We start from the raw sequence: 144,179 nt of genomic DNA, 5'->3' as shown, positions 1-144,179 counted from the left end.
TCTATGCACAAATTCTCTGCTAAGTTTCCTACAGTACAATAGTGACTACACTCAAAAGTAGTTCATTGACTGTAAAACATTTTGGGAAGTTCTGAGGTTGTGACAAATGCTACAACCACCCACATTTCAACATGATGAAGAAAGAGGATGGGTGGACATTCCTGGATAATGATTAGAATGGATAGTGTTAGCAAAACACCCATTTCCCCAACCCCCTCACCAGCTTAGCACCACTACCGCTAGTTGTACATATCTGTTTTAAACCTTTTATCTTATGAGTGAAGTTGGTACATTTCTAAAGAGATTAACCTTCATGGTTTAAATGCCATTTTGTACCATAGAATTTTGCAGAATAGAGAAAGGCCTTTTGGTCTATTGTGTCTTTACCAGCTCCCAGCTCGTCTCATTCTCCAGCCCTATTTCTGCAACCCTCTAAGTTCATTACTTTCAAATATGTATCCAGCTCTTTTTTGAAACCTACCACTCTCCAGGCAGCACATTCCAGATCCTAATAACTCAGTAAAAGAAGATTCTCCACATCTCACTCTCGTGCTGAAATTGTTACCCCTAGATACTGAATCACCAACTATTGGAAACAGAGTATCCATCTTTACCCTATCAAAATTATTCATCATTTTGAACACTTCAACAAGGTCACCTCTTAATCTTCTTTGCTCCTGGGAGAATAAGCCCAACTTCTCCAATTGTTCCCAGCACCTAGGATCCCCCATTCTTGGTATCACCCCTCCTGCACCCTCTCCAGGGCCCTAACATCGCTCCTTAAATGTATTAAGATGACACCAATCTTGAGTACACTCTGAAGCATCTAATAGTTCCTCTCACAAGTATACTATGTTCACAACATCCGTAAAAGTACAAAACATTCTGACTTGAATGTTACAAAATATTTTGACTTGAAAATCACAGCAGGTACAACAAAATGCGACTCTTCTCCACATAGCCTATTCCACACCGGGGTGCCTCAATATAATTTAATATTTACAATACACATTCCATGTTAGGCATACAGCCTGGAGCCAAAACATTTCAAACTGAAAAGTATAGAAAGTGGAATGAAAATAAACTTTTCTCTATACGCTGTGTTCTATTCTGAGGTGCCCCAAATCAATTTCAATTCTCTTGACGCTCATGATGTACATTCCTTGTCAGGCACACAACTTGAGGGGATCTACAGATCCCAACCCTTTGGTGTATTGTGTCTGAAAGATCTTAGACAGTGGCCTTTCCTCATTGTGTCCCCTTGTGGCCATTGCTCCAAAGATTTACTCCCTCAGCACATCGCCTTGCACCTTGGAATGTGTCAATCTGCCACACTCACTCAGTCACAGAGAACAGTTTGCACTTGAAATCCAGCAGGTTATGGCAGACCTTTTGCCAAGTTGGTAGTTCAGACTTGACTTTCTTTAGAAGTTCTGTTGGTTGCTTGTTTGAAAATAATCTTTAATTAGTCGAAACATGTACAGTTTAGGTGGGTTGGCTATACTGAATTGCCTTGTAATGTCCAGGGAGATACAGGCTCGCTGGATTAGCCATGGGAAATGCAAGGTTACAGGGATTGGGTGTGGGCTGGGTTTTGGGTGGGGTGCTTTTTGGAGGATCGGTGTGGACACGATGGGCTGAATAGCCTGCTTCTGCACTGTAGGGATTCTATGATTCTGTATGGTTATCTAGCACTGGTATCCTCCCTCAGTGATGCTGCTGCTTCTAAAACTGTATGGCATGGAAGTATTGCATTCGATCTAGTTGGCCTTTGCTAGTGTTTATGCTGCGCAACACCTTCATCTATCTGATAGTTGGATGAGAGAACCAAATGCAACATTTTCAGATTTGCTGATGACACAAAGTTAGGCGAGATTGTGAGTTGTGAGGAGGATGCAAGGAGGTGTCAAGGTGATTTAGACAAGTTGAGTGAGTCGGCAAAAACATGGCAGATGCAGTACAATGTGGCTAAATGTGAAATTATAGACTTCAATGTGAAAAACAGCCAGGAAGAATTGTAATTAAATGGTAATATGTTGGGAAATGTGGATGTACAAAAGGATCTGAGTGTTCTTGTACACCAGTTATACAGGCAGATGCAGCAATAAATCAGGAAGGCAAATGTTACATTGGCCTTCATTGCAAGAGGATTTGAGTTCAGAAGTAGGGATGTTTCACTGTAATTATACAGAGCCTTTGCGAGTCCATGTGTACTGTCTGCCCTTTACTGTGAAGAGCAAATTTGTTTTGGGACTCAGGATGTAATGGGATAGACCAGAACTCGTTGGCTGTGTCTAAAACAGTAAGAATCTTGTGCTCAGGGGGCCAAACCGTTTAAAATGGTGGAGGGGTCTGCCACAATGGGCTGCAATTTGGGAGTGACTTAACTTAATCCTGTAGAATCAATGGTGAGCCTGTAGCTCCCATCAGGCTTTATTACTGGCCACATTAGGGAATTATTTGTACTAGCAGTTTCCTTCAGAATTCCCTGTTTCATCAGTCCTTGCACTATCTTCACAACTGCTTGTTCTGCTTTGGGTTTTATTGGGTATTGTCGGTGGGGCTTATGCTCCTTTCCGGGAATCCTTATCGGGTCTATGTTAACTAGACTTGCATCGAACTTTGTTCCTGCCCATGCTCTGGGGACGAAGGCACAGAGGCTCCGCATTCCCCCTTTTCAAGGCTGCGGTACTTAATAGTGACTGTAGCCACTTTAATAGTTTCAAGGTGATTTGTAAGTTTCCCAATGTCAGTCTTCTGACTGTCCTATATAGGCCAAATCAATTTCCATTTTACACAGTCATAGAGTCATACAGATAGTATGGAAACCGACCCTTATGTCCAACCTGTCCATGCTGACCAGATATCCCAACCCAATCTGGTCCCACCTGCCAGCACCCGGCCCATATCCCTCCAAACCCTTCCTATTCATCTACCCTTCCAGATGCCTTTTAAATGCTGTAATTGTACCAGCCTCCACCACTTCCTCTGGCAGCTCATTCCATACCCATACCACCCTCTGTGTGAAAACTTTGCCTCTTAGGTCTCTTTTATATCTTTCCCCTCTCACCCTAAACCTATGCCTTCTAATTCTGGACTCCCTGACCCCAGGGAAAAGGCTTTGTCCATTTATCCTATCCGTGTCAATTAAAACATTGTATTATTTCGTGAGATCATTGCCCATTATGGTGCCCTTGTTATTTTTGGCATACATAGAATCTCATGAGATATATATATATTATTTATTTCTACGAGTGTAGTTTCACGGAGGTAAGCTGGTGTTTTATCCCCTCCTACCCCAGTGAAGTGTATCATTTTGTTTGTGTGGGGTAAGGGTAGGTTTGTGATGGATACAGCAGCTCCTGCGTCCACTAGCATCTCACGTTTCCTCCCTCCTATTACTGCGGGTACGTAGATTCTCCCCTCTCCCTTTCCCTCATGAATGGGGGCAGCTGGTTGTCTGCTCTGCTGTCCTCGGGACCCTCGCGGTTCCGCAATGTTCCGGTTGGTGTTTGGGGGTGCCCCATGCTTTTCCCAGCAGACTGCTTCTCTGTATCCTATTCTGTTGCAGTGGCTGCAGTATTTGACATTGTTCCTGGTCTAACTCATGTATTCTGTCCTCCAGCTCTTTAGCTTGTCCCTGGCCCTTTCTCCACCTGCTCGGGGAGGCACTCACTTGCTCAATTCGGCCTGCTAATTGGTGTTCTAACATTAGTCCTATCTTTTTAATTTTATTCTGTTTCTGCTTATCTATCCACTCTCTCAGTTGTGCTAATATCTGGGATGGATCCCAACCACTCTTCTTCATTTGCTCTACCAGCCCTTGTCTGTCTGCCTTGTATTTCTCAATAAGGGAACCTGCAGTGTCCCCTTTAAAATTTTGATCTGCCATTTAGCAGATTGTGTACCCCTGAATACTGCCAACAGTAAGGTGATGCTAATCCAGTGGGGACGTCTCTACCCCCTGGCTAATAATACTGTCCCAGCAATGTCCATACAGCCGTAGCAGCCTCCTCGCAAGGTGTGCTCTCTACCAATGGGACTTCTCCACCCTCCCGGCCATCTCAACTTGACACAATGCCTCCCGATAGGCCTAGAAACCTACCTCTAACCCCAGTGTGTTCTCTACCAGTGGGACTCTTAACCTCTCGGCCACCGCCACTATTCAAGCTCTTTTGTTCTACCACGGACTGACGGGGTATCACGGTTACTCACAGTATCCACGCTCTCCTCCTTGGTACGTGCGCTCCACTGAGGTTCGGCTGTTGGTCAGAGTGATCAGCTCCTCTTCCTCACCACATTGGAAGTTACAAATACAAACAGCACCTAACGTTTAACTTAAACTCTAACTGGACTCTGCGTTGTTCGCCCCGACAGAGTCCAATGTTACCTGAGTTTGCCACTTGTGCTTCACAGCTCCTAGTGCCCTCGGCGCCTCAATTCCCATTTCAAATCCCAACCTTTGCATGGGGTGGGGGGAGGGGGGGTTACCCCTCTTAACTATTGCTTTAGGGCAGGGTCTATGAGACAGGCACCACCTTGTCCTCTGGCTGTTTCAGCAAAAGCAGCAGATCCTTACAGCAGTTACTACAGGTAAACACTTATTCTCCACAGACATGCGCTTAAAAAAAATTAACTCAGTCCTGTAGGAAATTTTGACATTACAATCAGTACTCTTCCTGTTTGCAGGTACAATTTGGTTCTTACCCCAGCTCCCCGATCGTGGCAGGATACCAGTAATAAGACCCCGGCTCACAGCGCCAATTGTTGTGGGGAAAATCACCAGTCTCAGAATCAGAGTTGGGATTCAATGATAGAGTTTATTGCACAAGGAAATACCAGAGCTCCAGGGAGATAACTGTGGTCAGCTGGGAGTTTTCTCTCAACCCGGAGCACATGACAAGATACTTTTATACATCTTGTGATACAATAGGTCAGTGATGAGATTATTGTCTCTGTAACATGGTTTGTTTATGGCAATCGTTGCAGAATTGTTGATAGTTTCGATACAGTCTTTGTCAGTTCCAGTGCAGTCTTTGTTAATTTCCGTGTGGTCATTGTCAGTTTCAGTTTCCTGATGAAGGGTTTTTGCCCGAAACGTCAATTTTCCTGCTCCTCGGAAGCTGCCTGACCAGCTGCGCTTTCCCAGCACCACTCTAATCTCCAGCATCTGCAGTCCTCACTTTGCCTCAGTGTAGACATTGTCAGTTTCAATGTCTGCACGGAAATCCATTGCTATAGTAATGGGCACCAATCGCTCTTCCTGAGAAGGACGATTACTGCAGCCCTGGCTATTAGCATTTCATATTGAGTCTGTATCAAGCAGTTAGCATTTCTATAAGAGGTATTGGCTGAACCCAGACACTTCAGTGGGCAGTATACGCTATTCATGTGTGTTCTCTCCCCCTCCTGCCTTAAACTAATCAACTGAGTTGTGAGTGCATTGTGCTGGCGTTCTGGTGGCCTCAGGCAGTGTCTGTATCTACTCTGCTGTTTCTCTCCTTGTTGTGATTCGGCGGCCATCTTATGTGCCAAGTTGGCCAACTGATGGCTCAGTGGCCATCTCGTTTGTCCATGTGCCTGGTGTCACCCTGCCCCGTACCATCTCCCTCTTCAAGATACAGGGGAGACCATTTAGGATTGCAATGAGGAAACATTTTTTTCATTCAAATGGTAGTGAACCTCTGGGATTCGCTTCCATGGAATGTTGTGGAGTCCAAGTTACTGAATGTATTCAAGAAGGAGAGAGAAATATTTTTAGATTTTAAAAGCATCAAGATGCAGGGGGGAAAGCAGAAATACAGCATTGAAATAAGGAGCAGTCATGGTAACAGTGAAGCAGACTCGAAGGGCTAAATGGTCCATTCCTGCTCCTAGTTCCTACCTTTCTGTACAAAAACCGAAAGAACGGCGGATGCTGGAAATCAGAAACAAAAACAGAATAAAAGCAAATTACTGCTGATGCTGGAATCTGAAACCAAAAGAGAAAATGCTGGAAAATCTCAGCAGGTCTGGCAGCATCTGTAAGGAGAGAAAAGAGCTGACGTTTCGAGTCTAACTGACCCTTTGTCAAAGCTTTGACAAACAAAAACAGAAATTGCTGGAAAAGTTCAGCAGGTCTGGCAGCACCTGTGAAGAGAAATCAGAGTTAACGTTTCAGGTCCAGTGACTCTTCCTTAGAACAGGTATCTTATCAATATACCCAACTATTCCTTTTTTCCTTCCATACTGACCCAGTTTCATCTGAGAAATAATTTGTCCTGAAGATGCAATTATCACTACATACAATCCTGCCTATTTTCACCACCCATGTTTTTGATGGACAATCATCTCTATCCGGTAATTACCAATAACAAAATCCATTACGTTGGGAGTCAATTACAAACTGTTGCTCAAAATGTATGAAACACACCAATTATTTCAGGCAGACTGAGCTGTTCACACCTCATTAAATTCTGATTACCGTAATCCTCTGTATTTACTGTTTTAAAAGTTCTGCAAACTAAACTTCTGTTTCGGAGTGTATATACATGTTTACCTGCACGTAGAACCACAGAATCACAAATGATACAGAACTGAAAAGGACCTTTCAGCCCATCTTGTTCAGGCCAAACCAAAGACACCAAGAAGATGCTCTTTCGAGTCCCATTTTCCTGCACATGGCCAATGGCCCTGCATCTTACAGCACTTAAGGAGCAGCTGCAAGTACTTTGTAAAAGACTTTATGGTCTCCGCCTCCACCACCAACTCAGGCAGTGAATTCCATATACCCACCACCCTCTGTGCAACACATTTTCCTCACATTCCCCTCTAATCCTCCTGCCATTTAGCTTGAATTTATGGCCATGGTTTTTGAAATCTCTGCCAAGGGAAACATGCAGTTTACTTTACCTCTATCCCTCACAATTTTGTACACCTCAATCAGTGGTGGAGGTTGGTACAATTGCAACATTTAAGAGGCATTTGGATGGGTATATGAATAGAAAAGATTTGGAGGGATATGTGCTGGATGCTGGCAGGTGGGACTAGATTGGGTTGGGATATCTGGTCGGCATGGACGGGTTGGACCCATCCATGCTGTACAGCTCTATGACTCTATGTCACCCCTCAGCTTCTCTGATCCAAAGAAAACAACTCCAATCTCTCATTGTAGTTACAATTCTCCAGCCTTGCCAATGTTCCAGTCAATCCTCTCTGCACTCTCTTCAGAATATAATGTTCTTCCTGTAACGTGGTGACTAGAACTGCACACAGTACTCCAGTTGTGGCCTCACCAGTGTCTTATGCAGTTTCATCATTATGTCCCTATTCTTGTATTCTGTACCTTTGCCAAAGATACAGCACTATCTTCCCTCTTAGACTAAACAATGGTTCCCAAAATCTTCTTCTATCATAAATCCATTTCCCGGCTGGAAAATTGTCACAATCCCTTATTGGAAATTGTGAAAGTTGGGGGTACATGTGTACTCTGAGAGTGGAAGCCAGTTAGAACAGGAACACAAATTTTATGACACAAAGATTTGGCAGAGGAATATTGGGGGTGTGTGTGTGTTGAGTGATTGGTTGAAAACTTGGGAAATAGAAAGTGAAAAGTGTGATGCTGTGTCCTTTGGCAGGAAGAACAGAAGAGCTAAATCTTATATAAATGAGGAACATGTGGGACAGAGGAATTTGGGAGTCATTGTGCATGAAACGTGGCATCTAATTTCAGCAGGTCACAGCCAAGGCAAATTGAAGGTTGGCCTTTGTTTCAGAGGGAGCGGAGTATAAAAATAGAAAGGTTTTGTTAAAACTACAGAAAGAACTAGTCAGACCACAAATTGAAGATTTATCTAAGGAAAGATATAGTGGACATGGAGTCAGTCCAGTTCAGTTAGTTGTTTCCCTTTGCAGGACTGTCTAAGACCAGAGGGCACAATCTCAGAATAAGGGGTCACCTGTTTAAGACAGTGATGAGGAGGGATTTGTTCTCTCAAAGAGGGGCCAATCTGTGGGATTTCCAGAGGGCTATTGAAACTGTGTTTAGATCAGAGTAGTGCTGGAAAAACACAGCACCTACTTCTCAGATGCTGCCGGACCTGTTGTGCTTTTCCAGCGCCATACCTTTCGACATTATCCCATTATCATTTGTGGAAGTTTACTGAACATAATTTGAGAGCTGTGTTTCCTGCAGAAGATTTAGCACAAACCTGAAACTAGATATCTAGTGAGCTTGACATGCATCTCTTATTATAGGATCATTTCGGTATCATCACTTTCAAACAAACTTTGGTGTTCCACCTAGCTACCATTCATTAGAGTTTTGTTAAAATTAATTTTCAAGACCTTTGCTCCAGAATATCTCTCTTAAGGAATATCAGTTCTATGATTCATCCTATAGAGTGGGGAAATGGAAATACCACAAACGTATCTGCTATAAACAGTGAGGACTCTCAGTGGTACACAGCAGACGCAAGAACCCATTTAAACGTATTATATTCCACACAAACATCAATGCTCCAGAAGATACCAGTTGGTGTGTCACATCATAGTGTAGCAATGTCCTGCACTAACATAGATTCTCTACAGTGTGGGAGCATGCTGTTCAACCCATCATGTCTTTACCAATCATCTGAAGAGCATCTCACCCAGACCCATCCCCTACCTTTTCCCTGTATTTTCCCACTTCTAACCCACCTAGCCTACACATCCCTGGACACTGTAGCCAATCCACCTAAGTTGCACATCTTTGGACTGCGGGAGGAAACCCGAGCACGCGAAGGAAACCCACACAGGCACAGAGAGAATGTGCAAACTCCACACGAACAGTTAACTGAGGTTAGAATCAAACATAGGCCCCTGTCACAGTGAGGCAGCAGTGCTAACCACTGAGCCACATGCCGCCCCTCTGGGGAAGTTCCTTTCCAACCCCTCATGATCAAAACCAGTTGAGACATCACATGAATCAAGTGATGTGTATACATTCTCTTCTAGATGCTGTGACCTCTATCCTGGTCAGGAATGGGCTCAAATGCCTCTCAAAGATTTGCAGAGAGTCCACATCCAACTACACTGGTGACACCACCTTCCAGATCGGAAAAGGAGATCCATTATCTATTCAGTCTCTCACTCTTCTTATGTAGTTTTAAACTATATCCTCTGATTCTCCCAAATCTCTTAAACTGGAATTGTCTGCCCATTAGAGAATACAGTCCTTAATTTATATTTGAGACCTCTAACAGATTATTCCCCCTTACCACATAAATAGATAAAGAAATTAAACCTTTGCAAGGAGCTGAGGCACTTTATGTTCAGAACTATTTGCCAGCCTATGGTTTTAATCACCACCAAGGGCTCTTGTGGTGCAGTGATCTCAAACTCTGAGCCAGGAGGCCTGTGTTCAAGTCCCACCTGCTCCGGAGATGTGTAATAATATCTCTGAATTGGTTGATTAATAAATATCTATTGTCAGTGTTGGCTTCAAATATTGTTGAGAGAGAAGGCATCAGGGGCTGATTCTAAGGTCTGAAGAGGGTGATAAAACATGTATCATTGTATAACCATGCCCAAATTTGAAATAATTCCCCACTAATTGTTTATTTTAGTAGTTACCTCAAAATTAAAACAATAAAACTTGTTAATGTAAAATAACAGTTCGTAGAATCTCTATGACTCTAACAGTTGTTAACTCCTCAAATGATAAAATAAATAAATGACATAAATAAAATCTCTGGAACGAAATAGGACTTACTTGAGTGTGCAGTCAGGCTTGGCAAATGTGGCTGAGTGGCATTGAGCCTCACTTGATTTGGTCATCGTTATGATTTTCATCTCTCTCTCTCTCTCTGTGCCCCACAAGTCACAAGATCTTCACACCACAAAAAGAAATTGTTCTGAAGCCTCCCTGCTTTGCCCACAAGCTCACTCACCTCCTTTATCTTTCCAACCTAACTCTGATCAGTGTGCTGCAGTCATTTGGTATTTTTCCATGGGTCAGTTTTAATGGATCAGCAAAGAAGGTGGATGGTGGGGAGTTTGTTGCGGGTTTTCTGATGGCTGAAGACACCCAGGGGAAACTATGAATGATACTGAGACGAATTATACATTTTATAAGCAAAAAATGAAATGCTGCAGAAACTTAGCAGATTTGGCAGTATCTGTGGAGAGAGAAACAGAGTTAATGTTTCAAGACTGCTAATGACTCCTCTTCAGTACCAAAGGACTGGAAACTGAGTTTTTCATAATGGCGACAGAAGATGAACACAACAAATGGTCCAGAGCAAAAGACAAAGAGAGTGCTAATAGTGGTAAAGGAAAGATTGAGATGAAAAATGGGTGTAAATGATAAGGGTGACAATGAGAAAATGGGTGCACTCTGCTGAGAGGGTCTTGTGAGCAGGGCATACATAAGACACAGGGTGAGAGGGTGGAGGGATTGTCATCAAAAAGGATCAGAAAAGGTCATGCCCTGAAGTTTTTGAACTCAGTATTGAGTCCAGAAAGCTGTAAAGTACCTAACCAGAAAATGAGGTGCTGTTCCTTCAGCTTGTGTAGAGCTTCATCGGATCATAGTGTGTTATCCTTCTCTGATTGTTTATGGTGATGTAAGATGAAAGAAGGCATGTATGGAGTAGAAATACTATCACTGGCCAATTGGGCTGAATGGTCTTTTCCTGCACTGTAAATTCTGAGTAATTCTATATTTTCCAACTCCATGTTCAGCTGTCTTATCTGTCTCTCAAACCATTTTGGGTCCTGTCTTGTCCCACTGTCTGCAACAACAATAACTTTCATTTATATAGTACCTTGGGTTTGGTGAATCATCTCACAACACCACCCAGGAACTGTAACAAACATAATTTGATGCTGAACCACATGAGGAGACAGTAGCAAAAATAGAAATTGCTAGAAAAGCTCAGCAGGTCTGACAACATTTGTGGAGAGAAAGCAGAGTTAACATTTCAAGTCCAGAGACTTCTTCAGAATTGTTCACAGATGCTGACAGACCTGCTGAGCTTTTTCAGCAATTTCAGATCTTGCTTCTGATTTCCAGAATCTGTGTCTTTTTTTGTTAAGGAGACAGTGGCTCAGGTTAACAAAGTTTGATCAAAGGAGCAAGTTTTAAGGAATCTCTTAAAGGAGGAAGGAGATGAGAAATACTGGAGTGGTACAAGGAAGGCTTTGCAGAATTTAGGCTCCTAGACAATGAAGGTAGTGTCACCAATGTTGGAGCGATGAAAATCAATGATAGGTGAGAGGTCACAACTGGAAGTAAACAGAGACTAGGACAAGTTGTCAGGTTGGAGGATACTTATGGACGGGGAAAGGGTAAAGCCATGGATGGCCACAATACAGGGAACAGAGTTCACATGAGCAAATGTTGACATGGAGTTAAAGATTGGAGAACCACCTGGTGAGCAACAGTTCCATGCCTTGAAATACTCCACTGGCATTATACAATATGGAGTGATGGATAGTTCAGGTTCTTCCATTTATCCTAAATCAGATTACAGCAACTAGCTAAACAAATTGAGTTGAAAATCTGGTTGTAACTTGTTAATTGGGATGTCATGACAAATTAACAAACCCTATTTAGCTGAGTCTAATTCTCCCCATTAAGCAATTAAGAACTGATTTCAACATATTAGCGGTCAATAAGTGTCTGAGAAGATGTCCACTGCAAATGAGTTTCCCAATTAACCACTTATTTGACTCTTTGTGGTTGTTTTTTAAAGGCATGAAATTGGGGAGGCAGTACTATATAGCTAATGTCATTGGATCAGAAAGCTCTGTTGATATTTCTAAGGACGTGGGTTCAAGTCTCACCATGGCAGTTGGTTGAAACTTGAATTCAATAAAATCTATAACATGATGTTGAGGGGCTCTTGTGGCAAACTCCTTACCTCAGGTCCAGGAAGGTAATGTTCAAGTCCCACCTGCTCCAGAGGTGTGTAATAACATCACCTCAGTGGAGTCGCAGGTAGATAGGATAGTGAAAAGGCATTTGGTATGATTTCCTTTATTGGTCAGAGTATTGAGTACAGGAATTGGGAGGTCATGTTACGGTTGTACAGGACATTGGGTTAGGCCACTTTTGAAATATTGTGTGCAATTCTGGTGTCCTTCCTATCAGAAGAATGTTATGAAACTTGAAAGGGTTCAGAAAAGATTTACAAGGATGTTGCCAGGGTTGGAAGATTTGAGCTATATGGAGAGGTTGAATGGGCTGGGGCTGTTTTCCCTGGAGTGTAGGAGGCTGAGAAGCGACCTTATAGAAGTTTACACAATTATGAGGGGCATAGATAGGATGGGGAGGGGGAAGTCCAGAACTAGAGGGCGTAGGTTAGGGTGAGAGGGGTAAGATATATAAGACACCTAAGGGGGAACGTTTTCATGCAGAGGATGGTACATGTATGGAATGAGCTGCCAGAGGAAGTGGTGGAGGCTAGTCCAGTTGCAACATTTAAAAGGCATTTGGATGGGTATATGAATAGGAAAGGTTTGGAGGGACATGGGCCAGGTGCTGGCAGGTGGGACTGGATTGGGTTGGAATATCTGGTCGGCATGGACGGGTTGGACCGAAGGGTCTGTTTCTGTGCTGTACATCTCTATGACTCTATGACTCCAAATGGCTTGATTGAGAGGCAAAAACAGAAAATATTGGGGAGAAAGCTGATCACATCGGGCAGCAGTGAGTTCAGTTTGAAAGAAGAATACTTTTGGACTCAAAACGTCTCTCTCCACAAATGCTGCCAGATTGCTTTTAGCCTGTTTTTCATAGAATCCCTACAATGTGGAAGCAGGCCATTCAGCGCATCAAGTTCATCTAGACCTCTGAAGAGGATCCTACCCAGATCATTTCACAAACCCCAACCACATCCATCCTAACACCCTGCATATCCCATGGATAATCCATCTAACCTGCATGTCCCTGAACACTATGGCCAATTTAGCATGGCCAATCCACCTAAGCTGCATGTCCATGAACACTATGGCCAATTTAGCATGACCAATCCATCTAAGCTGCATATCCCTGAACACTATGGCCAATCCAGTTAAACTGCACTTCGTTGGACTGTGGAAGGAAACTGGAGCACCCAAAGGAAACCCATGCAGTCCATGGAGAGAATGTGCAAACTCCACACAAACAGTGGTCTGAGGCTGGAATTGAACTGAGATCTCTGGTGCTATGAGACAACATTGCTAGCCATTGTGCCACCCCTTGATTTTTCTAATTAACTTATTCATAAATATTATTCCATACTTCTGGAGCATGTGGGACTCGAACCCAGGCCTCCGGGTCCAAGGGTAGGGACACTAGCATTTCTAGCATTCTGTTTTCGATTTCAGATTTTCAGCATTTTCAGAGCTTTGTTTTTATTTTAGCCCCTCAGCATCTACACTGTCAAGAATCTGCTCACTTTTCTTCAGAAAATAGTCCCCTCAGCCTTGGAATCAATCCAATGACCCTTCAGTGCACCGTCTCCAAGACAAGTCTAATCTTTCCTCGATAAGGAGACAGAACTGAACCCAATACTCATATATACCAAAACGTGATGTAATTGCTATAAAGATGTCTTGACATGTACAGACCACAAAGGCCCAGGTTTGATTGATTCCACTCTTGCCCCAGAGTCAGAGAATAACATTTTTCCAGTCCAGAAATGTGAGCTTCCAGTCCAGCTGACACTCCGATGTAATACTGAGGGAGTGTTGCACTGTCAGAAATGCCATCTTTTGGATGTGATGTGAACCCAAGGCCTCATCAGCACACCTCAGTGCCATATAGAAGGATCCCACACTGGCAGCACCATGAAGAAGATCAGGAGAGGCCTAATTGACTCCTGACAAAAAAAAATTATTCAATGAATGAATATTAGTTAATACAGGCGGAATTATCACACTCTTGTTTATGGGATTTTGCTATGAACAAATGGGCTGTCTCATCTCCCTACATATTAACAGTCACTTCACTTGAAAATTATTTTGCTGGCTGTGAAGTGCTTTGGAATATTTTGAGGTCATGAAAGGCACCATCTAAATGCAAGTTTGTTCTTTCATGATTTTGCTGATCACAGCTTCCCAGTCCATGGTCTATGGTGAGCTAAGGGGGAAGAGGAGAAACTGAGCTCTTGATTCCTTTCCCGGGGGGCGGGGGGGGGGACCCCTTGCTCTCTGAGAGTTCATACAGATCTTCGCTACAGATGGCAGCAGGGGTCGAAGGTGACGGCGCACTCTTTACCTTCATAAGTAAGCTGCCAACACCCGCTGTCCCATCTTGTGAATAACGCCAATTAACAGAGATGCCAGATGGCTCCTTGGTACCTGTGGAATCACAATTCAGCCAGGGAGAGAAGAGGAGAGAACGGAACAACGATGAGGGAAAAAAAACTGGCTGAATGATATAGTAGAAAGCATCTTGCTTCAAAATGTGTGCTGTTTTTTAAACGTATACACTGCAGAATAAAGTTTCTTTTTTGCTTTCTGATGAGACGTGCTTCCAAAAAATGTCCTAATTTACTATCAAACATTGCAATCTGGAAAGAAATGCTGCACAGATTGGATTTTTGATAGCTCTGAGACCTACAAAACCTCTTTTTTTTTTGTTGACAGCCGGTTGCAACGAGACAACAGAGAGGATGTGTCCAATCCTCCCAGCGCTTCTTGTAAATATGCCGTTAAGATGTGGCCTCAGAGATTGAATTGGTAATTGGAATTCTTTTGCCAACAGTTTTGTTTTCAAATTAACTTTCCCGAAGAACTCCCACAGCAATGAGCGTATCAATTTGTTGACAAACCTGCCTAAGATGGGCAGACTAATGGAAGCTATTCCTGCCTTCTGTTTAGCTGAAAGAATATCATTCAGAGTGAATTAGCATTTATATTGTGGCTGCATTAAATGCACAAAACCCTTCATCATCATTAACTCCTAATCAGGAAGTAATCAGTCCTAAACGCGGATAATATTTAATGTTTTGAAAGCATTTTGTGCTCTCAATTACATTTTGGAAGTGCTTGACACTGCTTTCAAGTGTAACAGCCTCACTGAAATAATTAGCTGGCATTCAACCTCCACCTGGCTGGCAAGTCTTTTTTTTTAATAAGACACCTTGCAGAGGGAATCTGATCACCCAGATTCTCAAAGTTCATCAGCTGCCTTGGTCGATTCAGACACTGCCAGCTGTGGTCCTGAGTCCACATGGACCAGTATATCCCAGCTTCTGTCCCTCGGTATGTGGATTGGTTAAACCTCACCTACTGCAGCACCTGGCTGTTGTTGTTGGCAGTTCTGGACAATTGTTACGACATGGGTAAACCACCCCACCCACCATCACCCCCACTAATTTAAATCTGCAACACAGAAATTATTTAACCGTGCTGTAATCTGTTAAAATTCAAGTGGCAAGAAACTATTCCCAAAAGTCACTATTTAAAGTAAAAATTAACAGCTAAATTTTTAAGTCTAACAGACAATAATTAATAACGATTTACATCTCCTTTCTCTAGCCTATCTTTTAGCTTCCTCTCTACAACACAAGTCAGATAAAACCCCCGATTAAGATTTACCGAAAAATTCAAATTTCAAAACCAGTTAGCTGTTGAATCTTCTCTTTGTATCTTCCTCTGTAGATGGTCAGTGTTGATGTTTTTACCTCTGTGCAAACTCCTTCTCCTGACAGGTCCCTCTCACAGAGTTCTTGCTCACAGCCTACGTTTGTTGGTCTTTTGTTGGTTCTCCTCCACCTGTTCAATTTGTTTTCAGTTTTATGCCCTAAAACAATGGGTCATTCTATTGGTGTTAATATTGTCAAAATACTAAATTAATACTTGATTGGAGTTTGGTATTTTGGGGCATATTTTAAACTGATTGGCTGAATTTGAATTTGTTTTTGTCTCCAGGCAACCCAGCTACTGTAACCGTTCGACCAAATGTTACGTTGTTACCTTGTTCGGAACGCTTGGTACAGTGTCAGGTAGTTCTGCTAGCTTTTTAACTCTCTTAAGGATACAGTAGCCCTTACACCTTCAAAACACAATGGAAGTCGCAAAAATGAACAACTCCAGCATTCTGACCCTCAGGTGGGGGAAGGCAATGGCCTAGTGGTATTATCGCTAGACTCTTACTCCAGCAACCCAAGGAATGATCTGGGATCCCAGGTTAAAATCCCACCACAGCAGAGGGTAGAATTGAATTCAATATTTTAAAAATCTGGAATTAAGAGTCTAATGATGACTATGAATTAATTGTCAGGGGGAAAAAATGTCCATTAGGGAAGGAAACTGCCATCCTTACCTGGTCTAGTCTACAGTTATGCCCGAAACATCGATTCTACTTCTCCTTTGATGCTGCCTGACCTGCTGCGCTTTTCCAGCAACACATTTTTAAGCTCTGATCTCCAGCATCTGCAGTCCTCACTTTCTCCTATGTCACTCCAGACCCATTGCAACAAGGTTGACTCTTAACTGCCCCTTTAGGCAATTAGGGATGGGCAATAAATGCTGGCCTGGTGCCCACATCCCATAGTTGAATAAAAAAAGAGGTGACTGTAGAGGTTGGGTATTCAATTTAGGCACACGGCTGAATAATTCAATGGTTTTTAATATTTTGGCTTCACTAACATGACATGTTGGTAGTTAATCCCCAGCCAATTTTGGTTTCATTTTGTTGATAGTTGGAACCTCCAAAAGAGGGTCAAAGATGATTTACACAGTGTGCCATTTTATCTGAATACCAGACTCTGAACAGCGTTACTGAAGAGGAGGATAAAATCAGGATGCAGCGAGAACAGATAGCAGCTGTAGTATAGAGACAGAAAAAGCTTCATAATTCAACAGAACGCAACATTCCTTTGTTAAAAGCCATTCATTATATCTCTGCTGAAATGACTTAAATAACATTTTGCACATTAATTATTTGTAGACTAATATCAATTTTGAGATTTATGAATATTTGGAAGTGTGCAAAATAGGGCAAAGTCCAACATGCTTTAATCAAGGGGAGGTCATGCCTGACAAATCCAGTTTGAGGAAGTAACAAGCAGGTTAGATCAAGGAGACCCAATCTATCTGGAGTTCTCAAGGCCTTTGAAAAGGTGCCACATGGGAGTAAGATAAGGGCCTGTGGTGTTAGAGGCAAGATACTACTATAGATAGAAGCTTGGCTGTCTGACAGAAAGCAGAGAGTGGGGATAAAAGGGTCCTTCTTAGGATGGCAGCCGGTGACAAGTGGTGTTTCACAAGGCTCAGTGTTGGGGCCACAACTTTCCATTTTATACATTAATGATCTAGATGAAGGAACTGAGGGTGTTCTGGCTAAGTTTGCAGATGATACAAAGATAGGTAGAGGGACAGGTAACATTGAGGAGGTGGGGTGGCTGCAGAAGGATTTTGATCGGTTAGGAAAGTGGGCAAAGAAGTGGTAGATGGAGTACAATATGGGAAAGTGTGAGGTCATGCACTTTGATAGGAAGAATAGAGGGATGGATTCTTTTCTAAATGGGGAGAAAGTTCAGAAGTCTGAAATGCAAAGAGACTTGGGAGTTTTAATCCAGGATTCTCTCAAGATAAACTTGCAGGTTGAGTCATTAGGAAGGTAAATGCAATGACAACATTTATTTTGAGAGGACTTGAATATAAAAGCAGGGATGTACTTCAGAGGCTCAATAAAGCTTTGGTCAGACCACATTTGAAGCATTGTATGCAGTTTTGGGCCCAAAATCTCAGAAAGGATGTACCGGCCCTGGAGCATGTTAAGAGGAGGTTCACAAGAATGGTTCCAGCAATGAAAAACTTGACATATGAGGTATGTCTGGGAACTCAATGGAGTTTAGAAGGATGAGAGGGGATCTAATTGAAACATATAGAATACTGAATGGCCTGGGCAAAGTGGATGTTGGAAGATGTTAGTAGGAGAGACTAGGACCCCTGGGCATAGCCTTCAAGTAAAAAGAAGACCTTTTAGAATGCAGGTAAGGAGAAACTTCATCAGCCAGAGAGTGGTGAATCTATGGAATTCATTGCCACACAATGTTCTGGAGGTCAGGTCATTGATTATATTTAAGACTGAGATGGATACGTTCTTGAGTATCAAGGGGATCAAGGTTTACAGGGAAAACACAGGAGTATGATATTGAGAAACCTATCAGCCATATTGGAATGGCAAAGCAGACTTAATGGGCTGAATGGCCTAATTTTTGCCCATGTGTCTTATGGTCTTATGGTATTATTATAGAATTTTTAGTAACTCTCACTTTGTAATTGGTTAGCAGATGGTATACATCATGTTATGTGAGGGCCTGAGGACCCCAGAGCAACTTCACTATGATTTCATGGAGCTTTATCCCACAGGGTATAAATAGTGGGATAGATAGAAGATAGTAAAGTCAAAGCTGCAATTTGCAAAAGTTCACAGAAGAGCCTCTTAACAATGTCATGACAAGTTCTGAAGCTGGTTTATCTTAGTATCACACATGATTGTACATCATATTAACATGCAAACAATAGAGTTTTACAGAAAACTAAGTTTGAAGACAATTCTTGACTTTGCATTTTTCATTGCCCAGTCTGTTCTTGAACCCAGATTATTAGATGTGGCCAAAAAAACATACAATTAAGGACTAAAATAATTAAAATAGTACAGGAATTTACTTTTTTAGTAAAGAAACCTTCACCTCTCTGTCTAGAATGTAGGGCCAATGGGCTGTCCTTCCTCACCTCCTGTCACCTCCTCGATTCTCACAGCTGTAGTCTCAGTTCATAATAGCAACGCAGTATTCAGATACATTGCTTGTAGATCATAAGATAGAGGACCAGCATTAGGCCATTTGGCCCATCAAGTCTGCTCCACCATTCAATCATGGCTGTTATGTTTCTTGTTAAAAGTCACACAACACTAGGTTATAGTCCAACAGGTTGGACTATAACCTAGTGTTGTGTGATTTTTAATGTTGTACACCCCAGTCCAACACTGGCATCTCCAAATCAGTTATTTTTCTTAACTATATTCTCCTGCCTTCTCCCCATAAGACTTGTTCTCCCAATAAACAATAACCTATCTCTCTGTTTTAAATGCACTCATTGATCTGGCCTCTGCATCCCTCTGCAGTCATGAGTTCCACCCTCTAGTTGAAGAAATATTTCCTCATCTCAGTTCTAAAGGGCTGTCCCTTTACTCTGAGGCTGCGCCCTCAGGATCTAGGCTTTTCGGCTAGTGGAAACACCTTCTCCATGTCCACTTTATCCAGGCCTCTCAGTGTTCTGTAATTTTCAGTCAGACCATGCTCATCCTCCTAAACTCCATCAAGTACAGATCCAGAGTCCACAATTGCTACTCATGTGACATGCCCTCCATTCCCAGAATCATTCTTGCAAAGCCCCTCAGGATCCTCTCCAATGCACAATCATCCTTAGATTCAAAGCCCAAACATGCTTATAATATTCCAAATGTGGTCTGAAGCCTTCTACATCCTCAGCAATACATCTCAGCTCTTGTATTCTAGCCCTCTTGAAATGAATGCTAACCCTGCATTTGCCTTACTAACTGCCAATGAACCTGCACATTAATCTTAAGAAAATCCTAAACTGGAACTCCCAAGTTCCTTTGTGCAGGTGAGCAGGGAGGCATGGGGTTCCCTTATTAGTAAGAAATTAAATTAAATTGGGGATAACAGGAAGTGATAGAGAGTTAGAAAGCGTAGACTATGGGGGGACACCTCCCACTGTGTATTGGGCAGGTACTCATGTGACTCAGCCAATGTTGTCTATCTCATATGCTGCAGACAAGGATGCCCTGAGGCATGGTACATTGGTGAGACCGAGCAGAGGCTACAGCAACAGATGAATGGGCACCGCACAACAATCAACAGACAGGAGTGTTCTCTCCCAGTTGGAGAAAACTTCAGTGGTCCAGGACATTTGACCTCGGACCTTCGAGTGGTCATCCTCCAAAGCGGACTCCGGGACAGGCAACATCAAAAGTGGTTGAGCAGAGGCTGATAGCCAAGTTCAGTTCCATGGGGATGACCTCAACTGGGACCTTGGGTTCATGTCACACTATAGGTGACCCCATTGCATTATTATATATATATACACACACTCCTGCAGACACTCTCTCATACATAAGCTCTCTGTCATCCATTCACCCATACATTCCCACACTCACACACACACATCCTCTCACACAGTTACACTCCCTTACACTCACAGTCACACACATACACTCTCTCACAGACACACATACCCCTCCCCCCCCCCGCTCCCGCATCCCCCCCCCCACAACACACACATCCTTTGTGGGATGAATTTGTATTTGCAGAATTATATTTTATTTTGCTCAAAAACTGCATGAATTCATGTCAGATTCTGTAAATCCCTTTTTTAGATTAGAATCAGTCAAAATTAACCTCACACAGGACACCTCACATCTTCAATGCATCATCTGGGCCAACATCGCACCTATTGTTAAAGTTCACTTGAGAATGTAACTTTAAAAAGGTTCTGGGATTTACGTATGAAAAAATTGAAACCAACACTGTCATTCTAAAAGATGAGAGACTTAACAAACAATCAATATATAATTTCAGTTACATCACATTGTAAACTTTTGCAACAAATTCTGTGTCTTACAATCTTATATTCTACAACCACCTGATGCTAGTACTCTCAAATAAACCTGTTGGACTATAACCTGATGTTGTGTGATTTTTAACTTTGTACACCCCAGTCCAACACTGGCACCTCCAAATCATAGAATCTGTGGGGGTAGAGTTGATGAACTGCAAAGGAAAAATGACCCTGATGGGAGTTATATACAGGCCTCCTAGCAGTAGTCAGGATGTTCAGGAGAAAATAAGTTAGGAGATAATAAAGGCATGTTAGACAGGCACTATTACTAACCATGGCAGACTTCAATACGCGGGTGGAAAACTAGCTTGATAGCAGATTCCAAGGAGTTTGTGGAATGTCTACAAGATGGTTTTATGGAGCAGCTTGTGGTAGAGCCCACCAGAAAAAGACAATTCTGGATTTGGTGATGTGTAATGAGGCAGACTTGATGAGGGAGCTTAAGGTGAAGGATCCCTCCAAGGGACAGTGACCATAACATGATAGAGTTCACCCTGCAGTTTGAGAGGGAGAAGCTGGAATTAGATTTAACGTATTAAAATTGAGTAAAGGTAACTACAAAGACGCAAGGGAGGAGCTGGCCAGATTGGTAGGGGAGGCTAGCAGGGAAAACAGTGGAGCAGCAATGGCAGGAGTTTCTGGGGGTAACTCGGAGGCACAGCACAAATTCAATCCCAAGGAAAAAGAAAATGCTAAAGGTAGGACAAGGCAACCAAGACTGACAGGAAAATCAGGGACAGCATAAAAGCAAAAGAAAGAGCATACAATGTAGTGAAGGTCAGCGGGAACACCAAGGATTGGGAACCCTTTACAAACCACACATGATAACTAGAAGAAAAAGAATCAGTGTGGAAACAGGCCCTTTGGTCCACACTGACCGTCCGAAGAATATCCCACTCAGATCCATTCCCCTACCCTATTATTTGACATCTCCCCTGACTAATGCACCTAACCTACACATCACTGAACACTATGGGGCAATTTAGCATGGCTAATCCACCTAACTTTCACATCTCGGACTGTGGGAGGAAACCAGAGCACCCAGAGGAAACCCACACAGAAACAGGGAGAACATGCAAACTCCACACAGATAGTTGGTCGAGGCTGGAATCAAAACCGGTTCCCTGGCGCTGTGAGGTAGCAGTGCTATCTACTGAGTCATGGGTCGTCCAAAAACAAGGAGACTGCACATTGCTGTGATTCGGAGTAGAGCCATGGCTGCTGTGGCTACAACGCAGAGTACGAACCACGATAGGATCACAGCGCCACATGGAACAGCGCAACTAAGAAAGCAATAAGGGGGAAAAGGTGAAATATAAAGGTAATGTTAAAAAATCGCAAAAACTTTTTCAGATGTATGAAGGGCAAAAGAGAGGCAAAAATGGACATTGAACCACTGGAAATTGAAACTGGAGCAGTATTAATGGGGAACAAAGAACTGGTCAAGGAACTGAATAGGTACTTTGCATCAGTTTTCACAGTGGAAGACACCAGCAAGTGGATTGCAACAGTTCAAAATGGCAGCTCCCCACCACCTTCTCAAGGACAACTAGGAACAAGCAATAAATACTGACCTGCCAGCAACGCCCACAAGCCACAAATGAATAAAACTTAGACTCATAATTTCATTGAGCTCAAATTCCGCCATCTATCAAGTCAGGATTCAAACCCAGAGCATTAGCCTGGGGTTCTGGGTTAATAGCCTCGCAGTAATACCATGAAGCCATCTCCATCAGCCATGATTGAATGGCGGAATGGACTTGATGGGCTGAATGGCCTTACTTCCACTTCTATGTCTTATGGTCCTGTGGTCCTCCTTTATTGGAGGGGTAAGGATGTTCCTAATCTGGGTTGAGCTAGCCTGTGTTCCCTATGATAGCGGCAGTATTCAGCACTTGAGGCGAATGAAAATTATTAAGGAGATTGCTGTGTATCAGGGCCATCTTACACTAATCACAGAATAGGCACAATGGTGGTTATCAGGATTTGGTCATTACCTGACATATGTTTGAATTAGAATTCCTGCAGTGTGGAAACAGGCCCTTCAACCCAACAAGTCCATACTGCTCCTCTGAAGAGTATTCCACCCAGACCCATAACCCTATATTTCCCCTGACTAATGTACCTAACCTACATATCCCTGAACACTGTGAGCAACTTAGCATGGCCAATTCACCTAACCTGCACATCTTTGGATTGTGGGAGAAAACTGGAGCAAACCCACACAAGCGTGGGAAGAATATGCTAACTCCACACAGACAGTTGCCTGAAGCGGGAATCAAACCCGGGTCCCTGGCACTGTAAGTCAGCAGTGCTAACCACTGAGCCACTGTGCCACCCAAACCATTCAGCCACCATGCTGCGCCTATGTGTGACATGAATGTTACTTGTTCCTTTCCAGCCCAAGCCTGGATATATTGTCCTGGTCTTTCTGCAATTCGAGGTGGACTGCTTTAATATTGTGAATGGTGCTGAACATTGTGCAGTCATCAGCAAACATCCCCACATCTGACCTCATGAAAGACAGTAGGTCATTGATGAGGCAGCTGAAGATGTTTGGGCCTAGGGCTCTACCCTGAGGGTCTCCTGTAATTCTCATGTCTAACAAGAGAGAATCTAACCATTGCCCTTGATATTCAATGGTGTTACCATCATGGAATCCCCAAAATCAAAACCCTCTAGATTACCATTAACTAGAAACCCAACTGGACTCACCGTATAAAATTATTGGCTACAAGAGCAGGTCAGAGGCTGGGAATCTTGCAATGAGTAACTCACCTCCTGACTCCCTAAAGCCTTTCCACCATCTAGAAGGTACAAGTCAGAATAATGAGTGCAGCTCCAACAACACTCAAGTAGTTTGACACCATCTAGGCAGGGACACTACCACTGTGGCACCAGAACCTTTTTGTTTCTCCTCAAGATATTTTCTATTCAACCTGTTCTGTTTATTATTACATACCTGTGGAGCAGGTGAGGTTGAAACTGGACCTCCTGGCCCTGAGGTGGTGACATTATTACTGCACTAGAGTCCAATATTAGTTCAGCAATGGAAATCTTTCAAGTTGGTTTGTAGCACCAGTATTTGAATGAATACAATTTGCAGGTAACTGTAGAATGTGATGTTAACTCTAAAACACTAAGAGTCAATTTTATGCTGAGCATCTGACTGGTACTGTCTGTTGCAGCAAGTTATACATAGGCTGTGGAATATACTCCCTTTTTAGTGGAACTCTGCCAGTTGGTCAGTTATAATCCTTACTCCCTTACTCCTAACAAAGCACATCTCCCACTGTGAGTAAGTACTGAGAAATTACATGTCTATTGCAATGATTTCTTATATTCTAACTCAACCAGATAGAAAACTTAGGATGGTGGCATATCACGATTCCCAATCTCTGCTCCTAGCCTGAGAATTCTATTCTTTGAATAATAATGATGAAAGTACTTACCAGTCTGTAGTTACAAAGTACTTTGGTGGAAAAAGCAAGGGCTGTGAGCTGGTTTCCAACTGTTAGCTTTCAATGTTGTTAGTCCACCTTCCTCTGAGTTTGCTATCGTAGAATCATAGAGTCATACAGCATGGAAACAGACCTTTTGGTCCAACCAGTCCATGCCAACTATGGTTCCAAACTAAACTAGCCCCACCTACTTGTGCTTGGCCCATATCTCTCCAAATATTTCTTATTCATGTACATTTCTAAATGTCTTTGAAACGTTGTACCCGCATCCACCACTTCCTCTGGAAGTTCACTCCACAAACCCAATCTGTGCATCAAAACAATTATCCCTCATGTCTTTTTAAAAAATCTTTCTCCTCTCACCTTAAAAATATGCCCCCTAGTCTTGATATCCCCAACCCTAGGGAAAAGATACTTGTGATTTACTTTATTTATACTCCTCATTATTTTATAGACCTTTATAAGGTCACCCCTCAACCTCCAGAGAAGAAAATCTCAGCCTATTCAGCCTCTCCCTATAACTCAAACCCTTCATTATGGACAATATCCTGGTAAATCTCTTTTGAACCTTCTCCAGCTTAATAATGTCCTTCCAATAACAGGACGACCAGAACTGAATAGAGTACTGCAGAAGACACCTCACCAATGTTCTGTACAACCTCAATATTGACGTCCCAACTCCTATACTCAAAGGTCTGAGCAATGAAGGCATCCTGTCTACCTGTGAAGCAAATTTTAAAGAATGCTGTACCTGAACTCCTAGATCCCTCTGTTTAGATTAGATTAGATTACTTACAGTGTGGAAACAGGCCCTTCGGCCCAACAAGTCCACACCGCCCCGCCGAAGCGCAACCCACCCATACCCCTACATCTACCCCTTACCTAACACTACGGGCAATTTAGCATGGCCAATTCACCTGACCTGCACATCTTTGGACTGTGGGAGGAAACCGGAGCACCTGGAGGAAACCCACGCAGACACGGGGAGAATGTGCAAACTCCACAGTCAGTCGCCTGAGGCGGGAATTGAACCCGGGTCTCTGGCGCTGTGAGGCAGCAGTGCTAACCACTGTGCCACCGTGCCGCCCACATCTACAACACTACCCAGGGCAGAATGGGGTATTGCAGATGCTGGAGATCAGGGTCAAGATTAGAGTGGTGTTGGTAAAGCACAACAGGTCAGGCAGTATCCGTGGAGCAGGAAAATTGATGTTTCAGGCAAAAGCCCTTCATCAGGAATGAACCCCACTCATTCCTGATGAAGGGCTTTTGCCTGAAACATTGATTTTCCTGCTCCACGGATACTGCCTGACCTGCTGTGCTTTTTCAGCACCACTCTAATCTTAACACTACCCAGGGCCCTACCTTTCATTCTACCAGTCCTGCCCTTGCTTGTTTTACCAAAACATAATACTTCGCATTTATCCAAATTAAACTCCATCTGCCACTTTCTTGTTGCATGTGTCGGAACATGTTTAACCATCAAAGAAACTGCAGTAGGAGAGAAAGAACATGCCACTCTATTCATTGTCCATTCATTCTATTAGGTAGAGTACCATTGATTAATAATTCTGAATCACTGGAAATGGAAAGCTAAACTCCTGAGGAGCATGGATAAGGTAAATAGACAAGGTCTTTCCCCTAGGGTAAGGGTAGAGGAGTCCAAAACTAGAAGGCATTGGTTTAAGGTGAGAGGGTATAGATTTAAAAAGGACCTAAGGGGCAACATCTTTACACAGAGGTTAGTACATCCATGGAATGAGCTGCCAGAGGATCTGATGGAGGCTGGTACAGTTACAAGATTTCAAAGGCATCTGGATTGGTACATGAATAATAAAGGTTTAGAGGGATATATGCCAAATGCTGGCAAATGGGTCTAGATTAATTTCAGATATCTGGTCGGCATGATCGAGTTGGACTGAAGGATCTGTTTCGTGCTGCACAACTCCATGAGTTGAGTAGAAATCCTCAGATTCTCAGGACAAATCATTAAGTATATGAGAGCAACAATGGGAAAGAAATGATCATTTCAAAATACCTCTTTTCAAGTTAACATTTTTACTATTTTGACTCCATAAGCAAGCCTTGATGGTAATCCCACATACTTCTCGTTTTTGAGTCAATAAATGCTTCCAAATTTTCTTTCAAATTTACTTTTCTTTGCTTGGAATTTTGCCTCCAACAATGTGTTTTATCTGATGCAGGGATGCTCATGTTACCTCCCATAATATAAGAAACATAAGTGTACAATAGATGTATATTACAAACAGAAACAGGAATTGTTGGAGAAACTCAGCAGATATGGCAATGTTTGTGGAGAGAAGGCAAAATCAATGTTTTGGGTCCAGTGACCCATCATCAGAACTACAGAACAGATACATATTCCAACAAACCTTGCATTCCTCAGGCACACATGTATTTGGGCTAATATTAAGCACTTGTTTACAACAGAGGAACATGCTCTGTTAATTTCTCAAGTGCAATGACAGTTCTTCACTATTGAAGAAGAGTGAAGAGTTCTGGAGAAGAGTTATCGGACTTACATTGTTAACACTGATCTTCTCTCCAGAGATACTGCTGCACCTGCTGGGCTTATTAGATTAGATTAGATTCTCTACAGTATGGAAACAGGCCCTTTGGCCCAACAAGTCCACATCGCCCCTCCGAAGAGTAACCCACTCAGACCCATTCCCCTACACTTACCCCTGACTAATGCCCTAACCCTATAGGCAATTTAGCATGGCCAATTCACCTGACCTGCACATCTTTGTGATTGTGATAGGAAACTGGAGCACTCAGAGTAAACCCACACAGACATGGGGAGAATGTGCAAACTCCACACTGACAGTTACCCGAGGTGGGAATTGAACCCAGATCCCTGGTTCTGTGAGACAGCAGTGCTAACCATTGAGTTTCTCCAGTACTTTCTATTTCCACAGCATTCAGTCCTCTGATCCCTCGTCTTCTTCTGCTTCCATAAGGCTTTAGGAACAGTGGCTGCCATCAATGTTTTATTGTTAGGTTCCTGAACCAGTTCAGTGCTGGATAACAACGGAACATCCATGAAAAGGATTCCTCCCAACCTGGTTAAAATCCCTTCCATCCTCTTCAGTTTGGCAGAGGATTCGAAGTTGGAAAACACGTACCAACAGATTGAAGAACAGCGTCTTCCCAGTTATTATCAGACTTGTGAATGTACCTCTCATATATTAGAGTTGATCTCTCTGTGCAGCAGTAACAGTATACTCTGCATTCTGTTCTATTGCTGAAAATGTGTTGCTGGAAAAGCGCAGCAGGCCAGGCAGCATCCAAGGAGCAGGAGAATCGACGTTTCGGGCATGAGCCCTTCTTCAGGAATGAGGAAAGTGTGCCAAGCAGGCTAAGATAAAAGGTAGGGAGGAGGGACTTGGGGGAGGGGCTTTGGAAATGCAATAGGTGGAAGGAGGTCAAGGTGAGGGTGATAGGCCGGAGTGGGGGTGGGGGCGGAGAGGTCAGGAAGAAGATTGCAGGTTAGGAAGGTGGTGCTGAGTTTGAGGGTTGGGACTGAGACAAGGTGGGGGGAGGGGAAATAAGGAAACTGGAAACATCTGAGTTCATCCCTTGTGGTTGGAGGGTTCCTAGGCGGAAGACGAGGCGCTCTTCCTCCAACCGTCGTGTTGCTATGGACTGGTGATGGAGGAGTCCGAGGACTTGCATGTCCTTGGTGGAGTGGGAGGGGGAGTTGAAGTGTTGAGCCACGGGGTGGTTGGGTTGGTTGGTCCGGGTGTCCCAGAGGTGTTCTCTGAAACGTTCCGCAAGTAGGCGGCCTGCCTCCCCAATATAGAGGAGGCCACATCGGGTGCAGCGGATGCAGTAAATGATGTGTGTGGAGTTGCAGGTGAATTTATGGCGGATATGGAAGGATCCCTTGGGGCCTTGGAGGGAAGTAAGGGGGGAGGTGTGGGCGCAGGTTTTGCATTTCTTGCGGTTGCAGGGGAAGGTGCCAGGAGTGGAGGTTGGGTTGGTGGGGGGTGTGGACCTGACGAGGGAGTCAAGGAGGGAGTGGTCTTTTCAGAACGCTGATAGGGGAGGGGAGGGAAATATATCCCTGGTGGTAGGGTCCATTTGGAGGTGGCGGAAATGACGACGGATGATACGATGTATATGGAGGTTGGTGGGGTGGTAGGCGAGGACCAATGGGGTTCTGAACTATTGCCCTGATATGCTTATGTAATGTATGGTTTGTCTGGATAGCATGCAAAACAATATTTGTATCTGGGTACATGTGAAAATAATAAATCAAATCAAATCAAATTAAACTTCACTGTCAACCTTGAGTTGGGGCATGTTGTTATCTTGTGCTCCATGGTTTAGTCAGGTTTTCCACAATCTCAGTAGGGGGACGATATTGAGGTGACACTCATAACCCTAATCCTGCTGGCCTAGATTAACTGAAGGTAATGCTCAGTGTTCACCTTCTGTATAGAATTTGCTGCTATATATCCTCAGGATATCCTGAGTCCTTTTCTGCTGATGAGGTGTTTTTCCAAAAATGTTGTAGAGGTCAATTTGCCCACAGCAGGCTCTGTCTCAACAATGACCCAATAATCTAATGGGTTCAGGGATATACTTTGAACTGAAAGGGAACTCTCCTACTCTTCTTCAAATAGTGATGCTTTAACACCTGAGCGTGAGGGTGGTACCTCACTCTGTTTATGTACTCATCGGAAAGATGGCACCGTAAAGCTGGCAGCATTCCTCCAGTCCTGCAAGTGAGCTGTCAACCTACGTTCTGTGGTTGAGTGTGTGGCATGGAACTTGTGGTGACCTAAGGTTACTGCACCACACAAATGAGCCAGTGCTTTAAACTTCCTTCTTTTAATAAATAACTCAGCTGATAAAAGCGCTCACATATAAGGTCGGATGAGGCCTCTGGTTCCCAAGACAGAATAGCACACTGAAGTTTACATGTAACAAATGGCCCCTTGGGTGGGATATTGGAGGACAATCATTTTCCATATAATCTAACACTACCACAGAGAGAGAGAGAGAGAGAGAGAGGCAGAAACTTTAGGAGAGCAGAGCATTAGGGCAAAATAAATGCATTTTTTTGTGGTAATTTGGTTTGATGCTTAAATTAATCCTAAGGACTCCTCATGGATTTAGGAATGTTAATTGCTTCTTATGGAAAGCTAGGAATGTCTACACAAACTGCAATTTCTTGCCTTCAATGATCTTTCAAGATAAATCTTATGTTAAATTTTCGTTTTTACTTGATTCAAGTAAACTTTGCTGGCAGTCGATCAAGTCCAACATCTGGTTGCCATATACCAGGCGCACCACATCAGTGACTGGCAGAATGGAACCACCAGGTTGTCACTCAAGACCCTCACCATAGAAGCTCAAAGGCATTGCCTCCAGCTGACACCCAGTCTTTTCATACAGTACTTAGTCTCGCAATGAGTTGTAGCATGTTCCAATAAAGAAAATACAGACTTGCATTGGTCTAGCATTTAACACAACCTCCTAAAGCACTGCCAATGAAGGACTGTAATCATTGTTGTAATGTTAGATGCAGCAGCCAATGAATGGTCTTAATCTGCTTCAGTGGTGTTGGGATCACTGTAAATCTTTGCCAGAATGGAAAGGATAAGTCTCTGCTCCCTGAGAGGACAGTCAGGGCTTCAGTTTAACATCACTCTTAAAACGGGTGCCTCTGACAGTGCAGCACTCTCTCTGGACTGCAATGGAATATAAACAAAGCTGAGCTTGCATCAATGGGCTTGAGTTCTCTAAGTGAGTGATCCAATCAAGTTGTTTGAGTGAGGTAAGGGAAGGGATTTGATGGAGAGTGGAGTAGAGAGAAATTGCTTCCTATGGTGGAGAAGTTCAGAACAATGGGACATATCATAGAATCCCTGCATAAAGTCACAGAATCCCTACAGGATGGAAGCAAGCCATTCAGCCCTTCACAGACCCATATCCTTTAGATTAAAGGTGGAACACTTCAGACAAAGGGTAGGGGAAATCTGGAATCCTCCCCTCTGAACAAACATATTTGTGGACTGAAAGTCAATTGAAAATTTTTAAATTAAAATCATGACTTTTGTGTTAAATAAGGGAATCATTATGAAACCATGAATGGTAGACAAAGTTAGTTACACATCAGCTTTAATCTAACTGGATGTTACTCTTCGGAGGGTCGGTGTGGACTTGTTGGGCCGAAGGGCCTGTTTCCACACTGTAGGGAATCTAATCTAACCTAATCTAACTGACTGACAGAACAGGTTTGAGACGCTGAAGGGTCTTAAGCTGCAGCTTCTTTTTCCAGGATGCCAGCAATGTGCCAGCCAGAATAGCTGCAGTCAGCTAACTGTGAGAGAGCAAGGAACAAAATGTTATTGAATTTATTCCAGGCAGGTTAAAGAGAGATCTGAAATATTTTTGAGAGCCTTGAGTTCTGTAACATTTCTACAAGCCTTCAGTAGGAAAGCCTGCCTGTATCCATTTCAATGTCATTTTTGGGAAGAGTAGTCAATAGTAGAAATCTATAGATATTTCTGTACAATTGAAGAGGCAACAGTCACACTCTGATGATAATATGTTCTTATTTCCATATGTATCATAGTGCAAGAATGGTTTGTTAACTGAGAATTAATATATTTCACTACAAGAGTCTTGGTTCAGTCAGTAATATTGGTGCTGGAAAGTTGTGGTGGACTCAAACCCCAAATGTTGGATTTGACTACATAAGCCAGATTAGCACTCCAGCACAGCACTGAGGGTGTGCTGCATTGACACAAATGCTGAATTTGGATCAGCTGTTAACCAAGAAATTGTAGGTGAGGTACCCTGGTATAATTGAAATCCAGCTGCACAAGTGCACATTTGTACCTCAACAGTAGATAGGCTACTCCAAGAGGTACAAATGTACTCACAGTTACATGGCATAAGAGATTGGTTGGATGGGTGCCAACAACTTGATGATGATGTAGCCAAATATGCCATGCTTGAATGATCCTACTGTCATTGGATACCCACAGATGAATCAACTAGGCCAATGGACTGAGGAGTGGCAGATGGGGTTTAATTTAGATAAATGTGAGGAATACTGCGTTCAGTTCTAATCTCCCTGCTATAGGAAAGATGTTGTTAAACTTGAAAGGGTGCGGAATAGATTTACAAGGATGTTGTTGGGGGTTGTAGGGTTTGAGATACAGGGAGAGTCTAAATAGGCTGGAACTATTTTCCCTGACATGTCAGAGGCTGAGGGTGACCTTATGGAGATTTATTAAATCATGAGGGGCATGGGTGAGGTGACTAGCCAAGGTTTTTTTCCCAGGGTAGGGGAGTCAAAAACTAGAGGGCATAGGTTAAAGGCAAGAGGAGAAAGATTTAAAATGGACCTAAGGGGCAACCTTTTTAAGCAGAGGGTGGTGCATGTATGGAATGAGCAGCCAGAGGAAGTGGTGAAGGCTGATACAATTACAACATTTAGAAGGCATCTGATTGGGTATATGAACAGGAAGGGTTTAGAGGGATATGGGCCAAATGCTGACAAATGGGACGAGATGTATTTAAGATATCTGGTCAGTATGGTAGAGGTGGATGGAAGGATCTGTTTCCATACTGTATGACTCTAAGACTTTGTGTGCTTTCCAATATTGGCCAATGGACAGGAATCAGGTGCAGAAACCCTGCACAGTTTTCTCTTCCAATGTTCAGAATTGCTGAGGTGCATTGCAGAGTTCCTAATGGATTCAGGAGAGGTATGGACATATGACCAAGGAACAAGAGCAGGCCATTCAGCCCTTCAAACCTGTCCCACCATTCAATAAGATCATGGCTGATCTGATTTTAACCTCAACTTTACATTCCTTTTTATCCCTGATAATCATTCATCCTTTTGGAAATCAAGAATCTATCTATCTCTGCCTTAAAATACTTAAAGATTCTGAATCCACTGCCTTATAAGGAATGGAATTCCAAAAACATACAACCCTTTGAGAGAAAAAAATGTTTCCTCGTTCAAGTTTTAATTGCCTGCCCCCTTATTTTAAAACTGTAATGGCTGTTACTAGATTCTCTTACAAGAGTAATCATCCTTTCAACATCCACCTGGACAAGTACCCCAGCAACATATATGTTTCAATTCAGTTACATCTGACCCTTCTCCAGTGTATGACATGGGAGCAGCAGAGTTTTGACTCAGTGACAATGAAGGAATGGTGATGTCTTTCCAAGTCAGGATGGCGTGTGGTTTGGATGGGAGCTCCAGGAAATTAATTTCTTTGTTCACATGGGATGTGGGTGTTACTGAATCAGGCCAACACTTATTGCCCATCCCTAATTGCCCTAAGGACAGTTAATACTAGATTAGTGGTGCTGGAAGAGCACAGCAGTTCAGGCAGCATCCAACGAGCAGCAAAATCAACGTTCCGGGCAAAAGCCCTTCATCCTGATTTCGCTGCTCGTTGGATGCTGCCTGAACTGCTGTGCTCTTCCAGCACCACTAATCCAGTATTTGGTTTTCAGCATCTGCAGTCATTGTTTTTACCAAGGACAGTTAATAGTCAACCACATTGTTGTGGGTCTGGAGTCACATGTAGGTCAGACCACGTAAGCAGTTTCCATCCCTAAAGGATGAATAAACCAGATGGGTTTTTCTTGCCAATTAATAACAGATTAATCATCACCATTAGATGACTCTTAATTCCAGATTTTTATGGAATACAAGTTCCACCATCTGCCTTGGCTGGATTCGAACCCAAACCCCAAGAATATTACTGGGGTCTTTGGATTAATAGTCTATCAACAACATCTTTCTACCATTGTCTTGCCCCTCTCAATAGGCAGGGACTTGGAGGTCCTGCTGGTGGTGCAGAAATGGAACGTTCTCCTCCTTCTGGACCAGCAATGAAGGCCACAACAGCTGGCCATACCAGCCTGGTCTGAGGTCGTCACACAAATTGAATCAGACTCAGCTGTCTGGAGGAATACCCAACTTCTCCTCTCCACCATCTTCTCTCTAATTCCTCACACTCGCTCGACCTCTTCTAAAGTACCCACTTCCCACCAAGGCTCATGCTCCAGCATTCCCTTCTCCTTGCCCACTATCATCACCCAAACTCTGACATCACAAACCCCATGTGCCCTCTGCACTGCCTACTCACTCACTCTGGGCACCTCACCTCCTTCACCAACAGTAATAGTTGTGCCATTAACTTTCATCTCCTATAATACTCTCTCAATCCAGGAGGAACACGGCTCCCAAGTAATGTAGAAAGATTGTGATGGGCTGTCTGTCATTTAATTCCTCACCCCTTATGTGAAGATTGATCCTGACTGTGATAGGCCTGAGCCAGTCATACACTAATATTGGACACTGCCCTTGACACACTGTGCCAGGGCCCCCTGAGTGAAGGCCACCTCCTTGTCTGGATGGATGTCCACTGACAACTATGGCAACATTCTTGGCTTCCTGCCTGTGGTAACCAACACAGTAAGACAGCACTAAAATGAGCCTGGTATCTCTGGCTGAGGGGTCCAAGTGCAAAAAGGCGAAGCAAGGCAGGGATGCTGCAAGCACCCAGTTCAAATCAATGTAGTTGACAGGGATGATAGTGAGCACACACAACCCAGGGGTGCAGCTTGGTTCAGACCATTAGATGTATATATCTGAACACAATATCCCTGCTGATAAGTGCTGCTGCCACAAAGGTGCAGAAGTATCTTGTAAGGGGATGTGATGTGAGGGTTCTAAGAGGCTGGTGGATGGTTTGGTTCCATTTCTCAATGTATGGGTGGCCAGTGGTTGTGAGACGGGCCCTGAGACGTTGGTGCCCAGTTTCCAACATGGATGTCGTTAGAGCAAGGGACAAACTTGTCAGGTACACACACAGGTTTGCTTGGCGAGTTTGTTAAGATGGGCATGATTATTACTGGGGTATGTTAACAAAGCAATCAATAATGGACATCAGTTGGCATTGCGCCACTGCATAATGAGAACCTCACCACGCCACTCCTGAAATACATAAAAGATGGAGTAAGGTGATCTCAACATCAAGAGGGACATTGCTGGACTTGTCACTGGATTTTGGCGCACATCTCAACACAAACGACATTGTACACATCTCTATAAGATTCTGTCCTATGGTTCACTTGTGTAAACCACACTGAGAAATTTGACGCAAAATTGATCAGGAACCCTGCTCAGTCTGTCAAGGACTCTTCTTAATTTCTTGTTACTATTGCATGTTGTGTTTTAATTATATGTTTCCTTCAATTATATTATTTTGGAATCCCTGAACTGAGACAGAGTGCATATATTTTAAATATCTGCAAATATATTACTTTCGATAAGTGCTCTTCATTTTCTTCAGTATGTTGCTGTTTAGGCTGCTGATGGAGTGCAAGAGATAATTTAATTTGGCAGCTGGAGTGCTTTGACTTTTTCTAAATTAATGTATCATTTTATTGAAACATGTTTCCACTGAAATACTTGTTAATGTTGAATAAAGATAAACCGCAAGACATTGAGAGTGATTTTATTAAGATTGGACCTTATATTTTCAACCATAACTTAATCCTTTCTCCTTCTTAAGTTGACTGTGTCACATAGACGCTGGTGGAGTGTATGATTTTGTCACTGACCATTTAAAATGGTGTCCAACAGATTTTCTGGCCCTGTTAAAACTCATCATTGTCGAAACATTTACTTCAGTATTCGTTCCCTGTCATTTTTGCTCCATCCATGAGTGACTTTGGGGGCACTCTGGTCTTTTATGCTAAATGTTTCGGATTGACTGGTTCAATAAATTACTTTGAGCCATATTTATGGAAACATTTACAATCAAATTGGTTCAGATCTGTTGGAGATTCGGCTCCCAAGTGAGTGGCAATTGCAACCTGATTGTCTTGCGACTTCCTTTTGATTGAATAAGCAAACTAATTCACACCAATAATACGTGTCTTTGAAGTTTCAGTGGTTTGGGTTATAATTCTTTTTGTGGATTAACTGATGCTGGTGGCGACTTTCTTTCTGTTTCTTGGCCTACAACAACTATTGACATGAATGCCACAGACATCAGGACCTCACAAATGACATCTTGCAGATGAGCAGTAGAGAGACGGCAAAATACGCTCGATGAACTTTGATGTTGCTTCATTAGGATGAGATGAAGATATTTGCATGTTTTTCTTGGACTTTTAAAAATTCAATCATGAGACACGACTGGCCAGCATTTATTAGGAGAAAGTGAGGACTGCAGATGCTGGAGATCAGAGTTTAAAAAGTGTGGTGCGGGAAAGGCACAGCCAGTCAGGCAGCATCTGAGAAGCAGGAGAGTCAATGTTTTGGGCATAAGCCCCTCATCAGGAATGTAATGCCTGCATTTATTGCCCATCCCTAGTTGTCCATGAAGAGGTGGTGGTGCTTTCTTGAACCACTGCAGTCCACTGCTGTAGGCAGACCAACAGTGCCTGCAAGGAGGCAGTTCCAGGGTTGAGACTCAGCTACAGTAAAGGAAAGACAATATATTTCCAATTCAGGATGGTGAGTGGCTTGGAGGGGAAATTGCAAGTGGTGGTGTATCCATGTATCTGCTGCCCTTGTCCTTCTAGATGAAAGTGATTCTGGGTTTGGAAGATGCTGTCTAAGAATCTTTGGTGAATTTCTGCAGTGTATCTAGTAGATAGTACACACTGCTGCTATAGACGTTGGCTACCAGTTATTACTCAATGAAGCCAAGTTGGAAAGGATTGCATCATGCTCATCATGATTTCATTGCTCGGAGGATATTTAAGGAAAGAACGAAGACCAATAGGTGGAGACACCTAACTCCATCGAAAGATACAAAACTGGTGACACTCAAATCAGCCATGATTTTATTGAATAAGGGAGCAGCTTAATGGGGGCTGAATGGCCTCCCCCGATCCTTGTTCATGTGTATATGTTGTAATGGTATAATGTATCATCAGTACCAAGTGACCCAGAACAACAACAAAAATACAAGGTATCTCCAGTACAGAAACTGAGCAATAACCCAACAATTCTTCCCCACTTATATATGCATCACCTTATCTTTCTATTTCTTCCCCATGTCTCTATGTAACTTCCCACTAAACACTTTCCACCTCAAACACTCTTTGTCATAGCAAGTTCCATTTTCCTTCTTATTTCTCTCGAGGGTTACACACAGCAGTGTGCTGCAGATTATTATTCAATTCCTGGTGACTCTAGTCCCATCCTGGAGAATTGGCAATCTTACTCCAAATTGCCATACATCCTTGTCTTCTCACCAGGTACTCGTTATATTGAAACCAAACTCCATCGCATTGTTTCCTACTTGTATTTTCCCTCAAACCCTCTTGATAGATCCTTCTTCATTTGATCTTCTGGTTTTAAGGCTCCAAGTCTGAAGTCATCACAGACCTGTCTCGGTGTCTTGCAGTAAAACATGGCTCCTTTACAGTTTTCAGCTAAACAAAAACGTTTCAGTGGAGATATGGCTCGATCAGTCAGGCAGACATTTGCCTTGGAGTGAGAAGATTGCAGGAATTTGTGCAGTTCCTGGGATGACCCTCCAGTGCATTACTAAGTAATGCAGCAATCTGGATATGATCTCTGGTTCCATCTCCTCTCTCTCGAAAAATCTCTTGATACTAATCAAAGAAGACAAGATACAGTCTTTTATATTTTATTTTTATCTTATTTTTATTATTAAAATATATACTAAATTCATAAAAAAATCTTTATATACATAAATAGTCACTGAAGCAGTTCAGTTCTGTACAGTAGCATATGAAGAAATAAACAAACATTGGATTTTGAGTTTATCAAGCAAACAAACCAAAGGCATTTCTTACTTATACAAAATTATATTCACATATATTGAGGCACTAGGAGTGTCCATTAACTGAATGGGCCCCCATTTAACTTCAGTGGAAAGACCTTAAACTCTGGTGTTTCCTTACTGCATCCTGACGGCAGCTGCCCCAAGCTTCAGTTCGTCCCTCAGCACGTTGTCCTGGACCTTGGAAAGTGCCAGTCTGCAACACTCAGGCAAGTTCAACTCCACCGAAATGTTTTTGTTTAGTTGAAAACCATAAAGGAGCCATGTTTTATTTCAAGACCCTGAGACAGGTCTGTGATGACTTCAGACTTGGAGCCTTAAAACTAGAAGATCAAATGAGGAAGGATATGTCAAGAGAGTTTGAGGGACAATACAAATGGGAAACAATGCGATGGAATTTGGTTTCAATATAACGAGTATGTGGTGAGAAGACAAGAATGTGTGGCAATTTTGGAATAAGGTTGCTAATAAGGGAAGAAATAGAAAGATAAGGTGATGTACAAATAAGAAATGGGGAAGAATTGTTGGGTTATTGCTCAGCTTATGTGCTGGAGATACCTTGCAGCTTTGTTGTTGTTCTGGAAGACTAACAAGTTTCGGGCAGACCATAGAGCATCTTTCACCGAGCTGATGGTCCTCCCAGCACAGTGGATGTTTGTCTGCAACCAAAATCACTAGAACCTGATGGTCTGACCATTTATTTCTGTGACGTTTGTGGAATTTTAATAGGCTGCCAAGTTTCTTTACAGTGACAACAGTTTGAATGTCTTTTGTACTCTGAAATGATTTGGAGCATCAGTGTTTGTCAAAGGTGCCATGTCAATGTAAGTTCTTTCTTTCACATTACCTAAACTACAGAAACAGGCAATTCAGTCCAACTGATTTATGCCAGCATTTAGATGAGCTTCCAAATGACCATATAATTGCGTGTATATGCCGCAGCATGGCAACAAAACATCAATGGTACATTGAGCAAATCAAAATATCTTGGGTTTGCAAAAGGTCTCAGTAAGATTAATGATGACATTAATTGAACATCCGCGTTGGAGTACATTGAAACACATAAAGGGCCTGAAATTCTAGGGACTGTCATTAGGAGTGATTTAGAACAGGACTCCTATCCTTCTGTGGGGAGAATATTGACTCTGCCTCAAATCTCAGGGACTGAGATACTGGAAGTTCCAGGACCAAAGAGGTGGACGGAAGTCAGAGTAACATTGTGTTACTCCAATGGAGGGAGTCACAGACAAGGTCAAAGACTTCCCACCCTTTCCCACAAAGGGGATCGGGACCCTGAAATGCATATTAATCAATCCCCTGTGTGTCATGTTAATGATGAAGATCTAATAATCAATCACTCATTGGGGATTTATTAACTTGCTGAGTTAGTATTTTTTAAAAGAATCAGCAAAGCAACTTATAAGTTATGAATTAGGTATTACAGCAAATCAGGAGGAGAAAGTGAGGACTGCAGAGGGCTTATGCCCGAAACAGCGACTCTCCTGCTCCTCAGATGCTGCCTGACTGGTTGTGCTTTTCCAGCACCACACTCATTACAGCAAATCAGCTGATTCCTGTGTGTGTAGCTTGCAAACACACATCGCTGATTTAACAGAGTCGCAACATTGTAAACAAACAGCTGTTGGAATCCTTAAAGATGAATTCGCTTCAAGGAAAGGTTAACTTCCTGGAACCTTTAAAAACGTTTGATGTTCTAGGAAAGCCCATGTTTAGTCTTTCACCCCAATTGCATGGGTATAAGAAGATAAATGGGCAGATTTCCCAGGTTAGTCGAGGGATACACTCTCAAGTCAACAAGAGGACTCATTTCTTTTTCCTCTTCCTCTTACCATCAACTCCTTCAGGGTTTTTGAGTCAAAATTCTGAAACTTCCTCCCTAATGCCATTGGGGTCGACCTACAGCATGTGGGTAGCAGAGGTTCAAGAAGGCAGCTCACCATCACCTTCTTAAGGGCAACTAGGAACAGACAATAACAACTGGCCCAGCTATGAATTAAAAAGAAAACTTTTCCAATGAATTTTCACTGGGGCTCAGATCGACTTGATCTGGATTGCTGAGCAGAGTCCTACTGACTCCTTTCATTATTCTACATCCCCCACCCTACCATTACTTCAGCACCCTTCCCCACAAAAGGCAGCCACCCTGAGTCATACTCTCTCCCAACCAGGGGTTCTGGTCCCGAAATGCCAGGTTAGTTTAATGAAATTGTGCTCTCCTTAGGTTGGAATCTAAGGTGCATTGTCACAGTAACAAGGAGAGAAAACTAGAAAGCAGAGCAGTTAATGATGTGGAATCACTTTGTACGAGACAAAATGTTTTCATTAGATTGAAGTCAGAAAATGCATTTGATGTCATGCTGAGGTTCCTTCCTGGGGGAGATTTGATAGACAAATGGACCAGAATATCTGAATTCAAAAGCCCTGCTCAAAGTGATAAGCAAGCCATGAGCTACTTTACATTTTCCATTTCACGTGGGAACACCAACAGTGATTAAAATAATGTGGTTTAAATGGGAAATGCTCTTGAGTTTGCACATGTTCTTCATGATCTGGATTTATGTTGGAAAAACAACTGTAGATGTGTCTCTGTGTGTGTGTGTCTCTGTGTGTATCAGTGTGTGTGCATGTGTCTGTGTGTGTGTCTGTGTCTGTGTGTGTGTGTGTCAGTGTGTGTGCATGTGTCTGTGTGTGTGTCTGTGTGTGTGTATGTGTTTGTGTGTGTATGTGTATGTGTCTGTGTGTGTGTATGTGTCTGTGTGTTTGTGTGTGCCTCTGTGTGTGTGTCTGTGTGTGTGTATGTGTTTGTGTGTGTATGTGTATGTGTCTGTGTGTGTGTATGTGTCTGTGTGTTTGTGTGTGCCTCTGTGTGTGTGTCTCTGTGTGTGTCTGTGTGTGTGCATGTGTCTGTGTGTGTGCATGTGTCTGTGTGTGTGTCTGTGTGTGTGTATGTGTCTGTGTGTGTATGTGTCTGTGTGTGTGTATGTGTGTGTTTGTGTGTGTGTCTCTGTGTGTGTCTGTGTGTGTGTGTATGTGTCTCTGTCTTTGTGTGCGTGTCTGTGTGTGTGTCTGTGTGTGTGTGTATGTGTCTGCGTGTGTATGTGTCTGTGTGTGTGTGTCTGTGTGTGTGTATGTGTCTGTGTGTGTGTGTCTGTGTGTGTGTATGTGTCTGTGTGTGTGTGTGTGTCTCTGTGTGTGTGTCTGTGTGCGTATGCGTCTGTGTGTTTGTGTGCGTCTGTGTGTGTGTCTCTGTGTGTGTATGTGTCTGTGTGTTTGTGTGTGTGTGTCTCTGTGTGTGTGTGTCTGTGTGCGTATGTGTCTGTGTGTGTCTGTGTGTGTCTGTGTCTGTATGTGTTCCTGTCTGAGTCTGTGTGCGTATGAGTGACTGTGCGTGGGTCTATGTTGCTGTTGCTAATTTCGTAGTTGTAAATGTTGAGGTGAACTCTAACATATCAAATGATGCAGCTGTACTGTTTAGAAAGTAAACTTTGAAAAGCAGTTAACTCTGAACAGCTCTTTGCTGCTAATACATTCAAGGCAGCAAAACCACACACCCAAAGCCAATTCAGTGTGCACTGTATCTCCTGCTGCTGATTGGTCAGAAATGGTTGAGCATGTACATTTGGCTCATACTGTGTCCATTGACAAATGTGTGGCGATCTGGAATAGACTCAGCTCAAACTGACTTCTGTGGTATTTAAGCATTAATATTTTGGATGGAAGTTTGTGCTCTCCCTGGCAGTGGGTTTGTGCCCGAAGAGCATTTAATCAGGGCAGGAGGGTGGGGGAGTAGTGGACTCAGCTCCTCCCGAGTGTAACTCAGCATGGGGAAGTTCCATGATCAAGCTTCCCAGGCCCTTAATTAATTCCTAGGCCATTAATTAATTCCACTTGAGCGCAGCACCCCAGCATTGTTGGTGCAAAACCGACGTGAGGCAAAATCTCACCATGCGGGTAACATGGGCTCCTGAGGGGGAATCTTTCATTCAAAGGTGTCTAGTGATTGAATGAGGAAGCCAGCATTAAATGGGACTGGTGGGAGTGGCCAGGGAGGGGTGGGGTGGCTTAGTGCCTACTATGAGCCATCCCTCAACCTAGCCCTCCCCAATCATTGTTATACCTTGGCATATCCCTCTCCTACCATCACTCACCTCCAGCATGGGATCTGGTAGCAATTCATACTTTGTGAATAGGACCATTTGTTAGCATGGCTGGCTGGTTTGTGATGCCAACAGCATGGGTTGAATTCCTGGACTAGCGAAGGTCACTATGAAGGTCAACGCTGTCACCCTTGCCCCTCAGTAAGGCATGATGACCCTCAGGTCAAACCCCTCACCTGTTGTATTTCTCTAATGAGAGACTGGGGACTTTAATTTCTTAACATAAAGGATCTCCTCCCTATTTGGTTATGTGATGCAGAATGTTCGAACATAGTACAATGGCTAGTGCTGAGTTAAGCTCAGCCAGGGTGACAGCAGAAGATTACAAGTGAACAATGCACTAATCAAGCTTGAATGGGAAATTCCTTTCCTCCCTCAGTCTGTGTTGGATCAGTGCCATTTTGAATATGCAGTTGTGGCATCACCAAACACAGCCTTAAATATGTGAATTTCAATGGCTCAACTTGCCAGGGAGCTAGAAAATATGATTTCTGGGAAGCTTGATGAATATTGAATAGAAGCATTATCCAATGTATTACAGTGCTGAACAGCCTTCCAATTGAACAAGTAAGGGGGTAATTATTCAGTTTTGAAAAGAGTACAGACATTGACTGAGTAACTCGAAATGTTATCTCTGTTTCTCTAGCCCCAGATGCTGCCTGCCCTGCTGAATCTTTCCAGCCTTTTCTATACTTATTCCTTGTTTTGGTGGTTGTGTGTACTGGAAAGATGTTCTCAGCCTATTCCAAAATATTCATTGTGAAACCAGCTGCACAATATGGCTGACATGATTTAAGTGTGAGTCTTTCCTGTCTATCGATTAATCTATAAAGTGTATCTGATAGCAACGGCAAGGGCTAATCAATCAACAGTCTGCTACCATCTGTACAGTAGAAGAATCCTAGTAAACAGAAAAGCATTTATAATAGGCTTGTTAACTGCAGAGTCTCAGATGCATGCTACCTAAATTGACTATTACATTCATCACTGCACAATGAAACAAAAATCACTTAGCTTTTTAAGTACAGCACAGCGCATGGAGCTGGACTTGTGATTATTATTCATTGATTGTCCAACAACCTTCTCTTTCATTGACCCTCACTTGTCTTTAAAACAATCTGTTTTAACATGTGAAAATAATACCAGGTTCTATTCTTTCTAGCAACATTACCAAAAGTAACTGAAAGTTGAAGTTAAATTAATCTTGCGTTAATATCAAATGTTAAACAACTATTGCACCACCTCTCTTCGTCACACTTTTCTTTTACAATCTCCCATAATCTACAGTCTTTATTAACTGAGCTTGAAAATAAGGGCAGGAAGCTTAGCCAAGTGCATATAACACTACCGTGGTCACAACTAGAGAACTATATAGAGTTCTGGACACCACATCCCACAACAATGTGATCACAGTAGAGAAGATACAAGGTTTTTACAGGAATGGGAAAAGCTAATATCAGATTCTTTTTTCTGATTTCCACAATTACATGGTTTGAATTACAAAGTAAGATCACAAAATCAAGGTTTTATTCTGTGAAAGTTTGATGGTTAAGGGATAATTTATAAACTTTTCAAGATGTTAAGGGAAAGTGACAGAGCGGGTGGAGAGGGAAACTATTTCCACTGGTTGTGGAGTCTAGGACTAAGAGGCATTGTCTGAATATGAGATGGAGCGAAATTAGGAATCACTTCTTCATTCAAAGATGTAACTAAACCAAACTGTTTTTTTCATGTCTGTCTAGATTTACCACAACTTGCAATTTACAAACTATCGCCTGTGGCATCCTTACCTTGTCTGAGCTGCATGTGACTCTGGATCCACAACAACGTGGTCAACACTTAACTACCCTCTGAAATAGGCAATAAATTTTTGCATCGCCAGTGATGCCCTCATTCAGTGAATGAATTTTTAAAAATGTGAAATTGCAGTGAAAACCTTTATGAGTTCGTTAACAAAACCTTCAAAGCTGAGGGATTTGCTTCTCTGGATGTAGGTTTGCTCGCTGAGCTGGAAGGTTCATTTTCAGACATTTCGTCACTGTACTAGGTAACATCTTCAGTGGGCCTCCAGGTTGAAGCACTGCTGATAATTTCTGCTTTCTTGTTGTATGTTTGGGTTTCTTTTGGTTGGTGATGTCATTTCCTGTGGTGATATCATTTCTTGTGGTGATGTAATTTCCTGTTCTTTTTCTCAGGGGATGATAGATGGGGTCTAACTCAATGTGTTTGTCAATAGAGTTCCAGTTGGGATGCCATGGTTCTAGGAATCCTCGTGCATGTCTCTGTTTGGCTTGTCCTGGGATGGATGTGTGGTTCCAGTCGAAGTGGAGACCTTCCTTATCTGAATGTAAGGATACTAGTGAGAGAGGGTAATGTGTTTTGTGGCTAGTTGATGTTCACGTATTCTGGCGGCTAGTTTTCTGCCTGTTTGTCCAATGTAGTGTTTGTTACAGATCTTGCCTGGTATTATGTAAATGACATTAGTTTTGCTTCTTGTCTGTGAAAGGGTTTTTCAAGTTCATGAGCTGCTGTTTTAGTTTGTTGGTGGGTTTGTGGGCTACCATGATGCATGTCAGCAGTGCTTCGCCTGGAGGCCCACTGAAGATGTTACCTAGTAGGCTGACAAAATGTCTGGAAATGAACCTTCCAGCTCAGCGAGCAAACCTACATCCAGAACCTCAATCTGAGCTACAAATCTTCTCAAAACTCACTAAGATTTGCTTCTCTACTTCATTCACACATACAACAACCCAGAAAATTAAGGAAGACAGAACAGCATAGGAGATAGTGAATAAATTGTAAATGTTGGTAAATCTATACATATATAGATATAAAAACAGATAAGTTACATCTTGCCAGAAATGTGTCAAATAATAGTTTCCTCAGCATGCTGGACCCCGACATTTCTTTCCTAGCGGGAATAATAAAAATTGTGATTTATGAGTCTAAAGTTGACTACAAAGCTATTGTCAATTGTTGACTTCAGACCCAGAGCAACAAGATTAGCTTTTAACTGCCTCTGGGCAATAGATGCTTATTTAGCCGACAACACCCACATACCGTGAATGGATATTAAAAAAGAACAAAGTTTCTTGATATCAAAAACTGGCATTTATATAAAGTTGCTATTGTCTCAACAAACTATAGGGTTGCTGTCTTATTAGAAAGGTAGGCAAATCCTGGTGGCTTCAACTGAGGATTATCACACCTCAGGCAAGGCGAAAGGTTGAGAAGGCAAATCCTTCATTGTAACCTCAGTCAGTGCAGGAATCAAACCCACGTTGTTGGTATCAAAGCTCTCCAGGCAACTTTACATACAGCCTTTTAACAGCAAAACATTCCAAGGTACCACTTCCTAGAAACACTTGTCAGCCATCTCAGCATCTGGATATTGAACAAAATAACTGAAGCTGAAATGATTTGCTAAAGAGAAGAGCTCACAAGGGCTGGAGATGACAGATTGGCAGCTCGGTCAAAATTTGCTTATTTCCCTAATTTAAAAATGTGTCCAGTTCCCTGAAGAGTTATGTAAAAGCCTTTCCAAAAGTTGAAATCAATATACCAATAAAGTCTGAATCAGATATTTTCTGCCTAATATATTTTGCGATATCTGCTGAAGTACTGATTTAATTGCCATTGCCTCAACGTCCAAATTTCATCAGGGGGCTATTTTGAAGAAAATACAATCACTTGAGAGGAAAGAGAAAGTGAGTGATGGTTACCTGAATGCAACCAGATGATGAAGACACATGGAGGATCTTTCTACAGTATAATATTGAAGCAAAAGGGTCCGTGATGTCTCGGATTGTATCTTTGGGGTCCTGAATGGAGAGGGTGACCAGCCTCAAGTCGTTGTCCATGTAGGTAGGTAGAAAGAGGGATAGGGATGTAAGGCAGGATTTCAGGGAGCTAGGGTGGAAGCTGACAACTAGAACAAACAGAGTTGTTATCTCTGGATTGTTACCCGTGCCACGTGATAGTGAGGCAAGGAATAGGGAGAGATATCAGCTAAACACATGGCTGCAAGGATGGTGCAGGAGGGAGGGTTTCAGGTTTTTGGATAATTGGGGCTCATTCTGGGGAAGGTTGGACCTGCACAAACAGGACAGTCTTCACTTGAACCAGAGGGGTGCTAATATCCTGGGTGGGAAATTTGCTGGTGCTGTTTGGGTGAGTTTAAACTAGCTCAGCAGGGGGATGGGAACCGGAGGTGTAGTTCCCGTGCACAGGAGGATGAAAATAGGGAGTACAGGGAACAAGTTTTCAGGGTAACAGGAATGTGCTGGCAGGCAGTGAAGTGGTTTGAAATGTGTCTACTTCAAGGCCAGAAGTATCTGAAATAGGTAGGTGAGCCTTGTAGCGTGGATAGGTAACTCGGACTTCAATGTTGGAGACATGGATAGAACAGGGTGAGAAATAGATGTTGCAGGTTCCAGGGTTTAGATCTTTCATTAAGAAGAGGCAAGTCGGTAAAAGAGGGGGAGGCATGGCCTTGTTAGTCAAAGATAGTATAACGGGGGCTGTGAGAACTTTTGATGAGGACTTGTCTACTGAGGTAGTGTGGACTGAGGTTAGAAACAGGAGAGGAGAGGTCACGCTGCTTGGAATTTTTTATAGGCCTCCGTAGAGTTCCAGGGAGGTGGAAGAGAGGATTAGCAACATTATTCTGGGTAAGAATGAAAGGAACTGGGTGGTCATTATGGGGGACTTTAACTTCCCCAACATTGATTCACAATGTTATAGTTTGAGTACATCGGATGGATCAGTTTTTATCCAATGTGTACAGGAGGGTTTCCTGACACAGTATGTCAAAGGGCTGATAAGAGGGGAGGCCACACTGGATCTGATACTTGCTAATAAACCAGGCCAGGTGTATGATTTAGTTGTAGGTGAGCACTGTGGAGAGAGTGACCATAATTCAGTTACGTTTAGTTTAGCGATGGAAAGGGATAGGTACATGCCACAGGTCAAGAGTTATCGATGGGGAAAGGGCAATTATAATGTGATTAGGATGCACAGAATCAGGTAGCAAAATGCAGGGGATGCAGACAATCGAAATGTGGAGCTGGTTTAAGGAACAGATATTGTGTGTCCTTGGTAGGTATGTCCCTGTCAGGCAGGGAGGAAGTGATAAGGTAAGGGAACCGTGGTTTACTCCAGAAATTGCATCTCTTGTTAAGTGGAAGAAGGAAGCTTGTGTTGATGAGAAGACTGTTCAGGTGTGGAGATGGAGATTTACAATCAGCTAGGAAGGATTTTAAAGAGAGATTAAAGAAGAGCAAAGAGAGGACACGAGCAGTCTTTAGCAAATAGAATAAAGGAGAACCCTAAAGCTTTCTATAGGTATATGAGGAATAAAAGGGTGACTAGGGTAAGAATACAGCCAATCAAAGACAGAAGTGGGAAGTTGAGTGTGGACCCTGTAGAGATCAGAGAGGTGCTAAATGAACATTTCTCATTGGTGTTTACTCAGGAAAAGGAGAATATTATAGAGGAGAAGAATGAGGTATGAGATATTAGACTAGAAAGAATCAAGGTTAGTTATGAACAGGTGTTATCAATTCTAGAAGGAGTGAAAGTAGACAAGTCCCCTGGGCCGGATGGGATTTATCTGAGGTTTCTCTGGGAAGCTAGGGAGGAGATAGCAGGGCCTTTGTCTTTGATATTTGAGTCGTAATTTTCTACAGGTTTAGTACCAGAGGACTGGAGGATTGCAAATGTTGTGCTTTTGTTCAAGAAGGGCAGTAGAGATAACCCAGGTAATTATAGACCAGTGAGCCTTACTTCTGATGTAGGAAAGGTTTTGGAAAGGATTATGAGAGATAAGAATTATAATCATCTAGCAAGCAACAATTTGATTTCAGATAGTCAACATGGTTTCGTCAAGAGCAGCTCCTGTCTTACAAACCTCATTGAGTTTTTTGAGAAGGTGACCAAGCATGTAGTTGAGGGTAGGGCAGTTGATGTGGTATACATGGACTTCAGTAAAGCCTTTGATAAGGTTCCAAATAGGCTGTTGGAGAAAATGTAGAGGCATGGAATTGAGGGTGATTTAGCAGTTTGGATTAGAAACTGGCTTTCTGAGAGAAGGCAGCAAGTGGTGGTTGATGGCAAACATTCAGTCTGGAGTCCAGTTACTAGTGGTGTGCCACAAGGATCAGTTGTGGGATCACTGCTGTTTGTCAATTTTATAAACGAGTTAGTCGCTGGCATAGGTGGATGGATTAGTAAATTTGCAGATGACACTAAAGTCGGTGGAGTGGTAGACAGTGTGGAAGAATGTTACAGGTTGCAGGGGGATGTGGATAAACTGCAGAATTGGGCTGAGAGGTGGCAAATGGAGTTCAATGCAGCTAAATGTGAGGTGATGCATTTTGGGAAGAATAACAGGAAGGCTGAGTACTTGGTCAATAGAAAGATTCTTGGTAGTGTGGATCTGCAGAGGGATCCCTGAAAGTTGCCACTCAGGTGGATAGTGCTGTTAAGAAGGCATACGGTATATTAGGTTTCATTGGTAGAGGGATTGAGTTCTGGAACCGCAATATCATGCTGTAACTGTACAAAATGTTAGTGCGGCCATATTTGGAATATTGTGTACAGTTCTGGTCGCCCCATCACAGGAAGGATGTGGAAGCATTGGAAAAGGTGCAGAGGAGATTTACCAGGATGTTGCCTGGTCTGGAGGGAAGGTCTTATGAGGAAAGGCTGAGAGACTTGGGTCTGTTCTCATTGGAAAGAAGAAGGCTAAGAGGAGATTTGATAGAGATATACAAGATGGTCAGAGGATTAGATAGGGTAGACAGTGAAAGTCTTTTTCCTAGGATGATGACGTCAGCTTGTACGAGGGGGCATAACTACAAATTGAGGAGTGATAAGTTTAAGATTGATGTTAAACCAAGTTCTTTACGCAGAGAGTGGTAAGGGCATGGAATGCCCTACCTACTAATGTAGTCAACTCAGTCACATTAGGGAGAGTTAAACAATCCTTAGATAAGCACATGGATGATTTTAGAATCGTGTAGGGGGACGAGCTGAGAATAGTTCACAGGTCGGTGCAACATCGAGGGCCGAAGGGCCTGTTCTGTGCTGTATTGTTCTATGTTCTATGTTCTAAGAGGCACCCAGCTCATGGATTGGATGCAGCTCCATCTCAGGTGCTCACTTGCTCCTGTAACGCTCACTCATTTAGCACTGAATGCATCCGCGTTTTACAGTTTGCCGCCTTAACCAGAGCTAACAAGCGCACAGCACTTCAGTCATGCTCGGCTGACATTGTTGTCAGCAGTTGTCAGTCAGTGGCTGGGGTGGGCAGGGGCGAGGTTATAACCACTTGGCTATACAATATGGTGCTATGTCAGTCTCACACTTGCACCAAGTGTCAGCAGGATATGTGGCAAACACTTAATGAATGAATGAATGATTTAACAATGTCGCATGTACCAAGATACAGTGAAAAGTATTATTTTGGATGCTACATCTCGGAGTCTAAGGGAAGTAGTTCTCAGTCAGGTCAAAGGCTCACCCTTCAGTGGTGAGTAGAGGGGAGAAGTTGGGCAAAGCACATTAAGTCACAGTCTACTATCAGTCCAGGGGCTTAGGCACAGTCAGTCATTCAGAGCAGTCATGATGAGGGTCCTCTCCTCACTGGGATGGCCTCCAACCTCCCATTTTGGATCTTTCTGCCTCACTGTGGGCCGTTTTGTCCTGGAGTTAGGAAAAGAGAGGGATCGAGTGAGATGAAATTAGGTGGCACATCTGATAGTGCTGATGCAGGCAGGTGAACGGTGGTGAGGTGTCCCCACGTGGGCGAATAGGCAACTTCAAGGACACGCAGGGTTATTGGCGTTGGGGGTTTGGGTCAGTGAGAGTGAGAGGGGAAGATGTTACAGGCAATAGTGAGAGGGATAGAGCATGAGTCTTAGTGGGAGGTGGGTGCAGGAGCAGAGATAGAGTGGGATGGCGAAGAGAAAATAGGGACTTTTCCCATGACAGAGTGGAAGAAATCTTTCACTGCTGGGTGTTTTGAGACGACATTGACTCAGGTAGAAACACTGGCAGGGTCAGGTGTTGTGGCCTCCTCTGCCAGTCTTGGGGTAAAGGATGTACCTTTTGTGCCTGCCAGAATCTCAAGGTTCATATCTGCAACATGGGCACCAATTTTCCCATCTCTGCCATGTCCAGGGCAAATATGTAGGGCACCAGCAGATTCACAGAGCTCAACCAGCTGCACAATGGTTTTTTAAAGCTGGAGTCCATGTCAACAATCCCAGGATATCCCAGCAGTGGTGACTGGTGAATAGAGTCATAGAGTCAAGATTCTGGTGCTGGAAAAGCACAGCTGGCCAGGCAGCATCCGAGGACCAGGAGAGTTGCGTTTCAGGCATAAGCCCTTCATCGTGCTTATGCCTGAAATGTTGATTCTCCTGCTCCTCGGATGCTGCCTGACTGGCTGTGCTTTTCCAGCACCACACTCTCGACTCTGATTTCCAGCATGATCCATTTCAATCAGAAAATTTGGAAGATGACAAAAAAAAACTGCAGACCCCCGACGCCAATAACCCTGCGTGTCCTTGAAGTTGCCTATTCGTTCACGTGGGGACACCTCACTCTCTCCTCATAGAGTCATAGAGTATGGAAACCGACCATTTGGTCCAACTAGTCCATGCCGCTCATAATACCAAAGTAAATGTGTCCTACCTACTTGTACTTGGCCCATATCCCTCCAAACATTTCTTAATCATGTACTTATGTAACTTCTAGGTACAGTGGGTAGGAGGACTTGGGTTAGCATTGAACCAGAAGGGTGCAATGGGAGAGAAAACCTCTATTATGCTTAACTGTTCCTCTATGCCCAATCCTCTAAAGGATCCATTTCAATCAGAAAATTTGGAAGATGACAAAAAAAAACTGCGGATGCTGAAATCCAAAGTAGATAGGCAGAAGGCTGGAAGAACACATTAAGCCAGGCAGCATCAGGAGGTGGAGGAGCCAACATTTCAGGTATTTGAGAATTTGGAAAGTTCCACTGCAGTAGATAGTTACTCAGGATAAGTCAGATTACTAAAAAGCAACTCTAATTCCTGAGTATCTATTAACCTGAGTTCCCATCTTACCACACACACCCCCAACTACATCTCCCCCACTACCCACTACCTTCTCTGCTTTGGTACCTGTCGCACCCCCTCTCCCCAGGATCCAAAAGCCCTGATCTCCCCCCAGGGCCTAAAACATACCCCTCGCCCTGGGGCCCAACATATCCCAGGCTGCCTGGTACTCAATGCCACAATCCCTGACCCTGGAATTTGACTCCCCCCTCTCGCCCTGGTGAGGCTTTTGGGTTGACTGAGTCAGATCAAGGGGGAGGTGGATATCAGGTTGTGCAGTGGGACTGGGTCAGTTTGAGTCAGAAGATCAGCTTGTCAGATCCAGATAGGGGTGTGGGCAAGACTTTGTGGTAGGGTGTTTAGTTTAATCAGTGGTGGGGGTCCCTTGGAAAGGAGGGAGATGGTTGTCAGGCTATGTGAGTCTTCCAGTGACTGCAGAATCCAATGGTTGCAGTCGTAGAGCGGCACGGCATGGAAACAAACACTTTGGTCCAACCCGTCCATGCCAACCAGATATACCAACCCAATCTAGTCCCACCTGCCAGCACCCGGCCCATATCCCTCCAAACCCTTCCTATTCATATACCCATCCAAATGCCGCTTAAATGTTGCAATTGTACCAGCTTCCACCACTTCCTCTGGCAGCACATTCCATACCCGTATCACCCTCTGTGTGAACAAGTTGCCCCTTAGGTCTCTTTTATATCTTGCCCCTCTCATCCTAAACCTATGCCCTCTAGTTCTGGACTTCCCAACCTCAGGGAGAAGATTTTCCCTATTTACCCTATCCATGCCCCTCATAATTGTGTAACCCTCTGTAAGGTCACCCCTCAGCCTCCGGCGCTCCAGGGAAAACAGCCCCAGCCTGTTCAGCCTCTCCCTGTAGCTCAGATCCTCCAATACTGGCAACATCCTTGTAAATCTTTTCTGAACCCTTTCAAATTTCACAACATCTTTTTGATAGGAAGAAGACCAGAATTGCTCGCAATATTCCACCAGTGGCCTAACCAATGTCCTGTACAGCCACAACATGACTCCCAACTCCTGTACTCAATACTCTGACCAATAAAGGAAAGCATACCAAATGCCCTCTTCACTATCCTATCGACCTGCGACTCCACTTTCAAGGAGCTATGAACCTGCACTCCAAGGTCTCTTTGTTCAGCAACACTCCCTCGAACCTGACTATTAAGTGTATAAATCCTGCTAAGATTTGCTTTTCCAAAACGCAGCACCTCACATTTATCTGAATTCAACTCCATCTGCCACTTCTCAGCCCATTGGCCCATCTGGTCCAGATCCTGTTGTAATCTGAGGTTACCCTCTTCACTGTCTACTACACCTCCAATTTTGGTGTCATCTGTAAACTTACTGACTGTACCTCTTATGCTCCCATCCAAATCATTTATGTAAATGACAAAAAGTAGAGGACCCAGCACTGATCCTTGTGGCACTTCACTGGTCACAGACCTCCAGTCTGAAAAACAACCCTCCACCACCAGACTTGGTCCATATCCCTCTAAACCCCTCTTATTCATAGACCCATCCAGATGTCTTTTAAGTGATGTAATTGCACCAGACTCCACCACTTCCTCTGGCAGCTCATTCCATACATGTACCAGCCTCTGCGTGAACAAATTGCCCCTAAGGTCCCTTTTAAATCTTTCCCCTCACATCCTAAACCTATGCCCTCTAGTTCTGGACTCCCCCACCCCAGGGAAAAGGCCTTGATCCACGATTCTTTCCACTGTGAGGGCACATAGATACACGGGAAAATGGAATTGGCTGATGTGACGTGGCTTCTTTCTGATGAAATTTAATAGTTTACCTTGAGGCAAACGTTGGTTTTTAATCCTCTAACATTTCCTGGGCAAGGATTAAGCTTAAGTGAATTAGAAACTGCTGAAGTCTTTGATTTTGAGAGGCTTTACCATATGGTTCCAGGTGCAGCAGAGCTGCCTTTCAAAACTTTTAATTTTCTGGGCAGTTCCTTTTGAGCTAGCTTGGATTCCCACATCAACCTGATATGTAGCTCTCATCTATGTTGCAGAAGTCAGTTCCTAGACATCATATGACCTGGGCCAATTTACAATTGTAGACATCATCATAAAATCCCTGCAATGCCCAACAAGTCCACACCGATCCTCCAAAACGTAGCCCACTCAGACCCATTCCTCTCCCCTATTATCTTACATTTACCTCTGACTAATGCACCTAACCTACACATCCCTGAACACTATGGGCAATTTAGTATGGCCAGTTCACCTAATCTGCACACCTCTGGATTGTGGGAGGAAACCAGAGCACCCGGAGGAAACCCACATGAGCACAGAGAGAACATGCAAACTCCACACATACAGTCGTCCGAGGATGGAATCAAACCCGGGATCCCAGTGCTGCGAGGCAGTAGTGCTAACCACTGAGTCATTATGCCATCCCAATAAAGATTACAAAGCTGAAAAAGCTGTGTGTCTATGTGCATAACTAACTGAAGCTAGCCGAACAGGTTGATGAGCTGTTAATAAAGGAATAGGTTTCCTTGGTTTTGTGAAAAGGGGCACAGTGCAAGGAGTTTATGTCTAATTTATATAAGCCACTGATTGGGCTTCAGCCAGAGTTCTAGAGCTCTGAGTTTAGGAAGCATGTGAAGGCAAGGTTCAAAGGCACGGTTCAAACTCTCCAACTCTAGCAATATTCTCGTAAATCTTTTCTGAACCCTTTCAAGTTTCACAACATCCTTTCTATAGCAGGGAGGAGAGAATTGCACACAATATTCCACAAGTGGCCTCACCAACATCCTGTACAGCCACAAGATGCAGTCCATCACGTCTGCAGCAAGCCTCCAAAAAGCATCCCAACTCGAATCGGCTTCTAACCCATCCCCTGAAGCCCACATTGCCCCACGGTTAACCCACCTAACCGGGAATTGAACCTGTGTCCCTGGCAGTTTGAGGCAGCAGTGCCAACCATTAAGCCTCAGTGTTGTATGTGCACTGCTTCTATTTCCACTGGACTCTGTCTTTGCCAGCAGGGGAAAGATGCTGTGTGTGGTTCACACATGAATAAATGTAAATTAACAGGGCCATTTGAAATTGGTACTAACCTCATTTTGTCTAATCCACTATCTTCAATCTGCAGCGTGGGAGTCACAAATTCATGGATCAAAGTAAATAATCTTGTCGGGAAGATAGATCTGGTGAATTATCATTATCAGAAAGCTCTTTAAATCTCCTGTTCTTTAAACAGTAGAAATATATTGGCTGACATTATCAGTGATTGTTCAAAACAGTAACATTCTGTCTTGTTTAGTGGCTCAGTTGCTGCAGTATCTGTTAATGTAGCCTTTGTCCTAAAGGCCATTGTGCAAGCTTGGCTGAGTTTCAAATGCTACAAATATCTCAGAAATATGATTTCACAGTTAGGTCAACAGCTTAAAGATGATTGAAGTATGGCCTTGTTTCGGTATGCAGTTTCTTTAAAAGAAATTAACTTTGTGAGATTTAAAAGGTTGAATGGTGGTAATGAGTCGGAGTTTTATGTGTTCACTACCAAGTGTGGAGTAAGAACTGTTTTTGGTTTGTTTCAGCTCCTCATGGGTCCTGTGGTCTGTCCATGGCAAATACTCGATGAGTTGGCATGGAGTCTAAGAGAGGCCATAGGAGGTGGGTATTGGGGAGAGGGCTAGAGGGCCTAACTGCTCCATTACACTTTGGTGGAATGAAGCAAGGCCTACAAACTTTGGCCTTTGCATCTACCCAAACCCGTGACCACCTCAGATCTGCCTCCAATGTGAGTAAGCTTGACTCTGCGCTGCACTTACACTCCTGGAGTGAAACTTGAGCGCGATTGTGTGCCTTTAATCCAGGAGAGTCTGCCAAGTCAGAAAACCTCCTGATTTGAGCTGCATGCCTTGGTAACGGCGCACATCCCTCTGAGTCACAAGGTTACAGCTTCAAGCTTCACACTAGGATTTGAGTAAACACTCAAGGGCTGGGCATGCAAACAATGAACAAAAGTAGGCTGCTTGGGTCTTCAGGCCTACTCTGCTGTTCAGTAAGATCATGGCTGCTCTAATTCTAACATCAACTCCTCATTTCTGCATATCCCTGATAAACTTTCATGCCTTGATAACTAAGAATCTATCTAACTCTGCCTTAAAAATGTTGAAAGATTATTTATCCACTGCCTTTAAAAGAAGAGAATTACAAAGAGGCAAATCTCAGAGAAAAAAAAGTCTTCTCATCTCAGTCTTAAATGGGTGACACTTTACTTTTGAACTATGACCCCTGCTGTACTGAAGGTCCTTTGCATCGATTTGAAGAGAGGCAGGAAGTCCAGCCAGTCTTCCTCATTAGTCTTCTTCTCTCTCAATGTCATCACAAACAAGTTGATTCTTGGGCTGCTCAATTAACTGTTTGCAAAATGGCAACTGGATTTGTTCAGCGCTGTGTGACGTTGTCTATAGAAAAACCATTACTAAGTACTACAATATACTCTGACATTCCTGGAAAATTTATCTCAACTCCCCCTGCAGGAAGCTGAAAGAATTGAGGCAAGTCTCTGGTCTTCTTTCACTGAAGCAAGTGGACAGTTAGCTCGGGTGGGGTAAAATACTCAGCCACCCCAAATCTTTGTCTTCCCCCAGAGAGGGTTATGTTATTACATTTACCCCCCGGAGGTTAATTTTATTTTTGACCAGTTTCCTTTCTCTCCCGCCACCTCCTTTGCTCCCACCGGTACCATAATCATTCCTTGTGTGTGAGTCCATTTGAAGAATGGCTCCAAATTACTGAGAACAAATTGCAGTAGAGACCAAGCCTGACCATGCCGAGTATTCACATACACACGCTCAGGACATGGATAGAGTGCAAATGAATTTGGATGCTTTTCCAACTTTCTCTTTTGGATCAAGGACATTGAGATCATTTCTCATGCATCCATAGTCAACATGGCTGACAATTATTTGCATACAACAGACATCTTTCTCAACGTTTCCTTTTGTATACACTCTCCAATTCAGACCAGGTTCCCTAAGCCCTGCTATTGCTGCTGGGTTTCACTCATGTGCCAGTGATTCAAGAATTGGCTTCAAAAATGAATCAGAGTTAAATACAAAAGCAAATTAAAAATCAGACCTTGGCCATTAAACCAACGAATGCTGGAAGCTTTGGGATTTGAGTGGTCAGTATTTGATGAATTGGGTGTTTTTTTGAAGGAAACCATTCTCGAGAATCAGTTTGACCCACTCTATAATCAGCAGTACTCTCACGAGCTTATTTTGAACTCCCTCTTTGGCCTTGCACCTCGCCATTTCCCTTCCTCCAACTCTACTACCCTCCAAGATCTCCATACTCCTCCTATTCTAGCATCTGAAACCTCTTCAGTTGTTATTGCTCCACCATTGTCAACTATGCCTTCAGCTACTGGGGATTTAAGGTCTGCAATTCCCTCCCAACACTTTGGACGATCCTTCAATCTGTCTCTTGATCATGGTAGAGATGAAAGGGAGAAGGGACAGAAGGAAGAGAGAGAGAGGAAGAAAGCATAGAAGGGAGAAAATTCCCAAATAGCTCCATCACCTGAAGGTGCTCAAGAATGCTGTCATAACAACAGGGTATGATACTGAACTCATCGATTGCTACTTCTGACATGCCATTGCGAGAAACTGCAATGACCTCCTTAGGAGACAGACACAGGTTGCAACCAATAAGGTATCCTTCATTATCCACTTCTAGTCTTTAAACAACTTCCAAACATCAAACAAATGATTGTGTGCAGCAAACTGCCCAGCCTTCAGGACAACATCAACCACAACACCATACAACCCTGTCATGCAAGACGTGTAAGAGTATCGACACGGATACCACCGTTACACGTGGGGACACCACCTACCATGTACATGGCAGGTACTCATGTGACTCGGCCAACGTTGTCTATCTCATACACTGCAGGCAATAATGATGCCCTGAGGCATAGTACATTGGCAAGACCAAGCAGAGGATGAATGGGCACCGCACAACAATCACCAGAGTGTTCCCTCCCAATTAGAGAACATTTCAGCAGTTAGTGATATTTGGCCTCGGATCTTCAGGTGACTGTCCTCTGAGGCAGACTTTGGGACAGGCATCAACGCAGAGTGGCCGAGTAGATGCTGGTGACCAAGTTGGACCCCATTGGGATGGCATCAACCGGGACCTTGGGTTCATGTCAAACTACAGGTGATCTCACTGCACTACACACACACAGACACAGACTCACACACACACATACATTCTTTCACATACTCACATGCATGCGCACACACACAGAAGCACACATACACACATACTCTTACATAATCACACACTCACAGGGACCCTCTCTCATGCACATGCTCTCTTTCTCATACACAGACACTTACACCCCCCATAATCATGCCCATGTATAGATCCTCACACAGGCTTATACTCCATCACACTCACAGACACACACACACACACACACACACTGTCTCATGTGCACTCACACAGACACACTCACTTTCTCGCTTTCTCATGCACACACATGCACATATAAGTCTATGGGGTGAATTTGCATTTGCAGAATTATATTTGCAGGTACATTCTATTTTGCTCAAAAAATGCATGTTCTGCAGGCAGTTAATCCATGTAATATTTTGTAAATTCCATTTTGGAAATAGAACCAGTCTGACTCAAGATTGGGATACATATAGACTCTAACCTCATTCCTATAATGCACTGTCTGAGCTGAGATGTCAACTCTTTCTTTTATAAAACCTTGAGTTATTCAAGAATGTGACTGAAAAGAAGTTCTGGGATTTACGTATTAATGAACCGAAACTTGCAACCCATCCTGAAAGATGAAAGACTTAACAACGATCTAGGTTTGTTCAATACATCATTTCAGTTGCATGACACGATAATCTTTTGCTATAAATTCTGTGTCTTATGATCCTGCTCCACAACTACCTGATGAAGGAGCAGTGCTCCGACAGCTAATGCCTCCAAATAAACCTGTTAGACTATAGCCTGGTGTGGTGTGGTTTTTAACTTTGTATACCCCAGTCCAACACCAGCTCCTCCACATCACGGCCCTTAATTCTCCTCATAGTTGCATAATAGATGAAGTGGTCTTAGTGTTTCCTTATGTGTCCGACGATCAAATTCTGTTTGCTATCACATGTTTGGAGGACATTGGGATCTTTCACTGTGTCAAGGTTGCTGTGTAAATACAAGTTGTTTATTTTGTTATTTCGTATTGTTATCTGATAAAATGCAGGGGCCACAGTCTGAACGTTTATGCAACAGTACTCACAAAGGAAATCTCAAGCCTGCATGTGGTCCAAATTAAAAATGCAAGGTTCTGAAGAAACTCAGCAGGTCTGACAACATCCATGGTGAGAGACACAGAATTAATGTTCACATTTGATATGATTCTTCCTTGTGACCTGATCGGCTCAGTTATTACTGACTTCAACAACTGAGTCATGGGGACAACAGCTATAAGATTGGCTCCCACGTGCTGATGAACAATTTTACAGAAATGTTCAATAGTCTGGGAGAAATATTCAACTGGACTGGAGGAGCAACTGAGTAGTGATAATTCCAACAGCCCCTTTCAGAAAGGTAACTAGGGATGGCATCTCCAGTAAATATCTTGCGTATTTGTCCAAGTGTTAAACTGATTCTCCATAAAACCCAAAGAGTTAATTTTTAACAAGAGAAGAAAACCTTTACCAGTGTGTGATAAACATTTTTGAGAAGATTTGTAGCTCAGGTTGATGATAAGTCTGTAAGTTAGCTCGCTGAGCTGGAAGGTTTGTTTTCAGACGGTTCGTCACCATGACTAGGTAACATCTCCTGTGGTAAACATCTCCTGTGGTAAACATCTCCTGTGTAGTTATCAATAAAAGCTGAAATTGCTGGAAATACTCAGTGAGACAAAGCCTAACATGCTGAGTATCTCCAGCATTTCCTCTTGTTATTCATGGTTTCCCACTTCTGCCGTACCTTACTTTCATTCCTGCATTCTCATAGTTGTTTTATTACTGAATAATCAATTTGACTAAAGCCCTAAGGACAAATAACCAGAAATCTCAGCAAGTGAAGACAGATAAAAATGTAACAATCGTTCAGAGCAGCCTAATGAATTTATATGTACCAGTCAGAACTAGTTGACTAGCTGAAAGCAACAAACAAAGTAATGTAAATTAGCTGAGGTATGTCACCCAAGGGCATAACTCAGGGCCTGACTCACTTGTAACTTAAAAAAATATGTATTCATTGTCAAATCAAACTGTTGTTTTTATTATAAACTTTAACGTTCACCTTTACTTTCCTATTTCTTCACATCCCTTATGAAAGGTTGAGAATCTTAATGTGCTCTTGGCTCTTTCATTGACATCTTTGACAGAAGTATTAGCTGCTTTGGATTCACAGAGTCAAGGAGCTATTATTCTGCAGAAGACTTTCATTCGGTCCATTGTGAACCAACTCTTTGAGTAAGCAACTCATTGGTCTCCCAGCTATTGGAAAGATGTTGTTAAACTTGAAAGGTTTCAGAAAAGATTAACAAGGTTGCTGCCGGGAGTGGAGGGTTTGAGCTGTGGGGAGAGGTTCATTAGGCTGGGGCTATATTTCTTGGAGCACTGGAGGCAGAGGGGTGACTTTACAGGGGGGTTTACAAAATCATGAGGGGCATGGATAGGTGAACAACCAAGGTCTCTTCCCTAGGGTAGGGGAATTCAAAACTAGAGAGCATTAGGTTTAAGATGAAAGGGGAAAGATTTAAAAATGACTTAAGCAATAACTTTTTCACACAGAAAATGGTGCATGTGTAGAACAAACTGCCAGAGGAAGTGGTGGAGGTTGGTACAATTACAACATTTAAAAGGCGTGTGGATAGGTATATGAATAGGAAGGGTTTAGAGGAATATGTGCCAAGTGCTGGCAAATGGGACTAGATTAATTTAGGATATGTGGTTGGCATGGATGAGTTGGACAGAAGGGTCTGTTTCTGTGCTGCTGTACATCTCGATGACTCCATGATGCTGTAAATGGCTTCTTTCCACACTATAGGGATTCTAACTAAATGCTGCTTCCTATTTTTTGCAGACTATCCCTGTCTCTGCAAATATCTGGCCCAGACACAAAGATACTTTTAAGTGAACTAAGCTGACAGCTAACAAAGGTCCTGTGATTCAGGTTTACAGACTACCTCACTGGATGCTGTCTCTAATTGCCATTAAGGGATACAATTACAACGACTATCTTCTGTCAATCTTAATCGAATCTGCAATATGCTTGAAATAAATGTTTTGAGTCTTTTTTTTTATTTGTTGTAATAGAAGTTAGAAGCTGATCAGAATACAGCAACAGCCAACTGTCTTAATCAGCTCTTTATCCTCTGTCTGATGGAACTTTCAATTGTAAATCGATACAACAACAAGAAGGCCAAATGCACAGGGCACAAAGTGCCATTGCCTTGCGCTGCTTTTGCGTGCTGCCCTGTGCCTCTGGCAGTTTTCTGGACAGTTGGAATGAAAAAAAGCAGAATAGCCCATGTTGGAATTGCATATTGTACAGGAAGGATTTGATGCTATTCTGACACCCGCACGACTCAACCAGCTGACTGGTAGCAAGTTACAAGAGTGTGGCAGTGGAAAAGCACAGGCAGCATCCAAGGAGCAGGAGAATCGATGTTTCGGGCAAAAGCCCTTCATTAGGGTAATAAGTTACAACGTTTGGACCTGGCAGCTCCAGACACCATTGACCAAACCCTGGCATGTGATTGGTTTTCGGATCATCATATGACACCGTTGCAACCAATCCTATGAGGAGGAGAACCCCCTGTTCCGAGAGGTTGAGAAGGTGCAGGCCTCCCTCTTCTCTGCCCGGTCTGCTCTGCATCCTTTTGTTTTATATCAGCTTATCCTGGCAGAATGCCAGAGACCCATGTGGACGAATGATCTGTCTACCATGGTTGAATAGATTATATTTTAATGGAAGGTCATTGTCCTAAAACCTTGAGTCTTTTTCTCTCTCTCTACAGATGCTTCTCTCTCTCTACTGCGTATATCCAGCATCTTCTGTTCTTTATTTCAGATTTCCCCAGGATTCATCGCATTTTGTTTTTGAATTACTGTAAATGGAGAGCTATCATTCGTTCTCCCTACACTGACTGCCACGACTGCCATTTTGATTTGCTTCTTGATATTTGCCAATTCCTTTCTTTCTTTCATTCTCTTGAAGAAAAGTTATGACTCCTAGTATTCCTCACCAGTCCCTTGACATCCCATCCCCAGAAATGTTGCAATGTAGGAGGCTAGACCAGCTGCAATAACCATTATAATCACTGTAGGAAAACACTGTAGCTTGGAGCGTAATGAAGTTTCAAATATTTGAATAGCGATCAAACATTGAAGGACACGATCCCTTCTTGTAAGTAAACAAGGTGATCTGAAAGACATTCCCCCGGAAAGCTCCAAATACACAGATCCTGTTAATTTAGTCATTTCTTCTTTGCACATTAGCACGCACTCAACACCTCATTTTAAATGATCAAATATGTGCCCATGCAATGTTTGCTCTTGAATGTAACGCCATGGTTTCATTTCTGTCATTTCAGTCGGGAGGCCTGTAACCCATTATTTTTTGGGTTGTTTTCGAAATCCATAGACTTTGGAAACACCAGAAAGAATTGAAATTATTTTCCCTCTCTGCTTCTGGAAAACACCTCTACTTGCTGGGATTTACTGCTGTCACAACAAATGGGAGGACATGGTGATTTAATGATAATGTCACTGCACATTCATGTGCCTATGTTAATGCACTTGGGTCTTACGTCAAAAATTCGCAATGGCAGAGAGTGGAGCTTAAATTTCATCAATGAAACCTAGTCTCAGTCACAGTGACCATGAAATGATCATCAATTATCTTAAAAAAACAAGTGGTCATTCATGTCGTTTAGGGAAGGAAATCTGCCATCCTTACCCAGTCAGGCCCACACAAGACTCCAGGTTCACAGTAATATGGCTGGCTTTAAACTGCTCTGGGTAAGTCACTCAGTTGAAAGGCAATTAAACATGAGCAGCAAATGCTGATCTAAGGAGGAGTTCAAAGATGACGGTTGGTTGGAAAAGAACACACAGAGAGACAGAAGCAGACTCCACTGTTTGGAGTGCTGATGTGAGCTGGGAAAGCAGCAGAACTACACAAATTCTCTAGATGTGTGGATTCAGTGAGGAATCAAAAACAACTTGATGGCTCTGGGCTGTTAGAACTTGTGGAAGTTCTAGAAATTAATAGGCAGCTAAATATTGGAGTCAGAACTTCGAGGAACTGTAGTGGAGCTGAGGAAGTGGAAAAGTCACTGTCTCTGTGCTGCAGGAAGCTGTGAGCAGGTCAGCAGAAGCCTGCAAGCATTAATGTTTCAGTGCAGCTGGGAGGTGGAAAGCTTACAATCAATATTTGCTTGATATAACTGAGCAAGATTGGAGTTCAGGGAAATCCCAAGGGCTGGATTGGTTGATGAAGTTGGAGTTGGGTGAAGTGCTGGAGTAAAGCTGGCATGGGTGGCTCAGTGGTTAACACTGCTGCCTCACAGCGCCAGGGCCTGAGTGCAATTCCAGCCTCGGGCGACTGACTGTGTGGAGTTTGCACATTCTCCCCGTGTCTGCGTGGGTTTCCTCCGGGTGCTCTGGTTTCCTCCCACAGTCCAAAGCTTGGCAGGTTAGGTGGATTGGCCATGTTAAATTGCCCATGTGTTCAGGGATGTGTAGCTGAGGTGCATTAGTCAGGGGAAGGGGTCTGGGTGGGTTACTTGTTGGCAGTCGGTGTGGACTTGTTGACACAATGGCCTATTTCCACATGGTAGGGTTACTATGAAGCTTGTGAATGGGTACTGGAGTGCAATGGAAATCTACCCTCAGAACAGGAGGGTGATCAACTAGAATTTTGAAGGTGACTCTCTTTAGAAGGAGGTTGAAGGTTAGATTGGAAAATGTAAATGAGGATTGTGAAGTTGAATTAACTTTGTCACTTACACCATTTCTAAGAAATCTATCTGATCTGTCTTGATTACATGTAACATCTGATACAGTCTTTTCGTGTTTGGTCACATTTTACTACTTATATTTGCATCAAGTTAATTCCGGGTGTTAGATCATAAGTTGTATTGTAAGTTGTTCTAACAATGAAAAATTTACTGTTTTTTGTTGAAAACCATGGAAAAGTGCAGCTTTACTCATTTGGTAGGTCTCCTGAATCCCACGCTGTGTATTTCAAAAAGCAAAGTTATTGCCAGACAGTTTATGGTGTGGTCTGAGATTGTAAACAGTGTGAATTCTCTCAAAGACCTGGATGAATGCATGCATTTCTGCTCAACAGTGAAGCTTTCAGAATCTTCAGGATGAAGTGTCACACTGACATCTTATCCTTTGTGTTTAGATTTCATGGTGATTTGCCCACACACCTGAAGATCCTCTTGGACCTTGGAGTTTTGTGGTAGCTGGTCTGACTTTCACAGACGTCAAACATGATAAGCTGTCTGTCAGTATGAAAACAGTTGCTCCTGGCTCAGGGTTATACACATATTCAAACCCAAAGCCTCAAATTGATGATCCAGATCTGCATCGACTCTGCCTGACCTCACATCGAAATGTTGTCACTTCTTGTTCTGTAACTTTTTGAACTTTTTCCCATGTTGCATGATTTCCATTTCTCTGAGAATTTTCCTTCTATGGGACTTTAATGTGAGGAAAGTGCTGCTAATTTACAATATTGTTTGAAGTGTCCTTGCTGGTGATACTTACAGTAATCAGAAGCCCTTGCTGGATAGTTGGTTTCCTTATGGCTCTGTTTTGACCTACATCTTGTACACCCCAATACGATTGATGCAGTGATTCATGTTCTCTTGGTGTTTGGGCGAGGTTTCAGGAGTGTAATGAGACCATCTTGGGGCCTACTCGTCTGACCATCCCAGAAAGATCTGTGATATTTCCTCAGTGAACTATCCAATTCTGCGCTCTGATTTCTGTCTGCAGACTGAATTGTAGAGCCTGTTTCATTATTAAATCCACCTTGGATTAAGAAAATCTAGCAACTTGACATTCCTCACACTGACCATATTGCAATCTTGAGTATCAAGGGGATCAAGGGTTATGGGGAGAAAGCAGGAGAATGGGGTTTAAAAATGTATCAGCCATGGTTGAATGGCGGAGCAGACTCGATGGGCTGAGTGGCCTAATTTCTGCTCCTATGTCTTATGGATCTCTAGATAATTAATCCTTGAAAATACCCACAATATTCTGATAGACAATACAGATGGGTTATAAAGGTTTCTGTTGACTCTCCCAAATGCTGAGATTGCTGACCGAATCTTGCCTGTTCAGAACTGTGGATCGAATCTTATAGGAGTCTGAACAATATGTGCGATGGAGAAATGTGTGGCATAATCAGGTAACGAATCTATTGTAGATGAATAAGTCCCAACTTGACATTGAGAGCAATCTGCACCAACTCTTCTGATTTTTTTCACTAGGCCAGATTCTCACCAGGTAATGGCGTGATACCAATCTATGGTCACTATTCATTGTTAAACACTTTGTGAACAGCACAACCTGTCAAATCATTCATATTCACACTTGCATCTTATCAAGTTCAGCAAACATTGGGACAGCTCAACAGGAAAACCAGAGTGCATAACTGGCAGATTCGAAGATATCCATGTTTCCAGCAAACAAACTGCAGCCCAGGGCACAATCTTTGGGCCACCAGCCACACACACCCATCTTTCATGGATATTGGCATCTGCCATCTGCCAACCCATCATGACCCTCCTGCCATCTCTACTATGCACTTTAGAGCACTTCAGAAGAGTGTGCATCAGCAAATAGGATTGAAATGCTGGGGATGGAGCTGGGGGGTGGGGCGTTGTCCTTTGTACACAGTGAGACACTGGACCAGGCTGCATCACAGCAATGTTTGCCTGCTCACCTAGCATTCACGCTCATTTAGCACCAACCAGCTTGTTCACATAGCATCCCTGCCGTGCCTCTCCAATGAGCAGAGTCAAATTGTCAGCTTACCTTGGTGCCAAGCACTCCTTATTGTAGGGGGCATACATACGGCACCATGCTACGTCAGTCTTACACCCACTCCAAGTGCCAGCAGCTTATGCAGCAACACACACTGCATATGGCGCAAGTAGGGAGCCAAGAATACAACTCTAATGGGAGTAGTCCTCAATGAAGTTCATGAAAGCACCTTAACCATCAGGAGGTATTGGCAGTAAGTTAAGGCAATGCCCCACAGCAGGATTTCAAAAGAGGGCAGTACAGTAAAGCAGGGCTGGGGAGACTGTAATGGGAAGGGATGTGGGGTTACCCATGCTTAGGCACACTCTGCCTTCAATGGGCAGTGAATGACCACATTGGGCATGGAAATCTAATATACCAGTGTCTGGCTGGGAAAGGGAGTCAAGTGTAGTGGACAGTTGGGATGGGGACTTGTTGAAGTGTGAACTTTTTGGGGTTGACACAATGGGCTTTAGAATGGGGATGTAGATCTCTGGGGCCTGACCGACATGGCTCAGACTGAGGCTGACAGCAGGTGAGGGCCGGAGCAGTCACTGTCACCTCCCAACGTGCTGGAAATCGAAAGTGTATATTCAGGAGAAAATGTCTGAGACTGCACTCGCTCTGGGCAGGGGGGCTGCAGCAAACACCCACCATAGGGATTTTAAAAGGAAACAATATAGGTCACAAGCCTATGGAAGGGCTGGCACATGGAGGCTGCCTACTCCCTGGTTATCCAGTAGCATTGACCCTCTCTGTAAGTGACAGTACCCTATACAGCCACTGCTGGAGGACTGGCAGAATCTGTGGTCCGGTTGGACTATGGTGTAAAGTCTCTCCTTACGTTCTCATTCTACACAGTTGGCTTCTCTCCATCTCCAATGTGATATCAGAATCCCACTATGAATTACATCACCATCATTTGATTATGATAACCATTGCGTCACTTTCTTGTCAAGAGAGTGGATATTGTTGGTGGGGTTGGGTGGGGGAGGTGAGATTCAAAAGGGTTAAATAAAACAGGGAAGCAGCATCAAAGAGATCTGCTGACTGGGGCCTGAGAGACTAGAAACTGAAGAAAAATTTTTTTTTGAAATACTGCTCATTACATTTCTTTATAGGTCTGCAATGACATTACGTTGTAGCTTGTAATGGGTCTTCTGTGGTGGCTGGAACATTCTGGAGGACATTTTGTGAACATTTCATTTTTTTCAGTACAATCTAACGAGGTCGACAGGGGGAAAATAACTGGGTTGAATGACCCCAGTGCTCACTGCACTGCACAAGGTGTCAGTGTAGTAAAAACTGTACTGCTAAAGCCATAACTCTGAATTCATTAATATCATAGGATTATTAATTTTCTCTATTATTCAGAATTTCTGGGCAATATTGGGATAACTCTGTGTGGATTGCATGCTCAGCACGACCCTCAGCTAATTAGACTTGCTCTTTATGAATATCAGAACCTTAAGAAGAATATCGCTCCCTTGGCTGCGAGAGAGACGTGACTGATGCATTTTGACTGGCTTTATTGCTGTGAGGAAGCAGGGCTAAAATAAAAAGGTTATATTATCAATAAGGTGCAGCTGTTTCCTCATCTGTGAGAGAGATCTCACTTCAAGATGAATAGACTTGGAAAGAAAGGGGAGAAATACCTGGGAGGTGCTGCGGAGGGGAATAGGAATGCTCACTTTGCTTCACTCCTTGCCAACCCATGTCCCAAGTCTTCTGGCTTTAGGTCAATGTCCGTTCCCGGGGAATGGGTGCATCACACTTCATGGAAAGTGTAACGGTGATATGCCTGTGTCTGATTTGGGAATGCACCAAACCCTGCGATGGGTTTTGATGTATTTCTGCTGGGCAGAAGTGGGTACTGCAGATGCTGGAGATTAAAGTCATTCCTGATGAAGGGCTTTTGCCCAAAACATCGATTTTCCTGTTCCAGCCTGACCTGCTGTGCTTTTCCAGCACCGCTCTAATCTTGACTTTGATATATTTGAGGCAACTTGAAAAGGCGAAAAACATACAATATGGTGGAAATAAATTGTGTTGTGACCGGAGAGATGGACAATTGCCTTTGACCATGAGTGCTACCAATTCAGAGCTTTCTGCATCAGCAATGCATAGTAACATCTTGAGAGTGTGCTGCTCCAGGGGTTCAGAGGATAAAAATATCTTGATGGGGTAAGGAAAATTAGAAAAGTTCAACAGGGTAATTCAAATCTGATGGAGAACGAATCATGGCCCTCGCACATCCAAACATTCAAGCATCACCTGCCCCATATGTGGCTGACAGATCAACCATTTCAAAGTCCATCCAACTGGAGTGGAAGCACATAGGATCATAGAATCATAAAATTGTACAGTACAGAAGGAGGCCATTTGACCCATTGTGTCTTTACTGTCTCCCAACAGAGGTACCTGGTTAGTCCCATTCTCCAGCCCTGTCTCCGTAGCCCTCTATATTCATTACTTTCAAATATATATCCGGCTGTCTTTTGAAACTTTTCATGGAATCTGTCTCCAACACTCTCCCAGGCCTTGCATTCCAAATCCTAATAACTCTCTGAGTCAACAAGTTTCTCTGCATCTCACTCCCAGCTCTCTTGCTGACAAACTTGAAATTGTGACCCTCACTTTTTCCCGCCTCAGGCGACTGTCTGTGCGGAGTTTGCACATTCTCCCCGTGTCTGCGTTGGTTTCCTCTGTGTGCTCCGGTTTCCTCCCACAATCCAAAAATGTGCAGGTTAGGTGAATTAGCCATGCTAAATTGCCCATAGTGTTAAGTGAAGGGGTAAATGTAGGGGAATGGGTCTGGGTGGGTTGCGCTTCGGCGGGTTGGTGTGGACTTGCTGGGCCGAAGGGCCTGTTTCCACACTGTGAGTAATCTAATCTAATCTAATCTAATCCATGTTACTTACTGACATTCCGAGGGACCGCCTAAAACGACGCTCCACCGTAATGTGAGCCACATCGTTGAAGGGAGTTGCACAGTAAAAGGAAAACAACATTCAACAGGTCAGGTGCCCCTCTGTGAAGAGAGAAGCAGAGCTGATGTTTCAAGTTAATAACCCTTTCATCAGATAGAGAAGGTATTAACTGAGTAACAATTCCTGAAGGATGCAGAGATGCAGCTAAAGGCTGATGAGGTGGGGAGAGGAGTGGTGTTGGGGGTTGGGGGGGGTGGGGGCAGGTGTTGGCAGTGGCACGGGGGTGGAACGAAATGAAGGATCTATGATAGTGTGCAAGGATAGATTAACCAAGAAATTGATGATGGTGGGAAAACAAAAGAGGGTGGTAAGAAGACAAGAAAGCAAAAAAATTGGTTTGCACACCTCAGTTAAAAATGCTATCTTTAGGTGGTTTGATGCCAAACTAACAGGTTAGGTTCATTCCAGACAAACTGAAGAGAAATCAAAACTAAGAACTACTATCAAGTTTAGACTGCAAAGTAATATTATTTATGACGCATTAATATTAAACACGGTAGTCATTAATATACCACGCTTTGACTTATAGTTACATTAGGGAAGGACCAACCTTTCTATTTCATTTCATCATGTCCATTTGCTCTTGAGATGTTTTCTCTTTCATTCTAGGGTGTTCTAACCCCACCCACATTGTAATGTATACTCAGTAATGTGCAGCTCTGTGACATCGTCACAAGATTGCTCCCAATCCTCTGACACAACAAATGTGCCTAAACATTTGAGATTTGCTTTTCACATCTCTTCTTCGAGGGACAGAGAAAAAGTCACAAGATCACAGGATACACTTTAATGCAGAAGTCCTTTGGGCCATATTATTTCATTTTTTCCAAAATCTTTCTATTCTACCTCTGATGTTTCTTAGCTTACTTAAGACTTCCAATAAATCTTACTTCTGCCATATATCATCAGAGTTGCCATTTTGAAATCAGATTTATATCTCACTGCTAATCCAGTTGTACACTGACAATACGAACACCGAACAGAATGACATTCCTCCATTCTTGATAATTCCAGCCCATGCCAACTCCCAATCTACACAGTGGATGTTCACTCCTGACATATGTAACATCACTAGCTGCCACATCTGATACATGCCGGGCTGTACAATCCAGCTATTAAAGTTGGGCTTCCCAAAGTGGGGGTCAGGATACCAAGTGGGGTTGGAAGCTGAAATTTTCAAGTCAGATGTTCAGAAGCAGCAATAACCACTGTGTTGCTTTGCCCAACTCTCTCTCACTGTAATAGATCTTCTGTTCCTTATCCCCTGCCCCCATAAGTCTTCCCATTCCCTTTCCATTCTGACCCTTCCCACAGAGGAGTCCCGACATTCCAAGTTTGGAAGTCGGGTGACAGTGGGTAATTGTTTTGGAAGCAGTGCATTGATGAATGTGATTCAGGACGTTTAGACTTCCCAGTATTGTATTTTGGTGAGGGATACTGCGATTAGCTGGACTGTTAGGTCAGCAACATATTTAACTGGTTGAGTTTGTCACCTTTCAATTTCACAATACACAGAAGGATTTGTATTTATTTTAAGCATTTTATTTGAGTTATTCCCTGTGTGCCAATAACAAATTGGGTACACTGCTATGAATGAGTAATAATGATTTTGTTGGAACACTAAAATCTTGTAAAATATGCCTATGTAAAGCAACTGGGCCGTAACATATGGGGAGATAGAGCCTAGAGTGATGCCGAGAGTAAGAACCTCTTCCCGCTCCATCACACTGCATCTGGGATAATCCCCGAAGCCACATAAACTGCACATATCTTGTTCACAGTTTTGAATGTAAGATAATATTAAGTTTTAACATGAGTTTTATATATTACACCATCTGCCTTGGTTACTGATGTGATCACCTAACATCTATGGCCATTACCAAGAAAGGGAACATTTAAATATCTGTTGAATGAGAATTCCTTGATGAGTTATAGATGTTGAATGACATTTCTGTCTCAGCTCTGTCTTCAGTGATGTGTAGAGCTCTTTCCAGGGCGTTCCAAATCATTGCCTCAACTAGTCCTTACCTTCTGACTACATTTCAATAAATGTCACATCTAGATCACCATTTGAAGGTCTCTCACCATGCTTCAGTATGCTTGAGTGACAAGGCATTGAAACCTAATGGGTACTATTTGATGCTCAAATTCACTGCATATATGTTGCAGGTTCTTGTCCAGCGTTAGTCAATAAACATGCTTGAAACTCTCTTGAGACTGATGTCTTCAGTTAGCAATTCTGCATTTGATACTGATGGACATTAATTGCACATTTTACATAGAGTTTCTTCAGATTAATTTTGACTGTTGTCACCATACTTCCCATTGAGAATGCTGTAAGACTTTCAGAATTTAGCTGCAGAGCATTACATTTGTTTTGATATAATACTCCATTTAACGTGTATCCTGTTACAATTATAGATATGGGTAATTTGGATTTTGAACTGTATAATTAAATAGGAAATATGGATTGAACCTCTTTACTGATTTCTGTTTCTAAAATAGAAGTACAGATCAGGAAAAAGAAATGAAGTTCTGTTTCTATATTGTGCTTTTCATGCCTACAGGACAACTTTACTTTTTGAACTACTTTTTGAAGCATTATAATGTATGGAACAGGATGCGCTCCAAAAAGTGCAGATGTGGGAATGACCAGACTGAGTGAATAGGCAGAGGTGAAGTCCAGTGAGAGAGAGAGAGAGAGAGAGAGAGAGAGAGAGAGAGCTATGAAAGGGGTAGGCAGGTAAGTGGGTCGTTGATAGTAAGCCAGGAAAGAAGAGAAGCTGAATAAGTGATAATGAGAGCTCAGAGTAGGACGGAATAGTAGGCTGTGTTGAAAACAACCCATTTCATGACAGGTCCAGGATGGAGAGTAGGTAAAAGACATGCGAGGAGCTAATCAGACTCAAAGATTATTGAACTCAATGTTGAGTCCTAAAGGCTGCAGGGTCCCCAAGTGAAAGATGAGATACAGTTCTTCACTGAGTTTCTCTGGCATACAGTATCAAGCCCAAGACAGTGTTTAGGGAACACAGTGGTGAGTTGAAGTGGCAGGAAGTTAGCAGCTTGGTGTTATTGTTATGGACAGAACGGAAATGTTCTGCAAAGCTGCCACCCAGTCTGTTCATCGTCTTCCCAATGTAGAAAGATAGGCCTGGGGGCCTTGGACAGTGAGGATGGAGGAGATATATGGGCAAGTGCTACACCTTCTGCGATTGCATCGGAAGGTGCAGTGGGAGTTTGGAGAGGTGTTAGGAGGTGAGGAGGAATGGACCAAGATGTCCCAGAGGGAACAGTCCCTGTGTAATGCAGACAAGGAAGGGGTGGGGAATATGTGTCAGGTGGTGGAAGTGGTAGCTTATATCCTTTGGATAGTTGGATATGAAGGCTGGTGTGGTGGTAAGTGAGGACTGGGGGACTTTATTGGTATTGTGGGAGGGAAGAGAAGGGGTGAGGGCAGAATTGTAAGAGATGGACTGGACACAGTCCGAATGGTGCCAACCACAATGGTGGGGAATCTTCAGTTGAGGAAAAAGACATTTCTGAGATCACCCTGTGCACTGTGCATTATCAGAACAGATGCAACAGAGATCGAGAAACTGGGAGAATGGGATGGAGTCCTTATAAGAAGCAGCATGTGAGGATGTTTATTGTGATACAGGAAAAAGCCATCAAGGCCATTGTATCTGCACCAGCTCTCCAAATGAATATCATGACTTAATGCCATTCTCCCATGCCTTACCTGTGACCCTGCATACTATTATTTTAGAAATAATTATTGATTGACTCCTTAAAAGCTACGTTTAAACCTGCCTCCACCATATTTCCATGCAATACATTGTAGACCCAAACTATCGTTGTGTGAAAAAATATTTTTCTCATTCTTGCATTTATTTCTTTGTAATACTGGGATTACATTATTCAAGCCTGAAATTCCTCCTATTTACATCAGTCCAGCCTCACTGCAAATATACATGGCCCTGACTAAACCAGACTTGGAATGTTTGTGTTCAGTCCTGGGTACCACACCTTAGGAAGTTTACAATTCTCTTGGAGGGATTAGAGCATGGATTTACAAGAATGATATTGGACTTCAAAGGTTAATTTAAAAGGTGCCCTTGGCAATGCCCTGGTGACTCAGTGGTTAGCACTGCTGACTAATAGTGCCAGAAATCCAGGTTCAATTCCAGTCTCGGGTGACTGTCTATGTGGAGTTTGCGTATGCTCCCTGTGTCTGTGTGGGTTCCCTCCGGGTGCTCCGGTTTCCTCCCAAAGTCCAAAGATGTGCAGGTCAGGTGGATTGGCCGTTCTAAATTGTCCATAGCCTCCAGGGATATGCAGGCTAGGTGGGTCAGCCACAGGAAATGCAGGGTTACAGATGTAGGTGGTCCTGGGTAGGATGGTCTTCAGAGGATTGGTGTAGAGTTGTAGAGCTGTACAGCATGAACATAGACCCTTTGGTCCAACTTATCAAATGCTGACCAGATATCCTAAATTAATCTTGTCTCATTTGGCCAATATATCCCTCTAAACTCTTCCTATTCACATACCCATCCAGATGCTTTTTAGATGTTGTATTTGTACCAGCCTCCACCCATTTCTTTGGCAGCTCATTCCATTCATGCACCACTCTCTGTGTGAAAAAGTTGCTACTTAGGTCCCTTTTAAATCTTTCCCCTCTTACCCTAAACCTCTGCCCTCTAGTTTTGGGCTCGCCTACCCTGGGGAAAAGAACTTGGCTATTCATCCTATCCATGCCCCTCATGATATTATAAACTTCTATAAGGTCACCCTCAGCCTCTGAAGCTCTAGAGAGATGTGCATTGAATGATCTGCTTCCACACTGTGTGATTCTACACACTAGTGTCATCTTATTTATAATATTAAGTAATGTTTTGATCAAAATTCTGCAAGATACTAAGGGGAACATATGGGGGAAACAGAGAGAAATATTTCACTAGAAGAGGAATTAAGACAATAGACAATAGACAATAGGTGCAGGAGTAGGCCATTCTGCCCTTCGAGCCTGCACCACCATTCAATATGATCATGGCTGATCATCCTTAATCAGTATCCTGTTCCTGCCTTATCTCCATAACCCTTGATTCACTATCCTTGAGAGCTCTATCCAACTCTTTCTTAAATGAATCCAGAGACTGGGCCTCCACTGCCCTCTGGGGCAGAGCATTCCACACAGCCACCACTCTCTGGGTGAAGAAGTTTCTCCTCATCTCTGTCCTAAATGGTCTACCCCGTATTTTTAAGCTGTGTCCTCTGGTTTGGCACTCACCTATCAGCGGAAACATGTTTCCTGCCTCCAGAGTGTCCAATCTTTTAATAATCTTTTATGTCTCAATCAGATCCCCTCTCAGTCTTCTAAACTCAATGGTATACAAGCCCAGTCGCTCCAGTCTTTCAGCGTAAGGTAATCCTGCCATTCCAGGAATTGACCTCGTGAACCTGCGCTGCACTCCCTCAATAGCCAGAATGTCTTTCCTCAAATTTGGAGACCAGAACTGCACACAGTACTCCAGTTGTGGTCTCACCAGGGCTCTGCACAGCTGCAGAAGAACGTTTTTGCTTCTATACTCAATCCCACTTGTTATGAAGGCCAGCATACTATTAGCCTTCTTCACTACCTGCTCTACCTGCATGCTTACCTTCATTGACTGGTGTACAAGAACACCCAGATCTCTTTGTACTGCCCCTTTACCTAAATTGATTCCATTTAGGTAGTAATCTGCCTTCCTGTTCTTGCCACCAAAGTGGATAACCCATACATTTATCCACATTAAACTGCATCTGCCATGCACCTGACCACTCACCTAACCTGTCCAGGTCACCCTGTAATCTCCTAACATCCTCATCACATTTCACCCTGCCACCCAGCTAAGTATCATCAGCAAATTTGCTAATGTTATTACTAATACCATCTTCTATATCATTAATATATTTTGTAAAAAGCTGCGGTCCCAGCACTGATCCCTGCGGTACCCCACTGGTCACTGCCTGCCATTCCGAAATGGAGCCGTTTATCACTACTCTTTGTTTCCTATCAGCCAATCAACTTTCAATCCAAGTTAGTACTTTGCCCCCAATACTATGCGCCCTAATTTTGCTCACTAACCTCCTATGTGGGACTTTATCAAAAGCTTTCTGAAAGTCCAGGTACACTGCATCTACTGGATCTCCCTCGTCCATCTTCAGAGTTACATCCTCAAAAAATTCCAGAAGATTAGTCAAGCATGATTTCCCCTTCATAAATCCATGCTGACTCTGACTGGGCAGGAATCATGAAATTTTGAGATAGCACTTTCGGGACTGATTTTAAGAAACAATTTTACTTACAAGTAATAGGAGTGTGGGACTCTCTTCTACAAATGTTGCACAATCAATCATTTTATATTAAAGATTGATAGATTTGTGTTAACAAAAGAGTTGTTGGACCATAGTGTTAGCCTGTAGATTTCACTGAAAGGTAGAACAGACTTAAAGGGTTAAATTGCCTTATCCTGTTCTCATGTTTCTATGGATTTCTTGTTCTATTTTGGACATGTGAATACAGAATATATCTTTCTAATCCAGAACAAAGTAACAGAGCAAGAGACACAATTTGAACATCATCTATAATATCCATGTTGTTTTGAAAGACTAATTAAGATTTGCTCTGCAACAGGATTTCAAAACCCCAGATCAGTTGAAAAGAGGATTTTGAATTTGTCCTTTCTGATTCCTGACCCTGTCTCTTACTCCTGAGAAATCTCTCACAGATGTGTCACTGTAGTATCCCTATGGATACAATGGATCAGTGCTCTGAGATAATATCGCTGAGTCTCTAGCCGCTCTTTGAGGACTGTCTTTCCAATTTCCACACTGGTACAAATGATTTTGAAATGACGATGAAAGTCGAAAAGAGTCATCTGTCTTCATAATCTAACAAGTGTACAACCTGGCAAAAGGCCCAGGAAAGCAGCAGAAGGAACTACAGCAACTTTTAATTCATTAAGAATACACAGAGCCTTTTACCAAAATGGGGAGATCCTTGACTACTGGGACAAAATTTGATGCAATATTTTATCGTTTTTTTTGTATTCACTCATGGTACCTGGACCAATGTTTATTGACTGTACCTAGGTGCCCTTGAGAAGGTGCGGGTGAGCTGCCTTCTTGAACCATTTCACTCAATGTTCACCTACAATGCTCTTAGGGAGGGAATTCCATGTGTGCAATGGTATAGACAATAAAACATTTCTTATCATTTACATTGGATCTGTCAATATGGATCCAAGTCAGTTAATGAGACTGGCTAGGGTTTATTAACTGCTCAGTCTTACAGCTCCTTCTATTCCCTAGTGTACGTTACAAGAGCTTCCTAAATATGTGCTCAGACAATTAATAGCCACCAACTGTAGTTTCTTAACTCTAAATAAAGACATTAACAAAATTAATAATTTGATTAACTAGACCTTGACAGGATTCCCCATTCTGATAATGTTAGTGTGGACTTCATGCTTCCATGCTGTAAGATTTTACACACTATTGTTATATTACTTAGAAAATTAGGATATGTATTGTTGAAAATTTTGTTGAAAGATATTAAGGGGAACAGATGGGGGAAACAGAGAAACATTTCACCAACAGAGGAGTTAAGACTAGGCAGGAATCTTAAGATTTTGCGACAATACTTTTAGGACCGAAATTAACAAACAATTTTTCTTGCAAAAAGTAGGAGTGTGGAACTTTCAGCCCTCTGCTTCTCTGGTTAAGTAGCTCATATAAGAATCTTTGATTAACTTACTTAACTTCCCTAAACCCAGGCCTGACCTTTCCTCTCTCTAATGATATATGTCTGCATTTGGAGTCATAGGGGTTCTGTTTTATATTTCCCAATGGGTTTATGGACCAGCCCAAACCTCAAAATATATTAAGAAGATAGTCTAAACCCTAAAGTTTTCTTATTTTAAAGGGAAAATAGGGCATGGTGTTTTTTATTCAATTTGACTGGTCAAACTACTAGTCTTGAACTGAAACATACTTTATTCATACACTATAATTAATATTCAGACAAAATAAAAATAAAAAAATTGGCTTAACTATAATGCTACTGAAATGCTTAACAAAATAATATATATAAACTACCGCTAATTAACTGTTCCAATATAGTAATACCAAAAAACGTGCTCTTGGAAAAGGCAAATTCAGTAAAATAGTGGCCAGTTTTTAGCTATAACAGACAGGGGGCTAAAGCTTCCGTATCCATCTTCAAGACCACAGCAAATGCTACTGAAGTCTAAAGACTAAAAGAAAATGCTGGGTCTGTGGGAGCTTGAGCCCACCCATTCAAGGTGCTTCTATTATTTCAACTTTTAAAAAACCCAAGAATCAGAAGATTCTATTGGCTTTGGAATGGACTACTCAGCACCTTTGTTTCATAGAAGAAAAATCAGGACAAAATGCATGTCTGAAAACCATTGTATTGTCACAGGGAGCTAGAATTGGAACTGAGTATGTCCCATTCAATCTTGCCCTCTGTCCTTACAGTCCCTTAAATCAAGTGGTGGGTAATTAATTTATATGCTATCTGGAAGGAGGCCAATTATAGGTGTGGAGTAAGTGGGGGTTCTGCAGCCAATTGGTACTGTAGACTAGGAAGTCATGGCGCAAAGAGGTATCCTCAAACATGAAGCAGATGGGCTTTTGTCCGAAACGTCGATTTCGCTGCTCGTTGGATGCTGCCTGAACTGCTGTGCTCTTCCAGTACCACTAATCCAGCCCCAATCTCAGAGTCAGTCTTTGTTTTGTATTGAAGGAACAAAAATGACTTTTTTCAAAATATGACTAAATTGGGGCGGCACAGTAGCTCACTGGTTATCACTGCTGCCACACAGCACCAGGAACCCGGGTTCGATTCCAGCCTCAGGCGACTGTCTGTGTGGAGTTTGCACATTCTCCCCGTGTCTGCGTGGATTTCTTCTGGGTGCTCCGGTTTCCCCCCACAATCCAAAGATGTGCAGGTCAGGTGAATTGGCCATTCTAAACTGCCCATAGTGTTAGGTGCATTAGTTAGGGATACATGTGAGGAATGGGTCTGGGTGGGTTGCTCTTCGGAGGGTCGGTATGGACTTGTTTGGCAAAAGGGCCTGTTTCCATATTGTAGGGAATCTAATTGAAACAAACACGTGTGCTTCCAATTCTTTCTAGTACTCTTGTACCAATTTGCCATAATTATCAAAATACTCTCTGAAATTTCCTTCATGATACATGACACAGTCATTGGAGGTGGTTGCATTGTTAGCAAGAGAAGTGTAGGAGTGAAATTCATCTCCTCTTGTGGTACAGTGGCACTGTCCCTCCCTCTAGACCCAAAAGTTTCAGCTCTAAGGTTCACCTGCTCCCGAAATGTATTCCAACATTTCCAGATAGGTTTAGGAAAATTCAGCCTTTGGACAAGTTTGGGTGCAATTACAATGTTTAAAAGATATTTGGATAAGTACATAAATCAGAAACGTTTGGAGGGATTTGGGCCAAGCACAGCCAGGTGGAACTACTTTAGTTTGGGATTGTGGTCAGCCTGGACTGGTTGGACCAAAGGGCCTGCTTCTGTGTTGTTTGACTCTTAGTCTCTAGGTAAAGTTACAAAGTGCAATTGTGAGATCAAAATGGAATTTCCACTTGAAGGATATAATTGCACTCAAGGCAGTTTGAAAAAGGTGCACCAGATTAATTCTGGAGATGAAAGGCTTATCTTATGGGGAGAGATTGGACAGTTTAGGCCTATGTTAGAGTGGTGCTAGAAAGGCTGATGAAGGGCTTTTGCCTGAAATGTCGACTTTCCCGCTCCTCGGATGCTGCCTGACTTGCTGTGCTTTTCCAGCACCATTCTGATCTAGACTCTGACTTCCAGCGTCTGCAGTCCTCACTTTTGCCCAGTTTAGGCTTATGCTTGCTAGAGTTTAGAAAAAAGAGAGGAGATGTAATCGAGGTGTAGAAAATGCAAAGGGATTGGCAATGATGTAGAGTGGATGTTTCCCCCTGCAGGGTAATCTAGAGGTCATAGTTTCAGGCTAAAGGGTGGCAGATTTAAAAGAGAGATGAGCAGGAATTAGTCATAAAGGGTTGTGAATCCATGTACATTACTCCAGAGTGCAGTGGACACTGGGACACTGAATAAATTTAAGGAGCAGATAGGCAAATTTGTAATTAGTAATGGGCTAAATGTTATGGAGAGCAGGAGGGAAAGTTGAGTTGGGGTTGAAGTGAGATCAGCTATGATCATAATGAATGAGGGAGCAAGCCCAAGGGGGTTGAACTGCATCCTCCTGCTCCTAGTTCTTCAGGTCTTGTGTAAAGTCCATTTACTGCCAGCTCTATTGTTACCTCAATCATATTTCCCCACCTCAGTTTCTTAAAGTTTTCCGTCTCATTTCCCCAGTCTCCGGTCCAAGCTGAACAGTTCCACATTTTATTCGTAAGACAATCTTAATCAAATTCATGACCCATTTATAAGTTGTCCGGACTTTAATGCTGCATTGGGTGAAAGCCAGATCGATGCTGGTTATATTTGCAAAAAAAAATGCTCTTCTGAGTCACCTCTCTTAGTCTGTGGTTTTGGATGGTAAATCCCTGTATTACAACAGTTCTTATCTACACTATAGACACTAATCCAGTCATAATCTAATATACACCAAAGGCCAGCAAAAGAAAATACCAAGCTGTTTCAGATGTTGTGTCTCTATTTTCTCAGGGCTTTTATGGAACTGAACTGATTTCAGTTATAAGGTAAAACACATCTATTTCATTTAATTATAACAGATAATGTTTTACCTCACAAAAATATTCACATTTTCTTCCTCCTGCGATTGATTTTGAAGCTTCTTTCTCTTTAGTATCTTGAGATTTCTGACTGGTTTGTTTGTCAGAATGACCTCAAGTTCAATGGCTACTTCTTTTCTCAGGTATAATTGTCTAAAGAGGTCTTTGTCTTAATCCCCCAGGTCCCCTGTGTCCTGTTTTAGTGCAGTACACCAGGTGCACTTTGTCCTTGCTGCTGAGATAACATTAAAACTTTGAGTAGAGATCTGAAGAAAAGACCTTTCAGACTCAAAATGCTACCTCTGTTCTTCTCTCTCCACACAGATGATGCCAGAACCTGATGAGGTTCTCCAACACGTTCTGTTTATATAATAAAACTTGGTGTTGGTTTGCATTTGATAATCAGCTTTAGATTTTGAATTTGAAACTGGATCTGGTCACAGTTAATGTAATAAATAAGAGCTGAGTAGGCCATTTCATTCTTTGAGCTTGTCATAGAAGATTGCAGCACCAAAAGAGGCCCTTCAGCCCATCATAGTCCCATTTTCCAGCACTCTTCCTATATCCTGCATGCTCTGACTTTTCAAGTATTCAACAATACTTCTTCAATGTTGGGATGGTTCCTGTCTCTACCATCCTTTCAGATATTAAGTTCCAGATGTTTACCACTCTCTGGTGAAAAGTTCTCTTGAAATCCCCTCTAAACTTTCTGTTCCTTACATGTGTACCCACCCCCACCCCTCCCAACCCCCTCCCCCGGTATCTTACCCCTCTACTTAGAGGAAAACCTTATGCCGATTCTCTAATCCTCATAATCTCGTAGATCTCAAGTAGGCCCCCTCCTAGCCTTCCCTGCACTGGGAAAGCAGCCCCAGCATACCACGTCTCTCCTCATAGCTGAATCATGCCAACCCAGGCAACATTCTGGTGAATCTCTTCTGCACCCTCTCTAGTGCCATCAAACCCTTCCTATAGTGTCACATTCTTCATGAAGATTTGTCTGATTCTCTACCTCAACTTCACTTCCTACATTATCCTTTATCTCTTAATACCTAAACATCTGTTGATCTCTGTATGGAATATACTCAAGGACCAAGCATCCAATACCCTTTCAGTTATGGGCAGCATGGCGGCTTGGTGGTTAACACCAAGGGCCCCAGGTTTGATCCCAGCCTCGGGTGACTGCTTGTGTGGAGTTTGCATGTTCTCCCCGTGTCTGCGTGGGATTCCTCTGGGTGCTCTGGTTTCCTCCCACAGTCCAAAGCTGTGCAGGTCAGGTGAAGTGGCCATGCTAAATTGCCCATAATGTTAGGTGCATGAATCAGAGGGAAATGGGTCTGGGTGGGTTACTCTTTGGAGGTGTGGACTTGTTGGGCTGAATGGCCTGTTTCCTTGTAGGGAATCTAATCTAATCCATAAAAAGTAGAGAATATCAGTGATCCATTACTCTTATTGTGAAAAAAATTAGTCTCCATTCCAACCATGGGAGAAGTGATAGTCTATTAACTTAAGGACCTAGGTTATGTTTTGAGGACTTGGGTTCAAATCTTCTCACAGCAGATGGTGGAATCTAAATTCAATAACAATCTGAAATTAAGAGCCTAATGATCTCTGTGAAACCATTGTCTAGAAAAACCCACCTTGTTCACTTATGTCCTTTAGTGAAGTAAAATGCCATCCTTACTTGGTCTGGCCTACATATAACTACAGTCCCACAGCAACGTGGTTGACCCTTAACTGCCCTCTGGGCAATTAGGAATGGGCAAGAAATGCTGGCCCACATCCCATGAATGAGTTTCAATTGTAATTAACCAGTTACCCATCCAAATGAATCTGACTACAAATGGAGTACAGGGTACAATCCCATGAATGAATAAAACAAATGTTAATGGAGATGGTAAGGACTGTAGATGCTGGAAGTCAGAGGTGATAAAAAGTGGAGCTGGAAAGGCAGAACAGGTCAGGCAGCATTGGAGGAACAGGAAAGTCGATGTTTTAGCTCAGGACCCTTCATCAGAGCTGGGGAGGGGGAAGGAAGCTGAGAAATAAATAGGAGGGGTGGGTGGGGGTTGAGGCTGGAGGAAAGGTGGATGGGATGGTGATAAAATCCCTTTGTCTGAAGCTGGGATCCTAGTCTCTAGATTTCCAGGCCAATCGAAACATCTTGTCAGCATGAACCCTGTCGAGTCTTTTAAGAACTTTGCATAATTTAAAGAGATCAATACTTATTCTTCTAAGGTCCAGGAATATAAGCATAGTCCACTCAACCTCCGCTCTGAGAAAAACCTGCTCACTCCATGAATTAGTCAAGTGAACATTGACTGCAATTCCATCAAAGGCAAGCCTTAGGAAAGGAGACCAAACCTGCAGACAGTACTCCAGGTGTGGCTCCAACAATGGTCTATATAATTGTCGTAAGACCTCTTTACTCTTACACAGCAATCTCTTCATAATGAAAGTTTGTCATCCTAATTTCTTGTTGTATCTGCCCATTAACCTTTGGTGATGCCTTCACAGCACTGTCGCCCCGGATCCTCTGAGGGCAGACCTTTCCTGGAAGGATAGGGAAGGACAAGAGATTGAGAGGAGATGTGAGGAAGAAGGTGCTGCAATTTAGCAGCACAATTAGATTAGGTTACCTACAGCGTGGAAACTGGTCCTTTGGCTCAACAAGTCCACACCGACCCTCTGAAGAGAACCCCCCCCCCCCATATTTACCCCTGACTAATCCACCTAACACCACAGGCAATTTAGCATGGCCAATTCACCTAGCCTGCACATCTTTGGACTGTGAGAGGAAACCGGAGCACACCCCACGCAGACACAGGGAGAAAGTGCAAACTCCACACAGACAGTTGCCTGAGGAGGGAATTGAACCCAGGTCCCTAGCGCTGTGAAGCAACAGTGCTAACCACTGAGCCACCGTGCCACCCCACCTGCTTTTCTAGGTGGAGGAAGCATTCAAGATTAGAAGCTGAGTAACAAAATGAACAAAATGGTGTTTTGGTGAGGTCTTTTAAGATTGCAGAATGTGTCAACTCACTTCACAGCCACTAAAGCACTTCCAAAGTCTTGTCATTGTTGTAATGTAGGAAACATGGCAGAAATTTGAACACAGCAAGATCCCACAGACAGCAATCCCATTGTGATCAGATAATCTGCTTTAGTGATGATGATTTAGTTGGTCAAGCAATAAACTTTAGCCAGATGTCTAGAACAAAAACAAGCTTATACTTTAATGAGAGTGTACAGGGGAATCTCGGCATGCTTGTGAGTGAAAAGCAGCATGACCATTTCAAGTCCAGTGTGACCACTCCTCGGGGTTTTTCCAGCATTTTCTGTTTTTGTTTCAGGTCTTCAGCAATCGTAGTTTTTTGTTTTCATCGTATCTCAAAGTATGACCTTCTGGAAAACACATTTGGAAAGTCATAACACATGCTATATAAATGCTTGACTGTTTTATCTTCGCTTTTTATATTAGCGTTTTAGCACTCATGGACATAATGATAGCAAAGTTGCACTTTATAAATAATGTTGCATTAAAACTCACTACTCGCTGCAAAAATAGTTTTCAGATGTGTTTGCAAAGGACAAAAAAGCTGCCCTGTGTTTTAGAGAAGTCTCCCAATGACATCTATTGTCAAGATGGCCAGGTTGTCGTAGCAGAGATCAACTTTAGGAATACATTCTCAGTTCTGACCTGTGCTCCCAGACCCTGTACTCCAGCTGTGTGATTGGCAGTGACCAGGAGGGTGATGTATGCAGAGGTCAGCAGTATAGAGCACTGCACAAAGTATGTGTTTACAGAAACAAGTCCTCTTTGCTAAAAAAATCATGAATATCTGCATACCAGATGGTGCTAATGTAGCGTTGTTAACAGGTAGGTTGACTTAACTCTAACCCACACCACAGGGGAATAACAATCATGCCACCACATGTTAAAATGATACAACACAATGGAAGTTTTGCCTGTTGCAATTACAGGAACACTTGCATTTTGCACTCAATATTTGTGTTATAATAAAGGCTTACATTGATTTATTATTAAGATGCCCCAAAGCACTTTGGAGCCAATGAAGTATCTTAGGAGTATTGTTACTTGGGAAATGCGGCGGTCAATTTGCACACGGCAATATTCCACAGACAGCAACGTAGTGACAAACACGTCAACTGGATTTTGGTGACGATGGTTGCAGATTAAATATTGGCCAAGAAACCAAGGAGGTATTTCTCTGCTCTTCTTTGAAGGAGAAGTCTTGAGATCCTTCACATCCACCTGAAAGGGTAGGACAGGCCTCAGTTTAACATCTCATCTGAAAAGCTGCACCACATTGTCAGTGTAGTACTCCTGCATTGGAGAGTCAACCTTGGTTTTTCCACTTAATGCTTTCAAAAAAGGGGTTTGTATTCACAGTTGCTGATTCAGAAGCTGTCAACGAGTATGGCTGATGCTGCGGCTACATCATACATTGTGTCAAGTTATCGTTGAAAACACAAAGCTATATATCTGTGAATGTAATAATTATACATATTAGTGAGGGATAATAAATGTCCTGCGATAGGCCCGGAGCCTGTACTCCTGGTGGTGGTAGACTAAGAACCTGAACTCTTGTTTGCAGTGGTGCCTGGAGCTGGGACTCCTGGTGATGGTAAGCCCAAAGCCTGGATTCTTGTTGTTGGTGGTGTTGGGAGCAGGGACTTCTGACGGCAGTATGCCTAGAGTCTAGACTCCCAGTGGTGGTAGGCCCAGAGCCTGGAATCTTGGCTGCAGCAGTGTTGGGAGTAGGGACTCCTGACAGCAGTATGTCTGGAGCCTGGATTCTTGACAGTGTCAGCGAAGCATTAGCAGCAGAGCCAGGCTCTCCTGGAGCAGCTGTGTCATTATTGCTGTTCCCAGCGCTCGACTCTTTGAGGACTGGAATATGTTGCTTTAGACTCCAGTTTGAACAGATGATGAATTCTTATTTAAGTAATTTCTTTTTATCCTTATTTTAACTCAAAGTGGAGGCAGATTGAGGTGACAAAACACTTTTCTCTGTATCTTCAGAATATGTGTGGCAATAGATCATTCATTCATTAATTCATTCTTTCATTCATATCTTTGGATCCTTCATTATCATGTTATCCATGCCAGTTTTGTTTTGGGTTACAATGGATAGCATAAGTTTTTCCACATCAGGTAATATATCTTGCTGGAAGCAAAACCCATATCACACAAGAAGATAATTATGAGCTATCCAGTAAGGAATTCAGGGGGATCTTCTTTATGAAAAGCACAGTGAGACTGTAGAACTTACCTCCACATGAAGTGGTTGAGGTGAGGGTATATCTTCATTTAAGGGGAAGCTAGCTAAGTACATGAGAGAAGAGTAGAGTGGGATGAAGGTGGGTGAAGGCTTTTCTGCAGCATGAAAAGAGGCATTATACAGTACGGGTGCTGCAAATTCTATGTTAAGCTTCATGTTCAGAATTAATGGTTGTTTCCAAAAAGAGACATCAAACCTCCAACATATTATGCTGTATCTTTACTCAAATAATGGGTAACTTTTGATGCCTTGCTGGGACAGAGTTAGAAACATGGGAAGTATCAGCAGGAGTAGACCATTTGGCCCACTGAGCCTGTTCCACCATTCAATATGATCATGGCTGATCTCCATCGCAATGCCATATTCATGCTCCCTTCCCTTGGCTATCTGTTTGGTGGGGGGGGGCAGGCATTTAAATGGGCAAGAGGTTGTGGTGCGTGGACTCCACTACCTTCCTGCATCTGATCAGCTACATACAGGGCAGTATGAAGGCTCATGCACAGTCTCCCAACCCCACCAGTAACTGGAACCCTAAAGTGAGCAATCCATTTCAATAGGGAGTAAAGGGGAATGTGGCTGTGTGGGGACCCTGACAAACAAAACTCTTTAAGGTGAACCTGTGGTTCTGTTGAGATGGAGTGGGGGATGAGAGGAGTTGGCTCTCACTGAAAGGCAATGCCTGATTAAGGAACCCTGAACAGGAAAAACAAGGGCCAGTGATAGTCACCCGCATTCTGTTCCTCTCATTTGATCCCCACTTTATGACCATGTCAAAGATCCCAATTCTACCCTCTGTTCCCTGGAGTGCCTAGTTAATTCTGGACCCCAGGAGAGTGAATTACCAGATCCTGCTATCTCTTTCAATAGCTCTGATGAGAAATAGGGAGTTTCCAGAGTTCACTCAGTCATTGCCTTGTGGGTTTGGAATGGGAATGTGCCCCTTCCATCAATTCTTATTGGCCACTGAAGTGGTACCTAAAAAATAAACTCCCTGATATGAGAAACACATACTTTCAGAAGTTACTTTCATTCATCATGGCCAGAATAAATCATGAACGTTTTCAGAAAATAAAGTTGGCAGTAACTTTGACCTTCCTGTCCCACTCCTCATTGGCTTGAGAAAGAAAAGGCAAACTTGTTTAATGGAGAGATGAAAGCTGGGTATGACCAAAGCTGCTTCATTCTCAGTACTACCGGGTGCCACTTCTCAAAATATTATTGTTGGATTTCTTTTCCGTCTAAGCTTTAAAAAAGTCAATTTTGATAACATTCCTAAGTAAACAGATTACTTTTCTGGCAGTAAATTGGTCAGAGATTTTCTAAGTGCTCCTGTATTGCGACACCACTAATGTCATTGAAATCACAGAGTCCTGGACTTATCTGGGCTCCAGTTAACTCTGCATGCAAAGTATATTTGGATAAATTCTGCTGTTGGTGTCACAGATCATACCTTTATGTGGGTACTGAATTTCCCAAGTCTTTAATAAAAGCTACTGGTGTTTTTCCAATGACGGTTGATGAAAGTTGATGTGGTGAGTGCTAATTAAGTCTGCAGTTGATTCTTGCTGACTTCAATTGTTTTACTTAAGGAATCAGATTTCAGTTGAGAATAATTAGATAATTTGGTTTGATTGCGTGCCAGAAAGTCCCCCAAAGTGATCTACAGCACATGTTGGAACAAAAGCTCTGCTCTCTGCCAAGATTGCTAAAGAATGTTGGTATGTATATAATTTTGTGGGCAAGTGTGATGCTTTTACTTCAGAGATGGAAGAATAAATCAGCAAATTTTTGACTTTTTATAACCTTATCTCCATAACCCTTGATGCCCTTAATGTTTAAAAATCTGTCTACCTCAGCCTTTTTGTAGTGTTTTCTTTTATATTGCTGTGAACACTCTTTTGCCTCCAAACTGATGTCAGCAGCTCATGGGCAAACATCTAGAAGAGGTCTTGGCAGCTGCCATTTTAGGAAAAGTGTTAGTTTGCCTACAGGGAGCAGATCTGATGTCATGCTGCCATTTTGGAAAGGTAATCTCTAACTAATTCTATCTCTTAAATAAACACAGCTGCACACAGAGGAAAGCCAACCTCCAGTAATTCGTCAATCGTTTCTATGTTGGTTGCTGATTGATTTTGATGGCAGTTCCTGATGTTGTAGAAATGTGCTGGCACTTCCTAAAGTTTCTGAAATTGGGGAGGTCAGCTACCAGTGTTACATCAGATGCCAAAGGACCTCATCCTATGTTTAAGGATTCTGCTCAAAAAATGGTATATGCTTGTCTTAGACTGTAGCCTTGACAAAGTAAGCAAAGGTGACACAGAGAATGACAAGCTGCTGGAAGAGGGGGGAAGGTTCAGTGGGGAAAAGGGGTAGGGAAAAGACAAGAAGTGCACATTTACACCATCTTCTCAATCACAAGTGATTACAGATTAAGGGGGAGTCGGATATGAAGAGGAGGATTAGTTGTGAGAATTGGTAGTTTTAGATCTACCCCTGAATATGGCCTTAGCTATAGTCATTCTAATGATGATCTCCGTTGCTGTCCCCTGCTGGTTAGATTCTACTACCTTTACTATGATTTAGAACATAGAACATAGAACATAGAACATAGAAGATAGAACAATACAGCACAGAACAGGCCCTTCGGCCCACGATGTTGTGCCGAACTTCTAACCTAGATTAAGCACCCATCCATGTACCTATCCAAATGCCGCTTAAAGGTCGCCAATGATTCTGACTCTACCACTCCCACGGGCAGCGCATTCCATGCCCCCACCACTCTCTGGGTAAAGAACCCACCCCTGACATCTCCCCTAAACCTTCCACCCTTCACCTTAAATTTATGTCCCCTTGTAACACTCTGTTGTACCCGGGGAAAAAGTTTCTGACTGTCTACTCTATCTATTCCTCTGATCATCTTATAAACCTCTATCAAGTCACCCCTCATCCTTCGCCGTTCCAACGAGAAAAGGCCGAGAACTCTCAACCTATGCTCGTACGACCTACTCTCCATTCCAGGCAGCATCCTGGTAAATCTTCTCTGCACCCTCTCCAAAGCTTCCAAATCTTTCCTAAAGTGAGGCGACCAGAACTGCACACAGTACTCCAACTGTGGCCTAACCAAAGTCCTGTACAGCTGCAACATCACTTCACGACTCTTGAATTCAATCCCTCTGCTAATGAACGATAATATTCCATAGGCCTTCTTACAAACTCTATCCACCTGAGTGGCAACCTTCAAAGATCTATGTACATAGACCCCAAGATCCCTCTGTTCCTCCACCTGACTAAGAACCCTACCATTAACCCTGTATTCCGCATTCTTATTTGTTCTTCCAAAATGGACAACCTCACACTTGGCAGGGTTGAACTCCATCTGCCACTCCTCAGCCCAGCTCTGCATCATATCTAAGTCCCTCTGCAGCCGACAACAACCCTCCTCACTGTCCACAACTCCACCTATCTTCGTATCATCTGCAAATTTACTGACCCACCCTTCGACTCCCTCATCTAAGTCATTAATAAAAATTACAAACAGCAGAGGACCCAGAACTGAACCCTGCGGAACTCCACTTGTAACTGGGCTCCAGGCTTAATATTTACCATCTACCACCACTCTCTGCCTTCGACCGGTTAGCCAGTTTTCTATCCAATTGGCCAAATTTCCCTCTATCCCATGCCTCCTGACTTTCCGCATAAGCCTACCATGGGGAACCTTATCAAATGCCTTACTAAAATCCATGTACACTACATCCACTGCTCTACCCTCATCCACATGCTTGGTCACCTCCTCGAAGAATTCAATAAGACTTGTAAGGCAAGACCTACCCTTCACAAATCCGTGCTGGCTGTCCCTAATCAAGCAGTGTCTTTCCAGATACTCGTAAATCCTATCCCTCAGTACCCTTTCCATTACTTTGCCTACCACAGAAGTAAGACTAACTGGCCTGTAATTCCCAGGGTTATCCCTATTCCCTTTTTTGAACAGGGGCACAACATTCGCTACTCTCCAGTCCCCTGGTACCACCCCCGTTGCCAGTGAAGACGAGAAGATCATTGCCAACGGTACTGCAATTTCCTCTCTTGCTTCCCACATAATCCTAGGATATATCCTGTCAGGCCCGGGGGACTTGTCTATCCTCAAGTTGTTCAAAATGTCCAACACATCTTCCTTCCTAACAGGTATCTCTTCTAGCTTATCAGTCCGTTTCACACTCTCCTCATCAACAATACGGTCCCTCTCGTTCGTAAATACTGAAGAGAAGTACTTGTTCAAGACCTCTCCTATCTCTTCCGACTCAATACACAGTCTCCCACTACTGTCCTTGATCGGACCTACCCTCATTCTCGTCATTCTCAGGTTTCTCACATACACATAGAATGCCTTGGGGTTATCCTTGATCCTATCCGCCAAGGATTTTTCATGCCCTCTCTTAGCTCTCCTAATCCCTTTCTTCAGGTCCCTTCTGGCTATCCTGTATCCCTCCACTGCTCTGTCTGAACCTTGTTTCCTCAACCTTATGTAAGCCTCCTTCTTCCTCTTTACTAGACATTCAACCTCCCTCGTCAACCAATTTTCTTATTTCTAACATTGAACTCAACTGCCGTGCTTTGGATAGATGCCATTAGCTATCAGAGTTGCAGGGTTAGTGGTATTTCTGCCTTTCAGCTGCCAATTGGCTGGGTGAAAGTAAGTATGCTTTGCAAAATGTGCTAAACCAGAAACCCATGCAACTTTGACTATTACTGTGCCTTTGGCTTTTAGTCCCATAAAAGTTTTAATTTCCACAACCGCTTTCAAATCCCACATTGCCCTCATCATTCGCTATCACTGTCATTTCCTCCAACCCTACAACTGACAAACATACAGTCATCGAGTCATACAGTCATACAGCAAAGTCCAACCAGTCTACACCAAACATAATTCCAAACCAAACTAGTCCCACCTGCCTGCTCCTGGTCCATGTTCCTCCAAGCCTTTCCTAAACAAGTACTTATCTCAATGTCTTTTAAACATTGTAATTGCTGCACCACTTCCTTAAGAAATTCATTCCACACACAAATCATTCTCTGTGTCAAGATTTTCCCTTCATGTCTTTTTAAATTTCTCTCCATTCCAATTCGAGCATCTTGCACATCCCCGGTTTCTGTAACTCAATTATTGACAACCATAATAATATCTGCTCAAGTCTTAAGCCCAGACCTCTCCCCAAATTCTCCCCCTCCCTCTCTTCTTTCTGGGTACTATCTGTCTTCTGTACTGGCTCACCTGCAAGAGGCTTTGTTTGCAATCCAAATATGGAGAAAACCATTTGTAGCATAGTAATCTTGTATCACTATGCTTAATAGCCCCCAGTTGTCTATCCGATTAATTTTGCTTCATGCCATTGATGGAGATCAGTTCTCCATCCTCAATCTTCCTGTCGTGCTGAGGCACCACGGATGATATATCCTCAAGACAAAGTACTCAAGACAAGCTTATCTCCTTGGTATGTGTCCTAATATTTCCTCTGGTGACTCAGTGTGAAATTGTGTCATATAACACTACTGTGAAATATTCTGAGTTGCTTCATTACGTTGAAAATGCTTTGTAAATGCAAGTTGCCTTTGTTGACGTACATAAGAAGTTGTCAGGCTCAGTTGCACCAGAGGTAATTGTGTGGAACATTTTGTCATGAAAATGGCTGATGTGTGGCACCCAATGTGAGGTATTGCATGATTAAGACACACAACACATGACCTCCCCTGAAACCTCATACAATCATTGACCATCCAATTACAGTGTTAGTCAGTGACAGCCCCAACGTGTGCTGTCAACAGGCCACCAGTGTAGATGCCAATATAATTAATTTGCAAACTTTACATATTACCATATTCTAATTAACGTAAGTTATCACATTTTATAATTGCACAAGCTTCTAGGCTTGGGGGAGTCTAATTCTCCTGGCAGAAAATATTGAACCTGCCACCAATATCAGTGCGACAATATGTCAATATGTAGCTGTAATTCTGAGTTAATTTTGGAACAAGCAATAGTTGACTTGGGAATGGTTTGCATAAGCCATATTTAACGGCAGTCATTTCTCAGACTCTGAGTGGTAATAATTTTTGATAGCAGTCAGGGGTCTAATTTTAATTAAGAGGAATCGCTTCAGTTTTTCTAATTTACTAACAATGAACAGCAGTGGTGAGTGTTTTGCTCAATGGGGCAGTCATGCAGTTCTGCCTTTCTTATTTCGTTTTGATATTTGATCCTTTATTCATTTTTATTTCAGTGCACAGAACAATAAAGACAGCACTAATTCCATCGGCTTTCATAATAAAATACCTATCTGTCTTCTGACGTGGCTCACCTGCAAGAGGCTTTGTTTGCAATCCAAATATGGAGAAAACCATTTGTAGCATAGTAATCTTGTATCACTATGCTTAATAGCCCCCAGTTGTCTATCTGATTAATTTTGCTTCATGCCACTGATGGAGATCAGTTCTCCATCCTCAGTCTTCCTGTCGTGCTGAGGCACCACGGATGATATATCCTCATTAGGCGAGTTTTATATCTACATCAAACAGAGTCCTTGCATACATTTAAGTCTGGGATAGATAGATTCTGGATCAATAGGGGAATCGAGGATTATGGGAAAATGTAGGAAAGTGGACGTGAGGAATGTCTGTCTGCCATGATCCAATTGAATGACGGAGCACTCTTGAGGGGCTGAGTGGCCTATTCCTATTCCTGTATCCAAGGGCTTATGACCTTTAACCTTCAGGGATGATTCAAAGTGCTTACCTGTGTAGTATTTGTTATGGACCAGATTAAATACCCTCAAAATATATTAAGAAGGGAGCCCAGACTCTAGCTTTTTTTTAAATTTAAAGGTAACTGCAAGGTGCTATGTACCAGATGCAATTTGATTAGTCAAACAATTCGACGTTAAGTAAAATACAATTTATTCAAATTCTACAGTTAAAATGCAACAAAAGAAAGTGAACTTGGAATAACTTAACTATACTGGAAAACTTAACAGAATAATAGATTATTTTACCACTAAATGGTAAGTATTACAAAATAACTGTTCCAATATAGTAACATACCTTACACCCACCCTTGGAAAAAGGCAAATTTAGACACATATTATCTCACACGCATCTTCCATAGCAGCCCAGGAGGAAAAATATCCAGGGAAATCTCTGGGAGAGTGTAGTGGCTGGGTGAGATTCACTGCCTTCTAACCCTGCTGAGACCCCAGCTGTAACTGCTACAGCTAAACCTAAAATCCCTGGTTCTGTGTGTGGGAGCTTGGCTACACCCATTCAGGCTGTTTCGATTGATCCAACTCTTACAAATAAACACCCAAGGCTTCAGAAGTTGTTTATCTTCTCGTAGACTACTCTCCACCTGTTCCCCAATCTCTGTCTAAAATGAACCAGGACAAAACGCACTTCTTAAAGCCACAGCATCGTCACAGATTATATTGGCTATATAGCATAGAAACAGGCTATTTGATCCAGTCAGACCGCATTGACATTTTTGAATTGAGCTCTTCCCACCTTTCCTCACACAAAACTATCATAATTACCCTCTATTCTCTTTTCCCCATTTGTTAGTTTAGCCTTCCTATATTTGTTTGACCTGTGCATGATTATAGTCAAGATTAGAATGGTGCTGGAAAAGCACAGCAGCTCAGGCAGCATTGGAGCAACAGGAAAATCGACATTTTGGGCAGGAGCCCTTCATCAGGAATGATGTTCCTCATTGCTGATAAAGGGCTCCTGCCCGAAATGTTGATTTTCCTGCTCCTCGGATGCTGCCTGACCTGCTGTGCTTTTCCAGCAACACTCTAATCTTGACTATAATCTCCAGCATCTGCAGTACCCACTTTCGCCCTGTGCATGACTATGTCAATCTATTGACTGATCTATCTTCACTGCATCTGACTAATTAAGCTTAGATGTAGTTCTGAAAGCTAAAGAAAACAGACTTCTAGAAAGACCCAAATGCCATGACGTGTAGAAACTCTGTGATTACTGAAGAGTTTTAAATCATTATAAATGAAGTGTTCTTGCATCAACCCTACCATGTTCTAGGCAGCTCAAATGGTTATCTCTTAGATGACAGCACCAAGCAGAATGCAAGATGCTTGACAGCAAGCAGACCAGGATACTTCAAGGACGGTGAATGTCCTTTTGTATGAGTGATATTGACCATCCACCTCATCGAAACCAAAAGAGAAAATGCTGGAAAATCTCAGCAGGTCTGGCAGCATCTGTAAGGAGAGAAAAGAGCTGACGTTTCGAGTCTAACTGACACTTTGTCAAAGCTTTTACCCAGTGTTTAACCCAGTGCCACCTCTCTTCCAGGAATGCCTACCCTGAAGGAGTACTGCTCTTCTCTCCGACAGGATTTCCACTTGTTTCTCTCCCCCTGTCCACCTTCACTGCTTTCCTTTTCTCTCTCAGGAGCTTTGACAAAGGGTCAGTTAGACTTGAAACGTTAGCTCTTTTCTCTCCTTACAGATGCTACCAGACCTGCTGAGATTTTCCAGCATTTTCTCTTTTGGTTTCAGATTCTAGCATCCGCCGTAATTTGCTTTTGTCCACCTCATCGAGTTGATCACAGATTGTAGATCTAATCAGAAACCATAGAATCGAAGGTGTAGGTTTGCTCGCTGAGCTGTCGGTTTGATAGCCAGACGTTTCATTACCTGGCTCGGTAACATCATCAGTGGTGACCTCCAGGTGAAGCGAAGCTGTTGTCTCCTGCTTTCTATTTATACCTTTCTCCTGGATGGGGTTCCTAGGGTTTGTGGTGATGTCATTTCCTGTTCATTTTCTGAGGGGTTGAAAGTGGCATCTAGATCTATGTGTTTGTTTATGGCGTTGTAGTTAGAGTGCCAGGCCTCTAGGAATTCTCTGGCATGTCTTTGCTTAGCCTGTCCCAGGATAGATGTGTTGTCCCAGTCGAAGTGGTGGCTTTTTTCATCCGGGTGTAGGGCTACGAGGGAGAGAGGGTCGTGTCTTTTTGTGGCTAGCTGGTGTTCGTGTATCCTGGTAGCTAACTTTCTTCCTGTTTGTCCTATGGAGTGATTGTGGCAGTCCTTGCATGGAATTTTGTAGATGACGTTGGTTTTTGTCCATGTGATGTACTGGGTCTTTTAAGTTTGTTAGTTTTTGTTTGAAAAAAGCCACCATTTCGACTGGGACAACACATCTATCCTGGGACAGGCTAAGCAAATGCATGCCAGAGAATTCCTAGAGGCCTGGCACTCCAACCACAACGCCATAAACAAACACATAGATCTGGATGCCATCTTTCAACCCCTCAGAAAACGAACAGGAAATGACATCACCACAAACCCCAGGAACCCCATCCAGGACAAACATATAAATAGAAAGCAGGAGACAACAGCTTCGCTTCACTTGAAGGTTGCCACTGATAATGTTACCTAGCCAGGTAATGAAATGTTTGGATATCAAACCTACAGCTCAGCGAGCAAGCCTACACTCTAAATCTCAACCTGAACTACAAACCTTCACAAACCTTGCAAAAACCATAGAATCTATTCTAAACAACAAACATACATGTCAAATTATTTCTTAAGAGTTCAACTTGTCTATTTCATCAATGTACAGAAACAATCTTTGTAATTTAAGTGAAAATGAAGATTTTGGTTCCAAAAAGGAAAAAAAAATGTCACTTTTAATGGTCTGTTTTTAACCCGTGTTTGGTTTTACTCCAGTCTGATCATTGATCCTTGTACATTGCTCGATTGCTTAAGCTTATTGATGGAGCCAGTGAGTCATATGCTTAACTCCACAGAAAGCTGAGACGACAGGATACTGAAAAGGTGCATCTGATAAAAATTTCTGTCACATTTAAAAATGTTTGACGTTTTGGAAATAAACTGTTTCCTCCTCTGAGGTAAATCGGATAAATAAGAGAAACAGCAACTCAATCTAAACTTAATACTTGGAACTAATATCATCTTTGCATTTCTCAGAGGTAAATTTAAAACATACAGCAAACCAGAATACCCCTTAAATTAATCAATACAATTTAATTCAAGCCATCCCTGTGGTACTGAGTTCCACTTGTCTCAAGATGGCTTGACATATGATTGGATGTTGTAAGCTCTCATTCCCACTGCAAAACGATAAAGCATCAAATTAGTTAAAGAGGTAACCATACACTAAAGTCAAACAGTGAAGTTATTGTTTTAAATTTTAATTATCTCTTGCCCTCAGAATTCATATTCACGGGTCCAGCTAATGATGTGTTAATCCATTGAGTAAATCTTTCCACAATTACTATTATTACTGGTTTTAAAGGTAAGATTTCACTATCAGTCCCCTCTACACTTCCACCCATCCCTAAGCCAAACGCCCCTTCTATCTGTAACTTTCCTTCTCAAACTGAGAAGGCACAGTGGTCTAAAATGGGTCCCTTTCAAGTAACCCACCAAGTGTCATTCGAGACTTTAAGGAGCCATTTTAGGTAGACTTTCGGGCCTTGTCATCACACACACAATCCATTGTCACCTACTAATAGTCCCTATCAGTTTATTCATTCTCCCAGGCTGACTTTACCCACTCCTTTGTCTGTCCAACTGTTGTTCTTTCTCTTTGGGCTCTCCCTCTACCTATCGTTCACCCTCCCCTCCCCTCCCCCCAGCCCACCTTCTGCATAAAAACCATCCTTTTCCTAGCTACCATTAGTTCTGAAGAAGGATCACTGGACCTAAAATGTCAACTCTACTTTCTCGCCACAGGTTCTCCCGGACCTGCTGAATTTTTCCACCAATTTCTGCCTTAATTTCTCATTTCCAGCACCTGCAGTTTATTAGATTAGATTAGATTACTTACAGTGTGGAAACAGGCCCTTCGGCCCAACAAGTCCACACCGCCCCGCCGAAGCGCAACCCACCCATACCCCTACATTTACCACTTACCTAACACTACGGGCAATTTAGCATGGCCAATTCACCTGACCTGCACATCTTTGGACTGTGGGAGGAAACCGGAGCACCCGGAGGAAACCCACGCAGACACGGGGAGAACGTGCAAACTCCACACAGAGAGTCGCCTGAGGCGGGAATTGAACCCGGATCTCTGGCGCTGTGAGGCAACAGTGCTAACCACTGGTTAGCACAACTGCCTCACAGCGCCAGAGACCCGGGTTCAATTCCCGCCTCAGGCGACTGACTGTGTGGAGTTTGCACGTTCTCCCCGTGTCTGTGTGGGTTTTCTCCGGGTGCTCCGGTTTCCTCCCACAGTCCAAAGATGTGCAGGTCAGGTGAATTGGTCATGCTAAATTGCCCGTAGTGTTAGGTAAGGGGTAGATGTAGGGGTATGGGTGGATTGCGCTTCGGCGGGTCGGTGTGAACTTGTTGGGCCGAAGGGCCTGTTTCCACACTGTAAAGTAATCAGTTCTTCCATTGTTTTTTGGTTCAGTGAGCGATTGCTTGGTTAGTAGCACACTTGATTCAGAGTCAGAAGGTTATGGGTTCAAGCCTCACTCCAGGGACAAGAGCAGCACTTCGGCTGATACACCAGTAGAATTACTGAGAGAATACTGCACTGTCGGAGATGCCAATTTTGGATGAATTGATAAAATGAAGTGCCCTGGGTGAATGTAAGAGACCCAGATTCATCATTTTGAAGAACAGCAGTGAGTTATCCCAGTATTCCAGTTAACATTTATCCCTCACTTAACATCACTAAAAGCAAACAGATTCTCTGGCCATAAGCCCATTTTGCTGTTTGTGGGAGCTTGCTGTGTACAAATTGACTGCCTCATTTTATATGTAACAACAGTGAGCCTACTTCAAAGTACGACATTGGCTCCAATATGTTTTGTGACATTCTTGCAAAAGGTACCATACAAATGCAAGTTTTTCTTTCCTCAGGCACAATTTCTTTCTCTGTTTCCTTCCAGGTGCTAGGGTAAAGAACACATTCATTAGCAGGAAAAAGTTCCATAAAGGAAGGTTGGCCGGCTGACTGATGTGTCCTATAGAAAACCAAGGGGTGTTAGTAAAAACATTCCATTCGTACAGCACCCTTCACTATTTCTGATTGCCCAAAGAAGTTTGGGAGAGACATACAATGCTGCACATCACTGAGGACCATCTCCATAACAGAATAAGTGGTGGACTCATCATAGAGATGTACAGCACAGAAACAGACCCTTCGGTCAAACTTGTCCATGGCGACCAGATATCCTAACCAAATCTAGTCCCACCTGCCAGCCCCCGACCCATATCCCTCCAAACCCTTCCTATTCACATGCCCATCCAGATGCCTTTTGAATGTTACAATTGTACTAGCCTCCACCAGCTTGACCTCAGCAAACAAGATGGCCATACACTCTGCTTTGGAGATTTCCATTGACTAAATAAAGAGAATTAAAGATGCTAAGTTGCACGAGCTGTTGTCCTGAATGGTTTGTTTTACCAAGACCTCAGCATTGAGATGGCTGCCTACATATAGTCAGAAAGCTTGTCATTGAAGCAATCCAAGTCTGGAAGTTAGTTATCACTGGGCTTGTCAATCAGGGACCAGCAAGCTGGGGAGATGATGGTGAAGTGACTGGATCAGTAATCAGGAGATCCAGCCTAATGAGTTGGGAAGATAGGTCCAAAATCCCTCTGAGGCAGCTGGTGGAATTTAAATTCATTTAATAAAATCTGCAATTGATAGCTAGTCACAGATGTAGCAACCATGAAGCTATTACCAATTGTTATAATATAGAATGTTTGTTCTCAATGCAAAAAATGGCTGCTGTGAACCCATGTGTGGTTGTGAAAGTGAGGATTGCAGATGCTGGAGATTAAAGTCGAGAGTGTGGTGCTGAAAATACTCAGCAGGTCAGGCAGCATCTGAGGAGCAGGAAAATCAACGTTTCAGGCAAAAACCATTCATCAGAAATGGGCACATGGGTGGTTGCACCTGTTCTAAGGGAATCGATCCCTGTTCATGGCTCTCTCTGAAGGGAAATACTCTGATAATCTTTAGTCAGTACCAAGCTCCCTTTTCTGGAAACAGGGAGCTGAATTAAGTCCTCAAGCTGTCCTCTGTAATAAACCTACTCCAGGCTGTTAACCTGCAGAGAATCACTGTTCATAAAATGATGAATCAGTCAGCATTTTAAGAATTGAGACAGGGGACTATTTTTGCTAAAAGCAGCCACGTTGCAGTCATTTTAGGCCCTCTGAAGATAACAGAATAATAGCTGGATCCAGCACAAGGTAAAGATGGCTGAGTGAATCTCAGGTTGTAGGGGTTTTAGGTCAGGACCTACATGTGACTCCAGCCCCTCAAAACGTGATTGACATGCAACCACCCTTTCAAATGGCACTAAGTTCAAAGGCAATTAGAGGGATGAGCAACAATTGCTGGCCTTACCATTGATGCCTACATCTAGATTTATTGACACATGCAGATTTTTAAAATTCTGGTAAAGTTTATTGTCTCCCAAGCTGGATAAGTCACTCAGAACTCATTCTTTAGTGCTCAGTGTATGTTGTATAGTATGCCAAGTAATAGGAAACATCGATGTCCAATGACTGCAGCAATCAACTTAAAATCATTTAAACGATTCTGTTAATTCAAGCCAACTGTTTAATATACCAGTATCCAGGAATCAGCAGCCTGTGCCAAAGGAACCAAATTTATCATTTGCAGGAGATAGGGTCTGAACTGGAAGCCTCTTAGCTCTCAAAAGCAATCTTCTGGGTCGGCCAGAGGAGGGTAGAAAGAAGGGCAGCCAAATGCATTCAAGTCTCCACAGCTGCAGAAATTACAGTACCAATAACCATGAGAGGGTTGCAATTGGGAACTGGTAAGTTGACAACATTACCCAAAAGGAATGAGTGATCAGATTGACTTTTTGAACTAAAGGCTACATTTTTTGGTACACACTGAAATATGCATGGCTACAAACATTGGAGTAATGTCAGGGACATGGTTTTAATAGCCATTTAATGCACACTTTAAATTTAATCCTTCCTTGGTCTTTTTTAGATTTCCTGTTGTCATGCACTGATTGACCCTCTGGGCTGACCTCTCAATCATCTTGGGGCACAGCCGAGATAATTGACACAGTGTTGGACTTTGAATATGAATCGTGAAGAATGAGGTTGAGTGTCAACATGTGTCATTGCACAAGACACAAATGGAAAGACAATTACATTGATATAGCACCGTTCACTGTGCACCCCAAGCATTCTACAAATAATGAACAAAAACGGAGATTGCTGGGAGTAATTAGCAGTTCTGGCAGCATTTACGGAGCAAAAACTGAGTTCACATTTTGGGTCCAGTGACCCTTGTTCAGAACTGATTGTAGCTAGGAAAAGGTTGGTATACGTGCAGGAGACAGGCCGCGGTGGTGTGTGTGTGTGTGTGTGTGGCCTAGAGAGAGAATAACAGTTGGATAGACAAAGGAATTGGTAATGGTTAGCCTGGAGGAATCAACAGCTGCAAATTTGGAGAAAGGACGTGGGAGAAGGTGCTGAGGCCCCGAAATTGTTAAACGTGATATTGAGTTCCGAGGACTGCAGAGTCCGCAAGTGGAAAATAAGATACTGTTCAGCTTGGACTGAACTTCACTGGGGCACTATGATGGAGATGTTGGCCAGGGAACGCTGGATGGTGTGTTAAAGTGGCAGGCAACAGGAAGTTCAGAGTCATTTTTGTCAACAAAAGGTAGGTGTTCTGCAAAGCGGTCACCTAGTCGACATTTTGTCTTCCCAGTGTAGAGTAGATCACATGGTGAGCAGCTAATACAGTAGATTACATTGAGTGGAGTGCAGGTAAACCACTGCTTCATCTGGAAGGTCTACCTGGAGCCTTGGATAGTGAGGAGGGAGGAAGTAAATGGGCAGGTATTATACCTTCTGTGACTGCATAGGTAGGGGCTTTGGGGCAGCAGGGAGGTGGAGTCAAAAAGAGTGGTACTGGAAAGCACAGCAGGTCAGGCAGCATCCGAGGAGCAGAAGAGTCAACATTTCAGACATAAGTCCTTCATCAGGAATGGCTGCAGGGAGGTGTTAGGAGTGGAGGAGGAACGCAAAGTGCATAGCCTTACACTTCTCTGGGATAATGAAACAAAGTATACAGGAACAGAAGTACATTTCACAAAGTCAAGGCACCATAGTCTTAATAAATCATAGGGCTACTCTCTCATTAGCAAGATGACTACTGATGCTTTAACCTGAGGGGCACCATACTTAGGCAAGGCGAGAGATTTTGAAGGAGAATCCTGCATGATATCCTCAGTTGGTGTGGGGTTTGGACCATGCTGTAGTCAACATACTGCTTTGCAAGCCAGCTGTCCAGCCCACTGAGTTATACCAAAGCTAGGGCTGGTGTCCCCAGAGCGTCGGAGGCTGAGGGGTGACCTTATGGAGGTTTAGAAAATTATGAGGCGCATGGATAAGATAAATAGACAAAGTCTTTTCCCTGGGGTGGGGGAGTCCAGAACTAGAAGGCATAGGTTTAGGGTGAGAGGGGAAAGATATAAAAGAGACCTAAGGGGCAACATTTTCACGCAGAGGGTGGTACGTGTATGGGATGAGCTGCCAGAGGAAGTGGTGGAGGCTGGTACAATTGCAACATTTAAAAGGCATCTGGATAGGTGTATGAATAGGAAGGGTTTGGAGGGATATGGGCCAGGTACTGGCAGGGGGGACTAGATTGGGTTGGGATATCTGGTCAGCATGGACGGGTTGAACCGAAGGGTCTGTTTCCGTGCTGTACATCTCTATGTCTCTAAGCCCCTTTTTGACGAAGTATTAACAAAGACAGGACGTACTGAATGGCCTCCTCCTCTGCTCTACCAGCCAATGAATCTGCATGAGAAGGCAATACAAGACTATTGCTGGAACATTATTTTAACATGTTGCACCAAGAATTTGATAGGTGGCATTTAATAACCTGAGCAGGTTCAGAATGATGAAAGGAAAGCTGATACTTCACCGTTGCTGGAGTACTCTTAATGTGGCCTGGAGATGGATTTGAATATGATGTTACTGTAACCCCCCTCTGTTAATTGCAGAGATGAATTAAGTGCTTCACTGGAAAATATTGATACACTCATATTACTCCTGATTAACTCGAGCCCAAAGCCTGCAATTAGAGCCACAGAGTCATATGGCTTTAATTCAGCTTCTGTGACTGACCCAGTGTTCGTTTCCCATTGTCATGGATAGACAAAATAGATCATTGTCTACACATTAGCAACCAGCCGGGTGGAAAGAGCTGCCCAGAGCTTTAAAGAAAATGTGCACTTTATATAGCTCGTAATATTACTTAGCAATTATGACACATGAATACTTAATACATTCCAACAAGATTACACTGTCCTAAATGAAGATAGCCACTCATAAATCCAGTAAGGAATTCAGGAGACATTTCTTTCCTCAGACAGTATTGAAAATGTGGAAGGCATGAAAGTGGGGAATGGCTGAGATGAAGTTGAGTGAAACCTGTTGATTGCATGAGAGGGAAAGGAATCGAAGGATTTGCTGACGGTGTTTGATGGAGCAAAATGGGAAAATGCTTATACGGAGCTTGAACACTGCCAGAGACCTGTAAGGCCAAATCCCTTTTTTCTGTGCAGTAGCATATGTTACAATTCTTCAAATGGCTTAGCCTTTCCATTTTAATGTTAGCTGCTTTGTGCGAGTATATTGGGGATGAAATTCAACTTGGAGAAAGTGAGAACTGCAGACGCTGAAGACCAGAGTCGAGAGTGCGTTGCTGGGAAAGCACAGCAGGTCAGGCAGCATCCGAGGAGCAGGAGAATCTATGTTTCGGGCATAAGCCCTTCATCAGGAATGAGACTTGTGGGCTGGGGGTGTGCTGAGAGATAAATGGGAAGAGGATGGGATAGTTAGCTGAGAAAGCGATAGGTGGATGAAGGTGAAATTCATCTTGGCTGTAATCGAAAATAAGCAATGGCACAATGGGAGCTCATTTAACACTCTGCTTGATGAGTAAAGGAGGATCTGAAACAAATGGCTGACGAGTAAAGTCTCTTACTCCCCAAGTGACATTTTTACCCTGACCATACTGTTGGTAATGGCAACCATGACTTTGGTGATGCCTGATAGAGTGCTAGTACCTCCAGAGGGTGAGGTGTGGTTTCTAAGGCAGCTTCAGCCCTGGTTATCAGTGGTTAAGTGACTTTGTGTTGTCTGCATTGGGGAACAAGGGTGAAGGGGGGGATAGTGGTGGTGGTGGTTGGGGGAATTGTGTGGAGAGTCAAAGATGCAGGGAACGAAGGGGTATCTTTAAATGACAATCTGCCGAATGGGTGCGGAAACTTGTTGAGCCAGCAGGGGTCTCACCTGCCATCTGGACACCAAGAGAGCTGGATATAGGAAAGACCCATCCAATCACAGGCCAATTAGGCAATGATGTAGCCAACAATGAGTCCTCACCATGCATCAAGACCTGAAGGCCGCTGTCTCACCCCAGTTAGAGTTGTTGGTTAATCAGAGGCCACTAGGTTTTGGCCTCAGTAGTGTCAAGGAATAGGTGGCAGGACGGCATTTCATCTTGAGTCCCAGAATGGGAGAGGCCACAGGACTCATGAAAGCTTTGTGGGAGGTGAAATTTCTGGAGTCATGGGGAAAGAGGATATGAGCTTCAAAGGCAAGCACAGGGACTGGCTTTGAGCGGTCACCCTTGTATCAAGTCCAGTCTCTCAATCAGATACTGAATGCTATTGATCGATGGACCATGCCCCCACCCCAGGCAACAATCTGCCTGCACAGGTTGAGCTGATGGATATGCTACATGGTTTCAGCTGGTTAATTCATTATGGCTCTTTAGGCAGCGTCTTCCAAACACAAGACTGTCTAGAAGGAAAAGTACAGTAGATACATGGAAAAACACCTGCAAACTCTCCGCTACACCACTCACCATCCAGACTTACAAATATACCACCATTTCCTTGATGTCGCTGGGTTAAAATCCTGGAACTCCCTTCCTAACAGCACTGTAGGTCAACCTATAGCACGTGGATTGTAGTGGTTCAAGAAGGCAGCTCACCACGCTTTCGAGTGTAACTAGGGATGGCAATAAATGATGATCCAGCCAGTGGCGCCTACATCTTATGAGTGATTTTTTAAAAATTCCCAGTGGCAGTAGGCTGAGGGCCTTAGGTTGTCTATAATTGGTGAATGATGATGGGGCAGCAAGGTTGACCATGGACTTTCCTGCCCAGAGCCTCATTCTGACAGAGGCAAGAAGACTATTGCCTTGCCACACCATATCCCACATCACCATGTGCCCTTCCCTCCTCCAAACGCGCCACCTGCTGGGATATAAAATTCTGCCATGGTCACGAATCAAACACAGCTTTGAAGCCACACTGCATGCACATGTCCCCATGATCAGCAATTGCAATAAAATGTAGCACAAATGACCCAGTGAGCTGGATATCCTTACTCTGTCCCTGTGCATACTGCTGTAGCCTACTGTCCCCAATCTTGTCTTGACTCTAGTCCCCGTTCATGGATTGGCCATTATAATCTGTATCAAGTCCAAATGAGCAATTGGCTTGGTGGGGTGAGAAAGCTTTTTACGACCAATGAAATACCTTTCAAGTGTAGCCACTGTTTATTGCAGGAAATTCAATACCTGATTTGTGCACAGCAAGCTCCCACAAGGAGAAATGCAATGACGACTAGATAATCTGTATTTGTGATGTTGACTGGGGAATAAGGATTGGTCAGAGCACTGGAGATAACTCTCCCACTGCACTTTGATCTTGAACATCCATCTGAGAGGGAATGCAAGGCTGCATTGTTTAACACCTCAATCAAAAGACAGCACCTCTGATAGTGTAGCACCCCCTCCGTATCCGACTGGGGCATCAATTTGAATTTAGTGCCTTCAATCCTGGAGACGAAGTTAAACCCACAGACAAGTGGCACATATCAATGACTCACAAGCTACCCTACAAGGGAAGAGAAAGGTTTAGGGAGATCATTGGCCCCAGGGAGATGAAGATACTGGCCATCCAATGGTGAAGGGATTAAAATGGAGTTGCACAAGAGATGAGAAATGAAGGTGTGCGGCTCAGATACAGACATAGAGTCATAGAGATGTACAGCAAGGAAACAGACCCTTCGTTCCAACTTGTCCATGCCAACCAGATATCCTAAATTAATCTAGTCCAATTTGCCAGCATTTGGTCCATATCCCCTTAAACCCTTCCCATCAGGCTTTATCTGGTTAGCAGCAATAAGACAAACCAGGGCCTAAGATAACACTTGCCTGTCAGCGGAGTTGAGGAAGGGGCAGTTGAGCCAGGGAGGATTCAGGTATAGGCCAAAGGGCGACCGGTCAGAGCCGCCATTCAATTTTTCTTGCTATTTTAGCGGCTAATTTCCCGACATATTTAGAGTATAGTAATTGAGAGGCATTCAAGACTAGACGTTTGTAAACAAAGACAAGCCAAGCCCTCTCCCTGCAGCAGGAGCTCCATTTAGTCATTAGCCTGGTGACCTCTGACAGGCGGACTGGCCATAATGGTGCCTGCTAATTAGTAATGAACTCATCGCTGTCTGGTAACATGCACTCTCGCTGGCTGCAAGCTAAGATCCCACCACCTGACAGTCCTCAGTCTGTTGGCAGTTTTAACTCCTTTCCAGCTTTAGGTCCTTTAACCTTTGCCATTTGCCTGTAGAAGTTAAGGAAGGGGGCTGTCATAAATAGAAAGAAAGATTTATCTTTTGTATAACAGCATCCCAAAATCATCACAGACAAATGAGTTATTTTAAAGTGGCATAAATGGCTTTTTTCTTACACAGCAAGATCTCATCCATGTCAAGGACCAGTTTAATTGGCTCTGATGGTATAGGGCTTGTGTGGAGAAGGGTATAAAAAATATTGGCTGTGACAAATGTATTTGAGTTATAGGGAGTGGCTGAAAAGGCTGGGGCTGTTTTCCCCGGAGTGACAGAGGCTGAGGGGCGACCTTATAGAGGTTTACAAAATCATCAGGGGCATGGATAAGGTAAATGGACAAGGTCTTTTCCCTGGGGTGGGAGAGTCCAGAACCAGAGGGCATAGGTTTAGGGTGAGAGGGGAAAGATATAAAAGAGACTTAAGGGTAACTTTTTCGTGCGGAGGGTGGTGTGTGTATGGAATGAGCTGCCAGAGGAAGTGGTGGAGACAGCATTTAAAAGGCATCTGGATAGGTATATAAACACTAAGGCTTTAGAGGGATTTGGGCCAAGTGCTGGCAAATGGGATTAGATTAATTTAGGATATCTGGTCAGCATGGACGAGTTGGACCGAAGGGTCTGTTTCTGTGCTGTACAGCTCTATATATCAATAAGAATATTTTGCTGTTCATTCAGCACAGAATCCCAAAAGTGCAGAAAAAGGCCATTCTGCACATTGAGTCTGCATATCACCCTATCCCCACATTTAGCATGGGTTAACTCATTGAGCCTGTGTATCCCTGGACTCTACAGGACAATTTCACTTGGCCAACCCACCTAATGTGCACATCATAAGACTGTGGAAGGAAACCCACACATACACAGGGAGAACGTGCAAACTCCACAGAGACAGTCACCCAAGGCTGGAATCAAACCTAGGTCCTTGGATGCAGTGAGACAGCAGTGCTAAACACTGTGCCACATGCAGTACTGAATTCATAGCTGTATAGTGTCATTGGCTGGCAGGGATGCTGGCCTCAACTGAGCTGATTGCACCTCTAAAGATGCAGCACTCCCAGGGGCCTGCACTATAGCCTGGGCCCAGGTTATGGATTCTGTTAACAAAATAGAGTCTGTGATAGGGAAAAGAATTCGACTTGACACTAAACCTTTTGACCAGGCGCTCTACTCTTCTACACTGCTGTGAGGTGAACTAAAGCAGAAATGAAAAGATATTTGTGGTGACAAATTACAAGCCACTCATGTGAACAACCATAATAAAGAAAGAGAGCACCTTACTTTGAATTAAGCATGTATTGTCGTTTATTCATTTCTTGCCATTTCTACCGGGTAAATTTAAATGTAAATCGCTCCTGATTTTCTGATCTATTACCTTGTATAATTGCTTCCCGATCAAATAATCTTGTTAATTTATCTCTACTAACACAACAATACACAGTAGCTTGCAAAAGTGGAAATGTTTAATTCATGTAAGTAATTTTTTTAAAAAAATGATTTATTCCTTCAAAATGAGCAAATCTGTGAAACTTCCTGGTTGGTTTATCCCCCACAGTCAATGAACACAAAAGATGCTGATTGTCCATGTAAGTGCTGGCAGTAAGGACATTGCCCAGTGCCTACAGAGGCTGAGAATATGTGGGCACCTATCAGTGAATTCCCAGCAGACAACACCAGCATGTGGCATTCCTCATTCTCACTGAACATTTCTTATGGCCAGTGTGCATTCTTCCAGACGACTGTGTACAGTTTTGGTCTCATTATTTAAAAAAAGGACAGTGTTACATTTGAAACAGTTCAGAGAAGGTTCACTCGACTGAATCCTGGGAGGAAAGCATTAACTCATGAGGAAAGGTTGGGCAGGATGGGCCTGTGTAAAAGAATGACAGACAATCTCATTAAAACATGTATGATCCTGAGGGGACATAACAGGGTGAACAATGAAAGGGCATTTCCTCTGTGGGAGAGATTAAAACATTGGAACAAGGTTTGACAACGAGGTGCCTCCCATTGAGGAGTGGAGGGGGAGTTATTTTTCTCCAGGAGGGTCATGAGTCTGTGAAATTCCCTTTTGCAGAGAGTGGTGAAGCTAGGATCATTGATGATTTTGAAGGTTGAATTACGGACATTCTTGACTGACAAGGGAATGACAAGGTATAGGATATAGGCAGAGGAGTGGAAGCTTTAGTCAGATTAACCACAATGCAGATTAGGCTAGAGGGGCTGAATGGCCTACTCCTGCTCATAATTCACATGTTTGAATGTTTCTCACTGTCAGTGTGTAAGGATTCACAGTCAGTATGTAGTATTCTCACTGCCAGTGTGTAATGTTTCTCACTGCCATTGTGTAATCCTGGCCATGGAGAAAGAACTTGCCTTAATAAAACATCCTATCACTTGTCAGGATTGCAGCTCAGGTCCCTAACAAGCCTCAGGAGAAAGTGGAGATCAGAGTTGTAAAATGTGGTGCAGGAAAAGCACAGCAGGTCAGGTAGCATTCGAGGAGCAGGAGAGTCGATGATCGTCCTGCTCCTTGGATGCTGCCTGACCTGCTGTGCTTTTCCAGCACCACACCTTTTGACCCTAACAATCCTTTGAAACTGCAGTTATGACTATCACAGAGACAATCGCAGCTATCAATTTGCGCAAAGCGGAATGTGATGTTGTTTTTGGCTAATTAATCTGTTTTTAATGGGATCTGTTGAAGTCGGAAAGTTGGCCAAGTCTCCAGGAAAATTGGATCTTACACATCATGCAACTGAGCCCAGAACAGGCAGACACGACCTGGTTTGACATCTTGTTTGGAAGAAGCACCAACTTCCTCAATATTGCCAGCCTCTGCTAAAGGTTTTAACCACATTGTGCAGTGAGAAACCAAGAAACATAGGATCAAAGGGGAGGCCATTCGGTCTCTCGATCCTGCTCCACCATTCCATATCACGGCCCATCATCAAGCTCAACACCATCTTCCCAAACTCTCAATCACTGTCTTAAACAGAACCATCAACAGCTTTCTTGGATGGAGACTTCAGGGACTTACTATCTTCTGAATGAAGCAATTCATCCTCATCTCAGCCTGAAATGGCTGACCCCTTAACGTTTCTTAACAATCAACACTGCGCTGGGAACGGAATCAAGCTAACCCTCAGTAACTTTCCACCACATTCCACATTTTGCACCATAAGCTATAATCAAGTTGAGTCAGTACATACATGCTGAGCACCTGCTGTGTTGGCGTTTATAATCAGTGACTATAAATGCAGTTAAAATGAGTTGAGATCAGACTATGCAACACTAATGCTGAGCATGTTAATTATGCCCATTAGTTTAACCAAAGGCGCTCAAGCCATTAAAGGATTTTGTGCTCATATTTTGCCACAACAGTACACAAGGGAAATTTAATTTAATACATTAACACTTTCCTCACTCCCATTACAAACCATAACTTCAACCCAAGAGAACGATACACAGTTGCAGGTTTATGCTGAAAGAGAGAAATTCTGTCATTGAAACAGACTGCTTGAGCCAAACAGGTCAGAGGTAAATCTGAATTGTCCCTCGATTTAAAGATGATCGCTAGTCAGGGCCAGAAGTTCTGCCCAAGGTCTTTATGTGAATGAACAGGCTAATTCTCAACCCATGGGTTTTTGGGCGTATGGGGTATGGTATTGCTGAGGACTGGGATCTGACTTCCTTTCCATTTCTTCTGCCTCTGTGCCTCATCTTTAAGACATTGCAATTCAAAGCATGAAGCAACTTGATGGGTGAGTTGTCACCATTTGTAATGATTTGAAGCAGGTTCCACCCAGTCATTCATGTTAGTGCTTCTGTGCTCCAAGATAGGAGGGGTGGTGGAGTGGAGTGGGGGGAGTGTCAGAGTGTTTTTGAAGTGTTTTCTTTCTCCTTTCCTGGAACATTGGCCATTTGAGAGCTAAGAATACAGGACCAGGCAGAGGAGACATGTTTTGTCCATCCGGACTCAGAGTGCAGTCCATTGGGCTTGCTGCTGCATGAGTTTTGTCTGAATGGGCTGTGTTGACAGGCAGGAGGCTGGAAGATCACAGCACGCCAGGCAGAATCAAGAGGTAAAAAAGTCAACCTTTTGGGTGTCACCCTTCTTCAGGCTATGGAGCTGGCTTCAGGTAGGATGCTGTGGCTTGTTTAGCATACTGTACTCAAATCTGGAAAATGGAAGCATTGATGAGGCATTGGTAGTGGCTGGTGACATTCTCAAGTGTTCTCATGGGTTTCACAGCCCGTGCCTCACTGCAATACCACAGTGGGGTGACAATGGCTGCTTTGTACACCTTTGCTAACTTGGGAAGATCTTTAAAGTCAAATATGCTGGTACAGTTTATAAAAAACTGGACTGGTGTAGCTTGTGTGCGGTAGTTCTAGTCTCACACATCCATTTGTTACCATCATCTGTTGTTGCTTTAACTTATGTTCTCTGTATCAGTTATTAACTGTGAAAATGAATTCCACAATTTTGCAATGCACTATAGAAAAAGTCTCTGCTTTTTATCCTAAATCTCTTACATTTAATTTTATCTCGATGCCCTTTTATTCTAGACTACTTATCACTGGAACTATTCTGTTTCTTTATACTCTGTCTCTTCCTTTCAAAATGGTAAACATCTCTTTCAAACCACCCTGTCATCTCCCATTCTTTTATCTTGATTCATACTTGTATTTCTTCATTACCAGGTGAATCTGCACCGAATCCTCTACAGAACATCAAAAACCCTTACTGTGGAGATCAAAGCTGGATGTAATGTAACACAGTAATGTAACTAACTGAGGTCTGAGTAGAGCAGCATCTTAATGTCCTTATCCACCTTCAACACTCTGCAGTCCTCCACCACCCACCCACCAAGTCAGAAGGTTTTGTGAGTTCCACTTCCACTTCAAGCCTTGAAGCTAAAGATCTAGAAGGGATTTTGTAATGCTGTACCCATGTAGTGCTGCACTGTCAGGGGTGCCAGATCTCAGATTACATTATAGATGTTAATAGAGACCCTGTCTGCTCTCAAGTATTGACATAAAAGATCTCATGGTTCTATTTGAAGAACAGCACGGCTGTTATCCCAAGCAACCAATATTTACTACACAATCAATGTGACTGCGACACATTTTCTGATCACCAGCACAATGTTGCTGGTGGGAGCTTGTTGTGTGTGATGTAGCCGCCTCGTTTACTACATTACGACATCACACTTCAAAGGCATTAATTATCTGGGAAGCTTTTTGGCACATCCTAAGGTTGAGAACGATGCCACATAAATACAGATCTTTCATTCTGTGCTCCTTCGCAGCATCAATGTTATCTCCTTTAGAATTGCGTATTCGTAAACAAACGGATTGCATCACACCTTAACAGCACTGATTTTCTATTGTTGTCGCTTCCCTATTCCAACAAACTTATTACGGGCCCCTTGCAATTCCCTACTCTTCAGAATTACTTATTATGCCTCGAACTTCAGCATCAGCTGCCTCAGTTCAAGTTGAATGTCCACCCCCAGCACCTTATCCAGGGGAACTTGAGGAACCGTAAAGGGAAGTAAACCCTGGTGGGTGTTATGAACCATGATGAGATACCATTATGTCTGAATAATGATAGCAAAAAACATATGCGTAATATGAACTCTCTTCTCCAAACCCTACATCCAAGTTTAACGTTATAATAAAATGAGTAAAAGTATTCCCTAAACACAACCACATGAGATATCTTTATACTTCCAGCCTCAATCTCTACTCTTCCCCCAATTCTATACCCTTCAATCCTCCAAAACTCATGCTCAGTGTGAAAAAGCATTCCTGTAAATCCAAGGACAATTCCACAATATCAATACGTCTACAACTGTCAGTTACTCAAAGAAATATGTGAAGTTTTTTTTGGTAATACAATCTTGCCTTTTGCAGATGCCAAGTCTGTCAGCTGATAATGATATGGGTTAGATCTGTTGTGCTGTTTGGACATGGCTATTATATGGCTTGTGTAATTATCTCTCCATCACTTACAGGTCTCAAGTGTTTGAGATTTATATTTTATAGTCACGTGTACTCAAGTACAGGAGTTCAATGAAAAGTGTGCAACGTCACCAAACATGGCACCATCTTAGTTACAATGATATCGAGATACAAAAATTTACGTACTAAGTAGTAACAGAAACAAAAGTTAAATATTACCTTCAGAGAATAAGTAGAAAAATAAAGAAATAGGGTAATAGTTAACATGAAAGTCCTTCCTAACATTAACTAGAAAAATAAAAGAATAAAGTTAAGAGTTCAGCAGACTTTGATGAGTCCTCCCCCTTGGCTCACTCTCCGGGAGACCTTTGGCTACTTGTTCTCGATACCGTTGCCACAAATACCGAGAAGCTCCCTCACCGCTCACTCCTCCCATGCTGGGCCGTAATATCGCCCCTGCTGCCACCTTCCCGATCTCCCCCTGTCACCTTCAGAGCATGTCCGGGCAGTACCCATTTGCACATGGAGATACCACCTCACCAAACCAAGATACCACCACACCAAATCGAGATACCACCACGCTGATACAAGGTTCCACCACACCAAACCGAGATACCACCACGCTGATACAAGATTCCACCACACCAAACTGAGATACCACCATGCCAAGCCAAGATATCACCACACCAAACCAAGATACCACTGCACCAAACTGAGATATCACCACACCAATCCAAGATACCATCACCATGGCCCAAGGTACCACCTTGGTGAACCGAGATACCATCACTCAGAGACAAGATACCACCATGCCAAGCCAAGATACCAGCATGCCGAACTGAGATACCACCACTCAGGGCTGAACTGAGATACCATCACGTTAAAACCAAGATACCACCACACCGAACCAAGACACCATCACACAGAGCCGAGATACCACCACTCCAGGCCAAGACACTACCACACTGTGCTGAGACACCTCACACCATCCCGAGACACCACCACATTGAGCTGAGACGCCACCACACTGGGCTGAGACACCCGACACCACAACACCAGGCCAAGAGACTGCCACAGGCCAGGCCAGGTCTAAAAGATGCCTCACTGGGTCCACACTAAGGTTGTGAGTGAAGAAAAGAAGAAAACAAACACCAAGAGAAAATAAAAAGAGACAATAAAAGGAGAGAGAAATCATTAGAGCGAATGAGCTCCAGCTGAAGTATCCTTTTTCAGCACCATTTTGGAGAATATCACAATCATTATCAAAGGTTCATAAAATCTTAAACTCAGACAGCCATCCACCATCGAATGATCCTCTTGCGAAAAGCTAAATGAACAATGACTCTTTACTCTTTCTTTGACTTGAGCCTCTATGGGGACTAGCAGTGAAAGTCACTTCACAATAGTGAGTGCAGAAATGTTGCTAATCACACAAGACTTGGAGTCTTAAGGTGGCTCAGTGGTTAGCAGTGCTGCCTCACAGTGCCAAGGACCTGGGTTCAATTCTAGCCTCGCGTGACTGTCTGTGTGGGTTTCCTCCTGCAGTCCAAGAATATGCAGGCTAGGTGGATCAGCCTTGGGGAATTGAGGGGTTACAGGGATGCCTGGATGGGATGGTCAGTGTGGGCTTGATGAGCTAAATGGCCTTTTTCCACACTGTAGGGACTCTGTTCTGTGATTCTTCAGAAACTGAAGTTTACATGCTGGGACAGTGCAGCAACCAGTTAAAAAAAAGGAGAAAACTAATTGGAATTGTTAAAAAGATGTGTGTTTTCACTTTGAATACTTTATCAGATTAAATAAGAGAGGCTGGAAGTGAACAAAAGTTGAAAATCATACAATCAGGTGATGAGAGGTCTGTTTGCTGCTTGATTGACTGAAGAAAGAAGGTACATTCTGGGTTTCATTGTGTTGGTAAAACCGATGGAGATAGAGCAGTGGGAGATAGGTGATCCTGAGAGGAAACTTCCACCGAGATGTCAAAGCAGAGCTGATAACCCTGAAGGGGTAGATTACATCGGTCTTCCTGGACATGTACCCTGGAAAGGGTTACGTGCAATTGCATATTTGAATCACAGTAAGAATCTCATGGTTTCAGGTTCCTAAGAGCACATTTGATACTGAGCTACTTGTTGTCAGATGTTGCAAGGGGACATTATAACCTCACATCACATTATGCAAGTTGGCTGAATGGGTTTGTTGCCTCATAACCGCAATTACAAGCCTGCCATGTTCTAGACGCAGGGATAGTGCCATATCCTGCCACCTTTCTGTGCAAAGAAGTGTCACTTGATGACCTTTACTGGTTCTTGTGTCACTGACTTTTGTGCTTCTCCCAGCTGTCTGGGTAACCAGAGGCCTCTGTATCTCTCACAAGCAATTGCTTCCAGTGCGTATTATTCCAGACGGTGCGCAAGCCAGACTGAAATATGCAAAGTGCCAAAGCATTAAAATGGAATGTCAAGCAACTTTCCTTTATCCTTTAGAAATGGCTTCCCATTCATCAAAGCAGTGATAATGGAAAATTTGAACGCTGTCACATTTATGATGGCAACCGTGATACCAGCTTAAAAAGCCAAATCACAGTGTTGTCAGTCTTTTATTGCTAGACGTGTCATATTGAGCACAGCAGAGACTGGGTAGCAATCTGGAATCACAAACAGTGCACTCACTAATCAAAAACAAACACTTGCATTTATGTTGCGTTTATCACATCATCAAAATAACTCAAAGGATTTCAGGGAATGAAATATCTTTAGACTGCAGTGTTGACAGAGCCGGCAGCCATCCTGAACCTCTGACATCCTGTAAGCATCGTAATGAGTCAACGACCTGTTAATGTTGCACATAATCCTCAATAGTCCTGTTATAGTGCTGTTTTACTCTTGTTCTCCACAGCCTCTCTCCTCCCTATCACCGTAACCTCCTCTATTCATCATCCCTCTGAGATCTCTGCATTTCTCCAATTTTTGGCCTCTTGTACATGCCCAGTTTTAATTTCTCCCAGGAACACGCTGCAGGTAAAATTCTCATCTTTTTTTAAAGGTTCTGTCAGGATCTTGCTCCTCCCTATCTCTGTACAATTCTTCAGCCCTCAAACCCACTCAGTTATCTACATTCATCTAATTCTGACCTTTTGGAAAGTGACAGATTCAAGATTTAATTTTAAATGAGCAATGATCATGTTTCAGGTAAGTTGCTGCACTGTATAAGTGTAGTTTGTTGACTACAAGGGAAGACAAAATGGGTTTGCACTGCCATGCCAGGGTGGCTCAGTGGTTAGCTGTGCTGCCTCACAGCCTTAGGGACCTAGGTTCGATTCCAGCCTTGGGGGACTGTGTGGAATTTGCACGTTCTCACTGTGTCAGCATGGGGTCCTGCTGGGTGCTCTGATTTCCTCCTACAGTTCAAAGATGTCTAAGTTTGGTGATTGACCATCATTACATTGAAGCATGTACACCTGGTGGATGGGTGGGGTTGCTCTTAAGAGGGTTGGTGCAGACTCAATTGGCCTCTTTTCACTGGAGGAATTCCACCCCTGAATTAAAGAACCACAAAAGAAAGTAAACCCTGGTGGGTGTTATGCATAGACCTCCTAGCAATAGTCAGGATGTGGGTAAGAAAATAAAGGATGAGACAATAAAGGCACAATTACAATAACTATGGGGACTTCAATATGCAGGTAGAATGGAAAAAATCAGGTTGGTGGCAAATCTCAAGAAAAGGAGTTTGCGGAATGTCTATGAGATTTTATTTTGGATCAGCTTATGGCAGAGTCCACTAGTGAACATCAATTCTGGATCTGGTGATTTGTAATGAGACAGACTTGATTAGAGAGTTTAAGGTGAAAGAAATGCCTCACAGCGCCAGAGATCCGGGTTCAATTCCCGCCTCAGGCGACTGACTGTGTGGAGTTTGCACATTCTCCCCGTGTCTGCGTGGGTTTCCTCCGGGTGCTCCGGTTTCCTCCCACAGTCCAAAGATGTGCTGGTCAGGTGAATTGGCCATGCTAAATTGCCCGTAGTGTTAGGTAAGGGGTAGATGTAGATGTCAGGGTATGGGTGGGTTACGCTTCGGCGGGGCGGTGTGGACTTGTTGGGCCGAAGGGCCTGTTTCCACACTGTAAGTAATCTAATCTAATCTAATCTAATCTAATCTAACCCCTAGGGAAGACTGCCCATCATATGATCGTATTCACCCTGCAGTTTGAGAAGGAGAAGCTGGAATCAGTTGATTGGAAGGGGAGCTGAGCAGGGAAAACAGTGGAGCAGTGATGGCAGGAGTGTTTGGGGGATAATTCAGGAGGCACAACAGAAATTCATTCCCAAAGAAGAAGAAACATACTAAGGAGATGGAGAGGATCATAGCTGACAAGGGAAATCAGGACTCATAGAGTCATAGAGGTGTACAGCATGGAAACAGACCCTTCAGTCCAACATGTCTATGCCGACTAGATATCTCAACCCAATCTAGTCTCACATGCCAGCACCCGGCTCCAAACCCTTCCTATTCATATACCCATCCAAATGCCTCTTAAATGTGGCAATTGTACCAGCCTCCACCAAATCCTCTGGCAGTTCATTCCATAATGTACCGCCCTCTGCGTGAAAAGGTTGCCCCGTAGGTCTCTTTTATATCTTTTCCCTCTCACCCTAAACCTATGCCCTCTAGTTCTGGACTCCCCCACCCCAGGGAAAAGACTTTGTCTATTTATCCTATCCATGCCCCTCATAATTTTGTAAACCTCTATAAGGTCACCCCTCAGCCTCTGAAGCTCCAGGGAAAACAGCCCCAGCCTGTGCAGCCTCTCCCTGTAGCTCAGATCCTCCAACCCTGGCAATATCCTTGTAAATCTTTTCTGAACCCTTTCAAGTTTCACAACATCTTTCCGATAGGAAGGGGACCAGAATTGTACGCAATATTCCAACAGTGGCCTAACCAATATCCTTTACAGCTGCAACATGACCTCCCAACTCCTGTATTCAATTCTCTGACCAATAAAGGAAAGCATTCCAAACCCTTCTTCACTATCCTATCTACCTGTGACTCCACTTTCAAGGAGCTATGAATCTGCACTACAAGGTCTCTTTGTTCAGCAACACTCCCTAGGATCTTATCATTAATTGTATAAGTCCTGCTAAGATTTGCTTTCCCAAAATGCAGCACCTCACATTTATCTGAATTAAACTCCATCTGCCACTTCTCAGCCCATTGGCCTATCTGGTCAAGATCCTGTTGTAATCTGAGGTAACCCTCTTCTCTGTCCACTGCACCTCCAACTTTGGTGTCATCTGCAAACTTACTAATTGTACCTCTTATGTTCGCATCCAAATCATTTATGTAAATGACAAAACGTAGAGGGCCCAGCACCGGTCCTTGTGGCACTCCACTGGTCACAGGCCTCCTGTCTGAAAAACAACCCTCCACCACCACCCTCTGTCATCTACCTTTGAGCCAGTTCTGTATCCAAATGGCTAGTTCTCCCTGTACTCCGTGAGATCTAACCTTGCTAATCAGTTTCCCACTGGGAACCTTGTCGAACGCCTTACTGAAGTCCATATTGATCACATCTACTGCTCTGCGCTCATCAAATGAGATTAGACAATGTAATGAAGATTAGTGGGAAGATTAGATTAGATTACTTACAGTGTGGAAACAGGCCCTTCAGCCCAACAAGTCCACACCGACCCGCCGAAGCGTAACCCACCCATTCCTGTACATTTACCCCTTACCTAACACTACGGGCAATTTAGCATGGCCAATTCACCTGACCTGCACATCTTTGGACTGTGGGAGGAAACCGGAGCACCCGGAGGAAACCCACACAGACACGGGGAGAATGTGCAAACTCCACACAGTCAGTCGCCCAAGGTGGGAATTGAACCCGGGTCTCTGGTGCTGTGAGGCAGCAGTGCTAACCACTAGAGGATTGAAGTTAGAGGATTGAAAAGATTTTAAAAATCAGCTAAGGATAACTAAAAAAGCAATCAGCATGGAGAAGATAAAATATGAGGGGAAGCTAGAAGATAATGTAAAAGAAGATTGCAAGAGATTTTTTTTAGGTAAATAAAAGGTAAGAGAGAGGCAAGAGTGGACATTGGACCATTGGAAAATGAAACTGGAGAAGTAGCAATGGGGAATAAAGAAATGATAGAGGAACAGAATTAGGCACTTTACATCAGTGTTCATAATGAAAGACACTAGCAGCGTACCACGCATTCGTGAGAGTGAGGAGGCAAAGGTGAGTGTCGTGGTTTTACTGCAAAGAAGGTGCTGGGACGTAGAAAGGTCTGAAGGTGGATAAATCACCCAGATCAGATGGACTACACCCAGGGTACTCTTGGAGACAGCTGAAGGAATTGTGGAATTATTGGCAGTGATCTTAGAGGAACACTGGATTTCAGGGAGAGTTCCAGAGGACTGGAAAATGGCCAAAGTAACACCCTGGTTTTCGAAGGGACCAAGGCAGAAAACAGGAATTTATAAGCCAGTTAGCCTGACCTCAGTTAGGTAAGATTTTAGAGTCCATTATTAAGGATGAGATTGCAGAATATTTGGCCGCGCATGGTAAAATAGTCCTTCAGTCCTGATGAAGGGCTTTTGCTCGAAACGTCAATTTTCCCGCTTCTCGGATGCTGCCTGATCGGCTGTGCTTTTCCAGCACCACTCTAATCTAGACTCTGATTTCCAGCATCTGCAGTCCTCATTTTTGCCATGGTAAAATAGATGAGTCAGCACAGCATTGACAAAGGAGAGGTCATGCCTGACAAATCATATAGAATTCTTTGAGGAGGTAATGAGCACGTTAGACAAGGAGAGCCAGTGAACGTGATTTATTTAGATTTTCAGAAGGCCTTTGACAAGGTGCTGCACAGGAGACTAGTAAATAAGATAAACTTGTAGTGTCAGGATGAAGGTACTGGCATGGATAGAGGATTGACTGACAAAAAGAGTGGAGATAAAGGGGTCCTTTTTAGAATGACAGCTGGTGACTAGTTATGTTTCACAGAGATCAGTGTTGGAACCATAATTATTTGCATTATACATTAATGATCTGGACGAAGGAACTAAGGGCATTGTTGCTACATTTGTGAGGCGACACAAAGATTGGTGGAGGGGCAGATATTGTGAGGAGGTGGGGAAGCTGTGAAGGACTTGGACAGGCTATGAGTGAGGGCAAAGATGTGGCAAATGGAATACAATGTGGGAAAGTGTGAGGTTTTCCACTTTGGTAGGAAGAATAGAGGCATAGACTATTCACCAAATGGGGAAAGACTTCAGAAATCTGAAGCACAAAAGGACTTAGAAGTCATGGTTCAAGATCCTCTTAAGGTTAACATGTAAGTTCAGATGGCACTTAGGAAGGAAAATGCAATATTATCATTCATTTCAAGAGGGCTAGAATACAAGAGCAGAGATATACTGCTGATGATGTACAAGGCTCTGGTCAGACGACATTTGGAACATTATGAGTAGTTTAGGCCCTGTACTAAAAAAAAACAGAATAGCCTGTATTGTCACATGCACTCAAATGAATGCAGTGAATAGTTTGTAATGTCGCCTCTTGGTGTCATCTTAGGTACAGAGTACCTTGGTACATATACTTCCAGTGTTGCCAAAGAGTAATAAAAATATAGGTTATCATGGGAACAAAGTTTAAAAAGTCCAGAATGATAATAAAAAAATGACAAGAATGTACTTAAGTTTCAGTCCCTTTCTAATATGAGTCTGTGGCCCACAGGCCCCAGAATATGAGGCCGTACTGTCTCCACGCATTGACCTCCATCCAGGACTCACTCTGTCACCACCGTAGGTCCTGGCCCATGCTCGCTCCACTGCAGGACTCGGCCCGTGCTGTCTCTAAAGAAGGGTGTGCTGGCCTTGGAGGATGTCCTGAGGAGGTTAACCAGCATGTACCCGGCATGAAAGGCGTGTCATATAAGGAGCAGTTGAGGACCCTGGGTCTGTACTCAATGAAGTTTAGTAGGATGGGGGGCATCTGATTGAAAGTTATAGAATACCGAGAGGCCTGGATAGAGTGGACGCGGAGATGTCTCCACCAGTAGGAGACTGAGTGTACAGCCTCAAAGTGAAGGTACATCCCTTTAGAACTGAAATGAGGAGTCACTCCTTCAGCCAGAGGTTGGTGAATCTGTAGAACCAATTGCAGCAGAGGGCTATGGACACCATCATTGAGTATATTTAAGACAGAGATAGATAGGCTTCTGATCATTCAGGAGATTAATGGTTACGGGGAGAAGGCGGGACAATGAGATTGAGAAACATAGCAGCATGATTGAATGGTGGAGCAGACTCAATGGGTCAACTGTCCTAATTCTGCTCCTATACCCTATGGTCTTATGGTGATCTCATCAATGCCCTGTACAACTGTAGCAAGCCATACATACTTTGATTTCCATTCCACCTGGAATGGTTGCATTACATTCATCTTCCTAATTAACCTGATTATGAACTTCTTCTAATGCATGTATCAGGCCATCCAGACCCCTCTGCACCTCAGAGTTCACTCCCATCCATCTATCAAATGCTTTCCAATTCGCTTAACTTATCATTATCCCTGTGGTTTCTTCACAACTTAATATTCGACATATCTTCGTGTCATCAACAAATTTAGCAAGCGTTCAGTCCTCCCTCCACCCTGGTCATTAATATAGATTATAAATAGTTGAAAACCCAGCAATGATTTGGTGGCACTTCATTCATTATATCCTTTAGTGATGTGTACTTAGAAATGATTGTATTGCATTACATTGAATTGAATTCCTTCTGCTGTCCTTCTCCCTCCCCCTGGCATCCAAGATGTCCTGAGCTCTGAGGGAGATCGAGCACCTTAGGGGCGGAATGGTGGCTCAGTGGTTAGCACTGCTGCCTCACAGAGCCAGGGTCCCAGCTTCAATTCCAGCCTCAGTTTGTACATTGTCTGCATGGGCCCCCTCTGGGTGTTCCAGTTTCCTCCTTCAGTCCAAAGGTGTGCAAGTCAGGTGAATTGGCGATGCTAAATTGCCCATAGTGGCAGGTGCATTAGTGGGAGGGAAATGGGTCAGTGTGGACTGGTTGGGCCGAAGGGCATCTAATCATCTCACTTGCGTTCTCAGCTGACTGCTTGGATAATACAGTAAATGTCCCATTTTTGAGGTTTACAATTTTTGTCAGTTTATCAAGAATGTTCAACGTTTGTGGGAAGATTTGTAGCTCGGGTGCTCGTTGTTGTGGTTCTGTTCGCCGAGCTGGGAATTTGTGTTGCAGACGTTTCGTCCCCTGTCTAGGTGACATCCTCAGTGCTTGGGAGCCTCCTGTGAAGCGCTTCTGTGATCTTTCCTCCGGCATTTGTAGTGGTTTGAATCTGCCGCTTCCGGTTGTCAGTTCCAGCTGTCCGCTGCAGTGGTCGGTATATTGGGTCCAGGTCGATGTGCTTATTGTGCTTATGAATAATAAGCACATCGACCTGGACCCAATATACCGACCACTGCAGCGGACAGCTGGAACTGACAACTGGAAGCGGCAGATTCAAACCACTACAAATGCCGGAGGAAAGATCACAGAAGTGCTTCACAGGAGGCTCCCAAGCACTGAGGATGTCACCTAGACAGGGGACGAAACATCTGCAACACAAATTCCCAGCTCGGCGAACAGAACCACAACAATATCAAGAATGTACATATCTGTGGCCGTGACTGCCAGTTCATAATCATAGAATCCCAACAGTGTGGCAGTAGGCCATTCAGCCCTTCGAATCCACATTAACCCTTCAAAAAAACATCCCACCCAGTTCCACCCCTACAATATAACTCCTGAGTCCCATGGCTAACACACCTTGTCTGTGCATCCCTGGACACTATGGGCAAGGTGGAGAAAGTGAGGACTGTAGATCAGAGTCAAGAGTGTGTTGCTGGAAAAGCAGGTCAGGCAGCATCCAGGGAGCAGGAGAATCGACAGTTCAGGCACAAACCCTTCATTCCTTACATCTGAAACATCGATTCTCCTGCTCCTTGACCTGCTGTGCTTTTCCAGCACCACACTCTTGGCTATCGGCAATTTAGCATGGCCAATCCACTAAATTTGCACGTCGTTGGAGGAAACCCACTTAGATACGGGAAGAACATGCAAATTCCTCGCAGACAGCCATTTGAGGGTGGAACCAAACCCAGGTGCTGCAAAGCAGGAATGCTAAGCACTGAGCCACCCCCAAGTTTGTTGTATTCACAACTGAAGTTACTGATTCTAGGCAAGGGATATATGATTTTTTTTTAATCCAGGAGGCTTGTTCCTGGAAATCAGGGCAGGAATGAATGCGTTTACAATTGATGCACCACGATAGCACACTCAGCCTTAAGTGAAACTTCAGCATAAACTGCTTTCTTTCACAGTTCAATGTGGATTTTGTGTAGTCTGAAACTGAGCATATTAATTTACAATTAGGTAAATTAAATTCTCCCCAGCATTTCGATAATTGCAAAGCCTGGAGTCTCAGTTTGATCTGGTCCAAGTCAATTCAGCTTTTTAAGAGCCGAAGAACAATCACAGACAGGAAAAGATCCTTCAGCCAATCTAGCCTGGACCACACAATGGCAATATCTTGTGCATTACCATAAAGACACAATCCGTATTGTGTAAACCCATATCACCTTCTGAAAGAAATGAAAACACATTAAAGTCCCAGTTTAGTACTGGCAAAGGGAAGTGTGGCTGGTTGCGGAACTCAGGAAATTCCAATGACAAGAGATGAAAAATGTGTTGCTGGAAAAGCGCAGCAGGTCAGGCAGCATCAAAGGAGCAGGAGAATCGACGTTTCGGGCATACGCCCTTCTTCAGGACCCGAAACGTCGATTCTCCTGGTCCTTGGATGCTGCCTGACCTGCTGCGCTTTTCCAGCGACACATTTTTCAGCTCTGATCTCCAGCATCTGCAGTCCTCACTTTCTGCTAAATTCCCAGGAGATTACTCCATTCCTGGGAGAAGTTTGAAATTCAGGAGACTCAGTGGGATGGCCAGATAAATTATTATCCCTGTAAGTGTCATCTGTGGAAGGTGCAACGTCATACAATTCCCACGGGGGAGAAGGGGCTAAAGGATAAGTTTTATGCAGGATCGTTTTTATTGTGACACCTTAACTAATACCTTCCTCAAAATGGGAAGACAGTGACTAGCTGGTGATGGTCTGTGGATGATGGGCTCAAGTCCCACTTTAGTGCATAGTGAAATCTGAGATCAGTTAAAAAATAATCTCAAATAGGGAGCTGGCCAAATGGGGTTTTTTCTAAATCCTACCTCGTTCACTCGTGTCCTTGAGGAAAGAAAATCTGTCACGCTTACCTGTTCTGACCTACATGGGACTCCAGACAAATGTTGTTGACAGCTGGCCTCTGGGCAAGTAGACATGGGTAATAAATGCCAGCTTAGCCAATGATGTCTTCATGCTGTGAACATTTTTTTTTAAAAGGATGCTCAATAGACTTAAAGGTGAAAAAGGAGTGCACAACAGATATGTAAACACAATGTTGTATGCAGGGCATCAGAAATGTACTTTCCTATTGCCCCCTACATATTAAAAGAAGCCAGACAACACAGGGCCTTGGGAAATCTTATTCCAGAAATTCTATGATTGTCCGAAAAGCTGTCTTTTTCTCCTCCTCTCAGAAGCCTATGCATCACAGCAAATATTTATTCCTCCGCCACTGTCATGCTCTGTTTGCAGATTGCACCTTCCCCAATTCCACTCCACCTGAAGGAAAATGTGTCTCCGGTGCCCATAGCAGAAGCTTGCGGGATCTTGCTGTGCTGTAAGGTGACCATTCTGTTTGGCAACATAACAGCAGAAGATCAGTAGCATTGCAATAACCCACCCAGTTCCTTCAACAGCATCCCCCCCATAAGCAAAGGGGATGAAAGGTTATTGGGAGCAGGTCGGAATGTGGAGGAATCAGATCTGCCATGATCTCACTGAGATGTGTCAAGCTACCTACTCTGAAATCATAACTTCACCCATCCAGAAGGACAACGGCACCCAATACAAGGCAATGCCCCTCCAAGTCACATACCAACATTTCTTCTTGGGTACTGGGTGAAAATTCTGGAATTCCCAACCTAACTGTGGGAACAATTTCACTGCACTAACCCCTGACAACTCAATTAGGGAAGAAGAGTCATTATTGCAACAATCTGTGACAATCTGAAACCTGAATACAGGCTGAGGTAACTAGTTGTTGTCAGGAACAAACACTTAATACATATTCGTACTGACTTAGGTCAAAATAAAATGGCTTCTAGGCTGCAAATGGACAATTCTGCCTAAAGCTGCATAAAATGGCTTTTAACCCTGTTAAAGCTGCATCACTGACTTGACCACAGTCTGTCTCAACGAAGATTAGCAGACAATGCTTCCTTTACAGCATAGAAATAACTAGACTAGATAAGACACTACTGGCCATCCTAACTGACCTTCAAGTGCAGGTCCAGAGACTAGGTTGATGAGATAAGAATGACTTAAGTTTTGGAAAACAAAGTTGGATCCCAGGAAATATCATTGGGTTGAATTGCTGTCAATAAAACCATTCTGTTAATTAATTGGTAATTATGTACGATTATGGCCTGTACTTCTCTTTAAGAAAAGTATAACAATGTCTTTGTTTTAAGCCACATGCACAGTTCCTCTGAGGAACATGGAAGTGTTTAACCTCTGTGTTTCTGGATGATCTGTGTCCGGCCGTATTAAATAAAGTGTGAAATCTTAAAGGACCAGACCGATTGAGTGTTTATTGACCGATCACAGAACAGAGAGACCCCAGCCTACCACTTCCAGGGGGTCCAGATCTTCACCTGTACAAATGGACACTTCCAATCACAGAAGACCAAAAAAACATGTATTTTCAATTCAGCAGCAATGCTATCCTTCAACACAGTAACCCACATGGTGTGACAACACCCAGAAATCCACGTGGAGCAATCATTCTCAAATGTTTCTAAATCTAATATTGGTTGAGATGTGACTCAGTCATCAATTACTATGCTTCTGAGTTTAGAATGTTAAAGTTGCACATTCCACTCAAGAATATGAGCAGAACAACCTAGGCTCACATCTAGTACTGAGAGAGTTGTACTGTCAAAGCGTTGATCTTTGAGTGGGACATGAAACAGAGCTCCCACCCGCCCTCTCAGTAGGATGTAAAAGGTCGAGTGAAACAGTGTCAGGGAGTTCATGGTGTTCCTCACCAATATTTATCTCTCAATCTATATCACAGAGCAGATTACCCTGCTGTCATCACACCACTGCTTCCAGTGCACAAATTGGCTCCTATATTTCTCACATGACAACAGCAAAGACATGACTGAATCAGCTGTAATGTGCTTTAGACTGTCCACTGAAGGAAATGGTATAAATGCAAAACTTTCTACTCATCCTTTCATTTTGTTTAAGGAGGATGTTTGGGAACTATCACTGGACTAGTCATTATGAAGCTTAGATAGATTCTCTGAGAACGTGTATTTAAATCTCTCTCCCCTAACCCCCTGCAGCAGCAGCAGGTAAAATATAATTTAAATTAAATGAGTAAGTTTGGAATTATGTAGTTAGTCTCAGTAATCATGCTACTAAACTATGATTGGTTGTTACAACAAAAAACTAATTAATAAATAGTCCTTAAAGAAGGAAATCTGCCATCTTAACCAGATCTGACCTATGTACAACTCTAGATACTAACATGCTGCCACAAATGGCCTAGCAAGCTAGTCAGTTCCAGGGTGAACAAGATTGGGTAACATTCATTGATACCAATTATGCCCGTACCTCATGAAAGAGTAATGATAAACAAAAACATGTTTTGAAGATTCTTTGAGTGAAAGGGAAGATAATTAATGTCTCACATGAACAGTGGGAACTGCACATGTGGGAATCATTGTTGATTAATTGAACCTAGAGATGGATCTCCTCTCAGTCCAATGGATCACACAAAATGCACACTTTGTAGTTAACCAAACCAGGTACAATATGCGAATAGATCATTGGGCTACACCTGCTCAAAGTATTTGCAAGAGCTCTCTATACAGCAAGATTAAACCACTTTGAACAATCTCAAAAAAAATATTGTTTGTATAACATTTTTATTTTTATTTAATGAAACCAAACATCACCATTCATGTTGAAGTGCCAGTATGTTCGGATCAAAGGATCCAATAAATGGAAAGAGATTTCTCTCTCGATTCCGTCATTGTTCAGCCACCCACATCCCATTTCTTGACCACAGATTCAATTTGCCCAGTCCTTGATTCTATTTCTGGTCGTTTTAAGAAATATTCTTTTGTGGATTGGTTTCCATTTTCAGCCTGTAAGTCGCTCGTTCTCTGACCGCTTCTTCTACGCTTTTCTCTATTTTCTGTATTGTTTATTTGGAATTCATTCGGAGAATTTATGGACAACCACTATTTGTGCAGGTTTGATACCACTGCATGGTTAAGGTGCTGGTCTCAAGACACCAGAGAGAATGAAAGGAGGGAGAACGCAGTCAGCCGTGATTCCTTTGCGATGCTCATTGTCATCTCTGCCACAAACTGCTGAGGGCAGTTGATTGAAGTTCGAATCATAGAATTGTACTGAAGGGAAGAGGCCCTTCAGCCCATTGAGCCTGTTCTGCCAAAGCTACACTAGAATCTATAGAATCCTTACAATGTGGAAACAGGTAATTCACTCCAACCAGTCCACACCAACCCTCTAAAGAACATTGCAATAATTGTATACATGCCCCACTTTCCAGCACTAGACACATAGCCTTGAATGTTATGACATTTCACATGCCCATCCAAGTAAATTTTAAAGGTTGCAAGATTACCCATCTCAATGAGGCAGTGCATTCTAGACCCCCACCACTTTCTGGATGAAAGGTCTTCCTCAAAGCCCCTCTAAATCTCCTGCCTGTAAGTTATGTCCCTTGCGATTGTCCCCAGATGATAAGAAAGAATCAGGTTTAACTCTTGTGCTCTGATAGTTCTTGCAGGACAGATCCGCAGGTGAAACACCATCATCACATGGGCTGAGGTGGTACAGGAAGGTAGCTCACCACTACCTTTTAGAAATGGGGAATCAATGTTGGGCCTTGGCAGTGCTGTTCACATCCCGTGAAAGAATCGGAAAAAAATTGATTGCCCACTCAGGGTTTCACCACACTACATATCGAAGTTATTAGGATGAAATTCGGAGGAGTTAACTGTTTTATTGAAAGACAGACATAGCCAGTACCAAAGTTGAAATCCAAATGCAATTCCTGACACCATTTCTGGAAGAACACTGGGACTTTGATCCCATCATGGACAATCTGTATGCATGAGCATGGATTCATATTCGAGCTGCTTTAATTAACATTACCATGAATTTTTCATTCTTATCTTACATAATTACACTTCCTTGAGCCTTAAAAATGATTTGGTGATTTTCATCCTGTTGTCTAGCTTATAAATATTCACTGAAACATAACTTAGTGTAAAGATAACAGCCATAAACCCTCGCAGACAGTATTTAACCAATGAGCCAGCTGTATTACTATTTCATTAAAGCTGTTAGGTGCCAATACAAAGCTCAGATGTAGCTCAAGAGTGATGCTGACCTCCTTAGTGCATTGAAGGTGCGTGAAATCCTATTGTGAGGCTTCTTCACACTGTTTGTCACTGCAGCATAACTTCAAAGCCTTAGTGAAACCCAGGCCTCTGAAACACCACCGAAGCACATCCAGTCTCCTCTTGTAGACCACAGTGGGAGACCAGTGTGATACATCAGGAGCAGAACTGTTTGTGACCAATTCTTGGGTATTTGGTCAGAACAGGAGAGTAGTGGATCAGCACGTGGAATTTAGAAACCCTATTATTTGTAGTGTCAGCAAAGTTGTCACTGCACTCTCCTTACACGAAAGTCTAATCATAAACAGAAGTATCTGGTGGATTACAGTCCAATCAAATACTGGCCCAATAGCTCACCATCCTCACTGTGAGGCAGGTATGATAGTCTTGCTCAGTTGAATGCACATTCAACAACAACAACTTGAATTTATTTGGTGTGTAAATTGTAGCAAAATATCCTGATGTGTTTCACTGGACACCAAGGTGTAACAACATGTCACATAAAGACATATCGCGAAAGCATGGTCAAAGGGGTAGATTTCAAGGAATGTTTTGAAGGAAAAAAAAGAAGTAGAGAGGCAAATAGATTTAGGATTCCAAACCTTGGAGCCTAGGTAACCGAAACAATAACCACTAATTGTAGAGCACTCGAAATTGGGAATGGTCAAGAGGCCATAATTGGAGGAGTACAAGACGTCACCGAGATTTATAGAAGTTACAGAGATAGGCAGGGATGGAGCCATGAATACAAACACAAGGTTGGGAATTCTGCAGGATTGGGAGATAAGGGAGACCAGTGAGTGTACGAGTGATGGATGAAAACAACTTTGCACAAGTTAAGATGTGGACAGCAAGCTTTTGGATGGGCTCAACTTTATGAAGGGTGGGTGTGCGCCGGGAGAGTGCTAGAATAGTCAAATCTCACAGAACGTAAGGCAGGAATGAAGGATTCAGGAGCCGGTAAGTGAAGGCAAGGAGGTAGTCAGGGTGATTTTGTGGAGATGGAATCAGGTTGTCATATGATCCTGCCCCACCAGTTACCTGATAAAGGAGCAGTGCTCCAAAAGCATGCACTTCCAAATAATCCTGTTGGACTGTAACTTGGTGTTGTGTGATTTTTAACTTTGTCCACCTCATTTCAGCACAGGGACCTCTTTATCACATCTTGATGATGGCATAAATACATCCTCAGTAGCTCATCTCAATGTCAAAAAGACTGTGAACAATCTATCAATCCTCAGACAATTATCAGCTGGAGAGTGAGTGACCAAGAAATGGGGTTTGTGGGTAGGGCCTGGCATCAAAGCGAGGAATATTGTGGGTGTGACCGGGGTCTTGGTCATCAGTTGAGAAGATATCCCACCCTCACTTGTTTCACGAAGGCCTGCAATTTCTTGTGCCACCCACACAGGCACCTGAGAGACCGACGGTGGACTTTCCTCTTGGGATCAAGGAACTCAGTGGAGGAAGTGCAGCCCTCTTCAGAGCTAACAGCTAATCAGAGCTACCATTACATTGGGGAGGTCTGGGGGCATGATGGGTGAGGGTTGCCAGTTTAGTGCCAGCTTGGGACCTTTGAATCGTTGCCTGATCTCAGGGCAAATGTGAGTGAGGGGCAGGAGAGGTTTGATGGGGGAGGGGGGGTGGGGGGGGAGAGTGGGGGCAGCAAGGGAATTCTGGCTGAAAGGAGGTCAGGTCAGCAGCGAGGCCTGAGGGCTTAGCTCTCCCTGCATCAACCCAACCACTAGCAGCACTCAGCCCACCCCATCAATGCCTGACCCCCTTGATCAAACACAGCGTGCCTCTGAAGCTCCAGCCCACCACTTCAGGACTTCAAGAAAGATTAATACAGTCACAGCACATTGGCGTGCTCAGGTAACATTGATATACAGGCCTCCACAAGCTTTCCTGCTGCCAGCTTTACTAGGCTGGGTGTGGGAAGGGGAACCTCTTCATCCTCCCACCTAATTAAACACTCCTCTCAATCAACAAGCTGGTTGGGTGGGGGGTGGGTGCGGTGAGCACATGGTTCAAAAATGTTGGCTTTGAGCCTTGAAATATTTGGTACTGGACTCTTGCTGAGCAGTCTGACAATCTGGAGATCATGCAGCAGTTGAGAGGTGACCATCAGAGTGTAGAGATTTGCAATTCATGGAAGTTCCAATGCAGGACTTGAACAAACCTAGCCGATTGTACAATGTAATTCTGAGGGAGTAACCACTTTGTCAGATGTCTTTTGCACGGCCTCGAAGTGAAACATCTTTCAATGACTCAGCTTCTTGCAAATAACATTGTCAAAAGATCAAGGAGTTTTCAATACCAGCTATTTCTTCATTGTCACCAGTTCAAAATTCTGGAACTCTTTCCTAATAGCACTGTGGGTGCCCTTACACCCTCAGTCAGTTGGGTGGTTGGTTTGCTAAGCAGTGTGATGCCACAGCATGGGTTCAATTCCCATCACTGCGTGAGGGACTCTCCTCTTCAACCTTTCCCCTCCTTTTGAGGTATGGTGGCCCTCAGCTTAAATCACTGCCTGAGAGTTCTGTCTCTCTGTCTCTGTCTCTCTGAATGATACCCTATGGTCTGGTAAGACTATGGTGACACAAAACAACACAGTTCAAGAAGACAGCTCACTACCACCTTCTACAGGGATGGACAATAAATGTTGACCCAGCCAGTGACGCCCACCTCCAATGAATGAATAAAAGAAAATGATGTTTTGTGAGAAATCCTTTGCTGAATTTTAAAAAGAAAATCAGTGAAGTACAGATTAACCGGTCATTAAATTCTATCCAGTCAAAGGAAAATAATTTATAGGAAAGTGTGTAGCAGTAGGCCCGAGCAGATGAAAAGAAATTATGATTGGTGATTGTTGCTACAAATGGGATTGAACAATTTAATTAAGTTGGGGGACCAAATTCGAACTTTCCCAAGATGATTCTGAAAGGCAGATGAACACAATTAAGATTGGATCATTTAGGTAATTTAGAATAGGTTTAACAGATTCAGAAAAGTGCATTTGATATAATTAAATCTGCTCTATATTCAGCACGATTAATGGCCCCTCTTGGCCTTCAGACAGGAAAATGAGTTGAGTGCAGCAGAAAGTGCTCTCAGGAAATCTGAGCACAGAACTGATTAAATATTGTCATCTATTGGTTATTAAAATGGAATTTTGATAATCAATCATGACATAAACAGCAAATAGTGGGAAGGTGTGGAGGTTTGACTCAGGCCTAACACTGGGGATAATGCTGACCTATCCCACCTGACCATAGGTTCAAGGCTTAACCGATATTGTCCAGTTAGTCTGTTCTGAGGTACCTCTAAAGTAGGACTTTTGACTTGAACCTGGGTCACCTAGGGTCAAAGGTAAGGTTCCTACTACTGAGTTAGAAGACCCCTTTATTCCCAGAGATGGAACTATGAGCAAGATTGTTAAATTGCTAAACACTAAGGACTGGTCTACCAAGCAATCTGTTTTATTTCTGCTCGGCCAGTTTTAATATTAATGAATTAAGGACAATATTTTTAACCAGCCTGTTCTGACATGTCTCTAGAGTAGTTAGGACCTGAATGCAGGTCTTTTGGGCTGGAGGTAGGGACGTTACTGCTGCATCTAAATGCTGATGTTCTGTCCATCCTGATTTTATTGTCCTTGAAGGCATTGGACAGCAATACTAAGCGGTTATATTACAAGATGTGATCTATATGGACTTCAGTAAGGCATTCGACAAGGTTCCCAATGGGAGACTGGTTAGCAAAGTTAGATCTCATGGAATACAGGGAGAACTAGCCATTTGGATACAGAACTGGCTCAAAGGTAGTGGTGGAGGGTTGTTTTTCAGACTGGAGGCCTGTGACCGGTGGAGTGCCACAAGGATCGGAGCTGGGTCCTCTACCTTTGGTCATTTACATGAATGATTTAGATGTGAGCATAACAAGTACAGTAAGTTAATGAGACCTAAGGGGCAACTTTTTCACACAGAGGGTGGTAAGTGTATGGAATGAGCTGCCAGAGGAAGTGGTGGAGGCTGGTACAATTGCAACATTTAAGAGGCATTGGGAAGGGTTTGAAGGGATATGGGCCAGGTGCTGGCAGGTGGGACTAGATCGGGTTGAGATATCTGGCTGGCATGGTCAGGTTGGACTGAAGGGTCTGTTTCCATGCTGTACATCTCTATAACTATATGACTTTAATTAACCCTATGTTTTAAATAGGACCAGAACCTTATTTTAGATAAATTAATAATGTAATGGTGTCATTACATCATACAATGAGGTCACTTGGCCCATTGAGTTTTGCTGGCTCTTGAAAGAGTAATCTAATCAGTCCCATTCACTCACTCCATCCCTGCAAGTGTACTGTCCAAACAGCCACCCAATATCATAGAGCTTGGAAACACACCCTTCGGTCTAACCAGTCCATACCAAAACTAATCCCAAACTAAACAAGTCCCATCTGCCCTGCTCCTGGCCTATATCCCTCCAAACGTTTCTTATTCACAAACTTATCCAAGTACCTTTTAAATATTGAATCCACCACTTTGTCAGGAAGTTCATTCCACATGTGAATCACTTTGCCCCGTTTTAAAAAAAAATCTCTCTCCTCTGACCTTAAAAATATGCATCTGAGTCTTGATAGCCCCAATCCTAGGGAAAAGACACTGACCAAGAACCCTATCTATACACCTCAATTTTATAAACCTCTTTTAGGTCATCTCTCAATCTCCTATACTTCAGTAAAAAAGTAGTCCCAGCCTATGCAGCCTTTCCTTCTAACTCAAACCTTCCATAACCAGAAACATTCTGGTAAATCTCTTTTGAAACTTCTCAACATTAATAATATTCTTCTTGTACCTGGGTGACACAGTATTCCAGACACAGTATTCCAGAAGAGGCCTCACCAATGTCCTGTACAACTTCAACATGATTTCCCAACTCCTATACTCAAAGAACTGAGTAATGAAGGCAAATGTGCTAAATGCCTTTTTAACCATCCTGTTCATATGTGATGTAAACTTCATAGAATTATGTACCTGAACCCCTAGGTCCTTCTGTTCCAAAATGCTCCCCAAAGCCCTACCTTTACTTTTGTAATCATTAGTCATTGCCACTTCTGCAATTCTCAGATTCAGTGAGATCCTGCATTCTCAGCTTCCCTCTTGTAATCTTGAACTGCCTGCAATCTGGAATTGGGGCCTAACCTTAGCATAAACCATCCACTAGAGAACTGATGGAATCAAATCAACTCCCTATTTCACACCCTGTCCAACGTTTGTCAACGTTTTGCTTGGAAACTCTCTGTATCACTGTGTTGAGACGAGGTATACGGTTAATTTGAAAAATGACACTGGTTATAAGGTTACGAGGAACAAGCAACCTTTGAACTATAATTCCCATGTCTTTCCACTATTCATAAGTTTCCTTACCTCAGTTTGTCAGCTCAGGCTCATAAGTGGCAAGTAACATTCATGTCTCAAAAGTACCAAGCAATGATCATCTCCAACAAGCGAAAATCTAACCAACTCCCCTGAAGATTCAATAGCATTACCAACACTGAATCACCCACCATCAACATCCTGTGGGTTACAATTGACCAGAAACTGAATTGAATCAACTGTAAAAATACTGTGGCTACAAGAACAGGTCAGAGGATAGAAATTCTGTAATGAGTAACTCACCTCCTGTATCCTCAAAGCTTGTTCACCATCCACAAGTCACAAGTCAGGGGTGTGTTGAATACTCTCCATTTATCTGAATGTTTGCAGCTTTAACAACACTCAAAGAGCTCAGCACCATAAAGGACAAAGCAGTACACTTGGCACAGCATTCATCACTGAAGACAATCACTCTCTTCATCATGAACTATGGCAGCAGTATGTACCATGTACAAGATGTGCTGAAGTAATTCACCAAGGCTCCATTATCAACAGCTTTCTAACCTGTAACCTCTACCAGCCAGAAGGACAAGAGCAGCTGATAAATAGGAACACCACCATCTCTAAGTTTCACTCCAAACCTCTCACTGTCCTGACTTGGAAATGTACCACACAACACCAGGTTATAGTTCAACAGGTTTACCTGTTAGACTATAACCTGGTGTTGTGTGATTTTTAACTTTGTCCACCCCAGTCCAACACCAGCACCTGCACATCATGAAAATATATCGCTATTAGTTCAGTGTCACTTTGTCAAAATCCTGGAACTGCCTTCCTAACTGCACCATGGCTGTACCTCCATCACATAAACTTTAGCTGTTCAAGAATATGGCTCACCAATGCCTTTTCAAGAGCAGTTAGGGATAGGTAATGGATGCTCATCTAACGAGCAATTCACACATTCGATTAATGAATAATTAAAAGATAAAACAACGTGTTTAAGGTTGATGTCAACTAATTTATAAGGATTGATTGTTATGATTATAGTCAACAGCTGCAGTATTATTGAGTTATGTGACTACTCTTCTGGTAGGAGATGAACATGATTAATAGAGTTATTAAGAAGACATATGGGGTGTTAGCTTTTATTGGGACTGGGGTTGAGTTTTGGAACCATGAGGTCATGCTGAAGCTGTACAAAACTCTGGTGCGGCTGCACTTGGCATATTGTGTACAGTTCTGGTCACCACATTATAGGAAGGATGTGGAAGCTTTGGAAAGGGTTCAGAGGAGATTTACTAGGATGTTGCCAGTATGGAGAGAAGGTCTTACGAGGAAAGGGTGAGGGACTTGAGGCTGTTTTCATTAGAGAGAAGAAGGTTGAGAGGTGACTTAATTGAGACATATAAGATAATCAGAGAGTTAGATAGGGTGGACAGGGAGAGCCTTTTTCCTCAGATGGCGTTGGCTAGCATGAGAGGACATAGCTTTAAATTGAGTGATGATAGATATAGGACAGATGTCAGAGGGAGTTTCTTTATTCAGAGAGTAGTAGGGACGTGGAATGCACTCCCTGCAACAGTAGTGGATTCGTCAACTTTAAGAGCATTTAAATGGCCATTGGATAAATATATGGATGAAAATAGAATGGTGTAGGTTAGATGGGCTTCTGATTGGTTCCAAAGGTTGGTGCAACATCAAGGGTCGAAATGCCTGAACTGCGCTGGAATGTTTTATGTTCTATGTTCTGAGGTGGACTTTTCTAAATTAGCAATTGCTGCGTAAAAATGTTGTTTTGTTTGGCCGAATGTGAGTATTGCTGAAAAAGATTTTGTTGAAGTTTTTCATTTTGTATTCATCAGGACATTTCACAAGAATATTAATTCAATGGACAAAACATCAACAATGCTTTGAATGTATGAAGAGTTTTTTTTTGCAATATTGAACTTGCTAAGTTACTGAGTCCAGGTTATAACAAAGATTGGCTTAGAGGTCCATATATTTTGCATGTATTTCTCGTACGGCTTCTCTGAAGTACTCCAGTGACAGTGTAAAAGCAGAGGGAATTTATCAAAGTAGGCAAATCATGGGTTGGGTTAAGACTTGACCGAGTAGTGTGTCTGAACAGTTCTGAAGTGAATTCTTTGCTGAGTTTCTGTCTGTTGGAGGGGAGTTGGAGGAATCTTGATGAACAGGACAAGTTTTCCTCTGGGGGCCATGAAAATTCCATACTTCTGCACTTGCAAATTTGAAAAAAAAACTTGAGCCCATCAAAGTCCCTGGCCCTGAATTGCAGGAGGCTGTCATCTGGTTGGTACAAAGAGAGTGATTCCTGATTGGGCCATCAGAAACTGGGCTCAAGAAATCCGCTAGGACCAGAAACATAAAGACATTTCAGCTTTCAGATTATCAAGTTAAGAAATGAATTAAACCAATGGCCTGACTGGCCTGAAAATATCTGATCTCACCTGATTTTGGACACCTAGCAGATTCGGCCCTGGTTAGTACTTGGGTGGGAAACTACTTGGGTTGGCACGGTAGCACAGTGGTTCACACTGCTGCCTCACAGAAGCAGGCACTTAGGTTCGATTCCAGCTTTGGGTGACTCTAAATGGAATTTGCATATTCTCCCTGTGTCTGCGTGGGTTTGCTCTGATTTCCTCCTGCAGTCCAAAGATGTGCAGGCTAACTGGATTGGCCATGTGAAATTGGCCACAGTATCCATTGGATAGGGATTAATCATAGTAAATGCAGGTTTACAGGGATGGAGTGAGCTGGAATGGACTTGATGGGCTGAATGGCCTGCTTTCACACTGTAGGGATTCTATGGAATACTAAAAGCAGCAAGCTTCAGAACTCTTGTGGAGCAGCAATAGCGTCCCCACTTTATGATAAACAGGGTGAGTTTCCTGATGAAAGGCTTTTACCCGAAACGTCGATTTTCCTGCTCCTCGGATGCTGCCTGACCTGCTGTGCTTTTCCAGCATCACTCTGATCTAAACTCTGGTTTCCAGATCTGCAGTCCTCACATTTGCCTCGTGTGAGTTTGAATCCCACCATCTCTAGAGATAGTCCATAATATGTCTGAGCAGGTTGACTGACAACATCTTCTTGTGGAGTTGATAAAATGTGGAGGTGGAAAAAGCATGGTAGGTCAAGGAGCGTTGATGTTTCAGGTCAGGATTTTTCGGCTCCTCTGATGCTTCTTGACCTACTGCCCTTTTTCCAGCTCCACACTTTATCGACTCCGACTTTCCAGCATCTGCAGTCCTCAATATCTTCAGTATCTACATGTTGCCATATTAATGAAATATAAAGGCACAGGAAGGATCTGAGGAAAGAACGTGATGTGTTATGGTTTGGTACAGGGAAGAAGGATGAGGTAAAGCAGGAGGACGGTTTGAATCTATATGTATATGCATTGATTGGCTCTCTTTGTTCTTTTTTGGGAGGTTGCTGGCTGATTTATTGTCTATCCCTAACTTCCTTTGAGAGTATGGTTGTAAGCTAACTTCCCAAACCAGTTCAAGGATTTTGACCCAGTGACGCTGAAGGAACAATGGGTGTAGTTAGTGTTCCTATACATCTGAGGCCCTTATGAGTCCGGGAGGTAGCGATTGCAAGGTTTGGAAAATGCCATCGATGGAGTTTTAGTGAGTTACGGTGGTCTGAGCTGTTTGCTTTGCAGCTGGCCTGATTATTTTGACATGTGTAGCTGGTTGACGTTGTCTGCAGGCTGTTGGCTTCATTTCTTCGTAAGGAAAATCTTATTTCAGCGAAGAGTGGTTAGGATGTGGCATATTTCGTACACCAGTGAAAATATTTTAAGTACAAGAAAGAATGCAGGGACGTGGAGAAGTGGATGAACTCAATTGTGCTTTAATTACATGGACTTACTGGACTGAATGGTCTCCTGTGCTGTGCTTTTCTATAAGTCATAGATATGGATTGTTAGGCTGTTTAATTTGGGGGACAATCACACAACAACAACAACAGCAAGAGGAAAATAATTATCACAATGTTCCTACTCTCTTGAGCTACTCCTTAAATGGTGGCACAGTGGTTAGTACTGTTGTCTCACAACCCAAGGGTTCTGGGTTCAAATCCAGCCTTGGGTGGCTGTCTGTGTGGTGTTTTCACATTCTCCCTGTGTTGATGTGGGTTTTCTCCCTGTGTTGATGTGGATTTTCTCCCACAGCCCAAAGATGTGCAGGTAGATGGATTGGCTATGCTAAATTGCCCATTGTGTATAGAGTAGGTGGGTGAGGACTGTAGTTGCTTATATTTTCCCCAGCACCTATGTTGTGTGTGTGCAGGTGTGAGATGCAGTGAAAAATACAAGATGTACAAATCTTTCTACAATTTTCACCACCAGGAAGAAAGGAAACATCCAAGTGGCCAGTGACAAGTAGTGCCCTTCTTAGAGGGCAATGCTGTGTGATCAAACAGTGAAGGGGAGGGCAGGGTTTAAGTCAAAATAGAGTGCCCACCTCTCCCTGAACAGCTCAAGGGTGTTGGTGAGGACTACAGATGCTGGAGAGTCAGAGTCGAAAAGTGTGGTGCTAGAAAAGCACAGCAGGTCAGGTAGCATCCAAGAAGCAGAAGAGTCAATGTTTTGGGCATAAGCCCTTCATCAGGAATGTCAGACTAGGTGGGGTGGCCATGGGAAATGTGAGGTTATAGGGATAGGGTGAGTCAGTGTGGGCTGAATAGCCTGAATCCATACTGTAGGGATTCTATGATTAAACCCCCAAGATCTTACCTCACTTTTAAGACATTCCTCAAAATCTATTGTTTTATTCGGTGATTTCAGCTCTCGCTTCCCTCTTGTTTTCCTGGTCCTTTCTTTCTTCTATTTGATCTTTGGTGAATATCCCAGGACGTTTAGGGAGTGGGTCATTTGCTATGGCACATATAATTCAGTGGCAAAGCAAAGTCTACAGTCACAATTGTGGCTTGCAAGTATTTTATTAAAATAATTTCTGACAGAGGATCTCTGTTTATGATAAGCAGTGCGTGCTTTCAACACTGACAGAACTTTTCCAGCCACTTCACTAAGAACTGAACCACAAACCCTACCCCCCACCACCCCCGCCCCTCCCCCCCACCCCCGCCCCTCCCCCGACCTCACGTCAGACTAACGGCCTGGTGATTGAGCAGTGGGTAGGATCCACATCCTGCTTGTGTTTGCCTTTCTTTGTTGCGGACAGGCCTATCAGCTGAAATTGTCCCAAATGGGCCACAGTATTTAACGCTCGTGACTGCAGCAGTATTTTGCAACTCAGAACTCTGCATAATGTATCCGAACTGAAAGGGTATCCATTACCGGTTCCCTCACTTAAATGCAAGCCTATTAAGAGCAATTTCCTCCTCAGGGCAATTTCAATTCTACTGTTTGATTTCCTCCAGCATTGCTCAGTATTTTTTCTCCCTACAACCATCTCACCCTCTTTCTCTGCTTCTACCCCCACCATCCCCACCCCTGCCCCCGCCCCCATCTCTTTTTGCTGGCCTTCTCATTTTATAGTTAAATGGCGTCAGAGTCATATAGCATGGAAACAAACCCTCTAGTGCAACCAGTCTGCACCAATTAGGGCAGCTCAGTGGCTAGTGGTTAGCACTGCTACTTGACAGTGCTGGGGACCTGGGCTCGATTCCAGCCTTGGGTGGAGTTTGGATGCTCTCCCAACGTCTATGTGGGATTCCTCTGGTGCCCTGGTTTTCTCCCACAGTCCAAAGATGAGCAGGTTAGGTGGACTGGTCATGCTAACTTGCTCATGGTATCCAGGGATGTGCAAGCTAGGTGGATTAGTCATGGGAAATGCAGGGATAGGGTGGGTCTGGGAGGGTAGAATTGTCTTTGGAGGGCCAGCATGGGCTCAATGGGCTGAAAGGCTTGCTTCCACACTATAGGGATTTTATGTCCTCAAACTAAACTAGCCCCACCTGCCTCTGCTTGACCCATGTCCTTCCAAACCTTTCCTTTTCACAAACTCATCCAAATGTCTTTCAAACATTGTAGCAGTACCTGCCCCTGCACCCATCACTTTCTCTGGCTGTTCATTCCACGCTTTAACCACTCTCTATATAAAAACATGTTGCCCCCATGTCCTTTCTAAATATTTCGCCTCTCACTTTAAAAGTATGCCCCTAGTTTTGAACTCCCCCATTCTAGGGTAACGAACCTTGTTGTTCACTTTATCTATACTCCTCAGGATTTTTGTTCCAGTGGAAATAGTACCAGTGTTTCCAATCTATCTTCATATCTCAAACTGTCTATTCTTGGCAACATCCTGGTCAATCTTTTTTGTACTTCCCCTGTTTAATAATATTCTTCCTACAATGGGGTGACCAGAACTGCACACAGTACACCAGAACAGGTCTCACCAATGTTCTGCACAACCTCAACATGACGTCTCAACCCCTACACCCAACCATCTGAGCAATGAGGGCAAGTATGCTAAACGCCTTCTTAACCACCCTGCCTACTTTAGAGGGCAGCGTGGTGGCTCAGTGGTTAGCACTGTTGCCTCACAGCGCTAGGGACCTGGGTTTAATCCCTGCCTCGGGTGTCTGTCTGTGTGGAGTTTGCACATTCTCCCTGTGTCTGTGTGGGTTTCCTTGTGCAGACCAGGTGAATTGGCCATGTTAAATTGCCCATAGGGTCAGGTGCAATAGTTAGGAGTAAGTATATGGTGGGGGAATGCATCTGGGTGGGTTGCTCTAAAGAGGGTCAGTGTGGACTTGCTGGGCCAAATAGCCTTTTCCATACTGTAGGGACAGTTAAAGGAAGACTTGCAAATCTGTGGTGCCTTCCATGACTACAGGGTGTCCTAAACTACTTTTAGCCTATAAAGTAGTCTTAAACTGTAGCTACTGCCAGAATTGCAGCATTGTTTACAGGAAGGTACCACAAATGGCAATATGAAAAGTACCAGGTGATCCCTTTTTTATGATGTTAATCAAGGGATTGGTGTTGGCTGGGATATGCTTTATCTTCAAAAGTGTACAATATGATCTTATACATTTGGCTTAGAAAGCAGAGAGGATCTCATCCACAAAGACAGCATATCCGACTGTACTGCAATCCCTCATGACTGGAATGTGGATTTTACACTAAAGCTTCTTGATTGTGACTTGAATTTATCACTTTTTGACTTCAGGGCAGCAGTCCTATGAATGGGGAGCTGATGGAAATCATCTCTGTCCTTCTCACTCTCACTGTATAACTGTTATACATTTGCACATTCGTTTTGCATATCTCCATCCCTGCTCCCTGCCCCACTTTCTGTAAGGTTCTCCTTATTTTGTCTTGTTACATTGTGTTTGAGTGATTGTTATTCCTTGGAGGTATGTACAGTCTGACTGTCAATGTTCACAAATTTCCAACTGTTTACCTTTTCGACTTTCAGGTCAAAAATAATCAGACATCTTTACTTTCTATTTTGCAGAAGTAGTGACCTCTCTCGATACCATCTTGAACAAAACAGATGTTCGAAATGTGTTTGTTTTGGCTCAGCTAGTAGCTGTCAGATTGAGATGATTTTTTAAAAACTCCAAAAGCATGCACACAATCTGGGATGTCGTTTCGAGAAAGCTAGCTGGCACACTGGCCAATTCCAAGCTCTGTTCTCCTTTCACATCCCAGCTCGCTCTAAGATCATGGAGGATGTCCAACTTTTCCGGATATATCTATTTCATTCACCTTACAATGACATCCATTCATATAGCAGAGTAACTGGTTGTTGCTAAACAGTTGCTGCAGTGCTGTTAAATCACACAGCAGTGTGCTACACCTTGTACCTTTCATGGTTTGATTTGTTCACCCTCTCCACCACAATACACCTTCTCTAGACTTTTTGATTTGCCCCTTCCCAGATTGGCTCGACCAGTCAGCTGCTGTCCTTTATGTTGTGGGTTCTTCAGCAGAACCAGAGTTTAAATGTTGAAGCAAAATGTTTCTCACAATCAAGTGCATTGTTCCTCAGATCTTCTAGGTCTGTATATATGTGGTCCTGCTTGTATGTAGGGGCACAGGAGCAGATGAGGAAGCCATTTTGTGCCAACAACCTTCCCCACCTCCTTCCCGATTACATTGATCGTGGTTGATCTCTGGCCCAACTCCTTATACCTACATTTGCCCCACATTGCAAAATGAGTGAATAAAAATCTCACAATCTCATTTTTAACATTAGCCGTTGAGCTTGCGTTCTGTTTGCACAGGAGAATCTCAAACTGTGGTCAGTTTCTGTGAGTCGAAATGTTTCCTAGTATCTCACTTAAAAACTCTGGATCTGATTGATCAACGATGTATCATAATGTGAGAGCCCCCAACTGCCTGCAACAATTTCTTGTCAGATACCCTAGCGATTATCCTCTTGAAGACTTTGATCAAGTCACTCCTTAACCTTCCGAATTCCATTACACTTAATCCTCCAGTAGCCTTTTTCTTATTATTTTCTGTAACTGATCAAGACTTTTTATTCAGACTTTTACTTAGACCAAACCAGTTTGTATCTCCACTTTTTCGAATGAGGTCCTTTTTGAAACGTCCCTGTTCTAACCTTTCCAGTCCCAAACTGGATGATTTCACAATTGTGTACATTTGTAGTTTTCCTCATTCACATTGAGAGTAGGTCGAGGACATTTCAAGACTAATTTAAAAGAATCAGAGGGTTGACTGAAACCCTGGACCTGCAAAGGGAGCTGCATTCAGTTAAGAGAATGCGGTTTTTGCAAGAAGGCATGCTGCAAGGATTGATTGGTTCCGTAACGGCATAGTGCACACCATCTGGAAGACCACAAATGTGGAGGCTTTCAGAATTCAATAAACACTGGGATGGAACTATCCCTGAATGTAGCATTGAAGAATTTCCTGCTGTCACATGTGTAGCAGCCCTTGGCCCTACCTGGCCCGTGTAGAACTGAAGTTCTCTGTATATCACTGCTCCTAATGGCTCTATATGAATGAAGTCCTCTCCAGAGGGTGTTGTTTTTGTAAAACCAATAAGTGGTACCATGGGAAAGAGAGAATGGGAAGTTACTGAACATGGGATGTTTTGTTAGCAAGCAGCCATCCCTCAGTGAAATGACGATATGCTGCACGAGACCGAGGGAAAGAACACAATTAAGGATTTTCGATGGATTATTAAGCTTTCAACACTCACAAAGGAATTGGTTGTTCTCAGTTTCAACAACAACTGTAAGAAACCGAAGAAACTGGAAATGTGAAAACAAAACAGAAATTGCTGGAAAATCTCAGTAGGTCTGGCAGAATCTGTGGAGAGAAAAAGGAGTTGACATTTCAGGTTCTTCAGAACTGATGGTAGCTAGGAAAACCCGAACAGCAAACTTTAACATCATGAAATGTTCCAAGACATTTCTTAGGAACATTATATGACACAAAGTGAAATGAGGTCAGATGATCCAAACTTGGTAAGTTGGTTTTAAAGACTATCATAGAGTCTTGGAGATGTACAGTATGGAAACAGACTCTTTAGCAATTCATCTACGCTGACCAGATATCGTAAATTAATCGTGTCCCATTTGCCAGCATTTGGCCGTGAAACCCTTTCTATTCATATACCCATCCAGATGCCTTTTAAATGTTGCAATTGTATCAGCCTCCACCACTTCTTCTGGCAGCTCATTCCACACACGTACCACCCTCTGTATGAAAAAGTGTCTCTTATGTCCCTTTTGAATTTTTCCCTTCTCACCTTAAACTTATTGCTTAAAAACAAGGTGGAAATGGACAGTGGAGAGCTGCGAGGTTTGGGGAAAAGGGGAATTTCAGAACTCTCAGACTAGGCAAATGGAGTCACATTCATTAACGGTGACGTGGGAATGCACAAGAGGCTAGAAATAGAGGAGCACAGATATATCAGAGGGTTATGTGATTTTTAAAAATCCTATTATTCATTCATGGAATGTGGCCATCACTGGCTTGACCGACTTTGATAGCCCATTCCTTATTGCCCAGAGGACAGCTAGAAATTGTTAATTTTTTTTATTCATTCACGGGATGAGAGCGTCGCTGGCTGGGCCAGCATTTATTGCCCATCCCTAATTGTCCAGAGGGCAGTTAAGAGTCAACCACATTGCTGTGGGTCTGGCGTCACATGTAGGTCAGATCAGTAAGGACAGCATTTTCCTTCCCTAAAGAAGATTAGTGAGCCATGTGGGTATTTCCTGATGAAGGGCTTTTGCCCGAAACGTCAATTTCGAAGCTACTTGGATGCCGTCTGAACTGCTGTGCTCTTCCAGCACCACTAATCCAGAATCTGGTCTCCAGCATCTGCAGTCATTGTTTTTACCTCGTTGATTTTAACCCTACTGCTAATCCTCTTGCAAGGATGCCTGCCTTGAAGAAGTTTACCTCCTCTCTCTACAAGAATCTCAGGGAGTCCCTCTCCCACTGCAACTCCCAGGTCATTTCCTCTGCCCTGAAAGATTCCTGATGAAGGGCTTTTGCCCGAAACGTCGATTGCGAAGCTACTTGGATGCTGCCTGAACTGCTGTGCTCTTCCAGCACCACTAATCCAGAATTTCCCAACAATGAGCTTGTAGTCTACATTAGATTCTCAATTCCAGATATTTTTATTGAAGTCAAATTCCACCATCTGCCATGGTAGGATTCAAACCCAGGCACCCAGAGCATTATCTTCATCTCTGGAATAACAGCAATAATACCACTAGGCCATTGCCTCATGTTTAAGCCAGAGCAGCTGAGGTTGGGTGATTTCCTTTCCTAAGGACATTAATGAACCAGTTGGTTTTTAACAAGGAAGAATTATTCCACCACTTCTGACCCACAAAAATAGGGAAGGGCAAAGAAGGAGTTAAAGATGCGGATGAGTTTGTTATAAACAGGTTTTATGGATTATTTAAAAGTTGCACACATCTCAGCCTGTAAACCTGTTGTGTTTGAATTTTAATAAAGCCATTAGTTTTGATAAGTTTGAAATCCTGGTTGATTTTACCCAAGTAACCCACAGCCCACAACTGTCACACTTCAAATGTCAAGCTTTGTGGTTAGAACTGCAGATTTCTAGAAGAAAAAGGCAGTCTGACCTATAACTGACCCAAGAATCTACAGACCACTATCAGTCCTTAATTGACGTGAGAAAGACACTCAAAGCATCTTCCTTTTTACTTCAAAGTCACACCAGGAAAGTAAGACTCTCTGACCTCGAACTACACTCAGCACCTTCTTGTGAGCAATCAACATCTAATTGATCTCCAAGTTATGGCAAAATTACACCTTGTAGCTTTAAAGCTACAGGCACCTGTTGGATATTACTTTGTACTTTATGGGTTAGAATGCTTCTTGTCTTTTCGAAACTAAATATCCTGCAGCTGACCATGAATTGTATCGAGGGACATCTCATACATCTGGAGATGAATTCAATGCACATGTTCACTGTAGGTAGGAGTTCAAATCTATTCCTTCCGTTTGCTCAAAAGCAATGATGTGTAACAGACACAGCAGTGATCTAGATGCAAGATTTTAGATTACATATGTTTATGTAGGACTGTACCATAAATCAGGGTGTATAATCCAACCCGGCATATAAGATGGGCTCGTTTTACCAGCTCCCCTAATAAATCATGTCTCTGTATAGTTAAGTCAGCCTGTTACTAGTAGCCATGGCAGGGTATACTCATATTAGTAATGAATCTCATGTATTCTTGTTATATTTACCAGTACCTTAATTGGGTACAAGTGATCAAGCTGTCAATACTGCATAGGAGTTTGAGATAAGCCCACTTTTTGTTTTGATTGCCAATGTAATTTCATAATGGTCGCGGGTGTGGTGCTGGAAAAGCGCAGCATGTCAGGCAGCATCCGAGGAGCAGGAGAATTGACGTTTCTTAATCCTGATGCCCAAAAAGTTGATTTTCCTGCCCCTCGGATGCTGCCTGACCTGCTGTGCCTTTCCAGCGCCACACTCACGACTCTGATCTCCAGCATCTGCAGTGCTCACTTTCTCCAAGTTTCATAATGGTGACCACCAGATAGGGGCTTAAACCCAGGTCTCCTGGATTAGAGGTTGGGACAACATCACTGCACCACAAAAGCCATAGCAGTTCCCTTTTACACTTGATGTTGAGTGTGCATTTTTGGAGGAATTTGTCAAAGGTTCAAAGGACAGTTTATATATTGACACCTACAGGTAAGACTTCTTACAGATAGTACTTCAAGTGACCCATTTTTTCACAGTGAATGCTATGACTTGTTCTGCTAATTATATCTTCATCTGAATGTAGAAAACAGTGGACAGGAAACAGAGAGTATTCCCAAGTATGATATTCTATTGTTGTCTGGGGGAGTTCTAGATGCTGTTTGTGGTTCCTTTCTCTATAATGGGGAGATAGTGAGAATCTTCAGTGTCTTTAAAAGTAATTGGTCAAACTAAACAGTCAGGTTTTTAGTTAGCTCAGTTAGCTGGATGGCTGGTTTGTGACACCAACAGCTTTGGGTTCTACTTCCACTGATTGAGGTTATTTTGGAGATCCCACCTTCTCAACTTCGCCTGTCACCTGAAGCATAGTGGCTCAGTGATTAGCTATGCTGCCTCATGGTGCCAGGGACCTTGGCTCGATTCCAGCTTTGGGTGACTGTCTGCATGGAGTTTGCACATTCTCCTCGTGTCTGCGTGGATTTCCTCCGGGTGCTCTGGTTTCATCCCACAGTCCAAAGGATGTGCAGGTTAGGATGGATTGACCATGCTAAATTGTCCACAGCATCCAGGGATGTGCAGGCTAGGTGGATTGACCATGGGAAATGCAGAGTTACAGGGAGAGGATAGGAGGGTGTGTCAGGGTGGGATGCTCTTCAGAGGGTCAGCCAAACAGCAAGCTTCCGCACTGTAAGGATTTCAAGTCAAGCCACCATCAGTTGTCTCTCTCTCTAACGAGCTAGCTGGATATGGGGATTTTGCCTTATTATCACCAAGTGAATTATATTAATTCCAACTCAGCATACGGCCTAACCTATTGCTATTTCTTTGGCATCTCTTTATCCACAAGTGATTAAGATATTGTCATTATCATCACCAACATACATGCTCAAGAGTTGACCCTTTGCAGATAACAGAGATGCAGGGTTTTACACATCAGGGCAGGATGGGTCTCTTTGCTTTGGAGGGGGTGCTGAGTGGAGTGGTGACTTAATAAACATACTGACATTTATGCAAGGTTAAAATTTAGATAGAATGGACACAGAGAGAGTGTCATTTTACATATTCGGAGGCCATCAATGCAGTGACCAAGAAATCTAAGAGGGATTTCAGAAGAAACGTATTTTACTTGGAGAGTGGTGAGACTGTGGAACCTGCTACCATTGAGAGTCTCTAAGGAGAATAGTAACAATGCACTTAAGCAGAAGCCAGACAGGCATTTGAGGGAGAAGGGAACACTGAGTGAATTGGTAGATTTAGCTGAGAAATAAAATGAGAGGCAGTGGAGCATAAACATTTATGGACTGATTGAGGCAAATGGTCTGTCCCTATGTTATGTTTCCTGTTCCCCTTCTGTTTCCCATTTATATATTGAGGATGAATAATCAGCACAAGTCGGATCAGGAGGACGCGATAATTTTATCTGTCCACCTTATTGCCGTATCTTTCAATTAGCCCGTCCTTGGCAAACAAGTCTTGCTATTTCTTTCATGCATGTGTCCCTTTTATTACAATAGCATTCACTCATGTCTCTTTCCAACAAGTCAATGATTCTTTCTTTGAAAGATCTCCGCTAATTTCTCTGTGTACTTTATTTTAAACTTGCACCTCCTGATGTTTCAACCTTTTGTCACTGGGAACATCCGCCTGGATAGGATTTCTCAATGTCTCACATAATCTTGGAAATTTCAATGAAATCCCACAACACCTCTATTGCAAGAAAAATCTGTGCAATGCTCACAATCTTCATTTGAGTTAAAGTCTGTAGTACATGGATTTGTACTGTTGTTCTCCTCCTTATCTCCTTATAGTGTCAAAGAAAAGATTGACACTGGAGGCAGCTATTTGACCCATCAAGTTATCACTGGCTCTTTCAGCAAGTCCCACTAGAAAGCTAATGGAATGCTGGCTTTTATATCCACAGGACCAAGTACAAAACTGCAGAAATTATGCTGCAGTTTTACAAAAT

This window comes from Chiloscyllium punctatum, chromosome 24 (assembly GCF_047496795.1).
Source record: "Chiloscyllium punctatum isolate Juve2018m chromosome 24, sChiPun1.3, whole genome shotgun sequence".
NCBI classification, from domain to species: Eukaryota; Metazoa; Chordata; class Chondrichthyes; order Orectolobiformes; family Hemiscylliidae; genus Chiloscyllium; species Chiloscyllium punctatum.
Note: the sequence above shows the minus strand (reverse complement) of the source record.